Source organism: Eubalaena glacialis, chromosome 7 (genome assembly GCF_028564815.1).
Source record: "Eubalaena glacialis isolate mEubGla1 chromosome 7, mEubGla1.1.hap2.+ XY, whole genome shotgun sequence".
In the NCBI taxonomy this organism is placed as follows: domain Eukaryota; kingdom Metazoa; phylum Chordata; class Mammalia; order Artiodactyla; family Balaenidae; genus Eubalaena; species Eubalaena glacialis.
In genome coordinates, this window is record NC_083722.1 from 60,551,838 (window position 1) to 60,695,454 (window position 143,617).

Consider the following 143,617-nt stretch of genomic DNA (forward strand, 5'->3'; position numbering starts at 1 on the left):
AAAAAGTACACAGCACCACCTAGGAAAAGATTCTCAGGGAAAAGTTTTTTTGAATCATAATATAATCAAGCCTTTAAAACTGATCTCCAGTCCACAGGAAATATTGAGCATAAAGGACATAGTCCACAAGGAAGCAATATACCAGATCTCAAAGGAGGGATCTTATATTGGACTCTAATTTCATCAACCAGTCAATGAAAGAAAAAATAAAAGGGTAGGGGACTGTTCTAGATTAAGAGAAACATAGGACTTACAAGACTTATAAGAAACACAAGAGACATAACCAAATAAAAGAGATCTTGTTTGATCCTGATTCTAAACAGAAATTACAGAAAGAGTATTTTTATACAATAGAGGAAATTTGAGTATGGCTTAGTAATTGAATGATATTAAGGAATTATTTTGAATTGTGTTAGATGTGATAATGGCATTGTGGTTATGCAAGAAAGTATTTGGATATTCCTTTTGGGGTGCATACTGAAGTGTATAGAAGTGAATGGTATGATGTCTGGGACTTGCTTTAAAATATTCCAGCAACAAAAACATAAGAAGAGGACAGGGGAGATGAAATAAGTCTATGATGAAACGAAGCTAGAAGATAGACACATAGGATTTGTTATACTTTCAAATAAATTACACCTTATAGTATGTATCCTAGAGCAGCTCCCGTAACAGGTCGCATGTCCAAGGGTGGTTCTGCAGCTGTGTTTGTAAAATGAAAATTGGAAATGACTTGAGTCTGTCAATAAGAGACAAACAGTGATTAAGTGATAAGGGACTGTCCTTTCAGCAGTCCGTTCCTGCTCCTCCTGGTTAATAAAATCCTGATTTTATTTATCCCCCACATAAATGTTTTATGGATGTATTGTGATGAATCCAAGGCATAAGTTGGAATCTCTTTTGCCAGTAATTGATCCAGTGGTGGGCAGGCAACCAACTTCACCGAGGAGAACTAAGGGGAGATTTTGGTGAGAGACTTCTGGGAAAGATTCACTGTACTTCATTGATTCTAATACACACACTCTTTCTTTTGTTTCTGAAATTATCAGGCTTCTCACAATCTCTGTCAGATGGCTGCTATGGTGTGTTTGTCGTTCCCCATGTGTGTGCAAACTTGATCTGAAAACCTACCATTCGTGACTTCTGGTAAGATCCAGAAAGTGCCAGAATTAAAACCTGCAGAATGGGCCTTCTTGAGACAACAGTGGTGATTCTGTGAGGAGATTGCTGTCCTGCCAGTGTTCCTGAGGGCACAGAGGGTGATGAACACAGGCAGGGAAGGCACTGAATTGAAAAGTAATTTAGAGTGGAACTCTGGTGGGAAGACGTTCTGAAAATACCTTAAACAATTTATTTCATTTCTATTTTCTTGTTTTGTATACTCAGGAGTAATGTATAATTTAAAAAATTTTATGTCTAGGTCTCAAAGAGCTATTTATTTAAACATAAATTCTAAGGGATAAGAAAGCATTAAGTCAGTTTAATTGTCAGCACTCTTTATTTTTAGTAGTAAATTGATAGGATCTTGGGTTTGATGAAATGTGGTACCTATTTGTTAGAGAATAAGGCTGGAAAAGGAAAATTCTTTTCCCACTTCCTCCACTTCCTTTGGATACCACGACAGGCAAGGGAATGATGCTCAGAGCTATGGCCATTATCTTGGGACCACAAGAGGAAGATAGAATCCCAGGGATGCCAAATTGCATCTTGACATTGCTGAGTCACTGACTTAGCAGTGGAACAGTCTACCTGCAGATTTCTCATCAGTGAGATAATTAATGCCTTTATTATTTATGAGACTTTTCTTTTTTGGCTGCACTGCGAGGCATGTGGGATCTTAGTTCCCCAACCAGGGACTGAACCCAAGCCCCGTGTGTTGGAAGTGCGGAGTCTTAACCACTGAACTGCCAGGGAAGTCCCTATGAGACTTTTATGCAGGGATCATGCTACAAAAGTATACTTAAGTGATCATCATTTACTGGAATACTATAAACTATATATGTTGTTTAATATATATATAATACATTTATAATATGTTTATATAAATATATATTTAAAATAAATATTATATATTATGAATATATATTTCAATCTCAAAGATGTAGCATTGAGTTGAAAAAGCAAGTTTCAGGGAATTTCCGGGCAGTCCAGGGGTTAGGACTCGGCGCTTTCACTGCCGTGGCCCGGGTTCAATCCCTGGTTGGGGAACTAAGATCCCGCAAGCCTCACGGTGTGGCAAAAAAAATTTTTTTTTTAATTTTAAAATTTTTTAAAAACATTTTATTTCTATTTTTAAAATATTTATTTATTTACTTACTTATTTGGCTGTGCCGGGTCTTAGCTGCAGCACGCGGGATCTTTGTTGCCATGTGCAGGATCTTTTAGTTGCAGCATGCAGGCTCTTAGTTGTGGCATGCGGGATCTAGTTCCCTGACCAGGGATGAAACCCTGGCCCCCTGCATTGGGAGTGCAGAGTCTTAACCACTGCACCACCAGGGAAGTCCCTTTTTAATTTTTTTAAATAAAAAAAATTAAAAAGCAAGTTTCAGAATGATACTGTCAGTGTGATATTTAAAGTTGAATGAATAATAATAAATGTTGTTTATGGGTATATCATGTTTTAAACATGAACTACAAGAACACATACTATCTTCAGAGAAGTGGCTACCTCTGGGAAGAGAGTAAGGGAAATGCAATCAGGAAGGGAATATAAATTGGACTCATCTGTACCAGTAACGGTTTTCAAAAGAAGGATCTGAAGCAAATGTGGTAAACGTTGACATTTGTCAAATCTGAGTGGTAAATAAACTTGTCATAATATATTCTGTACTTTTCTGTGTTCTGAAATATCTCACGATGATGATAAAATTTTAACTACTCAATTTTCCCATTATTTATAGTTGAATAATCTTTCTGAATTCAGGTTTTAGAGAGTAATAAAAATATGTTTAACATACATATTTTTTTCTTCACTTGTAAATTGGAAATGTCCTCAAGGAGAAGGCACCAATGAGTCATTAAAAAACAAAAAACAAAAAACACAGGACCGATGGTCCAGTGGTTAAGACTCCATGCTTCCACTGCAGGGGGCACCGGTTTGATCCCTGGTGGGGAAAGATCCTGCATGCCACAAGGTATGGCCAAAAAAAAAAACCCCAAAAAAAACCCCACTCTACCTTGCTGGTTTGACACAATTAGATATTGGTAATGTCTGCACAACTTTGTGAATACACTAAAAACCATGGAATTATATACTTTAAAATGGTGAATTGCATGGTATGTGCTTATATCTCAATTTTTTAAATTAGTCATTGTCCAATAACAATAACATTATTTTTCACCATTCTGGGGGTTGACTGAGCAGTTTTTCTTTTCTTTTTTTTTTTGGCTGCGTTGGGTCTTCATTGCTGCACACGGGCTTTCTCTAGTTGTGGCCAGCGGGGGCTACTTCTCATTATGATGGCTTCTCTTGTGGAGCACAGGCTCTAGGTACGCAGGCTTCAGTAGCTGCAGCACGTGGGCTCAGTAGTTGTGGTGCACAGGCTTAGTTGCTCCGCAGCATGTGGGATCTTCCCGGACCACGGATCGAACCTGTGTCCCCTGCACTGGCAGGTGGACTCCCAACCACTGCACCACCAGGGAAGTCCCTGAGCAGTTTTTCTGCTTCATATGATGTTAGCTAGGATCACTCATGTGACTGCATTGAGCTGGCAGCTGGGTTGGGCTAGAAGGTTCAAGAAGGCTTCATTCTTATGTCTGGAACCTTGGTGCTGGTTGTCAGTTGGGACATCTTGGCTCCCCTTCTCATGGTCTCGCTCCAGCAGGACAGTCTTACAGCCTTACAGCATGGTAGCTGAGTACAAGGGAGGAAAAGTGGACACTGCCATGCCTTTCAAGGGCTAGAACCAAAACTGGCTCAGCATCACTTCTGCATTCTGCTGGTTGGAGCAAGTCACAACTCATATTCAAAGGGAAGGGAAGAGCAGCAATGTTCATATTGGGATGGAAGGAACTGGTGACAACCATTCTTGGAGACAGTCTTCCACAAGTGGCAAGGACCACATTGGGTTTGAGGCACTGTAGGTACACAGTGGTACCATCACTAGCTGGATGTGAACTGACTCGCCATGGTTGGTGACCATGCAGAGTCCCACTGAGATTTTCCACCTCCCACTTCTTTTTATTTTTTAATAAATTTTTATTTATTTATGTATTTATTTTTGGCTGCGTTGGGTCTTCGTTGCTGCGTGCGGGCTTCCTCTAGTTGCGGCGAGAGGGGACTACTCTTTGTTGCGGTGCACGGGCTTCTCATTGCGGTGGCTTCTCCTGTTGCAGAGCAAGGGCTCTAGGCCCGCAGGCTTCAGTAGTTGTGGCGCACGGGCTTAGTTGCTCTGCGGCATGCAGGATCTTCCCGGACCAGGGCTCGAACCCGTGTCCCCTGCATTGGCAGGCGGATTCTTAATCAATGCGCCACCGGGGAAGTCCCACACCTCCCACGTCTGAATTAACTCTTCTCCCTCCCTGTAAACGAGGGAGAGCTGCCGATATGGAAAGGTGAGAGAAGAGACCCAAGATGTTTTCCACATAGGCGAATTCTAGAACCTTTAAAGCTGAATGTAACAGTTAAGATAATAGTTGCTTACTAGTCTTGTTACTTGGGAAAGTGGGTTAACACCTCATTTTCCATATCCGTGAAATGGATAAGGTCCAACAGGTGGGACCACATGTGAGAAAGTGAAAAATGGCTCTGCTGACAAGCCTGGAGACTAAGAGAAAAACAATTCTGCTAGCAGAACATTCCCAGCGGGACATACACTACACTCACAGAATACGAACATGTTCAGAGAAGGTTACACCATAATTGTGTTTGGGACAAGACAGAAATGAAGCCCTCCATAAGCACAAAAATGAGGGAACACCTCCTTCTTCTAACATGAGTGATGCAGCTCCTTGACCAATGACAACTCTCTAGCCTTGCTTTAATCCTCCTGCCTCCTAGATAAAAACTAAGACACTCAATCACTGAATTGTCTGTTTCCCAACTGCCTCCAATCCAAAATTGCCAACCCCTCAACTTCCCTAATCCCTCTTTAAAATCATCCAGCAAAAGCCCAAATTCTCTCAATTTCCTTTTAATTCCTTTTTTATTGAGAGGCTCCTTACAGTGGCAAGATCAATAAACACTGCAGGTGTCTTTTTATGAGGGCTCTAACATACTAATCAAAAGACATACTAGAATATTCATATTGGGCTTATTCAATATAGACAAAATACCCAACTACTCAACAATAAAATGAATACACAAATTACGGTACATTCTCATAATGGAACATTACATAACAATGAGAAACTAATTTCATTCAATGACATGGATGAATCTTGTAAGGTTGAGCAAAAGAAGCTAGACCCTAAAGAAAATATATTGTGATCCACTTTTATTGAGTTTAAAACTCAATCCAATGGTATTAGCCATCGGTTAGGAATTACCCCTGTGCAGGGATGGGAGGAGACATGAAGGGGGCTTCTGCATGCGGGTAATGTGTTGTCCTTTCTCTGGGTGCTAGTTATGTGGATATGTTTAGTTGATGAAAATTCAAAAAACTGTGCTTATGCTTTGTGCATTTTCTGTGTATATGTTAATATGAATTTTTTAGAAGGTTTTTTTAAAACATGAGCAACCATGTCAAAGGGACATAGGAGCAAACCTGAAAAGGTTCCCAACTAGCAAAGCTGAAACAATTTGAGCAACAAAATAATGTAGTATTGGATTATAACCACAATATAAAATAAATGTTCATGTAAAGAAGATGTGGTGTATATATGCGATGGAATAATACTCAGCCATAAAAAGAATGAAATAATGCCATTTGCAGCAACATGGATGGACCTAGAGATTGTCATACTAAGTGAAGTGAGTCAGAGAGAGAAAGACAAATATCATATGATATCACTTATATGTGGAATCTAAAATATGACATAAATGAAGTTATTTACAAAACAGAAACATACTCACAGACATAGAAAACAAAGTTATGGTTACCAAAGGGGATAGCAGAGGAGGGATAAATTAGGAGTTAGGGATTAGCAGATACAAACTACTATGTATAAAATAGATAAACAGCAAGGCCCTACTGTATAGCACAGGGAACTATATTCAACATCATGTAATAAACCATAATGGAAAAGAATATGAAAAAGAATAAATATATGGATAACTGAATCACTTTTCTGTACACCAGAAACAAACACAACATTGTAAATCAACTATACTTCAATTTAAATAAATAAATAAAATAAAATAAACATCCATGAGTCCATACGGACATAAATATATAATTGAATAAGTAACTAAATGGAGGAGAAGAGACGAATCTCCCTTAGAGAAGATAATTTATGCACAGACTCCCCATGGCAGGAGGCAGAGCTTAACACCCCCCACCATTCGACTGTGAGCTACACTTGATGATTCTAAAGAGTAGTGTGTGGAGGTGACTTAAGAGTGGAGAAGCCTGGCAAACACTACCTGAGCCAGGTGATCAAGGTCAACATCATCAGTAAGTCATTCTGTTAGCTCGTACTCTTGATTTGATGTGATGAGAATGGCAAGTCACCTCTGTGGTCGTTCTCCTAAAAACCTGTAACCCTAGTCTAACCATGAAAAACACTAGGGCTTCCCTGGTGGCGCAGTGGTTGAGAATCTGCCTGCCAATGCAGGGGACACGGGTTCGAGCCCTGGTCTGGGAAGATCCCACATGCCGCGGAGCAACTGGCCCGTGAGCCACAATTACTGAGCCTGCGCGTCTGGAGCCTGTTCTCCGCAACAAGAGAGGCCGCGATAGTGAGAGGCTCGCGCACCGCGATGAAGAGTGGCCCCCGCTTGCCACAACTAGAGAAAGCCCTCGCACAGAAACGAAGATCCAACACAGCCATAAATAAATAAATTAATTAATTAATTAAAAAAAAAAAAAAAGAAAAACACTGGATACACCCAAATCCAGGTCCATTCTTCAAAAATCTTGACCAGTGTTCTTCAAAGCTGTTAAAGTCATCAGGAACAAGGAAAATCTGAGAAGTGATTACAGACGAGAATAGCCTAAGGAGGGAATTCCCTAGCGGTCCAGTGGTTAGGACTTGGATGCTGGCCCAGGTTCGATCCCTGGTCGGAGAACTAAGATTCTGCGATTCTGCAAGCGGCGCAGCAGAGTGGAAAAAAAAAAAAGCCTAAGGAGACATGAATAATTTAATGTGGTATCTTGGACAAGACCCTGGAACAGAAAAGCGACATTGACTGAAAAAAGTTTTTTTCATTTTTTAAATGTTGAATTTAGTTAATAGTAATGTACCAACCGAAGTTGTTTCTTAGATGTGACGGATGTACCACAGTAATGTAATAATTATTCAAGATGATCACAACAGGGGGAACTAGGTGAGGAGTATACAAGAGCTCCATGTATAATTTTGCAATTTTTCTGTAAATCTAAAACCTCTAAAATAAAATGTTTCGTTTTGTTTTCAAACGGGGAATCGCAACTGTGCCTTCTCACAGAGCTGTGAGAAATCATTAAAAGTGTACAAGCCAAGTGCAAGGCTCAATACTTACCACATAGATGTCAGGTGTAGTTACTGTGGTTTTATGTAAAATGAGGGACAAGAGCTCGGATACTTGAGAATTCTCACTAGGATAAGCACACGGCAGCGGCGCGCAACTCCCTCCCACCCCACCCAACACACGCGCAGACGCGCGGGTGAGCGCACGTCCGGCCGGGTGCGCGGGCTCACGCCGCAGGGGGCGGGCCGCTGGGGACGCCAGCGTGGGGCGGGGCCAGCCGCAGTTCCCACGCCGGCCGCGGCCCCCGGAAGTAGTGTGTCAGGGGACGCGGCGGGGCGGAAGCCGTGCATGGCTGGAGGTAGTGGCGCCGCCCGGGGCGGAGACGCTGGTGCTGTTGCTAGACGACGCAAACTAGTCTTCGTCACTTCCTCAGCCCGCCGTCTGCCCACTCCCCAGGCCGGAACCCAGGGGCTCGGAGCCGGGGTGGGCGCAGGGTCGTCCTCCGAGGTCCAGGATAGCGGTCAGCCGGGCAGCTGGAGTGGAGGCCACGCCACCTGCGGGGAAGGACCCGAGCCGAGGCGGGAAGATGGCCGCAGACAAGCCTGCAGGTGAGGCGCCGGCGCCTCGCGCGCTGGGGCGGCGGGACCCGCGGGGGCGGACAGACCCTATGCTGCGGTGACGGGGCCCCGGGTGGGGACGAGGGGTGGGGACTCCAGGGCGACTCTAATTGGGGCGTGCATTTCTCTCCCCCATCCCCTCCCTCGGCCGTCGCTACTGTGAGTCTTTGGGCCCAAGGTCCGATAGTTTCTTACCAAGTGCAATATGAAGCCGCTTCTGGCCGCCTTTGCCCGGCTCTCCGGAATATCTCTGGTTTAAAAAGCTTAAATTTAGGTGGCCGCTTCACAGACTTTTCGACTTCCCACTGAGGAAGGCAGAGCAAGGAAAGTTCACCCCGGAGACGCAGCTACCTTGATGCCCCCGGCTCGGGCTAGGACTCATCTGGGTGGTTTCGGCCACATCAGCCTGCCTATGGTCAGCGACGTCTTGTGTAATTAGCTTTGTAAAAACAACTTATTGAAATAAGCATAACATTATCGTGTCTCACTTCGAGCTGTGCTCTCTATAATATCTTGCGTTTAGAACCTGTTTTCCCCTCAAGGTTAATCTCGACGATTTTCTTTATGGATTACTGCTCCATTCCTAGAATCTTCTCCATTGAGGAATATAAAATTCTTTCCTGCCTACTCTGGGACGGTCTGGCGTATATTTCCTGTAAGAAAATAATGTTCTCTGTGGCATCCATCCAGGTCTTATTGGAAGGAACTTAAATGACAGGACTTAGAAGTGGTCAACACTTAGACTTTTTACAGTAAAATTAATTTTTTTAAGAAAGGAAAAGAAAATCTCAATGTGCTGTAAGTTTTTTATTAGGTCCTGATCTCAATAACTGATGAACTTGATTTGAAATTAAAGTGAGCCAAGCCTAATACAGGTACAGATGAATGAAATTGTCAGAGCATCTCTTCAGTTATTTACTAAGAAGAAAAACAAGAGAAAAGGTTTAGAAAGTGAGGCTAAACCTTTAGAGGGCGCTAGAGAATTTTAGGTAGGCTGGTCAGGGAAAGACTCTGGTGAGGTGATATTTGAGCAGACACCCCCAGTGAAATGAAGGGGTGAGCCATACGGAATAGGGAGGGGTGGGTGGGAGAAAGTTCCAGGCAGGGAATAAGCATGGCCTATCCAAGGCTGGACCGAGAGGACCAACATATTCCATCTTAGTTTAGGACATTGTCTCTCCCCCAGGTTTACCATTACTATTCACCCATACCATTGCACTTGCCTGGAATGACCTTTTTAGGCCTAAAACCTATGTCGTTTTAAAGTCCTACCTCAGTCATAAAGCATTCTTCTACTTATTCATTCATTCGTTCACAAAAATTGAGTGCCAGGCACTGCCTTCGATATTAAAGAAATGGATATGACACACTCCCTGCTTTTGAAGACCTGCTATTCAGTCCGTTAGAGTCAGCCCTATTATAGTGGCCGTCCCATTTGGGAAGAGCTATGTAATATATGTAGTAGAAGAATAAGGTCCAGAGTGATTTGGGGCCTATTTCTTTGATTGGTTTAAGCTTATAGGCCACAATGTAGGAAACTTCCCACCTAGATAATAAGGTTGAATTTGTATTAAGTAGATGAGTGTTTAGTGTGGCCCCCATGAATCTCTCCGCTCCTCCTCTGCATCCCCATTTCAAGTGCTGTTGTTCTGGCCTTTATCTCTCTTTTTTTTTTTTTTTTAAATTGCAGTACAGTTGCTTTACAACGTTGTGTTAGTTTCTGCTGTACAGCACAGTGAATCAGCTATACGTATACATCTGGCCTTTGTCTCTTGATGTGGTCTATTTCACATCGAGCATCCTTCTGAAGGGTTTTGTCTCTTCCTATCCAGTCCATTCTCACTGCTGCGTTTTCACTTTATTTCTAAAACACTACTTAGATCATACCATTCCTTGCCTATCAACTTTCTAAGACTGTGCCATTTTTTGTGCATCAGATCCTCACTCCTTAATGTCATTTGTGAGGCTCTTCACAATCTTTTTTCCATCTGATACTTCTGTATCATCACATCTAGCTCTTCACACCAGAAATGATTCTTAGAAAGTATCCTGTTCTTTTGAGCTTCTGAGCAGTGATTCCCTTCTTTCTCTTCTCTATCTGGTGAACATGCCCCTCATTCAAAATCTAGTTTATATGCTGCTTCAACTCTGAGCTCCTGAGCCCAAGACCCTTTTCATGGAGCTTGTTCTTCATTAGGTAAGAAAGAGGCCCATGAAAGGATTTAAGAAGGTAAGTGACCTGATCACACTGACTGTGGTAGAGAATGGATTTTGTTTTGTTTTGTTTTTGGCCTCACCTCTCGGCCTTTAGATCTTAGTTCCCCAGTCAGGGATCAAACCTGTGCCCACTGCAGTGGAAGCGTGGAGTCTTAACCACTGGACTGCCAGGGAAGTCCAAGGATGGATTTAAATGAAACAAGACTGGAAGCTCAGAAACTAGCTGAGACCAGCTAATGTTGTGATATTAATTTATTCATTAAATATTCACCAGCAGCCTGCTCTGCCAGACACTGCGAAGTCTCTGTCCATGAGGAGCTTGTAATGTAGTATGAAAGGCAGATAAACATGTAAACAAAGTAAGAAATAATTCGGATTTCAAGCTGTGATAAATATTGTGAAGAAAAGAAAAAACGAGTAAAAGGATAGAGGATACTGAGAGCAGGGACCCTACTTTGAATGGATTGGTTAGAGAAAGAAGGGCTCTCTTAGAGGTGACATTTGAACAAAGACCTGAAAGAGCCAGCCATATGGGGGAAGAATGATGCAGGTGGGAGCAGCATCAACTGTACAGACCCCTTGGACAGCAAGAAGACCCCTGGAGCATAAGCCCCTTGAGGACAGGCACGTTTGTCTGTGTTAGTCGTGTGCTGTCTCCAGCGCCTAGACCAACGGCTGGCATATCGGAGCCAGCATATTTATACTCAGCATATTTATAGCATAGTGAGCAGAGGAAGCACGGCAGGAGGCGAAGTCAGAGTTGTGGCAGGGTACAGCTTCTGTCAGGCCTTGTGTAGGCCATGGAAGAAGGTGGAATTTCTTTCTAACTAATGGGAAGCCATTGGGAGATTTCAGCAGGGGCATCTCGTGATTTAGTTCATGTTTTAACTGAACCAGGTGAGAAGTGATGAAGAGTTAGGAGCATGGAGTTTGAAATCAGACAGCCTAGGTTCATCCTAGTTGTACCACTTGGTATTTGTGTATTTTTTGGTATTTTTTAAGAAACCATTTTGTTAAGCCTTAGCTTTCCCATGTGGAGAATGAAAATGATAATTACATCAATCTCACAGTGTTGGAAAAGGGTTAAATGAGCTCAAGTTACGCCCTGGTTTTAAAAAATTGCTGGCTATTATTACTTTAGGGTAGAGGTTGATGGAGAGGAGAGGCAGGTGTGAGAATCGCTGAGGGAGTAAAATTGGCAGAATTTGTGACTGATCGGGGGTGGTAGGTGAACACAAAGCCTTGCTCCTTGGGAAAGGTTCTGAGTTGAGCCTCAGTTTCTTCCTTTGTAAAATGGGGGTCCTAATAATCTTCTAATTTATTCCTAATAGCTTTCTAGTTTATTTACCTCCCCAGGTTACAGCTTGTGAGGATCAGCTGAGGTGAGGTGTATGTTTTAGCCCACATCCTCTGGGAAGCAGAACCCGATTAAGGTGTTCACTTTTTGGAAGGTGCAAGCCCAGGATAGTGAAGGTGAGGGAGAGAAGGAAGGAAGGCAAAGGAAGATGAACTACATTACAGCCCTAGCTACTGTTCCACCGTGACCTGTGAAGAGACGTAGTAGGCCATTTGCATATGGGACTTTTCTGTAAGGTTTTCGAGGAGAAATTACACTTTAGAATAGTCCATATGAGAGAGAAAGAAGGGATGATTTATTTGTCCAGCTTTCTCCCATTTCCTGTTTCCAGTTGGTCAGGACTCACCTCCTGGAGAACTAATTTACCTGTGCTTCTAGGTTGCATGGCTTCTTAGTGACTGATCAGCCAGCAGTTCTCACACCCTGATTTGTATTTCAACCAAATCATAAAGGGAGGGGGTTCCCATCCACCCTGATGCCATCCTCCCTTTATGATTCAAAGATAAACATTGAAGGGGCAGTTGAAAGTTCCAAGGTTCATGTCCCTATGTAACATAAAAGTGGTGTGAAACACCAGCAATATTTTAGGGTGATTTATTTGACTTTACTTTTGATAGTTATTTGAAAGGAGAAGGTGGCTGGAGTTAGGATGCAAAATCCTAGATTTGAATTTATCTGAGAATTTGGACTATGAGGATGGCAGTAGTAGGCTTAATAGGAAAAGGTTGATGACATTATGAATAAGGGAAAGACAAGACCAGATGAGTAATATGAAATCGGGAGAAGAGTTCTTGAAGATGGCTTTGAAATTTTGAGCCAGGATGACTGTAAAAATGGTAGGAAGAACAAACAAAATGGGAAAACTTTAAGTTAAGGCTATTTTTATTTTATTTAAAACACCCCAACCCTTTTATTGTTATTAACTGTACGAGGTAAAAACCATGAAGTCCTCTATCACTTCTACCCACCCAGTCTCACTGTCCAGGTAACTAACACTGAGTTTGTGTGTTCTTCCAGACTTTTTCTATGCCTACCCAAGCTTACGTCGACTAAAAAATATATATGTGTGTGTGTGTGTGTATATATATATATATATATATATATATATATATATATATACACACACACACACACGTGCAAGTGAGGAAATAAACTGTGCAATACTGTCTTGCCATTTGCTTTTTTCAAGGTCCAGGAAAGAATCTGTGCATTTTTTTTTTTTTTTTAATTGAAGACCTTTTTTTTTTTTTTTTTTAATTAATTTATTTATTTATTCTTGGATGTGTTGGGTCCTAGTTTCTGTGCGAGGGCTTTCTCCAGTTGCGGCGAGCGGGGGCCATTCTTCATCGCGATGCGCGGGCCTCTCACTGTCGCGGCCTCTCCCGTTGCGGAGCACAGGCTCCAGACGCGCAGGCTCAGTACTTGTGGCTCACGGGCCCAGCCGCTCCGCGGCATGTGGGATCCTCCCGGACCGGGGCACGAACCCGTGTCCCCTGCATTGGCAGGCGGACTTCCAACCACTGCGCCACCAGGGAAGCCCTGTGCATTTTTTAAATTGAAGTATAGTTAATGGAGTCTGTACATAAAGCATCTTCTCTAAGTGAACTACATTGGGTATTTTATTTTATTTTTTAATAAATTTATTTATTTATTTATTTATTTTTGGCTGCGTTGGGTCTTCGTTGCTGCACGCCGGCTTTCTCTAGTTGCGGAGAGCAGGGGCTACTCTGCAGTGTGCAGGCTTCTCATTGCAGTGGCTTCTTTTGTCGCGGAGCACGGGCTCTAGGCACGTGGGCTCAGTAGTTGTGGCATGCGGGCTCAGTAGTTGTGGCTCGCGGGCGCTAGGGTGCAGCCTCAGTAGTTGTGGTGCACGGGCCCAGTTGCTCCGCAGCATGTGGGAGCTTCCTGGACCAGGGCTCAAACCTATGTTCCCTGCGTTGGCAGGCAGATTCTTAACCACTGCGCCACCAGAGAAGTCTCTGCATTGGGTATTTTAGGTGTTTTTAATGTTTAAGAATTTAGAGTCTTATGATTCCAATTTAAAATGAATAATTGATTTATATTTGTGACTATAAGTTGAGGCCTTACTATGTTATTGCATGGACATTAAAGAGTCACTGTTTGCAGTAAGCTTAATTTTTTAGATTTATAAGTTATTTGAGTTCTCAGAAATTTTGTCTTTTTAAGTCAAAGGTTGTACTTAAAATGTTTTAAGGTTGTAGTTAAAATGGAATATATTAAATTATTTAAAGTAGTTATAATTTTGTTTGAAGGTGTAAGTGAAATCAAACATTCATCACAGCCCTTTAAAATGAAAAATCCAAATAGAGTAAGATGTCGACGTTGAATGTAAAAATTTGAGGAAAATCTAGTCATTCTGAACTTGTAAATTAATAAGTGTTAATATTTGAAAACTAGAGTAAATCTCTTCTCCATGCATAAAAACTACTCTCAGATATGAAAATAAAAACAGTCATCAGCACTGGTAGCATTCTGCTTTGCCTGTCTTTCCCAAAGTGTGCTGATATTCCTGAAGCTTGGTATTCTGTTCTTTGTTTCTGCACTGCTGGACAGGGTGCTCAAGTCTATAGCATTGCTGGTCACATGTTAGTCCTCTGAGCTGTGGAGAAATCAGCCATCGTATGTAGGGCTTTGCTAAGGCAGGTGAACTTGGTCATGTGATAGAAAACCACACGTGAGGTATGTGAACCTTAGCTGGATGGTGGCTTTGGTAAACCGGAATTCTTTTTCTTTGAAATGGCATCCTTGTTATTTAAACTTTTCCTTCACAAACGCATCAACACTATTTTGCGAGAGTAGCAGTAGATTTCCTTAGGCCTGCATTTCTTTTACTTTGGGAAAATTTTTCTTTTCTTGAACATCATTGGAGCTGTATTTTGAAAAGTGTAGCTTGTGTGGAAGATCCTCCAATCAGAATTTTTTTTTTAATAAATTTATTTGTTTTGTTTATTTATTTTTGGCTGTGTTGGGTCTTCCTTGCTGCACGCAGGCTTTCTCTAGTTGCGGCGAGAGGGGGCTGCCCTTCATTGTGGTGTGCAGGCTTCTCATTGCAGTGGCTTCTCTTGTGTGGAGCACGGGCTCTAGGCGCGTGGGCTTCAGTAGTTGTGGCTCACAGGCTCAGTAGTCGTGGCTCACGGGCTCAGTAGTCGTGGCTCACGGGCTCTAGAGTGCAGGCTCAGTAGTTGTGACGCACGGGCCTAGTTGCTCCCCGGCATGTGAGATCTTCCCGGACCAAGGCTCGAAACCATATCCCCCGCATTGGCAGGCGGATTCTTAACCACTGCGCCACCAGGGAAGCCCCTCCAATCAGATTTGAATTCTTAACATTCTGTGTTGGAATGTGTCTGGGCTTTCCGTTAACTGACTTTTTCCAGTTTTGGAAAAGCAGTGTGTTTCTTTTCTACTTAGTCTAAACCTAATTGTTTGGTTAGAAATGAAGCCTGTTGGCTTAAAAAGCGTCAAGGTCTGTGTGCCAAAGAGCTCTGTTCGCCTAGATGGTCAGCCCTGTTCATTAGGCCAGAGTAGAAGGAAGGTCAGGTTTATGGATGAACGGTCATATACTCTTTCAATTGGCAAGAGAGACTATTTTTGGACAAATAAAGACACGCTGTGGAATTATGTGCAGCCTCTTTCTGGTAAGAAGTCAGTAGTTACCAAGAAAATGAATGTTTTAAAGACTGATTGTGAAAATAATACCTGTTCCTTGCAGAAAACTTGAAAAGTGCAGAAAGATAAGGAAAATAGGAATAGTAATCCTATTGGAGTGGGGTTTTTTTCCCCTGGTTTTATCTTGAAGTAAAAGAATGTAGGTAAAATAATAGCTGGTTAACATGTAAAAGGCTGTTTACTGAGCTCAGTTCTCTAAAGTGTCTATTTCAGAGACTCTTGTCATCCTTAGAGTCTAGCTTATTAAAGTTGGCTTCTTTCCTTATTTGGAAGATTTTAGGAGACTCTTACAGTTCCTAGAGGATAATGATAGCAGTGGCCACATAAGCCAATCTGCTTCTGGTGGAAAGTAGAAGCTTAAACTCTTCAGTGCCTTGGTGAATTGTTGGGTGTTTCCCTCTGCCTTGTATTTATAATCATAATTTATAAATGACAATTGGGCCAAGAAGTCCCATTAAAGAATGTCATCTAATTTAGAGAGGCTATATTTTAGAAGAAGCTATGGAGATAACTTGATGGCAAACTAAGAATTTTGGGCATTTGGTTTAAATTTAGTGTACTTCTTTATGAGCGGAGATAAAGTTTTTAAACACTTTAGGTTTCCTAAAAAATTTCAAAGTATTTACGTTCATTGTTAAAATTTTACGATGAATATACCTAGAGTTGAGGTTCTGTCTCAATCTAAACTCATACCTGCCTTTCTGGGATCCTGAAATCCTGTGTCCCCATTTTTACACATTTTAAAGAAAATGGTTCTTACTGTTATTGTGCACCTGAAAGTTTTGCAAAGCAGGTGTATTGTATAAACAGTTGAGTTAACAGTAACTCAGTTACTGGCTTTCTAAAGAAAAAGCTGTTTGACAGGGTCCCCTTAAACCGGTGAGCTCTCTCCATTAAACTATTAGTTTTTTGTCCTCCCTGTTACGAATCAATTCTTATTTATTTGTATGCAAAAGTGGAAATGAAATACTAATTTATCTAACTTTAATTATCAGAGGTAACACTTCTAATAAACCCCAATGCCAGGGACTTCCCTGGTGGTCCAGTGGTAAAGAATCCGTCCTGCAATGAAAGGGACGTGGGTTTGATCCCTGGTCAGGGAACTAAGATCCCACATGCTGCGGGGCAACTAAGCCCATGCGCCACAACTACTGAGCCTGCGCACCTCAACTAGAGATCCCGCGTGCCTCAAACTACAGAGCACTCGCGCTCTGGAGCCCGCGCACCACAACTACAGAGCCCATGCACCCTAAAGACCGTGCACCACAACTAGAGAAGAGAAAGCCCGCACACCACAACTAGAGAGGAGCTCACGTGCTGCAGCGAAAAGATCCCACATGCCACAATAAAGATCTCGCATGCTGCAACTGAGACCCAATGCAGGCAAAAATAAAAATAAATAAATAAATAAAATATTTTTAAAAAACAACACTGTGAATACAATTTACCTCTAAAAAAACAAAAACAAAAAAACCCCAAATACCAAAATACCTTTTTTTGTAGGGCAGATCTAAGTCTTAGATAAGTTCACTTAAGCACAAGTTATATTTTGTTTTTAAGTGTAAGTGGTGATTCTCAAGAGTACTGTAATAATAGGGGTTTTGCAGTGATCTGTGGAGCTGTTCACACTAAATGTAATTTTATTGTTTATTTGTATGTTTAAAGTGAAGAAATAAGTATTTTGTAAAAAAAAAACAAACAAACAGGGCTTCCCTGGTGGCGCAGTGGTTGAGAGTCTGCCTGCCAATGCAGGGGACACGGGTTCGAGCCCTGGTCTGGGAAGATCCCACATGCCGCGGAGCAACTAGACCCGTGGGCCACAGCTGCTGAGCCTGCGCGTCTGGAGCTTGTGCTCCGCGACAGAGAGGCCGCGACACTGAGAGGCCCGCGCACCGCGATGAAGAGTGGCCCCCGCACGCCGCAAGTCGAAAAAGCCCTCGCACAGAAACGAAGACCCAATGCAGCCAAAAATAAAATAATTAATTAATTAATTAATTAAAAGAAAAAAAATTTAAAAACAAACAAACAAACAAAAAAACACAATGGAATCCTTAGTTGTTCTGTCAAAAGGAAAGGGGGAAGGAAGCTAATATTTAGTTAAGAGAGTTAGATGGTCAAGGGGAGACCAGACTGAAGATGTGACTGATTCCAAGACGTATGTTTTCATTATACCATGATGTCATCTTGACAGAGGGAAATTGGGGGTCTTTGCTTACTGCTGATATGTGCCAGGCCAGGGCTTCTCAAAGTCAGCTCTACTGAGGACTCATTCGTTGAAATGATTCTGGAAAACAGGTTTCTAGGCGGTTATCAAAAAATGCTCACATCATAAGTGTACATACAGTTTAATGAATTCTCACACACAGAAGCACCACCCACTCTCCACCCCATGCATCTTGCAGCCGCTAGACTCCTGAAGGTAACCCCTTATCTGAATTCTAAAACCTTGTATTAGTTTTAGGCAGGCATTTAAAAACTTAAAAGGTAACCCATGTAAATTATAAAAATTTAAACAAGTGTTGTCAAATGCAAGTTCATATGCCTGAAGCACAGTGAGGCCAAACATACCGAAATGTCAGAGTTTGGAGCAGAGAAACGTTTACTGCAGGGCCAAGCAAGGACATTGGGTGGCTTGTATTCAAAAAACCCAAACTCCCTGATGGTTTTTGGAAAAAAGTTTTTAATAGGCAAAATTTGGGGTGAGGGCTGCAGGGTGTGTGGCTTTCTTCTGATTGGTTGGTAGTGAGGTAATAGGGTGGTATCCAAGAATCTTGTGCTCAGCCTGAAGTTACCATCCTCCACCTGTGTGGGGGCCTTAGTTTCTGCAGAAGAACTCAAGAGATGTGTTATATATATTCCTTGAGGAGGAACCAGGACTCTGCACTATTGTTTCTTGACTGCTCCACCTTTGTTTCTGCATTCCCTCCCTTCTCTAATTATTGTTTGAATCTGCCCTTTGGTACTCAGGAAAGGTCTAGGAGCCTGAAGCTTTTTTCTACAAACAAGAAAACGGGGTGGGAGGGGTGTTTGGAAGGGTTTTTGTAGCCAGGAGGGCCCCACAGACAGGGTCCTGCTCAGTTTCACGATTGAAAGGAATAGGAAGGGAAGTAAAATCTCTCCCTCTTCCATCCCACTCCCTGAAGGTAATCACTGAGTTTGATGTATATCCTTCCAAAGTTTATTCTGTACATATTCAGAAGTACATATCTATGTATATATCTTTACAAAACATGAAGTTCAGTTGTATAATACTGTTTGCAGGACTTCCCTGGTGGCGCAGTGGTTAAGAATCCACCTGCCGGGCTTCCCTGGTGGCACAGTGGTTAAGAGTCCACCTACCAATGCAGGGGACACGGCTTCCAGCCCTGGTTCAGGAAGATCCCACATGCCGTGGAGCAACTAAGCCCGTGTGCCACAACTACTGACCCTGTGCTCTAGAGTCTGTGAGCCCCAACTACTGAAGCCCTCACGCCTAGAGCCCGTGCTCCACAGCCAGAGAAGCCACCGCAGTGAGAAGCCCACATACCTCAACGAAGAGTAGCCCCCGCTTGCCGCAACTAGAGAAAGCCCGTGCGCAGCAACAAAGACCCAACTCAGCCAAAAATAAATAAGGAAGGAAGGAATCCACCTGCCAATGCAGGGGACACGGGTTCGGTCCCTGGTCCGGGAAGATCCCACATGCCGTGGAGCAACTAAGCCCGTGCACCACAGCTACTGAGCCCGCTAGCCACAACTACTGAGCTCATGCTCCTAGAGCCCATGCCCCACAACAAGAGAAGCCACCGCAATGAGAAGCCCGCACACCGCAACGAAGAGTAGCCCCCGCTTCCCGCAACTAGAGAAAGCCTGCGTGCAGCAACGAAGACCCAATGCAGCCAAAAATTAATTAATTAATTAATTAATTTAAAAACTGTTTGCAATCTATTCCTTTAAGATGTTGAAGATATTTTTCCATGTCAACACATGTAGACTCAACTTCTTTAACAGTTGTTTAGTGTGCCATTGTATTCCTATACCATGCTTTAGTTAGCAATTTTTTTAAAATTGGAATATATAGTTAGCAATTTCTTAACTGAGGGATATTTAAGGATATCGCTAGTTGTGTTATTTCTAGACATTCACTTTTATAAATAGTGCTGCAGTGAGCATCTTTGTGTATTTGTAGAGTGAATACCTAGAAGTGGGATTGTTTGGTCAAGGCTATGTACATAGACAGGTATTGGCAATTCCTTACCAGGAGGTCTTAACCAGTTTACGCTCAGACCCAACAGGTGTTGTCCTTGAGTAGTTTAAGACTTGGTTCAGCTGAGATTTTTATGTTTATTTTTTAAATTAAAAAAAATGTAATTTTTAAAAGAGTAAATTGGGCAGAAATTGTGAATATTAGAATGTACATGGACAGTTCTGTTAAGGAAGCTTTTTTAAAAATTGTTTTTTTGGGGGCGCACGTGCGGGCGCGGGTGGGGAAGGATCGCCAGTGAGATCCCGAGGCGAGGCTCGCGCGCCCGCCCCCGCCCTGGCCCCCAGCTCCCACCCGGTCGGCCCGGCTCAGCCATGATCAAGGCGATCCTAATCTTTAACAACCACGGGAAGCCGTGGCTCTCCAAGTTCTACCAGCCCTACAGTGAAGATACACAACAGCAAATCATCAGGGAGACATTCCATTTGGTATCTAAGAGAGATGAAAATGTTTGTAATTTCCTAGAAGGAGGATTATTAATTGGAGGATCTGACAACAAACTGATTTATAGACATTATGCAACATTATATTTTGTCTTCTGTGTGGATTCTTCAGAAAGTGAACTTGGCATTTTAGATCTAATTCAAGTATTTGTGGAAACATTAGACAAGTGTTTTGAAAACGTCTGTGAACTGGATTTAATTTTCCATGTAGACAAGGTTCCCAGTATTCTTGCAGAAATGGTGATGGGGGGAATGGTATTGGAGACCAACATGAATGAGATTGTTACACAAATTGATGCACAAAATAAACTGGAGAAATCTGAGGCTGGCTTAGCGGGAGCTCCAGCCCGTGCTGTATCAGCTGTAACGAATATGAATCTTCCTGAGATCCCAAGAAATATTAACATTGGTGACATCAGTATAAAAGTGCCAAACCTGCCCTCTTTTAAATAAAAATTTAAAAGGCCACTCCCAGGTAAAATCCGGGGGAAAAGTCATCTAAGATTACCATGCAGTTGTTAACCAAAAATAGAGGAGGGGAGTCTTACCTTTTGCTCTTGGATTTAAGTCAAGGTACTGTATAGAAGTTATGTAAAATCAGTATGGAAGTTCATTGTTGCTTTTCTTGCTCAGTGATTTTGAAGAAATTGAGTAGTCACAGTGTGATTTTTTTCTTTATTTTCTAAACTGCATTCCTATGGCCACCTAAGGCAAGCCTCTATGTATTGGCTACTACAGTATTTTGAAAAGTGTTTGGGACATTTCTTTAAATTATGTATAACCCAAAATGTTGGTGTTTTGTATGGATCACAAATACAGCATTCCTTAATTCTTTAAAAAAAAAAAAAATTGTTTTTTTGGTTGTGTCGGGTCTTAGTTGCAGCACACAGGATCTTTTCATTGTGGTGCACAGGCTCTTCGTTGGGTGCATGGGCTTCTCTCTAGTTGTGGGAGGCGCATGGGCTTCTCTCTAGTTGTGGCGTGCAGGCTTCTCTAGTTGTGGCACGCGGGCTCCAGAGCACGTGGGCTCAGTAGTTGTGGGGTGCGGGCTTAGTTGCCCTGCGGCATGTGAGATCTTAGTTCCCCAACCAGGAATTGAACCCACGTCCCCTGCATTGGAAGGCGGTTTCTTAACCACTGGACCACCAGGGAGGTCCCAAGGAAGCTTTTTAAATGTATTAATCTTGGCTTTTGGATTTCTTTGCCTGGAAATTACCTATGAGTTCTTATCAATGTAGTTTTCTCATTGTTAAATGTTGCTGTGTTCCAACTGGATTATAAACTTTTTGAAGGCATTGTATATGTATTTATAATCTCTTTGTGTCTGCAGGGCCTGGCATATTTTCTTGAATATGTGGGATTTTTGGTATATGGCTGGGGGACAGATCTAATATTTTTAAGAGAACACAATATTCTCAGCCTGAATGACCTGACGGACAGAGCTGTAATCCTTACATAAGGATTTCCACAGCAAAAGGAAACATTTCTTAAGTTTTCGAAGGAATGGCTTCTTCCTCACTTATGACACTAATAGCCATTGTGGTTGAGAGAGGTCTAACTTTGGCAACTTCATTAGGAAGAAGACAATGAAGAAGAAAACTAGGGACACATTCACTGCATTACTGTTATTTCTAAAGAACTATAAAACTTGTGTGTTTGCAGATCAGGGAGCAGAGAAACATGAAGGGACAGGTCAGTCCTCTGGGATCACTGATCAAGAGAAGGAGTTGTCCACCAGTGCTTTCCAGGCTTTCACAGTAAGAAATGGTTTCTCTTAATCTGTTCCATTTTTAGTAACTGTCAAGCATGAATATTTTCACAGTGAATTTTTTAATTTATAATTTTTGTTCTGTACTAATTCAAGAGTTTTAAGTTTAGAGAGTAGGTTTAGGTTTAAAATTTTTTTTTTTAATTTTAGAGTTTAAATATGGTGAAAGGAATGGGAGTAATTTGAGCCATTCCCAAATTTTTGTGTTTCCATAAACATATTTTAACTGTCAAAATGTTGTTTTTAAGTCTCTTAAATTTAGATTTGTAAATATGTGGGTCAGTCTTTTCATTTTACTACTCTCTTCAATTCTCTTCCTTGACTGTGCTTTAAAATGGAACCCCCAAAAGTTTATTGTCAAAACTTTAACTTTTCTGACATTAAACGATATGAAAGAAAACATTATTTTATTATCAAGTTACATACATGTAAGTGGAAGAACTTGATATTTGGGTATTCCAAGTATACTAGAAATTAAAATTTGGAGTAATTAATCATATTACCTTTCTTGGCTAGCCTTGGCTATTATACCTTGCTAGCAATATGTACTAATATATATTATATCTCATTATAATATATATTATATATATAGGTATATTACATACCCATATGTGTGTGTGTATCTTGTAGATATAAGGCACATGTATCACTGTTAGAGTTTCATTCTTAGGAAATAAATATCCACAGTTTTTTTTCAGTTTTATTGAGATATAATTGACATATCACAGTTTCTTAATTGGCATGACTCTTACTTCATCTAGTGACTTTAATTAGTATATTTAGGGGAATTATATCTGTCTTTGTAAGAATTTTTAAATAAAGATCAATGAAATATATTTGGAAATGAATGTATAGTTCTTAAAGTTGGTATGTAATTTTGTTTGTGTGTTTTTGTTTTAGGCTGGAAATTATGATCTCTGTCTGCAACATCTTGCCTGCCTACAAGATATAAACAAAGACGATTATAAAATAATTTTGAATACAGCAGTAGCTGAGTTTTTCAAAAGTAACCAGACAACAACAGATAGTTTAAGACAGACACTTAACCAGCTGAAGAATCAGGTGATACATAAATGAATTTCATTATAAAAATATTGTGGTGCTCTCTAGATTGTGCAATGAAGTTAGTTAAGTAAAATTAATTTGACTTCTTATCTGATATTAATAGCATAATTTCTAATATAAAACATTTGTTGCTATTAATTTTATTTGTATAAAATTCTTATTCCATGAAATGAAAGGTATGTTGTGTGATTTTATTTTCTATTGGTTTTCTTTTTTTTGGCTGCATTGGATCTTCGTTGCTGTGCACAGGCTTTCTCTAGTTGCAGCGAGCGGGGGCTACTCTTTGTTGCATTGCGCAGGCTTCTCATTGTCGTGGCTTCTCTTGTTGCGGAGCACGGGCTCTAGGCGCTCAGGCTTCAGTAGTTGTGGCACATGGGCTCAGTAGTTGTGGCTTGCAGGCTCTAGAACGCAGGCTCAGTAGTCGTGGCGCACGGGCTTAGTTGCTCCGCGGCATGTGCGATCTTCCCAGACCAGGGCTCAAACCCGTGTCCCTTGCATTGGCAGGCAGATTCTTAACCGCTGTGCCACCAGGGAAGTCCTTTTATTGGGTTTTGAACTTGAACAGAATAAGCTAATACACAAAATTTGAATGAGCTTTGGAGTTTTGAGAAAGAATTAAAATAGAAATAGAAGAGTAGCTGCCGAGATTTCTTATTTATAACTGCAAAGATCTGATTATTAATAATAATGTCAAACTGTTTTAGCATTTTGGATTAGGAGATGATTAACTGATCAAATAGAAGATATTCTGATTTATATATGGTTTGGGACTTGCCTTGGTCATTGGGCATAATGGCATCACAAGGGTAGACCTTTGATATTCAAGAGGGCTAATAGCAGACCTTTAGTGCTTACTGTGTAACAAGACCTTACCTAAGAACCTCGTATAGGACATCTCGCTTATTCTTCCCAGTAGCCCTGTGAAGTAGCTACTATATTTTTTCTCATTTTACAGATGGGAAAGCTGAGGTACAGATGGCTTGGATAAACTGTCAAAAGACACAAAGCTTTTAAGTAATAAGAGCTACATGAACCCAGTTCTGTTTGTGTTTTTAATTACTGCTTGATGCTATACAAGGTCTTGAGATCTTTTTGAGCCCCTGTCCTGGATTCATGAGTACCACCATACTGTGGAAGCATCACCTAAAATGTGACATGGTTAGAAATAAGAGACCCCTTCAGGTTCTTCATGACTCTTTATAGGAGTAAAGTAATTTTTCAACCCTATTAAAATTCGTCAATGAAAAGGAGAATAATAGCCAACATTTATTAAATGGCTATTACTTGATTCCATATTTCATATTAAGTGCTTTTTATGTCATATCTCATATAATCCTCACATTCAACCCTTGTGGTAGGTATTTGTTATCTCAATTTTTTATTTTTTTAATATTTTATTTATTTATTTGGCTGCATTGGGTCTTAGTTGTGGCATGCAGGATCTTCGTTGCAGCATGCGGGATCCTTCCTTGCGGCGCACAGGCTTTCTGCTTGCAGCACATGGGCTCTCTAGTTGTGGTGCACAGGCTCCAGAGCGCGCGGCCTCCGTAGTTGCAGCGTGAGGTCTTAGTTGCCCCTTGGCATGTGGGATCTTAGTTCCCCGACCAGGGATCGAACCCATTTCCCTTGCACTAGAAGGCTGATTCTTAACCACTGGACCACCAGGGAAGTCCCCTATCTCAATTTTATTTTATTTTTTTATTTTTTTATTTTTTTTTTTAAACATCTTTATTGAAGTATAATTGCTTTACAATGGTGTGCTAGCTTCTGCTTTACAACAAAGTGAATCAGTTACACATATACATATGTTGCCATATCTCTTCCCTCTTGCATCTCCCTCCCTCCCACCCTCCCTATCCCACCCCTCTAGGTGGTCACAAAGCACCGAGCTGATCTCCCTGTGCTATGCGGCTGCTTCCCACTAGTTATCTATTTTACATTTGGTAGTGTATATATGTCCATGACACTCTCTCACCCTGTCACATCTCACCCCTCCCCCTCCCCATATCCTCAAGTCCTCAATTTTAAATTGAAGTTTAGAGAGCCTACTAATTTTAATATTTACAGCTAGGAAGGGGAGAAGCAGGATTTGAACCAGACCTTCTGACTCTTGAGCCTCTTCTCATAACTGCCTCAGTCTTTGTAAATGTATATGTCATCACATTACATCATTGCTCTAGTCTTATTAACCATGATTTATCTGGAGCTTCAGAATCAAAGGAAAGATGATGTTTGCTGATGTCTAGTACTTGTGCCCTACAACCCCATAGACAGTTTCTTGCAGGGAACATTAATTTGGGCTTTGAGTACAAGTTCATCCTGAAAACCTTTTTTAGAATAAGAGGCTCCTGGGGACTTCCCTGGTGGCACAGTGGTTAAGAATCCGCCTGCCAATGTAGGGGACACGGGTTCGATCCCTGGTCCAGGAAGATCCCACATCCCACGGAGCAACTAAGCCCGTGTGCCACAACTACTGAGCCTGCTCTCTAGAGCCCTAGAGCCACAACTACTGAGCCTGCGTGCCACAACTACTGAAGCCCACGCGCCTAGAGCCCATGCTCGACTATAAGAGAAGCCACCACAATGCGAAGCCCATGCACCGTAACGAAGAGTAGCCCCCGCTCGCCACAACTAGAGAAACCCCGCGTGCAGCAATGGAGACCCAGTGCGTCCAAAAATAAATAGAATAATTAATTAATTTTAAAAAAATAAAGAATAAGAGGTTCCTGCAAACTTCCTGTTAAGCCAAGACAGCTGTTTTTTGAAATCCTTTCATCAGCCTTTATTCTTTTTTTTTTTAATTTAATTTTTGGCTGTGTTGGGTCTTCGTTGCTGCTTGTGGGCTTTCTCTAGTTGCACCAGGCAGGGGCTACTCTTCGTTGTGGTGTGCGGGCTTCTCATTGCGGTGGCTTCTCTTGTTGCGGAGTACGGGCTCTAGGCGTGTGGGCTCAGTAGTTGCGGCACATGGGCTTAGTTGCTCCACGGCATGTTCAGTCACATGTTCTGGGCATAGTGATACACCTTGTCAATCCATGCCACTTTCAGTGACTTTTTATCTCATTTAGTGAGTAGTTTTTGTTCTGGCTGGAGCAATTACTAGATTATTTTGGTGAATCATAGAAAATGTGGCAAAGTTATTCATATCATAAGTTCAACCTTTGCTGAAACCAAACCTCCTTAATTTGTCCAAAACCCCTTTTTCTGGCTGAGAACTGTCCCTTTCTTAGCTTATTCTCTCTTCATTGCATAGCTACCTAGAAGTGTTACCTTTCTTTGGAAATTGAGTTTTCTCTATTTAAAGAGACTATTTTTAATCACTTGAAGATAGAGACTTGATAAGTGAAAATTATAAAGACCCCAAACTCATTGAGATGCACATGCTGTTAGCTAGCTAGGACCAATTGTTAACAATTGAACCCTCCTGTCAGGCTCACCACATGGGTGATTGAAATCTGCAGAAGTCTGATTACAAATCACTATGTATCATGAACTTTCTGTTTCTTATCATTAGCTAGACCAAGGTTGTTAAGTCCCTGTACAGTCGAACCTGGAGGTCCACAGGGGTTTGATTCCGGGGATCCCCTACTCCGCGGTAGCAAAATCCACAGTTCAAGTCCCTTATATAAAATGGCATAATATTTTGATATAACCTACACGCATCTTCCTATCTTCCTGTATACTTTAAATCATCTCTAGATTATTTATAATACCTAATACAATGTAAATGCTATGTAAATAGTTGCCAGCGCACAGCAAATTCAAATTTTGCTTTTAGGAACTTTATGGAATTTTTTCCCCCAAGTGTTTTCAATCTGTGGTTGGTTGACTCCACAGATGTGGAACCTGTGGATACAGAGGGCCAACTGTATGTCAAAATTCCACTGCTTAATTTAGGAAAATGTCAGTCTTAGAATTAATTACTTAACATTCCTCAGTAATTTATTGCAGTCTTTGTGGTGGCAAAGAAAGATAAATTTTAATACAGGTAGAATTCCATTTTAATGTGTTCCATGGAATTACAGAATGGTTGTAAAACTTGATAAAAATTTAAAAGCCTATTACAGAAAGTGCGTATACAGATAGTCATTAGCTTTAAAATGCTAAGTGTTGTGACTTTCCTTCTTTTGGTATCAGATGTGGGTGTTAGGGTTCTAGTAAAGCCATTAAAAGCCAATTTTCACCACCATGTGTGACAAAGTGTATTTTTGTTGTTCATTACTTTGAAAAATCTTTTTTTTTAATTGTGAGAATAAAACCTGAACATAATAGGAAAATCAGAAAATATACTTTCTAGCCATATGACCTCAGGCAAGATAATTAAGGTTTTTTTCGCTTGCTTCCTTATTTATAAAATGGAAATGATAATATCTATGTCCTTGAAGTATGAGAAGGATTAAAGGAGGTATTCTCTGTAAAGGGTTTAATGTAGCAGGCCTGGCACATAGTTAAATAGTATTATTTGTTAATGTTTAAATTTACTTTGGTTTTTACAAAATGGAATCAAGCTTATGTATATATACCTCATAAAATTCTCATAGGAAAGGTCGTTTTGAGTTTTGCCCACTCCCTATGTAGCCTCTTGCTGCGTGAGGCTGGAAAGTGGGAATCCAACTCAGAAGCCACACTGGCTTTTAGAAAGCATTGAGGATACCTTCACAGTGGCAAGGAAGAGACTCACCTTGCCTTGGGTGAGGTACTTAATAAAGTCCCATCAGAATGTTTTACTTAGCAGAATTTTATATGAATGAAATAATTTTTAGTATGTGAGAGTAATTAAAATCTAGAGGTCCTATTAAAAATGTGGAAAATTTTAGAGTAAGAAATGTTGGCCTGTGTTCCTGTTTATTCATTTAGATTCTTTCACTTTTGCTCTTTATTACTGTTAGAACATAATCCCTGTTGATTGTTTAATAGGTGCACTCGGCTGTTGAAGAAATGGATGGATTAGATGATGTTGAAAACAGTATGTTGTATTACAATCAAGCGGTCATCCTGTATCATCTCCGGCAGTATACAGAAGCCATATCCGTTGGTGAAAAACTTTATCAGTTCATAGAACCTTTTGGTATGTTATCTGTCAAATCAGAAATTTTCCTATCTTCTCATACCTGTGAAGGTCTCTGATACTTTTATCTAGATAATAACCTGAATCAGAATTACATGTGAGTGTTTAAAGAAAGAAAAAAAGCTGTGTCGAGTTTTCTTAATGGTTAGAAAAAATAAAAATTATATCACTTTTAGATGAATCCAGGTTTTCTTTTAATATCCCACTGTTACCCCTACCCCAATTTTTGATGATAACTGTTAGAAATGCTATTTCTAATTGAAAAGATTTACTGATTTTTTTTTTTCTTTGACGTTTAAACACCACCTCCGTGTACCTGATCCTTTCTTTCTTGAGTAGTGTATTAAGGAAGGAGTGTTTTGCAATGTTAGGGGACAGTGTAGTATTTTATTTTGTATATTGCCTAATTGAAATTTTTGTGGGTAATCATAGAGTAGATAGTATAGAACACAATTAGCTTTTTTGTTAACTAGCTTACAATTACTAGCCTCAAGTAAGAGTAGTAAGACAAGTAAGGGCAAAGAAAGAAGAGGGAGCAAATAAAGCAGCAAAGCTGGACCCAGGAAATGTTTGAGAGGGCCGCTGGTTTCCAGCCTGCAAGCAATCAGATTTCAATTGTCTTTTTCTCCATGGCTCCTTTCTTTTAAATTCAAAACACTGGGGTGAATTCCTGATTTATAAACCCCTTATTGCTGTTATGGTCACCACAGGACAGGTGGTGGTCTGTACCTGCTCTGGTGCTTTGGGAAGGTTCCAGGGTCCCTTGTGCTGACAGCTGGCTGGAGAGCTCTCACTGTGGCTCCAGGGAGGCCTTTTCCGGGTGCTCTCCTGCCCCTCAGCCCTGAGGATGCAGTGGCTGACAGACTAGGCAGGAGACCTCAGTGGTGAAAGATTGTGTGACTAGGGACCAGTTCCTTTCCCCTGTAAAGCTGGAAATCAGTTATACTTCTAGGATGACACAGATGTGCTTTTGCTAGAAAGCTGGTTTTTAGAATTTCCAGAACAGTTAATGAAATGATGTTCATCTTTACTATGGCTGAGCAGAATATAGCAACCAACTAGACAGTTTTTAGATCCACTTTTCCTCCTTCTTTGAAAACCTTTTTTTTTTTTTTTTAACTTTATTACTTGGCTCTTCATACAACATAAATTTATTGAGCATACCCTATGGAGCAGACACTGTTCTAGGGTCTGAAGATAATACAGTGAATGAAATAGAGGAAATCTTTACCCTCATTAAGCTTATGTTCTAATGGCAGAGAGAGGCAATACGATAAATACATATGGCGAGGTAGTTAAATGCTGCAAAGAAAGGCTAAAATTGGGTAAGAGGATTGACTGGGGATGTTATTTTTAGATAAGGTAATTGAGAAGGCCTGGGATAAGACAGTATTTGAGAGAGGCTTGAATGAAGAGAAGAGGTGAGCCACGCAGCTGGGGGAAAGCATCACAGCCAGAGGTAATAGTGTGTGCAGAGGCCCTGAGGTGAGCGTGGTCCTGGCAAGTGAGGGGAACAGCAGGAGTGCCATGGTGACGAGCGAGGTGGGGAGCACGGGGTTAGCATTTTAGCCTAGGGAAGGACTCACTGTTTTTCAGGTGTGGTGCGCAGCCCTTGGAGATGTGTGACCTTTGCACATCAACTGCACTGACTTTAGTTCTAAATGGATTCTACTCTGGCTGCTGTGTAAGAGCAAGAATGGAATCAGGAAGACTTGTTAGGAGGCTCTTAAGGGCTTTTGAAATGTTCAGTTCTTGATTATAGCAGCCTTCTTTTAGACCCTTTCCATTTATCTTCTCTTTTGAAAGGAAAGGAAAATAGTGTTATGTCATATACCAGATTAACCCTCCTCTCTTCGCTGGGCTCTTCTTCCTTTGAAGTTTTTGTCTTTATATTTTCCTCTTGGCTGTTTGAATTTTCTGGTATACTCCAGTCCACACGTTTTTTCTTTTGTGTCTGTAATCACCCTGTTTCTTTTCCCCATCTCTGTGCCTAGAAAGGAAGTCTTTTTCCTAGAGTCATAGACCTTTTTAGAGTTAGAAGGAACCTCAGGGGATCGCCTGGTCCACCCCCTGCCTTCAGGCATGTGAAGTATTCTCCCCGTTTTACAGGTCAGCCAGCTGAGGTCTAAGTAGTTCAGTGATGTGCAGAGGCTGCACATCTATTAAGTAGCCAAGCAGGCACTGGAACTAGGGTTTCCTTCCATCTAAAGTAATACTCCTCATTTCATGTGCTGGTATTTGGTAGATATTTTGCCAAAGGAATTTCAGACAGTAGAATCCCTGATATGAGAGGCCTTGAGATGCCTAATAGAATGACATTGTCGCTTCCATCCACAGTTCTAGGTAATAAACATTCCTTTAAGTCAAGACTCAGGCTTTGTTTTTTAGAGTTTTTTCTGTGGGGAATGGTCTGAGATACTTGCTTCACTTTGGATTGTGACTTTTCTTTTCATGTTTTTTCCCCCCAGAAGAAAAATTTGCCCAAGCAGTGTGTTTTTTGCTCGTAGACCTGTATATATTAACCTACCAAGCTGAGAAAGCTTTACATCTTCTTGCTGTTCTAGAAAAAATGATTTCACAGGGCAACAATAACAAAAATGGAAAGAATGAGGTGAGTGTTCTGAGGTGATCAGACTAAAATGTAAAGTATGATTAATATTTATGGTTATTAAATATTATTTTAACAGCTTTATTAAAATATAATTTACATACACAAAATTTACCATTTCAAAGTGTACCATTCAGTGGTTTTTAGTATACTCACAGAATTGTGCAACCATTACCACTATATAATTTCATCACTCCGGAAAGAAACCTGTATCTGTTAGCAGTGATTCCCTTTCCCTCCTTCCCTCAGCCTCTGGCAACCACTAGTTTACTTTTCTATCTCTGTGGATTTGCCTCTTGTGGACGTTTCATATAAATGCAGTCATACACTATGTGACCTTTCGTGATTGGCCTCTAGTATATTATTTTCAGTTTACCATGTGTAGCCTGTAGCATTCCTTTTTCATGTACTTCATTCCTTTTTATGGCCAAATAATATTCCGTTATGTAGATATGCCACATTTTTTAATCCATTCATCAGCTGATGAACGTTGGGTTGTTTTCCTCTTTTGGCTGTTATAAGTAATGCTGCTATGAACACTGATGTACAAATTTTTGTGGGGGCATATGTTTTCAATTCTCTTGGGTGTGTATTTAAGAGTGGAATTGCCGGATCATTTGGTAACTCTATGTTTAATTTTCGGAGGAACTACCAGACTGTTTTCCAAAGTAGCTGCACTATTTTATATTCCTACCAGCAACTTTTGAGGGTTCCAGTTTCTCCACATTCTCACCATCCCTTACCTGTCTTTTAAAAATTGTAACCATCCTAATGTGTATGAAGTAGTACCTCATAATAGTTTTGATTTCCCTAATGACCAAGGATATATGTTCACATCTTTTCATGTGTGAGATATTAGTTTTACAGAATGTGAAGATTAGAATGAAGACAACAAAATTCCATAATCTGGGAAAATTTCATCATTAAAGTTCTTCAAAAAGAGGACATATTTATGACAATTAAGCTTTACCACGTTCTGGAGACACTTGGTGTAAATTAAGAATGCATCTTCATTCTTGTGTTTTTCATTTTGCTTGTGCTTCTGGCTGCCAAGGGATGATCCTTCTTTCTTCCTCTTCCTGCTTCTTTGTTGAAAAAGGAGTGTTTGCAGAAAACAGATTATCAATACATTTCTTTCTGCCTGTATAAGTTCTTGAGGTTTAAAAATAAACATTTAGCATTACTTTTTACAAGTGTGTATATCTGAGAGTTCAGTTAAATAATCTTAGCATTATTCCCAAACACTGTTGTGTAGTAATATATTTCGTTTTTATATTCAGTACTTGTAATAGTTGATGAAATATAACTCATTTCAGCAGATGCTGTGTGCTCTATGAGGTGGTACTAAGGTGACAAAAGTGAAAACGCTGCAGCTGTTGCTTTTCAAGGAACTCACGTCTGTGGGAAGAGAAAGATGGAGCAAAATCTGTTCGTGACAAGGAGGAAGGAGGTTAGGGAATGTTTCAGAGCAGTTTGGATGTTTGATTTGAGCCTTGAAAGATGTAACAGTTCAACAAGTCAGAAGAGGAATGATGGAGCAGGATGACCATCCTGGCAGAGTAGAGAGTACAGAAGGAGTGAGAGTGGTGTGTGGGAGGGATTTCTGGTAATCTGACCTGGGGAATACCTGAGGGATGTGATGGAGATCATTGGGGTGAGATTGGCAGCTCAAATATGGGTCAGATCGTGAAGGACTTTGAATACTTTGCTAGGTATTTAGGGTATGATGTTGGCAGTGTTGATATCAAAGAATGTTTTGTTTTGTTTTGTTTTTTAATTTATTTACTTACTCGGCTGCGCCAGGTCTTAGTTGCAGCACGCGTTATCTTCGTTGCTGCATGCGAATTCTTAGTTGTAGCATGTGGGATCTGGTTCCCTGACCAGGGATCGAACCCAGGCCCCCTGCATTGGGAGCGTGGAGTCTTAGCCACTGGACCAGCAGGGAAGTCCCCAAAGTTTTTAAAGAGGGAATGACATGATCTATTATGGGTTGTAGAAAGACAGTCTGAGTCCTGACCAAGTAATATCCAGGCTTTTTTTTTTTTTAAGTAAATTTATTTATTTATTTTTGGCTACATTGGGTCTTCGTTGCTGTGCTTGGGCTTTCTCCAGTTGCGGCGAGCAGGGGCTACTCTTCACTGCAGTGCTCGGGCTTCTCATTGAGGTGACTTCTCTTGTTGCGGAGCACAGGCTCTAGAGCGCGTGGGCTTCAGTAGTTGTGGCACGCAGGCTCTAAAGCGCAGGCTCAGTAGTTGTGGCGCACGGGCTTAGTTGCTCCACCGCATGTGGGATCTTCCCAGACCAGGGATCGAACCCGTGTCCCCTGCATTGGCAGGCGGATTCTTAACCACTGTGCCACCAGGGAAGTCCAATATCCAGGCTTTTTAAACCTAGCCCATCACTATACTAAACTATGAGCTTCTTATAAGTAGAGTTTCTTGTCACCCACTCCAAACTTTTTTTTTTTTAATTTTTATTGGAGTATAGTTGCTTTACAGTGTTGTGTTAGTTTCTGCTGTACCGTAAAGTGAATCAGTTATACGTGTACATATATCCGCTCTTTTTTAGATTTCCTTCCCATTTAGGTCACCACAGAGCATTGAGTAGCGTTCCCTGTGCTAAACAGTAGGTTCTCATTAGTTATCTATTTTATATATAATGGTGTATATATGTCAATCCCAGTCTCCCAATTTGTCCCACCCCCCGTTCCCTGCTTGGTAACCATAAGTTTGTTCTCTATATCTGTGACCCACTCCAAACAATTAAACCTGAATCTGTGGGACCTGGGATTCAGAATTTTGAAAATGTTCTCTAGGTGATTCAGATTAGCTCACTTGGAAATCAGTGATTTCAATTATGGTCAAAAATATTTAATTTTGGTTAACTTTGTTTCACCACCCTACAGACTGGTAATAACAGCAACAAAGATGGGTCTAATCATAAAGCTGAAAGTGGAGCTCTAATAGAAGCTGCGAAGTCAAAGATACATCAGGTAGCATAAATTTTAAGAGAAGTTATATGTGACATGTATTTACTAGTAACGAATGATAAAGAATGTGATAGATCATTGAGAGCTGTAAATAATTCAAGGCATGTATGTTTATTTGGCTTTGAAGTATTACAGTTTAGAAGCACATTTATCCTTCTAAATATATTTTGCTCAAGATGATAATGCAATGTCATTTCTTTTACTTCTCTATAGAAAATTGAGAGAAATGGCCTGGGAATGTATTGGATGATAAAAATTAGTTTGTAGAATTTTAAAATTCATTGTTAGTTAGCCATATGCAGTTAAGAATTAATAGGAATTTTGCTTGGAACTTAGTTATAAATTTCATCCTGCCATGTTTTAGTTTTTAAAAGTATATTCTAAGAGTACAATAAAAATAGATTATTTAAAATAATTTTAAACTCGCTTTTGCAAGTAACTGGTATAACTGTTGTGAACAGATTGGGTTTATTTTTCTTAACTAGAAAGTAAAATTGCTTCAGCATCTGTAAATCCACTACAGTTCCTACATACTAGCGCTTTTCCTTTGACAGTATAAAGTGAGAGCGTATATCCAAATGAAGTCCCTGAAGGCATGCAAAAGGGAAATCAAGTCTGTCATGAACACAGCTGGGAATGTAAGTTTTTTCTTGAGTTTTCTCTTTTTTTTTTCAATTAGCAGCTTTTATGTCCTAAATTTTCTTATTTGGACAATAGGTATTATCAGTTTTAAATAATTTATCACAGTCTATTATAGTGTATATATACTGCCAGCTGTAAACCTTTATATTGAGTTGTGAAGTAGTGATCATACTGTGTCTATAATTTAACATCGTACTTTTCTCACTTAAAATTATAACAAGCATTTCCCTTTGGTATATAGCCTTCAAAACCACTGTTTTGAATAGCTGTCCAGAATTCTTTGAGTGGTTTATGACAATTCACTTAAACATTTACTGTTATTAGACACTTCAGGATTTTTTTAGATTATACTTAAAACATTTATTAAAGATAAACAGTTTGGTTGTAGCCCAAACCTGCCGCTTCCAAATGATCTTTGGCTTGACAATACCTTCAGTTTGATAAGTGCCAGAGTACTTGAGTTATAATTATTCCTTCATTTCCCTCCACCCCGTCCCTCCACTAATAAGTAATTTTTTTAAAGACAGAGGGAAGAGACAGATACGTTTAGGAAAACTGTTAATTAAAAGTGTGAAATCATAAAGAGATACAGTTTATAGAAGGAATAGTTCAGGAAAATTGACTCTAGAAATCTCAGGCAGGATCCAGATTGGCCACTGGGTCAGTTTTACTCAAGTGATTTTTGAGAACAGTTGTAGCCTAGACCTGAAGGGTAGACTTGAAGCTAAGAGGGAAAGGCTTGAGTATACGTAGCCAGCCAGCCGTTATCAAACCTTTTTTGGGAGAAAAGACGTGATTCCCTTCCTTAAAGGATGCCATAGTCAGAGAGGAGAGACAGACAGGAAAATAAATAATTGTTAGTCATACCCAAATCAGGGAAAACTTCAGGAGGAAGTTTTAGGAGAAGCAAAAGGTGGTCTGTGATCTAAAGCATGATTTTTGTAACAGCAAGATTGGCCCTTGAAAATAAGGAATTCTGTTAGGGAATTTTTCCATTCATAAAATGACACTTTTTTCCCTCACTTGGAAAAGCATTTGATTATTTGTACTTCTTTGGGTTCTAATGGAGGTGTATTTATATCCTAAAAAATAAGGGAGATCACCAGTCTCTGTAATAACCATTAAAATGAAGGACTTAGTTTCTGCTGTTAAATTGGCTTTCAATTAATAGTGTAACAGATGAAGACAGTCAGTGGATATTTTGCAGACTGTATTCTTACTCATATATGTTGTATGTATTTTTTTAGGTAGACCTTTAATAATTCAGTTTGTAAAGTGCTCTCTGCCAGGTTTCATTGTTTTAGATTGTGAGAGCGATGGAAAGCTCAGAGACCATAGTTTTTGTGACCGTGGCTTAAGTGACTCATGTATGCTCTTGACCACGTGCCAGTGCAACAGTCTGATTATGATCTCACATTAGGCATCTGAGTACAAACTGTAAGAAACTTATGTTTTCTTTACAGTCTGCACCCTCCCTGTTTCTTAAAAGCAATTTTGAGTACTTAAGAGGCAATTATCGAAAAGCTGTGAAGCTGTTGAATAGTTCAAACATTGCTGAGCATCCAGGATTCATGAAAACAGGTAAAAGAAAATTGTGAAGTTTTGGTATTTTCTTCCTGACTCTTATGCCTTGTTCCTTAGTTTTTTTCCCTAGACTGCTCTTCAGAGTGATTTTTGCTAATTTTTTAAATGAAAATGTTTTATTATTGCTGCTTCAGAAAATTCCTGGTATTTTATTTTATTACTCATTTCCATTTTAAAAGAAGCCTCCCTTCTTATTTTACTTTTCTTTCACTTCACATGCTCTTTGTATCATTTTGGTTTTAATACCAGCTTAGAAATTATGTCCAGGGCATAAGGTCCTTGGTCTTTTGCTTTGTGAAATGAGTCCTTTTAAGGAAATGAGATCATAATGTTTTTACTTTTCCCTTCTCTACCATAAAAGCAGTGAATAATATGATAGTAAAATGAAAGGTAAAATTTGCAGCTGTCATTTAAGTTCATATCATTGCTGTTTTATGGGGAAGAAGGAAAATCAGTTTATTCAAGAAATGAGGTTAAACTATTTTTTTTTTAAAGATTTTTTTTTTAATGTGGACCATTTTTAAAATCTCTATTGGGACTTCCCTGGTGGCGCAGTGGTTAAGAATCCGCCTGCCAATGCAGGGGACACAAGTTCAAGCCCTAGTCCGGGAAGATCCCACATGCCGCAGAGCAGCTAAGCCCGTGCGCCACAATTATTGAGCCTGCGCTCTAGAGCCTGCGTGCCACAACTACTGAGCCCACGTGCCACAACTACTGAAGTCCGCATGCGCTAGAGCCTGTGCTCTGCAACAAGAGAAGCCACCGCAAAGAGAAGCCCGCGCACCGCAATGAAGAGTAACCCTCGCTCGCCGCAACTAGAGAAAGCCCGCACACAGCAACGAAGACCCAACACAGCCAAAAATAAATTAAAAAAAAAAAAAAAAAGAAATTAATTGAAGTCTTTATTAAATTTGTTACAATATTGCTTCTGTTTTATGTTTTGGTTTTTGGCCACGAGGCATGTGGGATCTTAGCTCCCCAGCCAGGGATCGAACCCGCACCCACTGCATTAGAAGGAGAAGTCTTTGACCACTGGACCACCAGGGAGGTCCCCAAGGTTAAACTATTGAAAATATTTTGTACCAAGTTCAGAATGCAAAGGATGAATATAGTGTTTGTTTTGTTTGAGATTCTATTCAGACCAATGCACAGAACACACATGCAAACATACTCAAACCTTCCCTCATTCACCCCTTCAGTTCAGTGGAGTCATAGAGGATGGAGAAAGGCAGTTTTTTCCATTATAATTCTCTTGGGTACTCCATTTGTTCTGAGTACCCATTTCTGATTCTGTTAAATTTTTATTTTTCATGTTTTTATTGTCATAGTTTCCCCTCAGAGACCCTCTAACACCCAAACTGGAACGGTCTCTCAGACTAAAAAGGTAATATACATTGCAGAAATTTTACTTAGAATTGTCTTGACACAGATTTCAGAATTTCAGATATTGTCAGTCTTTAAAATGGAGCAGAACATGTAGTTGACTAGTCAACAGTTATTATAATCTAATAGGATAGATTTTATATATAGTTATATACTTTAATGTATTGATATTTTTCATAGTATTAATTTAAAAATCTTTAATTTGCTTCCCACACATATCAGTTTGCTGCTGATAAAATAGGCTTATTAGAGAAGATTTGGGAATAGAATTTCTCCTAAATTGTTCATAATGCCACTCGCCAGAAGCAACCTCCTTTAAAACATATTAGTGTATTTCTTACTCTTTTTTCCTCAGCCTAGTTTTTTTCTCTCTTAAATATTCTCATTGTTTAATTTTAAAATATTTCAGAGGCCAACCTTTAGTTTTTAGCATTGAATGAATATTCTGATTATTAATTTTATCAATCTAGTTGGGTGTTTTATATCATTGAGGAAAAGACAGACTATCAGTAAATTGTTTTGGAATGTTTGGGAAACCATTTAGAGAAAGAAACAATTTAGAAAAACCTGGATTGCTTTCATTATACCAAAATAAAATCTAGAGAGATGCAGGATTATAATGTAAAAATAAAATCATAAAAACAGCAAAAGAAAACTTGGATGAATATTTTATTTTTGTGGTGGGGAAGCCTCGATTAAACATTATCCAAAATCCAAGAACCATACAGTTTAGAAAAGATTACTAAATTTGACCACATAAAAATGTAAAACTTTTTATGATTGAAAACATAAGCATACACACACACTCTGAACCAAGTCACAAGACAGATGACAAACTGGAAGTGGAGGGAAATAATTGAAACAGATGTGACAGAAGGTTTCTATAACATACACACTAGCAGGTAACCAATAGGAAAAACATCTGTAACCAAATTTTTTTAATGGGTAAAAGAGCAGGAAGAGGCAAGTGTACAGGATAAGAAATACAAATGCCCAACACACATGGGAAGATAGATGCTCAGCCATAGTCATATTTAAAGGAGTGTGAATGGAAAGAAGAGTGGAGACTTAGAGTTGAACAAACCAAAGCAGGATTTTACATGTTCTGTTTACATATACTTGCTATTCTTCATTTAATATATTTTGACTGTTTCTGTAGCTTGCTGCATTCCTTCCAGTTTGTACATAATATTTTGTTGTGTGGATGCAGTGCATACATATTACGTTACTAATAAATACTTCTTGTCCTTTGCATTTTTGTATCATTTGCCTATGATTATTAAAAATTAAATCAGAAGAACTAAAAAGGCTAACAAAATCAATATGCAGAATTGATTTATCACCTTTAATAAGAGATTTTAAGAGAAAAGGAGTTTACAAAATTTTCAGATGTTTCCTAAATTTCAAATGCCTTATAAACTGTTCTGTAAGGACTGAGTAGAATTGCATATATAATTAACTCTTGCTCGCTAAGCCTGATTCTTGTATGATGTGTATCAACAATAAAATTTGTGGATAAACTTATGTATGTTTTTCTCAGGTGAATGCTTGAGGTGCATGTTCTGGAATAATCTTGGTTGTATCCATTTTGCCATGAGCAAGCACAATTTGGGAATTTTCTACTTTAAAAAGGCTCTGCAGGAGAATGACAACGTCTGTGCACAGCTCAGTGCAGGTAGCACTGATCCAGGTAAGCCCATTAAAGGGGGACAGTTTATATTTTACTACTTGAGGAAAATACGATTTTAAAGAGCAAGCATCTGGTTAAAATGCATGCAATGTGTTCTTACATACACTTAACACTGATCCTGCCCAAAAATTTGACTCTGGGGATTTTTTGTAGATGTTGCTCCTTTGAGTAATAATTAAAGAAGTTTAAGCTACATTCACTTTTTCATGGATTTGAAAGTCAGTAATCCCATATGGTAAATGTGATAAAGCAAAATATTTTGCTGAGATTTCTTTTTTTTTTTTTTTTTTTAAAGGTAAATCAGCCAGAGATCCCTGGTTTCTTTTTTTTTTTTTAATTATTAGCACCTTTAATTATTATTTATTTATTTATTTATTTTTTGGGCTGTGTTGGGTCTTCGTTTCTGTGCGAGGGCTTCCTCTAGCTGCGGCAAGTGGGGGCCACTCTTCATCGCGGTGCGCGGGCCTCTCACTATCGTGGCCTCTCTTGCTGTGGAGCACAGGCTCCAGATGCGCAGGCTCAGCAGTTGTGGCTCACGGGCCTAGTTGCTCCGCAGCATGCGGGATCTTCCCAGAGCAGGGCTCGGACCCGTGTCCCCTGCATTGGCAGGCAGATTCTCAACCACTGCGCCACCAGGGAAGCCCTTGCTGAGATTTCTTGACTGTGCCAAACTCGTTTTATTCTAGCTTCTTTTCAGGGTTTCAAATGTGATACTGTTGACAGCACCTGACAATCTTTAAGCAAATTCCTGGAGTTTATTCCTTTAATATTCATAGGATGTGGATCCTTGATCTGAAATGCTTAAAATCAGGCAATTATTTAGCTTTTTAAAATATTTAAAATTTTTTTAATTTTTTGAAAAATATTTATTATTTTTTAAAATATTTATGTATTTATTTATTTGGCTGTGCCTGGTCTTAGTTGCAGCACACGGGATCTTTGCTGCCTTGTGTGGGCTCTCAGTTGCAGCATGCAGGATCTAGTTCCCTGCCCAGGGATCGAACCCAGGCCCCCTGCATTGGGAGCACGGAGTCTTAACCACTGGACCACCAGTGAAGTCCCACTTTTTAAAATATTTTAAAGACTATTTAATTGATGGAAAATGTATCCCAAAAATCACAGTCTCTTTTTTTCTTTATTTTTTTTGTGGCCATGCCACTCGGCTTGTGGGATCTTAGTTCCCCGACCAGGGATCAAACCTGGGCCCCGACAGTGAAAGTGCCAGGTCCTAACCACTGGACTGCCAGGGAATTCCCTAGTCTCATTTTATTATGGCCTGCAAAAGTTAGAATAAGTGAGTGGGACTTCCCTGGTGGCGCAGTGGTTAAGAATCTGCCTGCCAATGCAGGGGACACGGGTTCGATCCCTGGTCCCGGGAGATCCCACATGCGGCGGAGCAACTAATCCTGTGCACCACAACTACTGAGCCCACGAGCCACAACAACAGAGTCCGCGTACCTAGAGCCTGTGCTCCTCAACAAGAGAAGCCACCTCAGTGAGAAGCCCACGCACCGCAACAAAGAGTAGCCCCTGCTCGCTGCAACTAGGGAAAGCCCATGTGCAGCAACCAAGACCCAACGCAGCCAAAAATAAATAATTAATTTTTTTAAAAAAAGAATAAGTGAGTGAACAATAGTCATTGTAGGTATAGTACATTAATTTTTTATTTCCGTGGTAAAGTTCCCCAACACCCTAAGATTAACTGAATGCTTCTGGTTAAGAAAACACATAATGATAACATGGCTAACTGAACTGAAAGTGAAAAAGAGTGGAATCTTCTTGCAGGCTCTAAAAGTGTGGAAAGGTAGTGTAAGGTTCAGTGGAGTGAGAGTGGGTCTTTGCCTTCCTGGAACATTGTTGCCTGAGGAGCTGGTAATGAGAAGACACATCTCTGGCCCCACAAGCACAGACAACTGAGATGCCTCTGGAGGATGTTTGTGGGGTTGGGGATGGAGATCATCATTGTGGTGAGAGCTGTTTACAACTTCAAATTGGGGATTGGGGTCATTGGTGTCAAAAAGGCAGTAGTGGAGTACTTAGTGGTATAAATGTTTTCAGTGGAGCTGTTATTTTAAATCTGATGATTCTCATCTGCTTTTTATCATCAGGCAGAAAATTTTCAGGAAGACCCATGTGTACATTACTAACCAACAAGAGGTATGAGTTGCTGTATAACTGTGGGATTCAGCTGCTTCACATTGGAAGGCCTCTTGCTGCATTTGAGTGTCTGATTGAAGCTGTTCAGGTTTACCATGCAAACCCCCGCCTCTGGCTGAGGCTGGCTGAGTGCTGCATTGCTGCCAATAAGGGGGTGAGTCTCTGTCTTTTTGAACCCCCACCCCACCCCCACTTGTTGCATGGAGAGCAATAAATACTTGGTCACATAAAGACCTCCTCCCCTTTTTAACTCTCAGGGAATTTGTAAAGATAGTCTTCTGTTCTTTATCAGTTGAACAAAATTTAGTTTCATGAAGTCATGTGTTCACTTTCTGACTCTTGGTGAGCACGGCAACATGTGTCAGCAGTCATGTTGAAAAGTTGAAGCCATTAAGAAGGTCATATCTGTTGAAACAGTGGTCTGTGAGCTGCTGGGGCAGGGGCCACGCCATCAGCTGGCGTGAGAGTGGTGTGTGCGCCCAGTGATTAAAGGAGGGCTGCTGATAACACAGTGAGTGTGGAAAGAACCGCTTTACACTGTGCTTCCTCCAGTGCCGGCAGGGTTTACTTTTGATTCAGTAAATGTTGTCGAGTTAGTGGATTACCAGGCTGTTTCTCTCTGACACGTGTTCATCCACGGTGGCCGTGAGAAATAGGCCAGTTTACACTAGTGTCCATGCCTAGATTATCTCCAAACGGCAGTTGGTGAAAGCCTTTTGAATCTCAAGTGGGGAGGGGTCAGTGGGAGGTAGGGGAAAGACAGGTTGTATCAGAATCACCAGATGTCTGTACCACCCCATTTCCTAGCCACCCCCTACCCCCCCGCCGTTGCCGGGCTCAGGCTCATCAGGTCTGTGGAGGTGGGAGGTATGGCATCCTGAGGTTTTGCCTGGCATGCTTGCCATAGGTGATAACACTTCCTGAAAAGCAACTACAGGAACTAAAGGGATTAAAGAGGTGTGTTTGCCTGGCAGTTTTCACACTTGATACTTAAAGTTGTTTATGATTTGAGTATGCCACTGGGGGAAGAGATGAATGTTGTCTTTGAGGCTTTAATGGTTTATTTCATTGTCCCTTTTAAGGGACAACGTTCTTATTAGATAATTCTTAAATTAGCTGATAAACAACTCTAGGCAGAATTTACACTTTTTTAAAACAAAAGAATCTGTAGAAATTGCTTATTCTCTTTAATGTGATGAATTTAATCAGTGTTGGACGCCTTAGTAAGGTTTAACATTTTCTTTTAAAATTACTTATTTTTAGAAATAGTACTTTTAGGATTGTCTTTCTTCTATGGATTCCATTCTGATGGTTTTTTCCTCCCATTTTTTCTAGAAAGTTCTAAATTTGTAACTTTTAAACGATGGTAAAGATGACTTGGTTGCCATAACTTGGTGGATACCAGAACACTCACAGTCTGTGCTACTAATAGGAAATCTGCTATAAATAATTATCTGTTTATCTTTGTGCTTCTCCTCTTTCTAAAACCTGAGGTGGGGAACTCCCTGCCTGTCCAGTGCTTTCACTACCAAGGGCCCAGTTTCAGTCCCTGGTTGGGAAACTAAGATCCTGCAAGCTGCGCACAGCACGGCCAAAAAAAAAAAAAAGGACTGAGAAAAATAAAGTAAAATAAAACCTGAGGTGACCGAAAACACAGTAAAAACAACCCCAAAATACACTTGAGGAAAATCCCAACAGGAGAAATTATGAACTCCAAATAAAATTTCGTAACATTTATTTACTCAGGACAAAAGGGATGCTGAACAGAGCAGTTTGTACCTTCCAAAATAAATTCATTTTTTAATAAACAGAACCAATTTAATTATTAAATTGGTGATGCCAAAGAGGTCATTTTGTCCTCATTATCTGATGCATGTTGTTTCAGACCTCTTCTGGCAGATGCAGGGTTTATGTTTACCTGGGCAGTGTATGATATATAAGAAAAGATTTGCTAGATAAAAAACATAGACTCAGGGACTTCCCTGATGGCGCAGTGGTTAAGAATCCGCCTACCAATGCAGGGGACCACGGGTTCAATCCCTGGTCCGGGAAGGTCCCACACGCCGCAGAGCAATTAAGCCCGTGCGCCACAACTACTGAGCCTGCGCTCTTGAGCCCGCGAGCCACAGCTACTGAGCCCGCACACCACAACTACTGAAGTCCACGTGCCTAGGGCTCGTGCTCCACAACAAGAGAAGCCACCACAATGAGAAGCTCGCATACCGCAGTGAAGAGTAACCCCCACTCACTGCAACTAGAGAAAGCCTGCACGCAGCAACGAAGACCCAACGCAAGGCAACTTAGGACTTCCCTGGTGGTCCAGTGGTTAAGAATCCACCTTCCAATTCAGGGGACACAGGTTCAGTTCCTGGTCGGGGAACTAAGATCTCACGTGCAGGGCAACTAAGCCCACGTGCCGCAACTACTGAGCCCAAGCGCCGCAACAGAAACCCCACGTGCCACAGCTAAGACCCGATGCAGCCAAATTCATTCATTCATTCATTCATTCATTCAAAATGGTAGAATTTCCTTCTTTCTAAAAAAAAAAAAAAGAGAGAAGGCTACTTAAAAAATCACCATGAACCATTTACTTTTCTGAAACTTGTATTTCTTGAGTGCAGTTCCTACTGCCAAGACACTATAAAATTGCAAATACTTAAATTACATATCATTATTTTACATTAAGACTGTTCTGGGGGCTTCCCTGGTGGCACAGTGGTTAAGAATCTGCCTGCCAATACAACGGACACGGGTTCGAGCCCTGGCCCTGGAAGATCCCACATGCCGTGGAGCAGCTAAGCCTGTGTGCCACAGATACTGAGCCTGAGCTCTAGAGCCCGCAAGCCACAACTACTGAGCCCACGTGCCACAACTACTGAAGCCTGCGCGCCGAGAGCCCATGCTCCGCAACAAGAGAAGCCACGACAATGAGAAGCCCACGCACCACAACGAAGAGTAGCCCCTGCTCACCACAGCTAGAGAAAGCCAGCGCGCAGCAACAAAGACCCAATGCAACAATAAAGAAAGAAAGAGAGAGAGAGAGGGAGGGAGGGAGGGAGGGGGAGAGAGAGAGAGAGAGAGAGAAAGAAAGAAGAAAAGAAAAAAAAGAAAAGAAAGACTGTTCTGGCACACTTTTTTGGCTACTGATCTATTATTGAAGCTATGGTAATTATTGTGGATTTTTAGTTCTATCCAGATCTAGCCATCTGATCAGCTTCTACAGCCTTAAGGATCAGGGAAGAGAGTATGGACAAACCATCACAAATTTATCACCCCACCAGGAAAAAAGGTCAGAAGAGAAGGCCTTCCAATCATGGTTCAGAATATCCACTCTTTCTTATTTTTCACTAATGTTCCTTAGCCGCCTCCTCAAGACAAAATTAATTCCAGTCAGTTTTATTGTATTTTTTGTGTTATGTAATACTTTCTTTCTAAAATGAATCTACAAGTGAATCCTTGTTAAAAGTCCTACATAGGGGCTTCCCTGGTGGCGCAGTGGTTGAGAATCTGCCTGCCAATGCAGGGGACACGGGTTCGAGCCCTGCTCTGGGAAGATCCCACATGCCACGGAGCAACTGGGCCCGTGAGCCACAATTACTGAGCCTGCGCGTCTGGAGCCTGTACTCCGCAACAGGAGACGCCGCAACGGTGAGAGGCCCGCGCACCGCGATGAAGAGTGGCCCCCGCTCGCCGCAACTAGAGACAGCCCTCGCACAGAAACGAAGACCCAACACAGCCATAAATAAATAAATAAATAAATTAAAAAAAAAAAAAAAAAAAAAAAGTCCTACATATATGGAAGTACAACTATAAGAAAGTTCTGTTACGGAGCAAGAAGTAATAGTACAGAAACATTTGTGTTTAGAGATGGACTTTTTGCAGGGCAGTGTTTATCTCTGCAAGTTCCTATGAATTGGCTCCAGTTTTTTCCTGTGTATGAGAATCTGCAGGACTTTACAAAATGCAGGTAAATCGGAGACTTAGAGTGAAGGGGGAAGATAAAGGAAATTGGCACCACCAAGCTCCTGTAGTGAGATGATGTATTGTAGTGAAATATCAAAAAAACAAAAACAAAAACTATGTATATGTGTAAGTAGCTTTTACTATTTTCAGTTTAATGTTTACAGGACTTTAGAATTTTAATTTCCTAGAAGGTAAGAATTGTGCCCACGTAAATTTTGACATATATAGCTTGTTAGTGTGTATATGTTGTTGACACTTTAATTAATACTTTCAATTAAGAAGGAAAAGATCTGTGTTTTAGGAAGTGTAGCTGCTTCCCTTCTCTTGTTCACTGTGTTTTTGTGGCTTTTATTTTCCTTACTCTGACATCGACGTGCCCATCACATGCAGCATGGTGCCTGGGGCACAGAATGGTCCAAATAAATCATTCTAAATAAATGCTTGAGTCATTCTTTTTTTTTTTTTAATACATTCTTTTTTTATATATTTTCTTTTCCATTATGGTTTATCATGGGATATTGAATGCAGTTCTCTGTGCTGTGCTATATAGTAAGACCTTGTGAGTTGAGTCATTCTTTTTTTTTTGGACGCACCTTGTGGCATGTGGGATCTTAGTTCCCTGACCAGGGATCGAACCCGCACCCCCTGCAGTGGAGTCCCACTTGAGTCATTCTTGAATTGCTTTTTTTCCTCATAATTACCTCAGACCTTATACTAATAAAGTGTAGTGTATATCGCAGACTTTCAGACTCATGTACCCTTCTCTTCACTACCAAACATTTCCTGTATCACCCAAAACTCCACATTGATCTTAAGAATCTTAAGGATCTTAAGAATTTTCTTAGAGTAATTGTGAAAGGTACTGGATTATTTTTCATACCCCATCTTACAATTCCATTAAATTAATTGGAAATTATTTGTATTTTGTAGACTTCTGAACAAGAAACTAAAGGTCTTCCAAGTAAAAAAGGAATTGTACAGTCTATTGTTGGTCAAGGCTATCATCGTAAAATAGTTCTGGCATCACAGTCCATACAAAATACTGTATATAAGTAAGTATTTTGCTAAGAGAAAGTGTATAATAATATTTCATAGTAATGTTATATATAAAAAATATGCTTAGGAATTACTTCATAGGAGGAGCCACTTTGTAATTAGATTTTATTGCTACTTCAAGAAATAGACTTCTATACATAGGTATGTGGTGAATGTTATTTGACATATGATTTTGGTTTATTACATCCATGGGTGCTGAAATTGTTGATGCCCTAAGAAACCCTGGTCTATTCAGTGCCATTATTCAGAATGTCCAGAAGAGGGCATCTTGATGTTTCCTTTTTATATAGTTTATCATTGATACTTTTCATTTAGTTATTTTTATTTTCTCATAGTCCCTAAAGCTAATTCTTAGTATCAGGAGAAAAAAGTACTAACACATATATAAACAAAAGTATTATAAAGCTGTCACATGTAGAACAAGTTTTCAATTGAACAGCTTTTAAATATGAACATCTTTATCTTTTACAAAGATTCCAATTTGGAGTTGCTCTTATTTCTAAAGTAGTGGGCTTTGTAAAAAACTTGCTTTTTTTCTTTTCCCAAAAATAAAATTGTTCACTACCATTTAAAAGTTTTCCCAAAGTTTTAAAAAAGTATCTGGCACACAATATTTTGCTCTTCATTTATTTCAACAATAATGCAGATTTCTTTCAAAAGACAAGTTAAAGCATCACTTTCCTACAGTTTCAAAATTGTTACTACTTTTCATTTTTTTCCCCCTAATAAAGCTGACTTAGTTTGATATATAAAACCAATAGGAAGTTATATAAAACCTCAACAAAGTTATACGACAAATAACGCTGCTTTTTCAAAATGTGTAAATAAGGTATTTCCAAAAGCAAACATCAACCAAAACAAGGCTCAAATGTGAAAAATCTACTTTCTTCCCTTCTTTCCAGTTCTGACTGTACCTGTCCTGGCCTTCACTACAATTTTCCTTGTCTATAACTCCTTTGTTAGTTTAACATTGACGTTGCAGATATCCTTCAGGTTGTCTCCTAGCCTCGGTCCCATTCCTATAGACACAATGTGGTGTCTAATGTATATACTTGCAATCTATTATTTATACTTTTTATGTCTTATACACAGATATACCTCCTTTTATTGCACTTTGCTGTATTGAGCTTTGCAGATGTTGCTTTTTTTGTTTTTTACAAACTGAAGGTTTGTGGCAACCCTGCATAGAGCAAGTCTGTTGGTGCCATTTTTCCAACAACAACTGCTCACTTTGTGTCTCTGTGTCACATTCTGATAATTCTTGGAATATTTCAGACATTTTCGTAATTATTTGTTACGGTGATCTGTGATCAGTGGTCATCGATGGTACTATTGCAAAAAGATTATGACTCGCTGAAGGCTCATGATGGTTAGCATTTTTTTTAACAATTAAGTATTTTTTAAGGTATGTACATTGTTTTTTTAGACATAATGCTATTGCAAACTTAATAGACCACAGGGTAGTGTAAGCATAACTTATGTATCCACTGGGAAACCAGAAAATTCATGTGACTTGTTTTATTGCAATTTTTGCTTTATTGTGGTGGTCTGGAACCGAACCTGTGATATCTCCAAGGTATGCCCGTATAATATTTAGGATTTGGGTTCTTTAGCATTCTCTTATAACTGCTTATATTAAAATTTCTACCTCTTAGAGGGCAAAGTTTTTATTTACAGTTATATTGGTTTTATTCCTGATAATAGAAAAGTTTTATTTATTGTTTTTGTTTTCTTAGCTAACTTGGTTTTCTTCTTTTAGTGATGGACAGTCTTCAGCCATTCCTGTAGCCAGTATGGAGTTTGCAGCCATTTGTCTCAGAAATGCCTTGTTGCTGTTACCTGAAGAACAGCAAGATCCAAAGCAGGAAAATGGGTCTAAAAATAGTAATCAATTAGGTGGCAACACAGAGAGCAGCGAAAGCAGTGACACTTGCAGGTATTCTGACCCCTTTGACCTCCCTTGGTGAAATCTTTAGGACTTCATTAGTCAGCCTCTGTCTTGTAGTTGAATTCCTGAAATCTGCAGCCTGAATTTCCAAAGTTCTCTGTTTTGAGTAATAAGAAAGGAAAGTATGAATGTTTAAGTATTTCTGGAAGAGAGAAATAAGGTGAAGCCTAAGTGAGGAAAGAACCTTAAATGAGAAAAGTTGAAAGTCACAGCTTTTCACTGCCAGGAGGAATCATTGCAAGAAATCCGGTTGCTGTCAGAGATGGCTTTTTTTTTTTTTTTTTTTACTTTTATTAAAATAAATACTTAAATCCGTAAAACTTCTCTTTTCTTACTATCTTCTGCCTTTTCTCTTAACATACTGTAAACCACTGACCTCCAGAACATTTCTATACATTTCTAGTTTCCTACTATCAATTAAATATTATGCCAATCTATAGAAATTGGGAGAGTTTATCTAGTAATAAAACAAACACCATTATATGTAGAGAGTTCTTTTTACACATGGCACCTTTAAACTCAAATCTTCCATCTCAGCATTTTTTCTTGATTATAGTAGAAAAACATGTTTATTATAGAAAATTTGAAACAAAATTGTGGAATGTTTTTTCCTCCATCAAGGGGTTATGCTTTACTATACTTAGTAAAAGACAGAAGAATGAGAAATGTGTGAAAATACTGGAGTGGTTTCCTTTGTATAGTAGAGATATTTTTTCTGTTAGAGACTTTTTTAAAGCGGTATCATGTACTGGGAAAAAGAAACTCATATGCAGTGTAGCTTTAACATGTTAGTGATACCAAGTTACTAAGCATTTTTCAGTGTTTTGGTTCTTTTACACTTTTTTCATAAAAAGTTGCATGGGAGTGGGTATAGGGAAACAAAATTTTACATTTAATTGTTTATTTGTGTGCTTCATAATTAACAGTCTATCTTTATTTTAGCAGTAAAAGCCACGATGGAGATAAATGCATTCCAGCTCCACCTTCTTCCCCATTGAGAAAACAGGAATTAGAAAACTTAAAGTGAGTATCTAAACAAAATTAGCATTGTATCTATTACGTAAGCACATTGTTTATCTCCTTTATTTTATTAATGTTATGAATTATGTTGGTTAAATGTCATATTAAACCAACCTTTCAATCTTGTGACTAAACCATACTAGTCAGGATATATTACCTTTTTTATAAATTGTTGGATTGGATCTGTTAATATTTTGTGAGGAATATTTGCTTCCGTGTTCACAAGGAAAGGTGGTCCAGGCTTTTCTTTCTTAAGGTGTCTTGGTTAGGTTTTAGTTTCAGAGTTATACTGAACATATGAGTGAGTTGGGAAGTGCTTCTTCCTCTGTTTTCTGAAAGAGTTTATATAAGATAGGTATTGCTCCTTCCTCAAACGTTTGATAGAATTCACCAGTGAAACCATCTGGCCTAGGGTTTTCTTTGCGGGATAGTTTCGATAATGAATTCAAGTTCTTCAATCGATGAGTGCTATTCAGATTTTCTATTTCATCTGTGTCAGTTTGGTTAAGTTATATTTTTGTCTGTGTAGATTATAAGCCCCATTATTTTTGCTTTGAACAGTCATATATATGTTAAAAGGAACAGAGTAGTCTTTTATGTTTAGACACATGAGTACCATTTCCTGATGAGTCTAGTTTTTATATAAGATAGCAAGCATTTCCCTTCAGTCTGAAGATCTCCCTTCAGCATTTCTAATAGTACAGGTCTTTGTTTTCCTACGGTTTTGTGTTTTTTTGTTTGTTTGTTTTTTCTTTTTTAAATCTAGAATTGTCTTTATTTCATCTTCATTCTTGGAGGATGTTGTCACTGAATACAGTATTTTAGGTTTTGTTTTTGTTTTCTTTTCAGTCAGCTCTTTCAGGATGTCACTGCACTATCTTCTGGCCTCCACTGTCTGATCACAGCCATTGTATTGTAGGTGCCATTTTTCTGTTAACATAGATTGTCTTTGTTTTTCAGCAGTTAGACTATGATGAGTCTAAGTGTGATTTTCTTTGTTTTTAATCTTCCTTGGGGTTATCTGACTTAAGTCTATACATTTATCTTTCAACAAATTTGGGATATTTTGACCATGATTTTTTCATATTTTGGAAGTAGGATTGATTAATGGTTCAGCGTTACTTTTAAGAATGATTTCAATAATAGGACTGCAAATTAAAATGGAAAGAAAACCATCATTGCTTATTTTTTCACCTATTAAGTTGCAAAAAGTGACAAGAGTATAGTTAAGACATTTATATATTGCAGGTAGCATTGTAAATTGATGCGTTACTTTTGGAAAGCATTACGTTTTTTCACGTTTTTTCCAACAAACATTCTTGTGCTAGTTGCAGGGGATTCAGAGGTAAAACAAAAAGCACTGCCCTCAAAAGCAGATGGCAAACACTTAGGAGAAAATTATATTACTTAGTAGATTAGCTACTAGGTGGTGAGATTTGGGGCATCTTTTCTTCTTATGATAATTTGATCATCCTGATAAGTGGAAAATGACCTCACTTTAAAATTTTGCATTTCTTTCAATCCATTCAAGGTGCTTAGTCTGATGCCAAGGTTTATTGATCACCTATATTACTTTTTCTGTGAACCTCCTGTTTGTAGGATTTACCATTTTCGTATTGGGTTTTTCATCCTTTTTGTTTTTATAAGAGTTTTTCTGTATTAAAGAAATTGGTCTTTATCATTTGTCGTGTAACATTGTTTCTGGCATTTAGTTTAGTTTAGTTTCGTTTTGGCTGCACTGGATCTTCATTGCGGTGCATGGGCTCAGTAGTTGCGGTGCACAGGCTTAGTTGCAGTATATAGGATCTTAGTTCCCCGACCAGGGATCAAACCTGGGCCCCCCGCATTGGGAGCACGGAGTCTTAACCACTGGACCACCAGGGAAGTCCCTCTGGTATTTTGTAAAGCGGAGTTTCATTTATTAAGTATCATATTTATCAATCTTCTTTACTTTTTTTTCCATTTTGTGCAATGTTTGGAAAGGCCTTCTTGCCTCCAAGATTTAAAAAATAATTTAGCCATGTTTTCTAGCACTTTTACTGATACACTATCACAACCACGAATCTAAATTTTTGTTTCATCTAGAATTTATTTTATATAAACAAATAAGGTATGGCTCTATCCATAGTTGTGTAATTTTTCATAATATAGTTCATTTGATTAAAGTCATTTAACTTTCCAAATAAATCTTGGAACAGAGCTATAAAATGCTAAGATTTGTGTCTAAACAGTTTAAAATTACATTTTTATAAAATAACGTACACATATGTCTGTTTGCATAAAAAAAGTCTGGAGGGATCTATGTCAGAATCTTCCTAGTAGTGGGATAACTGATGATTTTTATCTTCTTACTGGATATCTGTTTCTTCCAACTTTTAAAAAATGAAGTTACTTCATTAATCTTAGTGAATCCCTTTAGAGGAAAGACTGGCCAGCAGATGTGCACTTTTCTGGTCATGTATTGTCAGGTCAGTGTGTTCATGGCACTGCATTGCTGTCAACGAGCTCAGGGCTCCAGGCACCCTGTTCAACAAAACAGCAGCTTTTTATCTCTTTATTTTATTCTGTCAGATTCCTACTTGCAGTAATAACCTTTCTTTCCTGGGTTTTATGTATGTGTATATTCCCACTGTATCCTATTGTCAGGAGGAAAGCATTAATCTTCTGATTATATGGAGGAAAATCTAAAATCTCAAATTTAGTTAGAAATGAGGAGTTGGTCATATAAGGTTTTGAAAGCAGTGTTTTGATTTTTTAAAACTTGACAAAGGTAATTGTTTTTTTCAATCTTCAGTTATATTAAAATTTCTTGAATTCTTATTTCTTGTATGAGTCCTAAGGTAGCAAGAAAAAAAAATACTATGACAAATTACTGGTGAAACAATGGCAAAAACAAAACATACAAAAGAATATTGTGGGACTTCCCTGGTGACGCAGTGGTTAAGAATCCTCCTGCCAATGCAGGGGACGCAGGTTCAATCCCTGGTCCAGGAAGATCCCACATGCCACAGAGCACCTAAGCCCATGCACCACGACTACTGAGCCTGCGTTCTAGAGCCCGCGAGCCACAACTACTGAGCCCACATGCCACAACTACTGAAGCCCGCATGCCCTAGAGCCTGCGCACCACAACTGCTGAGCCCGCATGCTGCAACTACTGAAGCCTGGGTGCCTAGAGCTGGTGCTCTGCAACAAGAGAAGCCACCACAATGAGAAGCTTGTGCATGGCAACAGAGTAGCCCCCGCTTGCCACAACTAGAGAAAACCCGCGTACAGCAACGAAGACCCAATGCAGCCAAAAATAAATTTAAAAAAATTTTTTTAATTCCATTTTATTTCACTCCACAGCAATATTTTTTTTTCTTTTTTTTTTTTTTTTTTTGGCTGCGTTGGGTCTTCATTGCTGCCCACGGGCTTTCTCTAGTTGTGGCAAGCGGGGGCTACTCTTCGTTGCGGTGCGCAGGCTTCTTGTGGTAGCTTCTCTTGTTGCGGAGCACGGGCTTTAGGCATGCGGGTTTCAGTAGTTGCGGCATGAGGGCTCTAGGGCATGCAGGCTTCAGTAGTTGTGGCGCGTGGGCTCAGTAGCTGTGGCTCGTGGGCTCTAGAGCACAGGCTCAGTAGTTGTGGCGCACGAGCTTAGTTGCTCTGCGGCATGTGGGATCTTCCCAGACCATGGCTTGAACCCGTGTCCCCTGCATTGGCAGGAGGATTCTTAACCACTGCGCTACAGGGGAAGTCCCTAAAATGGAATTTTTTTTTAAAAAAAACAGTCAAATTTGGGGATTCCCTGGCTGTCCAGTGATTAGGAATCTGCCCTTCCACTTCAGGGGGCACAGGTTCGATCCCTGGTCATGGAACTAACATCCCACATAGCGTGGCCAAAAAAAAAAAAAAAATCAAATTCCAACCATATAACTAAAATTAACTCACTATGCTAGATTTTCATCCAAGTGGAAGTGTGTAAAAACAGAGCAAGTTAAGTAAAGCTAAACTGGGTTTGGTATAAAGTGAGCTGATGGGAAGGGGTGGATTGTAAATTTCAGCCAGGACCATATTTGGGAAAATGCTTTAATTTGCCCAAAAAATGTACCATTTCTTCCCCGATATGCCTAATATTTTCTATACATTTCTCTGTTTATGGAGCCACCTGCATTTTATAGCTATCTCAGGGTTCATCTATCCCAAAAGGTTCTGCAGTGTAAAGTGAATATTGGCCAATCCCAGTCCTCTGCTTCCTCTCCCTTGAGGGGCAACTGCTGACCAGTTTCCTATGTGTCCTTCCAGTGAGATTTCTCATTATCATCCCAGTATATGTATATATGGGAATTTTACACTACAGCTGCAGAGTTCCACACTGCTCTATACCTTACTTTTTGCATTTGACAATATGTCTTTAGAGATTGTTCTATATCAGTAAAGAGCTCTGTTTCATTCTTTCTAATGGGTGCATAGAATTGCATTATATGGATATGACAGTTTATTTAACACTGATTTATATTTAGCTATTTATAATGTTTTCAGTCTCTGCTATTACAAATAATGCTGCAGTGAATATCATTGTGCACAGTTTTAAAGGTGAATCCTTAACGATGAAGGTATTTGAAACAATATTTAAGGTTAACTTAATTTTTACAAATATATTTGAATGAATACTAATCTTAAGGTTGCTTTATGTATGCATATGCAGTTTAAGAAGTTTATGATTCCACACTGGTTGAACAGCTGCAGAGTTGTGTAATTTAACTTTACCTTCTGTAAGTGGCATTAAAGAGAAGGGTATGTGCAGGGTGGCATACCTCCTCTCAAAGAGTTTTGTGCCTTTCACAACTGCTTTCTTTCCACACACCCTAGTAGGAGGATTGGTGGTTTTCAGAGAAAATAAAACTACTTCCCTATTTTTGTGGAAAGGGGCAAAGGGTCTCCACAGGGAATTCCATCATCATAAAGTGAGGTAAAGATGGGTTTGCTCATATATATTAACCTTTTTTTCTTATGGAGCAGATGGGAGAAGGGAAATGGAACAAGACAGAAGGAGCCTTAGGGTAGATTTATAAAAAGAACCGCTCTGCAGGACAGTAGTAACGGTAATGTGGAGACAAATGGTGTGGGGGAAGGAGTCGTAAAAGATTTGTGTCGTAATTTTCAAAGCTATAAAAGCTCCCAGCACAGTTGGGTGTGTTAAAGGGCAGTTCTGTGGCAGGAGCCAGCTGTCTTCTACAGAAAGGGGTCTGAGCACAGTGGTTCTCCGTTGAGATCCTGGAATTCTTAGAGATTTCATCCATTTCTGACCTGAATTCTTTTATGTGATTAGAAATGTGTGTGACTAGTGTATAGTTTAGTTTTTATGGACTATTATATTTGACCCCTCTGCTCTATAATACCCAAGACACCAGTGCAAAACCTCATTTCCTATTTCCAGCATAACTAATATGCTGTAAATTATCATGACTGTCCTAATGGCCACTTGTTAGCATATGGTTCAGAGCTTCTTGACTATTTTCTTTTTTTTTCATTTGTATGTAAAAAAGATGGGGCCAAAAAAAATTCATTCTAACCGAGTTACAAGTATGTTTTCAGAAGGCATAGGACACCTGAAGCAATTGTGAGATTCCGTATTAAAATCAAGGTAGCTTTCAGAAAAATATTCTCACAATTAAAACAGAAATTTGTCCTCCAAACAGGAAAATGTCTCAGAAATCAACTAAATAGTTTAATTGTGAGGCTCAGATGAACTTAGAGATACCGATATAGTGATGAAGAAAAGCATATATATAATGACACTGTGAAAATATTGCTTCAGTTCCTGAACCACCTAAAGCTCTGCAAAGCCATTGGTTTCATTCAATTAAGAAAACACACACAGGGACTTCCCTGGTGGCGCAGTGGTTAAGAATCCACCTGCCAATGCAGGGGACACAGGTTTGAGCCCTGGTCCAGGAATATCCCACATGCTGCAGAGCAACTAAGCCTGTGTGCCACAACTACTGAGCTCGCGTGCCACAACTACGGGAGCCCACATGCCTAGAGCCTGTGCTCTGCAATAAGAGAAGCCACTGCAATGAGAAGCCCACGCACTACAACGAAGAGTAGCCCCCGCACGCCATAACTAAAGGCTGTGCACAGCAACGAAGACCCAACACAGCCAAAAATAAAATAAATAAATTATTTATTTCTGTAAAAAAAAGAAACACACACACTCTGTAGCCTTGAGTTAAATAAATGCGATGACTTTAAATTTTTAAAATAGAAGATTCTATTTCTAGGTTTTGTCTAAGAGAAATGAGAACTTGTCCATGGAAAAATTTCATAGCAGCTTTACTTGTGATAGACAAAAAGTAGAAATAGCCCAGTCATGCATCAGTGGGAGAATGGATAACTAAATTACAGGCCAGGAATTCCCTGGCAGTCCAGTGGTCAGGACTTCACGCTTCCACTGCAGGAGGCACGAGTTCGATCCCTGGTTGGGGAACTAAATCCCGCATGCCCCGCAGTGCAACCAAAATTTTTTAAAAAGAGTTAAAAAAAAATAAAGAATAAAAAATATATTGCAGGCAACTCCGTGTATTGGAATGCTACTCAGCTGTAAATAGGAACAAGCTGCTGATGCACAAGTCAACATGATATGAAACTCAAAACATTTCGTGTTTCTTCTTTTACTCAATATAAGGTACATGCTGTATGATTTTATTTATACTATTTATACGACAGGAAAAACTATACAAAACTAACTTATGTTCATAGACATCAGAACAGTGGTTGGGGAACTGACTGGAAGGAATCTTTCTTGGGTGAAAGAAATATTCTGTATCTTAATTGGGCCGGTGGCTACTTGTGTATAGTCAAACTTATCAAACTGTGCAGTTAAAATAATGTATTTTAAGGTATAAAAATTATACCTAACTTAAAATTTTTATGGTATTTTGAAATTTTTCAAAATTAATATAATTTTAAATATATTATTTGGGGAAATGTAATTTAACCACTAATGATTGATAAATGGTCGGTTTCTTTTACATATATATCACTTACGGGGTGATATGACATGGAAAACTTGGTTTCTTGACAACAACAAAAAAACCCTTTCTTTGTATTTTACGTGTATTCCTTAGACCCTAAGGCTGCAGTGTCCGGTACCAGAACCACTCATCACATGTGGCCCCTGAGCACATGAGACGTGGCTGGTGAAAGGTCAGATGTAGGATACACACTGGATTTCAAAACTTTAAAAAATGTAATATATGTCAGTAATTTTTTATATTGACTGTATGTTGAAATGATATATTGGATTAATTTAAATCTATTAAAATTAATTTCACCTGTTTCTGCTTTTTTTAATGTGTCTACTAGAAAATATAAAATTACACTCGTGGCCCCAATTATATTTCTGTTGGACAATGCTGCCTCTAAGGTTTTAGAACTGTTTGAAGTGTTTGTATTTGTTGATACATGGTTTCTACAAATGTGTAATATTGTTCCTATGCCAGTTTTCTCACATGCCACAAAATTTAGCTGAATATCTCTTCTGAAAAATTTGTCTTTAAAAGGCCTAAGGTCCAAATGAATCTTAGAATGTAGAAGCATGTGTGGGATTGATATGTTGGCCATTTGCTTTGATTTAAATATTAATGTTGCCACATGCATTTGGGAGATAATGATTGTCATATAGTGATTGGTTATAAGGATGTACTTTTTTTTTTTTAATAAATTTATTTATTTATTTTTGGCTGCATTGGGTCTTCGTTGCTGCGCCCAGGCTTTCTCTAGTTGTGGCGAGCAGGGGCTACTCTTCGTAGCGGTGCGCAGGCTTCTCATTGCAGTGGCTTCTCTTGTTGTGGAGCACGGGCTCTAGGCACGTGGCCTTCAGTAGTTGTGGCACGTGGGCTCAGTAGTTGCGGCTCACAGGCTCTAGAACACAGGCTCAGTAGTTGTGGCGCACGGGCTTAGTTGCTCCATGGCATGTGGGATCTTCCCGGACCAGGGATCAAACCCGTGTCCCCTGCATTGGCAGATGTATTCTTAACCACTGTGCCACCAGGGAAGTCCCGAGGATTTACTTTTAATATTTTATTTTTTTTAAGTCAAACATTTATTGACTGTCACTCATATCTTATATTTTTAAAACAGCTTTATTGAGATATAATTCACACATACCATACAATTCACCCATTTAAAGTGTACCATCCAGTGTTTTTTAGTATATTCACAGCATTGTGCAGTCATCAGCACAGTCAATTTTAGAACATTTTCATCACCTCAAAATGAAACCCTGCACCCTTTAGCTGTGACCCCTTTATCCCCAGTCTACTCCCCAGCCTTAATCTACTTTCTTTCTCTATAGATTTCACTGTTTGGGACTTTCCTATGAATGGGATCATATAATGCGTGGGCTTTTATGACTGACTTCTTCCACTTAGGATAGTGTTTTCAAGATTTATCCAAGTTGTAGTCTGTATCAGTACTTCATTCCTTTTTATTGCTGAATAATATTCCATTGTATGTATATACTACCTTTTGTCTATCCATTCATTGATAGACATTTGGATTGTTTCCATCTTTAGGCTATTAAGAATAATGCTGCTATAAACATTCATGTACAAGTTTTTGTGTAGACATATGTTTTTCTTTTTCTTGGGTGTATACCTAGAAGTAGAATTGCTGGGTCCTGTGGTAACTGTTTAATCATTTGAGGAATTACCAGGCTGTTTTGTAAAGTGGCTGCACCATTTTACAATCCCACCAGCAGTGTAAGAGGGTTGCAGTTTCTTCACATCCTCACCAACACTTGTTATTCATCTTTTTGAATATACGTTGTAGTGGATATCAAGTGGTATCTCACTGTGGCTTTGATTTGCATTTCCCTGAAGACTAATGATGTCAAGCATCTTTTCCTGTGCTTATTGGACATTTGTGTCTCTTCCTTTAGAGAAATGTGTATTGAGATCCAAGACCCTTATCAGATATATGACTTGCAAATATTTTCTCCCATTCTGTCGGTGTCTTTTCACTTTTTTGGAGGTGTCCTTGAATCGCAAATATTTTTCATTTTGATGAAGTTCAATTTATGTTTTATTCTTTTATTGGTCGTGCTTTTCGTGTCATATCTGAGAATCCTCTGCCAAATTCAAGGTCATGAGGTTTACCCCTATATTTTCATCTAAGAGTTTTATAATTTTAGCACTTAAGTTGAGGTCTTTGATCCATTTTGAGTTAATTTTTGTATACAGTATGAGGTAAGAGCTCAACTTATTCTTTTGCATACTAGTGGTATCTTATGATAAAGAAATAAGTTCATAGGATTAGTCACATATTAACATTTTAGGGAATTCCCTGGTGGTCCAGTGCTTAGGACTCGGCGCTTTCACTGCCGTGGCCTGGGTTCAATCCCCAGTTGGGGAACTATGACCCTGCAAGCCAAGTGGCGCAACCAAAAAAAAAAAAATTTCATTGTCGCATAGTGTTTTAATAACTGTCATGGATATGTATGAAGTCTTATATGTTGCATAATATAGGACGTCTTTGTTATTCATTCTGAGATTGTGATATTAGTGAACTTTTAGTTTCTAAAACTAAATTGGAGGCTTCTCTAGAACCTGGAAAAGAGTATAACAGAACTAGAAAAGGGTAGGAAATAACATTGGGGCCAGACTTAAAGCGTACAAGATAAAAATGAAATTTCAATTTGTCTTTTTTTTAATAAGAGGCTCAAAATGGATAAAAGGAAATGTTCAGACCAAATTTAATTAGGCCCAGTTATTCCACAGGTATAAATTATGGAACCTTAATTAGTTCTTTTAGACTCTGATGTGACACTCAGTGAATTATTTCCCATTCAGTTAAAAGGGACCTCCCATGGGCCAGTGTTTTAAAAGAAGATGAGTCAAACAAATGGTTGATAACATTAATATTACAGGCAGTTTTAGTGTACTTAAGGAATCATATTTCTTTCGGTCTTACACAAGTGGTTCTGTTATAGCTCATGAGACATTCCTAAAACAGGATTATAGCTAATAATCTTTGAATCTTATATTGCTCTTGCTAGAGACTTGACCCCATTTCAGTCTTACAGCTGGGTCTGGTCCTACTGAAACTTTTTTATCTAATAAACTCTGCCAAAGCGGGAACCTGCCTGTGTGACATATCCTTCACCTTATCAGCAGTTTGTGTTCACATCGGCATGATTCACACCTGAGTCCCAGGACCCCATTCAGCTGAACTGATGATCACATTGATCACAAGCCAGGGTTAGAATAATTCTTCAGTGGTCTCCCACTCTGGAGAAACCCCACAGGGCTCCTGCTGACATTGAACAAATCATTTAACCCCTTTGGGCCTTTCATTCCTCTTCTGTCAAATTGGATTGCATGATCTTAAGGTCCTGTCCATGTATAAAATGCAATGTCTGTGACTGTTGCATTTTATTTGCCACCAGGGGTAAGACTGGGTTCCTTGAGATGCTAGATTTGGTTGAGGAGGAAAACTTCTTCAGCTTCTTTGAGCTGGGCTTATATTAGTGTTGGATTTGGGGTGTGTTTGTCAGTAAGATTCTTTTTGCACAGAACTGTTATTAGAAAGCAAAATGTTTAAAAAAAAAAAAGAAGGAAAGAAAGCAAAGTGTTTACAGAAGACATGAAGTGAAAAACCTATCTAATTTAACTTTTAAATTTTCTTGAATTGGAAGTTGACAGGTTTAACATTTTCTAGATTTTTGTAGCTAAATGGGAACAGCTTGTATATTTTTTAAAATTTTAAAATCCAGTACCATGTTCAGTTTATTGGAAGAAATTCTTTATAGGATTTTTTGAGCCAGTTTTTCAAATAACGTTTGCCATTAAGTTACTTTGTGAATTTATTTTCCTTTGACCGATGGTGACTGACTGGATTTACCCCCATTTTAGCCTCTTTTGATATGGGTTGAGCTATTTCAGACACTTGGTTCATTTTACTCACAGAATATATGGCTTGACAAATTTGAATGCCCAGTCTTAACATAGCTTGTTGCTGTAGTTTGGTCCTTTAAGGAAAATTATTTCCCCATTTCTCTCTCTTTCTTCTCCTTCATCTTTTTGTTCCTTTCTTTTCCAAGGGTTGGCATTCTGTGGACCTAAAGCCAGCTCCTCCAGCATGCGGAGGAGAGGGTGGGGTTGTGTCAGATCCGCCGCAGTCGGTGGCGGGGGGGGGGGGGGGGGGGGGGGCGGGAGAAGCTAGCGTGTCCTTTCCCTTGAGGTATAGTTCTTCCAGTCTGATGAACTGTCAGATCCACTGAGCGGCTGGCAAAGCAGATTGGACAGTGACTCAAGGAAGTAAGAAAGTAGTGGGGCAGGCGGGTGGGTGGGGGGTCAGTATTTTAAGTAGCAGCTATCAGAAGTAAAGTGATTTCTCCAGAGGCTCAGTAGAGAGAGCCGTGCGTGTTTCTAGTGTGACTGGCCTGCAGGAACTATGTAGAGTGGAGTGTTGTTTTCTAAGAGGAAAAGGAGGATGAGTGAGAGGGTGGTGAGAGATGAGTTAGGGTGGGTTGGAAGGCACTCTGAGAAGAGGAGCATAAATGCCCCAAAGTTTTGCATTCACATATTCAAGTATTTTTTAATAGGAGGCTGGTATTATTAGTATAAATCTTTCACCCTGTTCTAATTTGATATGGTATCTTATGGGGAAAGAGGTAAAAAGCTAAGGAAAACAAGATATTTACCTTATACATAATTATAGTTTGGGAAACAGAATCCTGCTGCAAATCTTACATGACTGATTTCTGGACCCAAAGTGGGCTTGACAGTGGGCTGGAGCAGTAATAGCCCCCCTACTGTCAGGAGAGGCCGGGGCAGGCTTTTCCCAGCAAGCCTGCCTGAGGTGAGGCCTGTCCTACTCTAGGACCTAGAGCGTGCCGGGTGACTCCCCTGTGTTTGGGAGCCGGGAAGGAGCTGGCCTGGTCAGCAAGGTGGCCTGCCAGCAGGACAGGTGGGGGTCTGGGTGCCTGGAGAAGTAAATCTAAAATGTTGAAAGCTGTGGTCTTCAGTGATTACCTATTAAACACCTACTGCAGATGGTGAGAAATTGCTCTCGTCTTTGTGTAGGAAACAAAAGATGCAGGCTTCTGCTTTTAAGGAGCTATGTTTTACCCTGGCCTTTGGCAAAGTCACAGATGAAAACGGATATTAAATTGTATGAGTGCCATGAGCTGATGGTGGTCTTGGGCCTCTGGAGACTTAGGCCTTTAAACGTCATTCTTTGTCTTCATAATGCATATCTGGCTGATGAATGAATGTTTATTACCATTTAAAAATAAAACTACAAATAAACCAAAAGAGGAAATTAAGTCACCTAATCTCACCACACAGAGCTAAGCACTGAAGTGCTCCTGAAAATGGGAGATAATTAGCCAGTGCCTCCGTCCTGTGGGCCCTGGAGTCTTCCATCAGGGAGAGGACACCCCCGGGGGCCGTGGCTACAGGGTAGCCTTGCTAAGTGAAGACAGCTCTTGGAGACACAAGGATGACAGTCGGCTTGTCAGGAAAATCCCTTTGGAAATAACACTACTTGCCTGCTCTTAAATTACTCTCTTCTATGAACAGGGTTCAGATTTTACATTAGGTGCTCAGTAACAAAATGTAAACTTGTAATGTTTCAATTAAATTCTGTTTTCTTCCTTTTTAAAAAGACAGATTACATATGCGTGCATAGTTATGTATGCATTAGGAAAATCATAATGTAATCTTTTCTTTCTACTTTATTTTTAGGGCAGTCTTATGAATTGACAGAGAAGCAGTGTGATAGGATGGGAAGAACTGTGAATTGAGAGTCCACAGTGTTGCCTGTTAGTTCAGACTTTAATCACATACTCTAAGCTAGTGAATATATTTAATCACTTTGGATCTCAGTTTTCTACACTGATATAAAACAAGGACCCACAGTGGGCAATCTTCTAGCCCTTATCATCATAACCTAAGGCCATAAATACCAGTTTCCTTGTGCCAGTCTACTTTTCTGTGTTAGGAGTTGAGGGGCTGCTTTTCGTTTAGTAGATAATTTTCTAAGGTTCCAGCAACCAGGAGTGAGCCAGTAAGGAGGAAACAGCAGGCTGCTTCTGAATTTGCCTGGCTGTGCTTTTACCAGAGGGCCATTTCTGGTCAGAGGATTTCAGAGTGTTAGAAAACTCTGTGTTGCCAGGATGGTTACATTCTTCCTTAGACTGAAATTACAACCCAAGTGCACTTCATGATATACATATGTATTGTAATTTGTAAACATAACTCAAAACCCTGTATCTGAGTCAGGTCATTTGTGGTCGGCCATTCAGACCTCATTTCTATTTGACAAGGGTTTATTTTAAGATTGCTTTGTGGAGCGGTTGTTTAACATTCAAATGATCTATTAGTGTCAAGTCTTTGGCTAGACTTGTTTTAAATGAGCTGACCCTTAAGTAGAAAACAAAACAGAAATTTAGGTTTCCAACCCAACCTAGCAAAATCGGTGTAACTTAAATTTTTTATCTTCACATGTATTTATTCAGCCTGGTTTTTTTTCTTGAATATTCATTTAGGATAATAGTACCTATGTGAATGAAATTCTTTTAGTTACTCTTGATACTGTTGCTTAGCAAGACCTATAGACTTCTTAATAGTTTCAGAGGAGAACACTTTACAGTAAGCTGAGCTAAATGCATTTTTTAGTAAGTTAATTGTGTTTCTTAGCAGAGTCGCAAATGTGCTTCCGTAGCGTTGTTTCTAGGATGTTAAAAGAAATGTTCTATGGAAGTAAGTTCTCACTAGGCCATTAACTATAATATTTTTTTACAGGCTAAATATATATTGTAACTCCATTTGGTTATTTTGTTGGAGATGGGATGGAAGCTAAAGATGATTTAGGTAAATAGCTAAACTGAGCCTCAGACGGTAGTTTACACATCATTCTAATTCTTACCATGAGTACCGTGGCTTCCTCTCTCCTTTCCTGGTGTCCAGATTGCCACAGCTATAATTAGGGCGTTCTTTCCTGTTTAACAAATATCATCATTGTCACTTTGTAACTCAGGTCTTCAGCCCTTGCCTTTTGTGTTCCAGATGCTCCATACTCGCCTGTAGTGCTTACGTGGCTCTGGCTTTGGGTGATAACCTTATGGCTTTGAATCATGCAGATAAACTTCTTCAGCAGCCCAAGCTGTCAGGATCCCTGAAGTAAGTGTGACTTGCCCTGGGTGTCCCTGGTTTGTTTCCTTTGGAGGGTTTCAGTTAGTTTGTGGTGCATATTGCTTCTTTTACTCCCCCAGTGGAAAATTATCTTAGGGAAAGCAAAAAGTTTCTTTCTTAATTTGGTAACTGTGTGTTTGGTAGTGAAATTTTTTTCACTTGTTGTACCTCAAGGGTTATTGGAAATGGCATTTGCCGTTCTGAGCATTAGGAAGCAGAATCTTTGGGCTCTCTAGTGTCCACTGCTGGGTCTGACTGGAGCATGTTATCACATATTAGCTCCCAAACAAGCTGAGTCCTCAGGGAGAAGACCCACACAAAAAGGAGTTTGGTCAACAGGATAAATCTGCTTCGAAGAATGCAATTAAAGTAGACAAATAAGAATTTTAAAATATTTTTCCAGACTACTGTACCATTTCCTGAGTACATGAGTTTTATTTAAACTCTTCAGATGCCTCTTCAATATTAGTGTCATTGTCATTCTAAAATTTTTCTAAAGCATATCATCTTTTCTTTTATGGAAATTGAGGAAGATGCAGCATTCTTTGAATCTTTGTATGATGCTGATGCTAGAAATTTTATCCAAGACCACAAGTACTCTGCATAGCATTAGGACAGTTGTTTTTTTCATTCATCCTGTGGGTATATAGTTATAATTTCCAAAATATGTTCTTTTGCCTTCTAGCGCCCTTTGTTTGTAACATGCAACATTTAGAACTGTGAGATCATACTCTGAGGAACAATTCTATAAATGTTTAATTATTTTTGTTTTTTAAAAAAGTATTACTTTATATAAGCATCTAAAATTAACATTGATTAAAGTTGTTTCAGGTCAGTGTTCCCCAAACATGCCTTGTGTTTTATTATTTTTTGTTTGTTTTTTTGTTTTTTTTCATGCTTTGTGTTAAAAAAAAACAAAATTAAAAGAGCATCCAGGCACAGAAGAGACTTTGTCACAATTCAAGTGTGAGCGCTCCTGCTTGCCTGTGAGAAAACCTTGTCTAATATCCAGGCCTGGAGGGTCCTGAGCTCGAGGTCAGGGCGGTCGCGTTACCTCTAAGGCGCCTTCCCTCCTTCCCGTGGCCCAGCCCCGTGAAATACCAGTCAGGAACCTCGGCCTGCGCCCCACTGGACACGCGCTGCTCAGATGTGGTGTGCGTGGCCGTCAGTAGAGCAGAGTTGTGTGTGTTTTTTTTCTTTTTAACAAAAATGAAACACGAATCCTCTCTGCTTTTTTTAATCCTCTGGCTGACATTGTGATCACTATTCTCAAATAATCCCAATTAGATTCTTTACTTGGCATTTATTGGAGGGTTTTTAACCTCATTTATCAACTTCTTCCCTCTGAACGTCAAAACAATAAAATTCTTAGATTTTATGATTTCTTAGCCAACCTTGAGGGGTTGGCCAAGCCATGTCTGATAACTTCATCTTTAATTCTCTTAACTATTCTATCCTAAGCACTGGTTTCTAATTACTGGCCAGGCCACTATCTTTCCAGTGAGGATGAGCATTTTCTGCCCGTGGCAGCCCAGATACCACAGCAGCTTTACCCAGCTGCTTGTTGCCTTCCGTACACCTCATCTGGAGTTCTGGGCTCTGAGTGTCATGAATGCATTTAATTTGGTTTAAAAAAATTTTTAAGTAAATTCACAGAAAACAATTTGAAGTAGTTCTTTGAGTTTGTGTTTTATAATGATTATTGGCTTATAGATACTGCTTTAATGACGTTTTTAAAAATATCTTATTTCAAAATACATTTGAGGTTACTGACTTTTTTAAAAGTTGTCATTTCTTTTAGGGTATTTGGTGGGGAAGCAAAATAGAAGGGCATTACAGCTCCTGCTAGTTAGAAGAAAGAAATTGCTTAATAAAGAAATAGCTCTTGAGTGATTAATGTGCATAAATCCCAGAAAATGGTCAAATTGAAAAGAGCCTAAGATTTGAGGACCCAAGATCCATGTGGACAGACTCAGTTGGGACAGGCCGACTAAAGGAGGTGAGAACTGAGCTGGCCTTTAAAAGGAGTTGGATTTTGGCCTGGCTTTGCACCCCAGGAGGCAAGGCCGCAGGGAGCACAGTGGGGTGTCCCGCCCAGGACACCGTGTCTGGTGGGAACAGAAGAATCTTTGGGGGAGTGAGAATGTTGACTGAATACAGGAAAGTGGGACCAAATTGTGGAGAGCTTTAAATCTATAAGTTTAGCTTTGTTTGTCTTATTTTGTTCTCAAGTAGAAAAAGTCGTTAAGATTTTGAGCAAGGGTGTAATATGGCTGAGGCTGTTTTAATTTTGAAAAATCAATCAGATGATCATGGGGAAAATGGCTCAAAGTAAGACACTGGAAGAAGCAGGCTGTTGTAAACCTGGGGAAAGCACATCTGCCCAACATCAGTGGACATAAAATAGACGATGTGAAAAGGAGGACACCTTTGGAATAGAAGTAAAGTTGATCCAACCCAGATCTGGTCTGGCGTCCTGGTGCCTTTTGACTGTTCCAGCAGCAGAGGCTGGAGGACCCTAATTCTTTTTTTCTCTTTCTCTCTTTTTTTTTTTTGCTGTGCTGCACAGCTTTCGGGATCTCAGTTCGCCGACCAGGGATTGAACCCTGGTATAGCAGTGAAAGCCCAGAATCCTAACCACTAGGCCACCAGGGAACTCCCTGGAGGACCCTAATTCTGATCCTCCGCTCCTAGGGAATCCGTCCTCGGATCTGCCTCTTATTTTAGAACTTCATTACCTTCTTATGTTATTTTCTGTATAAACAGAACAGCGTAAATTTGCCAACTTTATTTTATTTTAAATTTTTATTGAAATATAGTTGATTTACTGCCAACTTTAAACTGCTTTTTTTTTTTTTTAATTTATTTATTTTGGCTGTGTTGGGTCTTTGTTGCTGTGTGCGGGCTTTCTCTAGTTGCGGCGAGTGGGGGCTACTCTTCATTGCGGTGCGCGGGCTTCTCATTATCGTGGCTTCTCTTGTTGCAGAGCACAGGCTCTAGGCGCGCAGGCTTCAGTAGTTGTGGCACGTGGGCTCAGTAGTTGTGGCTTGCGGGCTCTAGAGCTCAGGCTCAGTAGTTGTGGCGCACGGGCTTAGTTGCTCCACTGCATGTGGGATCTTCCCAGGCCAGGGCTCGAACCTGTGTCCCTTGCATTGGCAGGCAGATTCTTAACTGCTGTGCCACTAGGGAAGCCCCTAAACTGCTCTCTTAATTGATATGTCATTTGTTCCTACTTAGCGAACATAAAAATTATTGTATATTTAAGATATTTTTAAAGAGATAAAATTTAAATGACCCTTAATCAATCCATTTATAAACTTAGATTTCAATTCAAAGACTTGAAATATGTGAAACACACATACACCAAATTCTATTATACTTGGGTATTTTTGTGATGACCTACTTTTCAGTTTGGAATCTGGTTGGTTTTTTTTTTTTCATTTTAGGTTTCTGGGCCATTTATATGCTGCAGAAGCCCTCATCTCTCTGGACAGAATCTCTGATGCTATTACTCATTTGAACCCGGAGAATGTCACTGATGTCTCCTTAGGGATCTCTTCAAATGAGCAGGACCAAGGTTAATGAGGACACATTTGATCAGAACTCTTCACCATTTCCACTGCCTTTGCGTTGTAACTCAGGATGTGTGGAAATTTAAGGGCACGGTTGTAAAGGGAAGGGAGTTTTAGGTCGGCACTGTACGGTTTTGGCTGTACTTACTTTATACTAATTGTTTGCTGAGGAGACCTAGGAGTTGATTATCACATGCTCTAAATTCTAACTTTTGAAAGGCTGATAGTGTTAGAACAGTTTGTTTTGATTCTTATATTTTTCTTTTCAGAGGGATTCCACAATCCAGGGGAGAGTAAAAGTATGGCATTCAAAAGTCAGTTTTAAATCATGGCTAAGTTTTTGAGGGAGTGAGACTAGTTTTCACTTTATTCAGGGTTATTTCTCAGGCCATGGTGGTGGTGGTGGTAGGTAGCACTCTCATATCTTTTATTAGAACCTCTACTACCTGAAAAGGAAATACTGTGGTAGATTGCTTTAATATTAGATTTCCATTTCATAAAGAAAATTAGGTTTTTAGAAAATATACTCTGTTGTCCGACCCCCTCAGATTTATTTTCATGTCTTTGTAGGATCAGACAAAGGTGAAAATGAAGCAATGGAATCCTGTAAGTAAGACGTTTTGTAAAGACTTAAGTAGCCTGGCCTGCTTCCCAAAGACTCACCCTCGAGCCGCTGTGTCCTTCCTTTGTCCGCCTGAGGAGTAGAGCTAGGCTTTATTCTGGGCAGCTGTTCGGGCAGTAGAGGGGGTTGCTCCCTGGCCCTTGGCCTGGCCTCTTCACATGTGTCTGGTCTTCTCCCCAGCTGGGAAGCGGGCCCCTCAATGCTACCCCAGTTCCGTCAACTCGGCCCGGACCGTGATGCTGTTCAACCTGGGCAGCGCCTACTGCCTGAGGAGCGAGTATGACAAGGCCCGGAAGTGTCTCCACCAGGTGAGGCTGGGCCAGTGCCAGACCATCTTGTGAGGCAGCCAGCAGAGGGTTTGGAGTTTCTAGGCTCTTTTATTTTGTTTGAGGCTTCTGATCAGTTTGTTAAACATTGGAATATTACTCCTCCAGACATATTCTTGGAAGGTACACAACTGATTGTTGTTGCAAATGAACCTAGGCACCTAATGGAGAGTTTTCCTGAAGATTTTAATCATTGAAATTTCAAAAGATTGGAAACCATCTAAATAAGGGCTCACTTAAATCAATAATGGTGTGTCCATATAGTTGAACACAATGCAGCTGTAAACCCTATATACTAAAATGGTAACATATCCAAGACATATTAAGTGAAAAGAACAAGATGCAAAACAGTTTTTATATAATCCTGTATATGCAGAAAAGATCTCCAAATGAACACACCACAAACTGTTAACATTGGCTGCAGGGCTGGCAAGATAAGTACCGTGTAGATGGAGCACTGAAATGGGAGACTTTTCACTGGATACTCATATCCTTTTTAGCTTTGAATTGTATGAATCTCTGTCCACTCAAAAAGTTAAATTACAAGTACATCTTTTAAGAAGAAGGGTTCACAAAGTCAGTACCAAAGAAACTCCATCTACAATAAAGAAAGCTCCTGGCAATGTGTAACTAAAATAGACCTCTGACTTCTGCCACTGAGAGGGGCCTCATCAGCAGGTCTCAAGAAAGGTTCTGATTGGGCCTCTTTAGGTCACCTGCCCATCCCTGGACTGATCATGGGCAGGGACCCATACCTGTAGTAGGAGAACAGGTACTGCCATTGGCAGCCCCAGAGGAGTTTCCCAGAATTGGAAAGGGGTAATTCCTCAGAAGGATATTAATTCAGGACTTCCCTGGCAGTCCAGTGGTTAAGACTCCACGCTTCCAATGCAAGGGGCGAGGGCTCGATCCCTGGTCGGGGAACTAAGATCCCACATGCCGTGCAGCACGGCCAAAAGAGTTAAAAAAAAAAAAAAAATTAGGGGGAAGAAAAGGATATTAATTCAGCGCACGTACTTTTGGGCTAAGCCAAGGGAATAACACAGTAGTAAATAAGTGGACGTGATAGAACCCTGCCCCCATGGACCTTACAGTTAGGAGATGTCTTCCTAAAAAGGGAATTGCAAGATCAGAGGTTATGCAGAATTTTCAGACTTCTAATATAGAAAGTTTGTGCCAGGGACTTCCCTGGTGGCGCAGTGATTAAGAATCCGCCTGCCAATGCAGGGGACACAGGTTCGAGCCCTGGTCTGGGAAGATCCCACATGCCGCGGAGCAACTAAGTTCATGTGCCACAACTGCTGAGCCTGCGCTCTAGAGCTCGTGAGCCACAACTACTGAAGCCCGCGTGCCTAGAGCCTGTGCTCCGCCACAAGAGAAGCCACCGCAGTGAGAAGCCTGCGCACCACAACGAAGAGTAGCCCCCACTCGCCATAACTAGAGAAAGCCCACGTGCAGCAACGAAGATCCAACGCAGCCATAAATAAATAAATAAATAAATTTATAAAAAAAGAAAGTTTGTGCCAGATGGTGTATTCACCAGCAGCACATAAGAGAACCCACATCCCCATATGTTTGCCAGAGTAACTGAAACTGAAATTAAACCTATTCTCAGGAGGTAAGGCGGCTTCCTATGAAGGTGACCTTGTTGTGTCTAGAAGTGAAGATTTACCACGTGGAAAATAACCATGAGTGATATTTAGTCAACTTAGTGGCATCTGGTCAGCATTTCTGATCCAAAATCAGCAAAGCGAAGTGATGGACTGTCCAGGGAACACGTTTGATCTTATCTAGGAGTTGAGTGCAGGAGTTAAACGGGAAGAGTGAAAATGTTGCACTGTTCTCCGTGGCAAGGCTGGGCTGTTGAACAGCCCTTTGGAAAGTGCCTGTGGACCTCAAGGCCTGCAGCACACAGGCTTTGGATGTGAAGTTGCAGTGTGTACACTCTAGCTCAGGTTCTTGTGCAGCAGGTGGCCATGGTGGCAGCCACACTGGGAGAGACAGATGGGGTCAGGCCTGGTTTGGGGTCTGAAGGGAGTTTTGTTTTGGTCCCTTGGTTTTTAGGTTAATCCAGTGGCTGGACCTTGTTAATGGGGAGGCCCACCGTGCCTGGGAGGGAGAACAATGATGCGTGAAGAGTTGGAAAGGGCTCAAGTAGAGGTTTCGGAGGTTGCCTGCCCACCACTAACCATTATGAACAGCCAGTAAGCAAAATACCATTCTCTTATAAAGTTGTTGCCATGAGTTCTTGTATTTTAGAAAAGGCTGCAGTCAGTGCAAAGAACAATAGATGGCCTGTGTTAACTAGCCAGTTGGAAGGAAAATGGAGATTTTAATATCCACAAAATGATGTAAAGGTGGTCTTGCCTATTTAAAGCTAGGCCAAAAGTATAAAATCTCATTTTCTGAACTGAGCTGTGGTACATCAGTGATGTGGTAGGAGGAATAAAAAGCCTCCCTGCTTCATTCGCGAGGAACCTGGGAGCGTGTGCTCTGGATGAGAACCCCCACTAGTCTGAGATTTCTTCTAATGCTGCCCGGACCTGACCTTGTGCCCATTTCTGGTCCCCCAGATGTCTCCCACACACCCCGTGGCCTGCACTGCCGTGCCTCCTCGCTTTCTGCCTCTCAGGTATCCACCCTTGGAAGACAGAGACGGGCTTCCCTTGCCCAAAAGCTCTGCATTCGAAGAAACTCTTCTCTCTCTTCGTATTCATACTATGTTCACTTTCCTCTCTCCCTAACAGTAAATTTGTTTGGATTACTGTTAGTTATTTGCATGCTGTTTATTATCAGGGTAGGTCCCTGTCTTACACCCACCTCTGGTCAATAAATATTTGTAAAGGACACTTTCTGATTAGATTAAGGGAAGACGCACAGCAGTCTGGAAGCATGAGCACCTGAATCTGGATGGGGAGATACCAGTTGATGGTAAGACGAGGAAGAGGCTGCGGCCCAGAGGGGCCCAGACTGAGGGAATAAACCTACAATCTCAGCACCTTCAACCAGAACAGGACTAAATCAGAAAACTGCAGGCTGGTGTTATGGCTCTCAGATCTAGGAAAGGACAGCATGTTGCCTAAACAAATAATTTTATTTGACTAAATTGTACTGTTTCAGTCCTTAAGAATGGAGACATTGAACATGCTTTTTTGTGTGTTTTTTTTTTTTTTTTTTTTTGGCTGTCATGGGTCTTCGTTGCTGCACGCAGGCTTTCTGTAGTTGTGGAGAGCGGGGGCTACTCTTCATTGCGCTGCACGGGCTTCTCATTGTGGTGGCTTCTCTTGTGGCAGAGCACGGGCTCTAGGCATGCGGGCTTCAGTAGTTGCAGCACACAGGCTTCAGTAGTTGCGGCACATGGGCTCAGTGGTTGCAGCATGCGGGCCCTAGGGCACGCGGGCTTCAGTAGTTGTGGTGCGCGGGCTCAGCTTCTCTGCGGCATGTGGGATCTTTCCGGACCAGGGATCGAACCCGCGTCCCCTGCATTGGCAGGCGGATTCTTAACCACTGTGCCACCAGGGAAGTCCTGAACATGCTTAGTGGTATATTTTTTTTATATTTCCAGCCTTTTAAGTTTGAATTCTTATTCCTGACATTGGGAATTTGCAGCTTACAATACTAAGTTGTTACTTAGGGAAAAAAAATAGACATGCAGATTTGGATAGAGGTGCAACTGTGTCTGGTGAAGAACTACCAGCAGACCTGGATGGGTGACTGGAGTGTAGAGTCAGGAGTGCCTGATTACCCATCTCAAAACCAAATACAGCCAAGAGATAGAAGAAAACCAAGAGGGAAGGAAAGCTTTCTCCTATTAAGAACTCATTATGGATTAGGCAAGGGAAGATAAATATTTAACTAAAAATAACATGTCTAGTTTAATCGGGAGGGATCAAGACAAAGACAGCTGGACTTCCCTGGTTGGTCTAGTGGTTAAGAATCCACCTGCCAGTGCAGGGGATACGGGTTCGATCCCTGGTCTGGGAAGATCCCTCACACCGCAGAGCAACTACTGAGCCTGCGCTCTAAGGCCCGCGTTCCGCAACTACTGAAGCCCGTGTGCCTAGAGCCCATGCTCTGCCACAAGAGAAGCCACCGCAATAAGAAGCCCATGCACTGCAACGAAGAGTAGCCCCCACTCGCCACAACCAGAGAAAGACCGCTTGCAGCAATGAAGACCCAGCGCAGCCGAAAACATAAATATTTAAATTAGATTAAATAAAAAATAAAAGAGTTATAATGAAGTAGCTTTAAAAAAAAAAAAAAGACGAAGACAGCTGAGGACCATCCGAGCTGAACTGTAGTGTACCAGTGAGGTTGAGTAAGTTTGCTAATTTGTCATTGGTAGGTTGACATTCCTTTTTTTTTTTTTTTTTTTTTTTGACATTACTTGGAGTTTGTATCTTAAGCTATCAGTTTTTCATGGGTCTCTTTTTTGTTTTGAGCAAAGGCGGCCTCAATGATCCATCCTAAAGAGGTGCCCCCTGAAGCCATCCTGCTGGCCGTCTACCTTGAGCTGCAGAATGGTGAGTGATTCTTCTCGAGTTAGGACTGGAGCCCTGCAAAGAGCCCGAGATTTTTGGTGTCTGCTTTTTCTCTTCGAAATTTAGAGGTATTACCCATCAAGTTCTTCTAAACAAAAATGTAGCGAGGGAGTTTTTGGTATCTTGCAAATTCCTACTTCTTGCAGGTTAAGCATATTTTCTTTTATCTGTGAAAATGCAGAATAGTGTAACTTCTGACAATTATAATTAATCTCTACTAATTAACCTTTCTCTTAGGCATCCAAATGACTCTAATTGAGAACCTGAGTCAGAATCCAGTGGGTTTGAGTTGTATACCTTAGTGTTTTAAACATAGGTGTCGTTAATGAGTTTTACAGTAAGCCAGTTCCTGCTGAGAATTTTTTATTCAGACCTAAATCCAGGTCATGCCTCTGGGGCATATACAACCTCCAGAATGTAGCTTACTGGAAGAAAGGCTGTGGGCCCTACATAAGAGAAGGCGTGAAGTAGAAAAGGAGAGCTGAGTGGGGGAAATGAGAGGGTACAGAAGTTTTAAGAGTTCTTAGTCATACCCCCTTGCTGAAATCCTTCCAAGGCTCCCCTCTTTTTATAGCTGAAGAAGCAGCATTAAGTGCCTGGCACCCAGCAGGCCTTGTCCTCCTAAAAGGTGTGGTAGGGTTAGTGCATGGTCTTAGAGCCCTTCTTTTGTGCAGTCCACCTGTAGACAAGTTCTCAAACCGGGCTCCACCTTAGAATCAGTGCAAAGCTTTTAAAAATCCCGTCACCCAGGTCACACACGAAATTTCTTAAATCAGAATTTCTGGGGATGGTGCAGCGGGCATTACATGATTCCAGTGTATAGCACAGGTTGCAGACCACTGCTCTTCTCCATCACCTTTTACCCCCTTGCGGGATTCTGATGGCTTGCTTTGTATGTGGTGGTATTGTTATATGCTTTTTTTGTGATGGGAAGTGTTTTTATAGGTAATACCCAGCTGGCCTTACAGATCATCAAAAGGAATCAGCTGCTCCCTGCAGTGAAAACACTCTCTGAAATGAGAAAGAAGCCGGTGTTCCAGCCCATCCAGATGCCGGCGTTCACTGTACAGAGAAAGTGATATTATGCTCTTGGAAAACTGTTACCTGAGACCCAGGGGAGTATTTACAGGCCTTTTTAGTTGTATCACAGCAAAATGAATAAAGGACAGATGGTAAAGGATACTAGTTTTGAAGACACAATTTTGAAATGATTCTAATCCCTGATTTTGTTTGCCGGAAGCTTACGTCAAATTAAGGATTCACAGCTCATTTTCATTGATTTTCCTTTAATCTTTGCTATACTATTATTTTTGAGCCATTATGTGATATATCTGTGTCATAGGCAATTAAAACACAGTCTTACCAGAACAGTCTTGTATAATACATTTTGTCTTTCTTGCAACGGTTAGAGTATTTTGGCATCTGAGATTTAGTGTTAAAGTTTTAAAAATGGAGAGAATGGCATGAGCAGGAGATGAGTAGCCAGTCCAGAAGTGGAGGGGAGGGGAGGGGAGGGGAGGGGAGATGAGTAGCCAGTCCAGAATCGGAGGGGAGGGGAAGGGAGGGGAGGGGAGGGGAGGGGAGGTTGGTGTGTTGTATGCCTAGTTAGGACTAAAAGGGCCAGAAAATGCGTAATAAAACCCATAGGGCTAGTCAAATTGGGTTAAGAAGAGATGACTGATCTGATAGGAATCAATCGTTTGCTTAAAAATTACAGATGAAGACAAACAGAGTTCAGGGCACTGGTCTTGTTCACCCTCCTGTACCCATAGGCAGAAGCACCGGTTCTGGACCCTGTTAGCAGGGAGTTCAAGGTTCATTGCTAACCCCTTTGGAAATGCAAACAGGAACTTAAAAGCTTCTTTCCAAGACAGGTATGTGTTGCAGGATTGACATGGCCAAAATTTGTCCATAGGGTCGATACACTAACTGTAAGTAGGAAAAACAAAACACACTACAGGCTTGCTTTAGAAAAACTGGGTGACCCCTAGTCAAGAGCACATTTGGTAGGTTCATCAGAGCTTGCCGTTTAGGATCATCCCTTGCTGTCGACATCTCTTCAGTTCCCAACTTTGGAGACCAAGTTCAGATAGGGAAACACACTAGCTGAATCTACATGGTTACTCGGTTTCACAACTGGAGAGGGGAGTGTTTGGATAAGCACATGAATTTATCCGAAACTTTATCTGAATTATTCTGTTGCTGATATCAAACAGTTTAGTTAGGGATCTACACAAGAACTGAGTATTTGTGATGTGACTAGACATTGCCCACAGATGACTCAGAGAAGGGGAGCAATTCTTCTTTCACTTGAACACGGGATGGATGTGCACAAGGGCTCAACTGCTCTTTTGCCACGTTGCAGTTGTTTTATATACAGAGTAGATTCTTTCCAGGAGGATACAGGAAACAGAGGTGGCCTAGCTCCCTTGGGCCTCTCGAAGAAGGCTTTTCCAAATGGGATGGGAGTAGGACCCGTAAGCTGCACTGGTGCTGGTCCAAGTCTGCAGGTGCTGCTTTCCCAAGCCCCGGACAAGCAGCAGCACCATGGGACCCCCTTGTGTGCTGCAGGGGGGTGGCAGCATTGCTCAGCCAGGGCATTTCCTGGACAGAGTCCACATGCTTCATAAACTGCTGGGAACCCACAGGGTCTTGGGTAGTGTATGGGGGTAGAAGGCCTGTAACTGTACTCGAGGGCAGTACATCTTCGGAGAAATCTCAAAAAAATTAGAACTTTCCTTGCTTGCGGGTTGGTCTGGGGGGAAAGCAGGAATAGCTATGAGGCAGATTAGGCCCCACGTCGCTGTGTTAAATAATGCTCTTGGCTGCAAGTAGCACAAAATGGATCCGTGATTTAAACAAAGGTAGTTTTTCTCTCACTTGAGAAGGTGGTACGTAGGCAGCTGGTGGCCTTGGCTCTAGTGCTCAGTGATGCCATCAGGGACTCAGCTCTGTTTTTCTCACACCACTGTCTTTAGCATTTGGGCTTTTGTCCCCGTGGTCACAGGATGTTCCAGCATTACATCTGCACTGAAGGCAAGAAGAAGAGGGCAAAGGCAGCCTATCGTGACAGGAGACCATCAGGAACAAAGTTTTCCCAGAAACCCCCAGCAGACCTCGGCTTCCCTCTCCTTTGTAAGGCAAGTCATGTAGCTATCCTTAGCTGCTGGTGCTGGGACAGCCCTTCACATCTTACGGGAAAGCCAGTGAAGTGTTTTCCCAACTGGAGAACTCTATATATGATGTGTTGTCAAATTATGATCCCAGCAGCCCAGCTTTGCCTTCCACAGTGGCCCTTGGCAGATCCGGGCACAGTACATGTAAGCTCTTCACTTCTGTGATTTTTTTGTCATATGGAGTCCATCAGCCAGGTGGCTTCTCCCACCTGTTTTTCCTGCCCCAATCCGTTAGCACCACGTCTGCTAACGGAGATAATCCTAACTGTGCTGAGAAGTTTTAGGTGCCACGTCCCTGAAGTGTTTCCTAGCTGTCCCAGTTTCTCCCCCGCCTTTGTGTCCCTTGATCATACCCTTTCTTCTATGGTATATGGTATTCTGTAGTTTAACAGGTGCAGGTGCTCAAAGGGTGGTGTCATATCTGATGGGGTTGTGAATTCTGAGACGAGCCTCATTAGCTTCTGTTCAGGCTCCATCACCAGCAAAATGGGGCAAAATTCACTGCATGGGTCCCTTCACAGACCCAGAGAGAACGTGATTGTGAGTGTCCCCAGAACTGCAAGGCATGAACCCTCAGAAGAGCTGGAGTAGTCTTTCATTTTGCCCAGGCCCTTACCCCCCACAAGATGACACCCCTGCGGAGCCAGCGCCTTCAGGGGCCTCTCCTGCCCCGCCTGCACCCCAACCCCACTCTCAGAACAACACACCTGCTGTTCCCACCACGCAGAACCCCTTATCGACTAAAGCTGGGAGCTCTGCCCCTTACCCAACCCAAATGATTTGATCGCTCTCGAGGCTTTTGATGGGTTTGCACAACGAGGCTAACTTTCCTCAGGGCCTCGTGTGAAGATTAAGACGAGATGATGAATGCAAAGGGCACCGGGTGGGCATTCACTACAGGTGAGTTCACTTACCCTCCTGTTGCCCAAAGGACCTGCTCAGCCCAGTCACCCTCGACACTGCCTTCCTTTCAGCCTTGCCTCTCTCAGGCTCCCATCCAGCCCCCTTCTTGGAAGCCACCTGGAGAAAGGTGACCGACGACATTGTGGACCCTGGAGCCAGATTCTTGGACTGGCTTCAAATCTCAGCTCTCTCACTGGGACAAGCTTGATCTGGAACAAGTTATTTTGCTTCTTTGTGCCTCAGTTTCTTCATCTGTAAAAGGAGGACACTGACAGTACCTACCTCACAGGCTTGGAATGAGGTTTAAGGTCCTGGACATTGCTGTTGCTGGATATGAACTCCAAATGTACAAAGGGGAACTCTATAATTTTTTACTGTGTAATATAAGGGATAGCCAAAGCAGAAACTGTTTTCTGAGCCACTGACACTGTGGAGTTGGGTGGTAGAGAGCAGGGGGACTCCTCCAGGTAAATGGCTGTCTCCTTCACTCTGGATACGTCCAGTGTCTGGGCTGTAGGAGTTGTTCAGTAGATACTGGCATCCTGTGTTCTCATCCCATTCTTACCTGCCTCACCCAGACCCCCATCCTTGGATGACAAGAGGTCTCTTCCCCACCCTTTCCTCCTCACCTCGGCCTGTGGCCTGTGACTGCCTGCAGCACAGCCCTGACTCCCGCTGGGGGCCTCTTCATGGTAACTGCTCCCCTCTTCCTACTGAGCTTCTGTTGATCCCTCCCTTACACCCGATGTGTTATCCAAACTGGAATCTGCTGTCTCCCAAAAGTGGTCACCATTTCCCATCCCTAGGACTTTGCTTCAGTCTCTTCCACTCCCTAGAACTTCGTTTCAGTTTCAGTGTGTACACATCCTGGCTGTCTCACACTAACTCCCAAGGAGATACCTGTTACATCCCAAGTCTTCATTCATTCCACATGTGCTTACTGGAGGCGTGTTCCGGGTTGGTGAGCTTTTCACGGAGCCCCGTGGTAACCTGGCAGATCTTCAGGCTCAGTCTATGTTCTGTTCTTTGTCATGTTTCCTTCCCCTTCCTGGATTGTGAGTACTTTGAAGACAGGGCTGTGCATTATACAGTGTGTGGACTGTTCTAGATAAACAAAGTCTGCAGAACAGAACTTTGGGTGCTTTCTTTCTAGGTCTGGCAGTGTCACAGGAACTACTTCTTTCAAGGTGGGGATGGCTTATTAACATAATCCCAGGGTTCACGGGGCCTCAGCATCCTTGACCCTCTGTGAGGGTCACCTCTGTGATGGGTCACACCCATCAAGTGAGTTAAATACTGACCCAGGATGGGTGGGTTACTGGTCAGACTCAGCTGGCCCGGCCTAAAGTAACCAAACCTATACCTACACACAGCAAGCAGTTTACACACTCGGCTTCCCTTCCTCCCTGGGAAGAACCGGGCCGACATGCAGACCCTGGGGTGGGAGTGGGAATGCCCCGGAGCGGAGGAGACAGCGAAGTTCATTAGTCCCCTCATTTGGGGCAAAGGGGATCCGTGTGGTGACAAACAATCGTCCTGGAGGATTTAGGCGGATTTGGCCAAGTGTCCCTGTGGGCCCCAAGCCTCCTCCTAATCCCATCCACATTTCTGGCTACTTAGGATCGCATTAAATGTCAAAGCCGGCGTTTAGGGAAATATCTACATTTCGTATGCATCGCCCTAGTCAAAAGAAAAGCTGGAGCGAACCTTCCAGCAATTGGCGCGAGAGCCGCTCTGTGTGGTCCGGAGGGTGAATGGGGAGAGGGGGGCGGCGCCCTCGCGGCCTCCCCGCCCAGGAATGCGGGCTTTTCACATGTAGAAAATGCTAACGCTTTGTTCCAGCCTCGGCCTCCCGGAGGTACGGAGGCGCCCGACCGGATTGTCACTGCTGCATTTGCATGTGGGCGCCCCGGTCCCCGTCCCCACCCCCAACGCTCCCCTCCCCTCCCCGCAGCACGGCTTTCCTGGGGGCTTCTGAGACTGAGGGTGAGGGAAGGCCGCCTGCAAATGTCCTCTGCCATCACTGAGTCCCCGCTAAAGCCACAGGTAGCTATTCTGGAATTTTCTGAATGAATATCCTTTCCCCTGAGGCACCAGGCAGGTGAATTTTTTTACTCCAATTTCAAGATGTTATTTTACACTTTATTTTATATGACACAATTTATTCCATCGAGGAAGATCAAGGCGTTGCATGAACCATCCTGCAGTCCCGTTTCACACTAATGTTCTTGTGGCAAGAACCCTGCGTTTGATGTGACACTGCATGGGCTCCAAAATAACCATTACGCGGCTCATCCTCCGAGGGAGCAGCCGAGAGCCCTCAGGTGGCGGGGGGAGGGAAGAGTCCAATGGGTTAAGTGGGGCCGGTGGTCCCGCGGGCGGGCCTCGGGGCCCAGAGCGCCACCTGCCGGTAGCAGTGTCGGCGCGGTGAACCAGCCCCCGAACAGCTGAGACAGTGCCGACCCGGGGGACCCCTCGTCCCCGGCGAGACTCCACGTTTACCAGCTCGGAAAGCCACCCCACCCGAGGGCGCCGCGCGTTAGCTCTGGCCGACACCCGGGGCCCCAGAGATGTAGGGGGAAAAACGAGATCCTGCCCAACATACTGTTTCCTCCAATCGCTACGGTGTTTCTTTAATTACATTCCTTTTTATTTTACTAATTTTCTTATATTTATTGTTAGCTTTATTTTTATTTTAGTTATTTCCTTTTATTTCGTTTTTATTTCACTTATTCCACTTCATTATTTTACTTGATTTATTATTTCATTTCATATTCATTTGGGTTTACTACTTTTATTCTATTACTTAATTTCGTTTATTTTGCTTTGTTTTTATATTCTCTATTATTTTATTTTATTCATTTTATCTCATTGATTCATTTCATTTGTTTTTACTTTCTTATTTTACTTTATTTGTGGTTGAAGGGAAAACTTTTTCATCCTATTCCAAGTATGTATTTTCCTGCCTCTGAGTTTTGAGAAATAGTGAAAATAAATACAATCTCAGCTAATTATTCAAGGTGTTTGTCTAATCTCCACAACTAAATTGGAAGCACCTTAAAGTCAGGGACAAGGTTTGATGTCATAATTGGACCAGGGAAATGTGTTCACCAAAAGCCATTAATAAATATTTCTCCAGTTGACACAATGTGAAATGCTCGTTGCATGTCCAGTCAATCAAATATTTAAACTCCATCAAGGTACCTTCTCTGGATAGCTGCCTCTAGAGCTCCAAGCCAACATGAGAATGGGAGACAAGGACCCAAGAATTCGAACAAACTTCATGGAGGAAGTGTCACTTCAGGTGGGCAGGTAGAGGGGGCAGGAGACAACTACAGGTGACTGGACCATAGGGGGCATGTTGCAGATAAAACTAGGAAAGCAGTTTCTGTGGTGTGTGTGTTTTTTTTTTTTCCTGTCACACTGCGGTGGGTCTCAGTTGCTAGAGGGAGAGTGGTCTGTAATTTGAGGTAGGCAAGGGGTCATTTGTCAGGGAAGTCTCAGCTCTCAGACACTATGGTTCTCTGGGTTCCATGGAGGCCATAGCGCTTGTGACCCACCCACCCCCAAAGACCCTGTGCATATGGTGTATGTAATTTCAAAGAAGGGGAGAATGAGTCACTATTTATTTGCTATTAATTGTCTGGAAAGCACTACGAATTGCATTTCTGAATTTTCACCGTATCATCCCTCAACCTTTTATTCTGAAAAAGATTAAATTTATGGAAAAGATGAAAAAGTAGTTTAGTGAACACCTTTATACCCTAGATTCACCAGTTAGCACTTTGCTAACATTTGCTTTAGCTTTCTTCCTCTCTCTTTCTCTCTCTCTCTCCCCTACACACACTACACACACATACACCTCTCCCCTCTCTCTCTCTCTCTCTCCTCTCTCTCTGTGTCTCCCTCTCTCTCTATTTTTCAAATGAACTTTTGAGAGTAAACTGCAGACATGATGATACTTCACCACTGAATACTTAAGCCTGTATCTCTAAGAAGAGGGCCATTCTCTGCAAAACCATAATAATTTTATTATAATAATTGTCTTTAATAAGACACAGTACATATTTCAATTTTCTCAGTTGTCCTCAAAATGCCCTTTGTTGCTGTTTTTCCACGTCAGGATCCTGCATTTCATTTGGTTGTCCTACGTCCTCTTTAATTCAGAACATTCCCCCAACCTTTATGGTCACTCATGACATTGATGGCTTTGAGGGTTCCAGGCCATGGTCTTCGAGAAGTTTCCTCCATCTGGATTTATCTGATTATTTTTTGATGACTACATGCATCTTTATGAGGAGGGGGCCCATTGCTTTCGTTCCTGACGCCTCCTCCCCCCAGCTGAAGGACCTCTCCTCAGAAGCCTAGACCCTGGTTTCTTAAATGTTCTGCTCTTGCTACCCTGTCTGTTGAGATTCCAACACCCCTATCCTTACACCACGCCCAAAACAACCCAAAAAGGAAAGCACCAAGACATCCAAATTTCCCTTTCTAAAAATGGCACTCTTCCTGGATTGAGAAACTCAACTTTGTATTGCTGTTTAATGATTGTGGCTTTCATTAGCACTGAGCACTGGAAAGGGAAGGATCTGGGAGGTATGGGAAGTGGTTGCAGACCCAGGGCCGTGGCCAAGACGCTGGTGGGAGGAAACCTACTGGAATCAGAAGAAGCACCACGGTGGTAAGAAGGGGCTGGCCCGGCTTCCCGCAGTGGTTAAGAATCCGCCTGCCAATGCAGGGGACACAGGTTCGAGCCCTGGTCCGGGAAGATCCCACATGCTGCGGAGCAACTAAGCCCCTGTGCCACAACTACTGAAGCCCGCATGCCTAGAGACTGTGCTCCGCAACGAGAAGCCACTGTAATGAGAAGCCTGCGCACCACAAGGAAGAGTAGCCCCTGCTCACCGCAACTAGAGAAAGCCCGCGTACAGCAACAAAGACCCAACGTGGCCAAAAATAATAAATAAACAAACAAATAAATAAATGAGTTGAAAAGAGAAAAAAAAAAAAAAAAGAAGGGGTTGGCCATGGCTGTTCATGCCTGACCCGCATATGGTGAAACACAGGGTGGACAACAGTCCTGAGTTGGGGGTTAATCCATCTGCAGGTGGGGACAGGTCTTTGGGGACCTCCAGCTCACATAGGGCTTTTAGAACTGGCATGGGTGGGAGGGGTAGAAAGAAAGAAGCCTCCTTTCAGTCCTTGGACCTCGTGGCTCCCGTTGCCACAGTCAGTAGTAGGGCCAAGGGGCCTGCGTGGACAAGAAAAAACAAACAAACAAACACAAATTCCAGTCTTGTACCAGCTTACTATTAGTAATGAAGTTTATTTACCTAATTAAATCCAATCTAATTTTAATCGCTCCTGACAACTTACAAAATTCTTTTCTCAAAGTTCCCTTTTTTCACAAATGTTTTATCACTTTTTGTATCCATATGATTTATCCCTTATTTTTCCCCCATCCAGAAACAAACAGCTCTAGGACAAAATTATTATCATCATTTTCCTCAACAAAAATATCTCCATTCTTTATACCTTCCCTCACCGACGACACATATCCTACTTGCTTTACACACTGAAATGCTTCCCTTATTTTTAGTAGCTTTAATTACATATTACAATTTTTAACCCTTAAAAGCCTTAACAAAACCAAGAAACAAGTAATTGAACTATGATATCAGCATTTACTGACTGGCAAACTTATGAATATATTCTATAACCTCTAAAAACTTACATTTTTCTCATATCATAATTTCTCTTTAATGTGCTACAAGATACTATTTAATAAACCCAAACAACTTTTGAGATTCTACTAATCACCCAAGGCTTAAGTCTCAGTCAGGCAAAGTGGGCTTTGTTTGTATTCTAAGGACATGATGAGAGTTAACTTCAAGCTTTCTCCTAGGCATATTTTTGTTCTCTCAGGGTCAGAATTCTGAAAACAGTATTTTATCAAGCTAGCTTTCTCTAAGTGCACTTCCCAACACAAACGGTCCTCAACGTCAGACACACATCAGAACCAATTGGCAAAATGCCCAAATAGCACTCCGTGCTCAAAAGAGAAGTTTGCCGGGTGCACACCACTGGACTTACTTGGTCTTGGAGCTCGTCAGCTCGTTCGGAGGCATCTTTCCGTTCCACCAAGGAAAAGCGTACATTGGCAGCCAGTGCCAAGCAGGGGAGAAACAGGGAGGAGCCCCGAAACAAATGGTTTGGGCAGCTGCTAGGAATGTCCCCGCCAAACCGCTCTCAGGGCAGGTCCAGTGAGCCACGACCAGGAAGCTCCTTGCAGCCATCCCAACGCGTCTTCATGGCAACGGCCCTACTCAGGAAAACCCGGGAGCCAGATATCGCGAGAGCCCAGCCTCACGCAGGGAACCAAAATCTGTTAGCAAAAGTGGGTCCAGCTGCCTGCTGCTCAAAAGCCAATAAAGAGGCAAGGCTGGTGGAAAGGAAAGCTTGCTTTATTTTGGAGGCCGGAAACCTAGGGGGATAGGCGGACTCCTGTCCAAAGGCCACTCCCCCCACTGACAATCAGTGGGCAAGAGCTTTTTTAGAGCGAGGGAGGGGGCTACATGCAGAAACAGCACAGTCAGCTCTGACCGTCATCTTGAAATTGGTCATCGGTGGTCTGACCACCATCATCTTTTCTTTTTTTTTTTGAATTTTTGAATTTTATTTTATTTATTTTTAATAAGCAGGTTCTTATTAATTATCTATTTTATATATATTAGTGTATATATGTCAATCCCCATCTCCCAATTCATCCCACCACCACCACCACCACCACCACACCCCCACCACTCTCCCCCCTTGGTGTCCATACATTTGTTCTCTACACCCGTGTCTCTATTTCTGCCCTGCAAACCGGTTCATCTGTACCATTTTTCTAGGTTCCACATATATGCGTTAATATACGATATTTGTTTTTCTCTTTCTGACTTACTTCACTCTGTCTGACAGTCTCTAGATCCATCCACGTCTCTACAAATGACCCAGTTTCGTTCCTTTTTATGGCTGAGTAATATTCCATTGTATATGTGTACCACATCTTCTTTATCCATTTGTCTGTTGATGGGCATTTAGGTTGCTTCCACGACCTGGCTATTGTAAGTAGTGCTGCAATGAACATTGGGGTGCATGTGTCTTTTTGAATTATGGTTTTCTCAGGGTATATGCCCAATAGTGGGATTGCTGGGTCATATGGAATTCTATTTTTAGTTTTTTAAGGAACCTCCATACTGTTCTCCATAGTGGCTGTATCAATTTACATTCCCACCAACAGTGCAAGAGGGTTTCCTTTTCTCCACACCCTCTCCAGCATTTGTTGTTTGTAGATTTTCTGATGATGCCCATTCTAACCAGTGTGAGGTGATACCTTATTGTAGTTTTGATTTGCATTTCTCTAATAATTAGTGATGTTGAGCAGCTTTTCATGTGCTTCTTGGCCATCTGTATGTCTTCTTTGGAGAAATGTCTATTTAGGTCTTCTGCCCATTTTTGGATTGGGTTGTTTGTTTTTTTCATATTGAGCTGCATGAGCTGTTTATATATTTTGGAGATTAATCCTTTGTCCGTTGATTCGTTTGCAAATATTTTCTCCCATGCTGAAGGTTGTCTTTTCGTCTTGATTATAGTTTCCTTTGCTGTGCAAAAGCTTTTAAGTTTCATTAGGTCCCATTTGTTTATTTTTGTTTTTATTTCCATTACTCTAGGAGATGGGTCAAAAAAGATCTTGCTGTGATTTGTCAAAGAGTGTCCTTCCTATGTTTCCCTCTAAGAGTTTTATAGTGTCTGGTCTTACATTTAGGTCTCTAATCCATTTTGAGTTTATTTTTATGTATGGTGTTAGGGAGTGTTCTAATTTCATTCTGTTACATGTAGCTGTCCAGTTTTCCCAGCACCACTTATTGAAGAGACTGTCTTTTCTCCATTGTATATCCTTGCCTCCTTTGTCATAGATTAGTTGACCATAGGTGTGCTGACCACCATCATCTTGATTGTTTTAAGTACAGTTAATTTTCAGCTCCAGGGTCGGTTTGTTACCATTTCCTTGAGGTCAGTTCTTGGAATTGTGGCAGCTTATGTCATGGCTACAGTCTGGTCATCATGTAGTTAGCTTCTTCCACCTGGTGGGGGTTTCAGTATCTATAAGACGGCTATAGATAATATTCTGAGCCGTTTCTTATAGATATGGCTCAGAATATTATCTATAGCCCCTTGAGAAGGAACTAAAGGTCCTTGACTCTGCTTAATGACTAATCTATTATTATTTAGTCTTGCTGGACTATTTTCCTTTGTTTCTGCATTTTCTCACTTCTCAGATTAAACTTATTCTTTGGCTAAAGTTTTTCCATAGACAAAAGGCAGGCTGGGGAATTCCCTGGCGGTCCAGTGGTTAGGACTCCGTGCTTCCAATGCAGGGGGCGCAGGTTCAGTCACTGGTCGGGGAACCAAGATCCCACACGCTGCGCAGTGCAGCCAAAAAAAAAAAAAAAAAAAGGCAGGCTGAGGACATGGGGGGCAAGGATCATAGGGTCCTGCTCTGGTTTAGGACCTTCCTTTCAGGGAAAGGGCCTCACCTGGCTGCCCCTTGCTTGGAGCCTCTGACTTTTCCAGGCCTTCTCTCTCAGAGAAGGAAATAGGTGTTTTCTTCCTTTCTGGTCTTTCCCAAGAACAGTGTGAAAACCCCTGAAAAACCCAACAGTGGCTAGGAATTCCCTGGTGGTCCAGTGGTTAGGACTCAGCGCTTTCACTGCTGTTCCCCAGGTTGGACCCCTGGTCAGGGACCTAAGATCCCACAAGCTGCGTGGCATGGCAAAAAACAAAAACAAAAAGAATAGAGTGGCTTTGTGGATCAGGAATCTGAGGTCACTAGCAGCCTCAGTCAGCCCCTCAGAGGCCATAGAAGCGGAGTGGCTGTTGGCTAGCCTGGTACTTCTGTGATAATTGTCCTCTCCACTTGATGTCACAATGTTTTATAGAACTCTGAGTATGGGTCTGTCTGTCTATTCATCTATCTATGTTATCTATCTATCTTTAACTCAAGTCCAGACCAGGCTGATGAGGAAAATAGTGGGCAGGATTCTTCTGGGAGGAAATAACAAGCTTTGGTCCCTCATCCATGGATTCATGCAGTAAAATTCATACAGCAAACGGGTTCGAGTCCTCTGGAAACCGGCTTGAGCTAGAAACAGCTATGGACGGTTGGGATTGAGGCCAGAATTCGGGAGAGAAAGTCTAGACTTTTCTTGTTATAGTCTTCTGTATTTTGGAAATTTCAACTATGTTTAGTTCTTCAAAAAAATTTTTAAAGGAAGCAAGGGGACTAATAAGAGGAACCCCCCCTGCCCATTGAAGGCGGGAGCCTTAAATATGAGAGGCAAGCAGATGGAGCCCAGAAAGCCCTGGTGGCTGGCTTCCCTTCGTAGGCCATCCAGGTTTTCCTTAGCTGAGAAGGAAAAGGGAATTTCATTTTCTTTTTCTTTCCTTTTTATTTTTCTTGGCCGCACTGCACAGCATACAGGATCTTGTTTCCCCAACCAGGGATCCAACCCATGCCCCCGAGCCGTGGAAGCATGGAGTCCTAACCACTGGACCGCCGGGGAATTCTTAAGGGATTTCTCCATTATGATCCAAAATAGAGATGAGTTTAGGGTGCTGCATGGCTGGACTTTCTAACCTTCAGAATCCCACTCCGCTCAAGAAAGGCCTTAATTAGGTCGAGCGGCCCTAACTTGACCTGCAGAGCCAGTGTCGCTCTTTTTAGAGGGTGATCCTACTGAATTAAAATTCAATTAATCCAACTTTAAGGGCAAGAAAGACAATTTGTGAAAAATCATTAAACAGCACATAAAACCCTTTGAGTAAGGGGGAATACAAGTACAGCCTGGCTTTTGTTAAGATACTTTGGGGCCAATCAGTTAACTTTTTTGAGGAATTTTAACAAGATAGCGGTCAAAGTGGAATTTGTTGTGTCGTTTATTTAAGGTTTTACAAGGCCCTGCAAAGAGTCCTCCCCTGAGTCTGGACAAGAAGAGGGTTTGGTAACAATGTGGTGAGAGGTGAAATCTTAGGGGGCATTTTGAAACCTGTGAGGAAACCAAACAACTGGCCTGAATGCTTCAAAAACGTCAGGTCCAGGGAATACCTGGCAGTCCATTGGTTAGGACTCCGGGTTTCCATTGCAGGGGGTATGGGTTCGATCCCTGGTCGGGGAACTAAGATCCCCCATGCTGCATGGCGTGGCCAAAAAAAAGAAAAAGAAAAAAAGTCAGGTCCCGAAAAACAAAGGAGGGCTAGGGATCTGCCCTGATTAAAGAGGATTGGAGAGACAGGACCATGGACGGCGGCCTGAGATCCCAGACTGGGTCCTGGGAAGGGAAAAACAAATGTGCCTGGAAAGGACATAATTGAGACAACTGGTGAAATGTGAATACAGTCTGTGGATTAGATAGTAGCCTTGTAGCAATGCTAAACTTCCTGATTTAGATACTGTACTTTGGTTACATAAGATAATGTTTGTATTCTTAGGAAAGGCACAGGAAATGATTAGGAATAGAGAAGGGCATTGTACCCCCTCCCAAATGGTTCAGAAAAACAATTTTTAATCTATATACGTATTTTATTTTATAGATATCTGTATTTTATACATAGCTACACATATAACATATATACATATATAATACCTATATATTATGTACTATATACATATTATATGTATATAATAATACGTATATATGGGGAGGAAGAGAGGGAGTGATAATGAAAATGGGGAAAAGGTTAACCTTTAGGTATTCTGGGTGAAGAATAGATGGGAGTTCTTTGTATTATTGTAATTTTTCTCTACATTTAAAATTATTTCAAAATACAAAGTTAGCAAAAATAAAAATCAGTAAAACTAAATAAATTAAGAAGAGATAAAAGCTAAGAAAGAAAGGAAAGAAGGAAGGAAGGGAGAGAGGAAAAGAAGGAAGGAAGGAAGAAAAGGTGTGGTACTAAAGGAAATAGACAAAATGTTCATGTCTGATGGCAACATTTATTGGTTTCCTCCTGCCTGAAAAAAGCCCTAAAATAGGTACCAACAGGCTGCACAAGAAATAGGAACCTCCGAAGAGAAGCTTGTAACCAGACTGGGAAGACTGAAGGCATTTGCCTACAATCACTGAAAATCCATGGTCAACCATGCATCCAGAGCCAGCATTCAACCAAGAGTCCCTGAGGGCCACCGGTGCCCAGACCAGAGCTGATGACTTAGCTCTGCCTCCAAGGAGCTAGCAGTTGTATATGGGAGACAGACATGTAAAATGACTGCAGTGTGGTTTGCCAGGAACCGGGACAGCAGCAGGAATGTGGGAGCTTGCTTCTCGGTCTGGGGAGGAAACCAGCCAGAAATTACTTACTCCCCAGGTGGGACACTTGAAGTAGGTTTTGAAGACTGAGTAGGAATTTTTCAGTAAAGGGAAGTTGGGAGCAATGGTAGAGGGGCCAGTCTGCTGAGCACAGAGGTGGGAGACAGGATGCAATACTGAGCGATTTGTCAGCAAGTGATTTTTCATTGAGCCAAGGCCACAGGCTGGAGGCTGGACAGGTGAGTCATTGGTGACAGGCTTAGAGGAGGCCACGGGTTCTGAGCTGGGGTTGGAGCAGGGATTGCCTCGCATATGCAGAAACCACATTTTGCACACAGATGGAGGGAATGTCTGGTACAAAAGTGCAGAGGTCAGGAATGAGCAAATCCCAAGGTGAAGGTCTGGTAAACACCTTGGAGCCTGGGAGTCTGCCCCAGGTGGGGCTGGGCAAGGTGTTTGCCGCTCACTGGAGCCTGCACACTTGCACTTGAGTCCTCAGCCTAGAGTGCCACGGTCAGGGGCAACCCAGCAAAACAGAAATGACTTTACATATTTATAACAGAGGGAATTGAATGGAGAGGTTTGATAGGACAGGTGATAGAACCCAGAGGTCAGCTAGAGCAGGAAGCTGCTACCACACCTCTGCTGGGTGGAGGCTCAAAGGAGGGGATGGAGTTATCAGAACCTGCTAGAAGCTGAAATCACAGCAGGCCTGGAGATGGAGCCAGGAAGAGATGCAATCATGGCTGGAGACTGGAGTTGCCACCCAAGGCAGAGAGGGTGATGGAGAGAAAGCCCTGGCCTTTCCCTTCTTCCGGTTCTCTAATCAGCTGCCAGCCTCCTATTGGCCAAACCCAGCCAGAAGCCAGCTGACTCAGGAACCTGGGGAGTAGGGCTGCAAGGATCAGGCCCTCTGCGACACAGAATGGAGCTGGGAAGGGCAGGGAACAGATCTGAGGGCACACAGGTCCCAAAGCAGCCCGGTCAGGACTTCTCCAGGAATTGTTTTCTGTCCTACACGTAAGTTGCACATTTTTAGTGCCATGATCAGCATAAACTCATTCAATCCCCCAGCATTCTGTAGCTCAAGAAATGGTATCACCATGTATGCAACTGCCCAGGCCAAGAACTTTGGAATCATCCCCACTCCCACCTCTTGATTTTTATCATTCTCTCATCCAAGCCATCAGCACATCTTACTGGCTCTACTTTCAAAATGCAGTGTATTTCATTAATTTGAATAGGCACATTTTTTCATATGGTAATAATGGTATATGCTCCAGTTATCCACTGCTGCTTTACAAATGATTCCAAAATGTAGTTGTGTAAACAACGACCATTTTACTATGCTCACAGATTACGTGGGTCTGGAATTCAGACAAGGCACAGCAGAGGTTGTTTGTGTCAGCTTCACAATGCCTAAAATCTCAGCTGGGAAGACCTGAATGGCTGGGGTGACTCTAAGGGTTTGAGGGTAGAATCATCTAGAGATGACTTCACACACGTGTCTCGTTCCTTGGCTGGGATGACATGAATAGTTGGAGCTCTCTGGATATCTATCTATCTATCCATCCATCCAGCTATCTATCTATTCATCATCTACCATCTATCTGTCTGTCTATCTATCCATCCATCTATCTATCTATCATCTACGATCTGTCCACCTATCTGTCTCTCCATCCATCATTACAAATGTTCAGGACCTCTCCACATGGCACCTCTATTACAGCAGCTCAGGGTTTCAGGGGTGAGTGTCCCACTGAGCAAGGTCTTGTCACAATGTTGTGTTAGTTTCAGGTGTACAGCAAAGTGATTCAGCTATATATATATATATTATATATATATATATATATATATATATTATTTTTATATATTCTTTTTCAGATTCATTTCCATTATAGATTATTACAAGATATTGAATATAGTTCCCTGTGCTATACCGTAGGACCTTGTTGTTTATTGTATATAAAGTTGTGTGTATCTGTTAATCCCAAATTCCCAATTTATTAGCATCTATTTTTATCCCAATTTTATAGAAAAGGAAAACAAGGCCTAGAGAAAGACTTTTTAGATACAATAACAAAAGCACAATCCTTAGAAGAATAAACTGACATGGCTCTAGCTTCTTCAGCATTCTACTGCTAAATTCAAGCACTGGTCCTTGGGTGTCTGACCTCAATGTTCTAGTTTACACAGTGTCTTTAGAGAATTCTGTGCGCTGGCCACTGTGATGGAACAATTGGGCCAGGAATGCTCTGAGTTTATTAGTAGTGATTCTGCCAAAGTTGATGCTGTAACATGAGTAAGTAAATGTCAAAAAATTAGCAAAAGTCTTAGTCTACATATCGCAGACAGTTTTGTCAGCATATTTTGTAGCCTTGAAGTCCTCAGTGACAAGTTTCTTCTGATGTGTTCTAATTCCAGTGTTTTAACCCTTTGCATCTTTAATGTTAAGACTTGTCTGCTAGAGGGCTTTATTCTTTAAAACTCCTTTGGTTTTCTGCAGAACTATCTGTGGTTAACAAAACAGATTCTTCTTCCGCTTTAATATTTGATAGCTTACATCTAAAGGGAATTCTCAGGCTTCCCTGGTGGCGCAGTGGTTAAGAATCTGCCTGCCAAATGCAAGGGACATGGGTTCCAGCCCTGGCCCGGGAAGATCCCACATGCCGCAGAGCAACAAAGCCCGTGCGCCACAACTACTGAGCCCACGTGCCACAACTACTGAAGCCTGTGCACCTAGAGCCCATGCTCTGCAACAAGAGAAGCCATGACAATGAGAAGCCCGCGCACCGTAACGAAGAGTAGCCCCCGCTCGCCGCAACTACAAGAAAGCCCGTGCGCAGCAACGAAGACCCAACACAGCCAAAAATAAATAAATAAATAAATTTATTTTTAAAAATTAAAAATAAAAAATAAAATAAGCTGTGTCTTAATGTATGTGATGAACACATAAAACTTTAATCCATGAGGTCCCCTTTTTTGCTCTGTATGTCAAATGTGCTAGTTTTTTGGTGCATGTGTAAGATTTAATGGTTCCATTGTGTTACTTGACCGTGATGTTTTGGAGAAAAATTCCCAGCTATAATGTTGTGGATGGTAGTTCTCACCGGATGCTAGACTTTTCAAAACCACTCTTCTTTTAATAAATTTTGCTGTGAAAACTGTTAAAAAAACAATAAATTGATAAACTGAACTTCATCAAAATATAAAATTCATTCAAAAGGAAATGAAAACACAGGCTACAGACTGAGAGAAAAATCTTTGCAAAGCATGTATCTGAAAAAGGACTCATATCCAAAATATATAAAGAACTCTCAAATAGTAAGACAGCAAACAACCCAATTTAAAAAAGACAAAATCTATGAACAGACACTGCACCAGGGACTTCCCTGGTGGTCCAGTGGTTAAAAATCCTCCTTCCAATGCAGGGGATACAGGTTCGATCCCTGGTCAGGGAACTAAGATCCCACACGCCGCAGGGCAACTAAGCCCGGGCACTCTGGAGCCCACGTGTCACAACTAGAGAGAAGCCCGTGCGCTGCAAGAAAGATCCCGCCTGCCGCAACTAAGACCCAATGCAGCCAAATAAATAAATAAATATTTTTTAAGAAGACACTACATCAAAGAAGATCTATGATTTGTAAATAAACACATGAAAAGAAGGTTAGCCATCAGAGAAATGAAAATTAAAACCACAGTGAGATACCACTATACACCTATAAGAATGGCTAAAATTAAATTAAAAAAATAACTGACTCTACAAAGTTTGGTGAGGATGTAGACAAAACTGAACTCTCATACACTGCTAGTAGGAATGTAAAATGGTACAACCACTATTTAAAACCACACCTGCCATGTGATCCAGCCATTTCATGAATAGGTATTTTTCCAAGAGAAAAGATATATGTGTCCAAAGAAAGATTTGTACATGAATGTTCAGAGCAACTTATTTTTTTAAATCTTTATTGAATTTGTTACAATATTGCTTCTGTTTTATGTTTTGGTTTTTCGGCTGCAAGGCATGTGGAATCTTAGCTCCCGACCAGGGATCAAACCCGCACCCGCTGCATTGGAAGGCGAAGTCTTAACCACTGGACCACCAGGGAAGTCCCAGAGCAACCTTATTTGTAAGAGCCAAAACTTGAAAACAAACCCAAATGACCCATCAACCCAAATGATCCCTCAAAAAGGTAAATCAGCAAATTGCAGTACATCCATACCATGGAATACTACTCAGCAATATGAAGAAAGGAATTACTGCTCCACGCAACATCATGTATTAATCACAAAGTAATTATGCTGCGTGAAAGAAGCCAGAGCCCCACCACCCGAAAAAAAGTACAAATTGTACAAAAGAATACGTATTATATAGTTCCATTTATGCAAAACTCTAGAAAATGCAAACTGATCTATAGTGACAGAAAGCAATGAGCGGTTGCCTGGGGAGAGGTTACATGGAGGGTTTATCAAGGCGTCCAAGAAAACTTTTTGGGGTGAGATGTATTCATTCTCTTGGTGTGGTGATAGCCATATATCCAAACTTATCAAACTGTATACTTTATTATTTATTTATTTATTTATTTATTTATTTTTGGCTGTGTTGGGTCTTCGTTGCTGCATGTGGGCTTTCTCTAGTTGCGGCAAGTGGGGGCTACTCTTCATTGTGGTGCGCGGGCTTCTCATTGCGGTGGCTTCTCTTGTTGCAGAGCACAGGCTCTAGGCGCGTGGGCTTCAGTAGTTGCGGCATGCGGGCTCAGTAGTTGTGGCTCGCGGGCGCTAGAGCACAGGCTCAGTAGTTGTGGTGCGCAGGCTTAGTTGCTCCATGGCATGTGGAATCTTCCTGGACCAGGGCTCGAACCCGTGTCTCCTGCATTGGCAGGTGGATTCTTAACCACTGCACCACCAGGGAAGTCCTCAAGCTGTATACTTTAAATGCGTGTAGTTTATTTATTGTATGTCAATTGTACCTCAATAAAACTGTTTTATTTATTTATTTTGGCTGCGTTGCGTCTTCGTTGCTGCGTGCAGGCTTTCTCTAGTTGCAGTGAGCGGGGGCTACTCTTCGTTGCGGTGTGCGGGTTTCTCATTGCGGTGGCTCCTCTTGCTGCGGAGCACGGGCTCTCGGTGCGCGGGCTTCAGTTGTTGCAGCACGCAGGTTTCAGTAGCTGTGGTGCGTGGGCTCAGTACTTGTGGCGCACGGGCCTAGTTGCTCCATGCCATGTGGGATCTTCCCAGACCAGGGATCGAACCGTGTCTCCTGCATTGGCAGGCGGATTCTTAACCACTGCGCCACCAGGGAAGTCCAAAGCTGCTTTATTTATTTTATTTTTTATTTTTTGGCCAAGGGGCTTGTGGGATCTTAGTTCCCTGACAGGGATCGAAGCCAGGCCCTTGGCAGTGAAAGTGCAGAGTGCTAACCACTGGATTGCCAGGGAATTCCCTAAAGCTGTTTTGAAAGAAAGGAAGGAGAGAAGGAAGTGTGGGAGGGAGGGAAGGGGAGAAAGAGAGAGAGAGAGAGAAAGAAAAAAGAAACTTAGGGATGTTAATCTGGCAGAAAATATGGGGCAGGTGGGGGTGGAGTGTCCCAATTATCTATTGCTGTGTAACAAATGACCCCAAAATTTAGTGGCTTAAAACAACAACCATTTTATTGTATTTCACAATTTTGTGGGTCAGGAATTTAGTCTGGCTGAGTTGAGTGAAGCCTTGTGGAACCAACTGGGTTATATTCAGGCTGGGATTGTCTAGGGGATCCAAGGTGGCTTCACCCACATGCCTGGTACCTTGGTGGGGATGGCTGGGAGGCTGGGCTAAAATGGGCCCCTTTCCCTTTCCATGTAGACTCAGGACCCTCCACGGGGTCTCTCCAGAAGGAATGAGAAGCTGGTCGGGCTTAACAGTATGTACTGATTTATGTAGCTTTTGATTTTCTGCTATATTTATTTAAAAAATGACTTTTATAGTTTTTTGCCCTTTATTATGAAAGATACACATTTCATTTTAGAAAATGTAGGCTGAGGGACTTCCCTGGTGGTACACAGGTTAAGACTCTGCACTTCCAATGCAGGGGGCACAGGTTCAATCCCTGGTCGGGGAACTAAGATCCCACATGCCACACTGTGAGGTCAAAAAAAAAGAAAATGTAGGCTGAGAGCTTAGCTTAAACGTGGTGGGCCACAGGCAGCCACTGCGAGGCCTTGAGCTGTGAGTGACAGGAGATGAGACCACAACTCTCTATTATGGAGGGGAAAGAGGACATGATTGGTTGCCTGAAATGCTGAGGTCCAGGGGAGGGTAGTGATTAGGCAATGACAAATTTAAGGGGTAGGCAGGCAGTAAACCACTCTGCTGAATAACCATAATGAAAACAGAAAGCTAATATTTAACTGTGTGCTTGAGCAGTTACATGTGATCTGTACTATATTAAGCCCTGTACATTTAGTAGCTCATTTAACCCTGATGGGCTAGGTACTTGCACCAGTCCCCTGCTATACGCATGAGAAATCGGAGGCACAGAGAGGTTAAGTAATTTGCCCAAGGTCACACAGTTAAAGAGTGTTGAGCTGGGATATAAGCCTGGCTGAGCTCTGAACTAATTTAACTAACCAAGCTGGATGTTGACTTTTACCTCTCCTATGTGCAATTCAAGCTTCTTTACTATAGTCTATTAAGTTCTACGTGACTAGAGTTTACATGATATCCTCTTACTTGTTGCTATTCTGAACTCTGGGTTGTTGAAAGCAGCTGACACACTTCTCATAATGACCCCAAGGCCGGAGTCAGGGCAGAGTTAAGAGTTGGCCTGGTGTGTCGAACGCCATTCCCCTTCAGCTGGCAGAACGCAGACAATGATTCACGGGTAGTCTATTCGGCTGGTACCCCCTGGCCCTAACCCCCACTGGTTTAAAAGAGTTATTGTGATATAATGTGTGTTTAATGTTTAAAAAGAATACTCTGGTGATTTATGTATTTAAAAATTACGTGAAAGCACCCTTAGGATGATGGTGAAAGGTGCAACTTTGACATCAAAACAAGCGGGTGCATCAAATATTTAATTAAAGGATCAGATGCAAAAAGCAGATGCAGATTCACTTCGATGGAAATGTGGTGGAACCCCAACCCCAGGCCTGAGGGAGCAGCAGGGGCCAGTGTCATCTTTGAAAACAAAATATGGTTATGGATGAATTCGAGAAAGACTGCAAATTTACTGCCTACATCATTTTAGGGCTGGTTTCTTTTAATAAGTAGTTACTGATTAAAATACAAATGATTTATTTTCAGGATTAGGAAAGATATATACATACTCTCTTTCTAATGTTAGGGAAAACTGGACGGCTGCTTGCTCCTCCCTTGCTAAGAAACGGTGTTTATTAGCTAGGATGGCAGTGAAAAATCTAATACTAGTTTACAGCAGGGGACTGTCTTTGGCCTTTCATCTGGATATACGGCTCCTGTTCCTCTCATGGATAAGCTATGGTCTTATTAAAATCTCATCCTAATTTGTTCTTTATCACTATACCATATTTTAAAAAATCATAACTGTAATTCTATACAATTGGGATTAAATTAGTTGCTTTAAAAATTTCCCTCTTTCCCACCTATGGTAAATTAAGTCTTAATGGAAATTAGAAAAGTGCTAATTTAACAATTTACACTGCAGCCCTGTTTCCTGGCAATGTCCTGTCAATTCAAGAAAGGAAGGGGAAGCTACTTCATGAATAGAAATCAAGACCTTTTTTTCTCCTCCTCTTTCTTTTTTTCTTTTCTTTTTGGCTTATTCTGAGCAATTGTCCCCAGGAAACTAACCCACCAACTGCTGTCGAGTTTGATTCCTCTTTCTGGAGTTACAGCCTTCCTGCTCCTCCACAATGTCTCAGCTGACTTTCCATCTCTGCCATTCACTTGCAAGATATTTAGAGTCATGGGACCAGGAGGACTGCTAATTCTCCCCTCCCCCTCTCTGGTCATCTTTTTTAAACCTTTTTAGATGCTGGTGGGTGGGGCCAACCAAGAGGGAGACAGCAGGTCTGGCCCATCCCTTTTCTGACCCTCTGGGGCCATCTTCCTTCTGGCAATTCTCTTCCCCCATCTGTTTTCCTCTTGTTTTTGTTTAAAAAAAAAAGAAAGAAAGAAAGAAAGAAAAGGAAAGAAATTAAAAACAATCAAAGAAAGGAAAAGAAACAAAACCAAAGAATACACACAACACCTCTGCTGAAGCAAGGCCAGCATGATACAAAATTCTGTAGGAAAATTCATGTGTGAGCATGTACGCGTTTACACGCTCTTCTCAAACTGTGGAAGAAACACAAACCTATATTGGTAATAGTTGCGTGAAAAGCTCCTAATATTTATTTATTTAAATTTTTATTTTATATTGGAGTACAGTTGATGTACAATGTTGTGTTAGTTCTAACATTTAAAGTATAAAGTGTTTACTTCTCTTTCATTGGTCAAAGAAGGAAATCTGTTCTTTTTCCCCCCAGTTTTATTGAGATACAATTGACATGTTCTGCGTTTATTCGATAATAATTTTTGCACTCCTCACACATTTCGGTGAATGTTCACTGAGCTTAGATTTGCTCCAGGTGCTGAGGAGAGCCCTCCTGACAGCAGCTGAGGACTTTGGCTGCTAGCTTGTCCTAGAATTCTTCCCATCTCAGGACAGCACCGGGCCCCACAATGGCTTTCTCCCTTTAGTGTGGTGTTTCTGCAGCCTGGGGCCTTCAGCATGTTTGTCCAGCAGGTTGATCTAAGGGTTCTTTCCAGGTTGATATTTCCTCAGAAACCTCCCTGAATTCTGGTGAGCAAATTCAGAGGAGGAGCTGGAATTGTGTATAAAGTGTTTTTTCTTTTTTCTTTCACTTTTATGATACAGGCATGGTTATTAGGTTGGACACCAAGTTATTTTTTTTTCAATTTAAGAATAATTTACATACAGTGAAATTTTGCACAGATCTTAAATGGCAGATCTGTAAGTTTTGACAAATGTACACACAAATATATTTCTACTTCACAACCCTTGAAGGTTCTCTCCTATTCCCCTTCCCAGTCAATACTCCCTCACCCCCAAGGGTTCTTTTCCTATCCTCAAAGCTTAGTTTTGCCTGTTCTAGAATTTCCTGTATATGGAATCACACACTACGAACTTGTGTTTGGCTCCTTTCTTCTAACATGATGTTTTTGAGATTCATCCAGGTTGTTGCTTGTAGAAGTGGGACCCAAGATGTCAGTCACAGCTTGATGGTGTTAAGACGGGGACAATTGTTCCACCCGCTGGCCTCCACACCAAATACTCTCTAAATCCTGGTATGTGGCCCTCTCCACTCTTCCAAGTTAGTCTCTCTCCAGGGCCCAGCGAGTTCCTTTCCCAGAACCGCCCAGGCAGCCTCGGGCACCACCCAGATGGCCGCGGGGCCTTCACCGGGAACCTCCCCAGAACAGCTGCCCTCTGCCCCCCACTTCCCCCCAGTAAAACTCAAAAAAGAAACCGGCCCCTCCGCAGATCAAAATTCAGATTCGTTTAATTCCAACTGCGTAATGTTTTGGTGTTGATCACAGATATGCATGCAGTCTTTAAGAAAACGTAAAAAGGAAAAAAAAAAAAAAAAGGTCTTGGTCGGGGGGGGACCCCAGATCTCACGGGCAGTGGATATCAGCCTCTGCAGAACCGGGATTCAGAATGAAATCTTTTCTTTTTTAAATAAACGGAAGAGTCGCTCTCCACTCCTCGCTCGGAAGGTTTCAAAGGTCGTCACACTGAAGCCCGGGGGCGTTCATCTCCCCCGCGGCCCGGAGAAGGGAGGAGGTTGGAGGGAGGAGGGAGGGAGCACACAAAAGCGAGCCGTGCCGAGAGGGCTAATGTTTCCTGTTTGCCTGGAACCCCCTCCCCTGTGTCCCCTCCCCCAGCCCCCTCCCAGCACTCGGGCGGAAGTGAGTTTGCTCCTTTGGAGATTAAAAGGATTCCGAATTCCGATCAGTCCCAATATCCAGCGTACTGAGAGGAGGAGGAGGAAGAGGCGGCAAAGCAGAGAAAGAGGGGGCACGCGCGCGCGTGCACGCAGGCAGCCCGAATTGGGGAGTTGTTCAAAGCCCCAGGAGGCCAGGGCGCAAGGCGCGAGCAAAGCCCGGTAGGCGCAGCAGCGCTGCCGGGGCCACCCGAGTCTTGCTCGGCGACTCGTTTCAGAAAGAAGATGACGCGGGAGCGGGCCGGCGGCGTTGACCACGCGGCTCCCGAGCTCACCGCGCTGGGCCATTGCCGGTTCCACTGATTCCGGCGCGCCCCGGTGGAGCCTCCGTCCCCGCGGCTCGGGATCGGAGGGGGGGACCAACGCGAGGGCGAAATGGCCCGATGACAAAGGAAATGTGATCCCCCTTCGCTGCCAAGGTTTCAGAGAGAACGGACGCGAGGAGGAGGAGGGGCGCGGGGCGCGCGCGGAGCTCGGATAGCATTGCACGACGGCTCGCGCGGAGCGAGCAGCGGGTACATCTAATATCTTCCTGCCGATGAATAATTCACGACGGCCCGCAGGGACCTGTAGTCCCGCGTTACGGCGCGGCTAAACCGGAGAAGGAGCTCGCTGGAGGCGCCCAGGCCCGGCGAGGCGGGGGCAAGAGGGCCCAGGGCCGCGTGGGGCGCGCGTGCGTGTTAAGCGCCGGCAGCGCGGCCGGGCTCGGCGGGCGCGCGGGAGACTCGAGGCGCGTGGGGCGCGCGTGCGTACTACACGCGTGCGGCCGCAGCGGGCTCCCACTAGCTGCAGCTGCGGCGGGGCCGACCGCCCTGCAGGGAGGCCGCGCCGGGCCGTGCGCAAGCCCGGAGCGCCGCACGCCGGGCCACCCAGGAGCCCCTGGCCGCCGCGTCATGCGGCGGGGCGGTCGGCGTCGCGCGGGGGGACAGGGGCTCGGCGTCGCGCCGCTCCCGCCTTTACTAGTTTGGGGAGCCTTCTTGTCCCAAGAAGAGACTAAATCCGTTTAAAGAAAAGCCACGCACCAAATACTCGTCGAACCAAATTCTGCTTCTCCCGCCGGGACTGGGATTGCACAGCGGACTCGACTTGGGGGTACTCCCCTCGGCTGGCGAGAAGCTAAGCTACAGCTGCTCCAGGGAGTCCTCTGACCTCCCTGCCCCCGCTCGCCCCTCGCGTGTCGGGACTTGTTCCGGCGCTCCCGCTTCGGGAAAGAACGCGGCCCCCGCGTCCTTTTCCGGGAGGAATCTGTGTCGCCTCCGGAGAGTGGCATTTAATGCCCGCAGCGTCGGGGGTGGCAGCGCGCGGGCCGGACGCGGCGAGGCCGAGCGGGCCGCGCCGCTCTGGTGCCGGCTCCTGGATCGCAGGCCTAATTGATGCCTTTTTCTGAGTGAGTCGGCGGCTCCCCCACCCACCTCGTCCGCGCTCTCCTCTCCTCCTCCTCTTCCTCTCTGGTCTCCTCCCTCCTCCGGGCTTGGTTGCAAATGGCTTCGTTCTCCGAGACCGACTTCCAGATCTGCCTGCTGTGCAAGGAGATGTGCGGCTCGCCGGCGCCGCTCTCCTCCAACTCGTCGGCGTCGTCGTCGTCCTCGCAGACGTCCACGTCGTCGGGGGGCGGCGGCGGGGGCCCCGGGGCTGCGGCGCGCCGCCTGCACGTCCTGCCCTGCCTGCACGCCTTCTGCCGCCCGTGCCTCGAGGCGCACCGGCTGCCGGCGGCGGGCGGCGGCGCGCCGGGAGAGCCGCTCAAGCTGCGCTGCCCTGTGTGCGACCAGAAGGTCGTGCTGGCCGAGGCGGCGGGCATGGACGCGCTGCCCTCGTCCGCCTTCCTGCTTAGTAACCTGCTCGACGCCGTGGTGGCCACGGCCGACGAGCCGCCGCCCAAGAACGGGCGGGCCGGCGCCGCGGCCGGCGCGGGCGGCCACAGCAACCACCGGCACCACGCGCACCACGCGCACCCGCGCGCTTCTGCTTCGGCGCCGCCGCCGCTCCCGCCAGCGCCGCCGCCGCCCGCGCCGACCCGCTCAGCGCCCGGCGGCCCTGCGGCCTCCCCGTCGGCGCTGCTGCTGCGCCGGCCTCACGGCTGCAGCTCCTGCGACGAGGGCAACGCGGCCTCGTCGCGCTGCCTCGACTGCCAGGAGCACCTGTGCGACAACTGCGTCCGCGCGCACCAGCGCGTGCGCCTCACCAAGGACCACTACATCGAGCGCGGCCCGCCCGGCCCCACAGCCGCCGCCGCCGCCGCGGCGCAGCAGCTCGGGCTCGGGCCGCCCTTCCCCGGCGCGCCCTTCTCCATCCTTTCGGTCTTTCCCGAGCGCCTCGGTTTCTGCCAGCACCACGACGACGAGGTGAGTTCGGGGGCCGCTCCCGCGGGGGCTGCGGCCGGGCGGCGTGGGGCGCTGGTCTGGCACCCGGGGAGCCGCGTGGGTGCTCGCGCGGGCATCCGGGCAGGTCCCCGAGCAAGGGGAGGGGGTTCTCTCCCTTCCGGATTTCTCGTTTTTCTTTTGGCTACGCGGCAGTTGCTGCCCCAAGCAGATCCTGACCTGGGAAGTGTGTGTGGAGAAGACCTGGCCTCTGTGTGCGGGCTGCGAGGGGTCCCAAAACGCAGAGTCCCCCGCTTCCATATCTACTTTTCTGTGCGGCAAAACGTGGCAGCCGCTGTCTCCAGTTAGGCATGAGCTGGGAAGAGGTAGTTGTGTGCGACTGTGTAGACCTGGCCTCCGTGTGCGAGGGTCCCTCCTCTGTCCTCCGACGGTTCCCGAGGTTGGAGACACCCCCTCTTCTTTAGGGGCTTTGGTTTCCTCATTCCTGTTTGACAAAGCGTGCAAGCTATTGTTTTAAGTAAGACACGAGATGGAAACGTGTGTGTGTGTGTGTGTGTGTGTGTAGACGTGGTCTCCTTGTGCGGGCACACCAGAGGCCTCCCAGCATGCTGAGGGCTCTCCTTTAGCTTTTTTTCCCAACCTTATTTTTGTTTGTAAAACTCGTCGATTGTTGCTTTTAAGTAGGGCATGAGCCAGGAGGAGATGGTCGTGTGGGTGAGTGTGGGGTGCGCTTGCGCGTGTAAACCTGGTTTCCACGTGCGCGCTTGTGAGGGGAGGACTGTGCTTTTTGTTGGGACACCGTAGCAGTCGTTGCCTCCTTGTGTGGAGTAAGAACAGCCTTCCGCGGTTCTGTTCCCGCACGGTGGAAAAAGCGTGTTCTGGCTCTTGAACCTCCCTTGTATGGAATCGCCCTTCGGCCTCGTGGGCCCACCGCTGCACCGGGAGCAGCGGAATCGGGGGGCCTTGCCCATTGCCCTCACCCAGCTGGAAGTCCTTGGGCCGCCCCCGCCTGCCCGGCTTCGATCTCTACGGGAACCGGTTTCCCTGGTTGGGAGGTGTCCCCACCCCGTTCAACCTGGGGCTCGACTTCTCATGGAAAACAAGCCGACCCAAGCTGCACGCGGCTCGAACCGGGTGCGCAGAGTCCGAGGGCTGCACTGCAGCTTTTGAGCTTGTTTGGCTCTTTTGGCTGTTTGTTGAATAAAACTTTCTTTCTTATTTTTCACATCTTGTGCCACCTTCCACTCACCCGAACCCATTGGAGGAAGGGGCCCGAAGTTTTGAGGCGCAGCCTCTGCTGAGAGGGTCGGTGACTTAATGCGATCTACCTGTAGCCCCTTGGTGAGACTTGGTGCTAGTCTTGCCTTGGACGCGGGCAGGAGACGGCTCCTGGTGCGAGTTGGCTGCGTGTTAGGTGGAGTGGGCGTGCTGGTTCCGAACGCGGCTGAGGCTTGCCGAGCGCAGCCTTTTCCACGCCTAACCTGTTATTTGGGGAGGAGGGCGGAGCTATTGCCTGCTGGCCTTAAGCCGGCTTCTCCTATTGGAAAAAAGTTGAAATTCTAATCTACTTGTTGTGGACGCCTCATTTTAAAAGTTTCTTTCTCGGTATGAAGCCTAAGGGGCAGCTATTCTTTTCCTTCCTTTTTTAAGCTTTGAATGGACTCATCTTTAAAGTTTTCCCACATTCATGGCTGAATGTTTCTAGTAGGTTCTTTCAAAAATGGATTGAGTTAAATACCGATCCGAATCCCGGGAATGGAAAGAGGGAACCAATTCGCCGGGAAGATTAGCGTCGAGGGGGAGGGGAAGGGGAAGGGGGGGAGGGAGAGGGCGCCTTGAATCCGCCACAGTTTCCCTCCTGGCAGGGGCGTTGATTGAACCCTCCCTCCCAGCAGTTGAGTTTAAATGTCAGGTTTTATTTATATTCCCAGTTAAAGATCCACATACGTTTTATTTGGGTTAAAACAGTAGATGCTCAGTGTTGCCAGACTTGTAAAAGGTTTATACACTTTTTAAATTATTAAACCATTCAAAAGGTATGGGAGCGTGTGAAGTGTCGCTCCCCTCACCCTGGGAGGTACCTGGATGCCCTGAACATTTAGATTTTTTTTTAACGTGTGCAATACTAGGTTGAAGTTGTTTGGCAAAGGCACTAAGATATTACACTGTTAGACCAACTATCCTTTTAAAACATGACATTTGCTCAGTTTTGAGCAAAATTCTACTTCCCCTTCTTGGTTTTTCATTAAAAGAAGAAAACTTGGAAAACAGTTGTTAGATCTCTTTAATCGTTCCTGGATTTGGAATGTTAGGGAATTTAAGTTTAAAGGGACAAACCAATGCTGTGAATGGAGAAGTCAAGTGTTGGGAGGGAAAGCACCAGGTTCACAGAGGGGATCCCACCCACGGCCTAAATTCTTCGTTTCCTTCCAAGGGAGTGATCCTTCACAGTTTAGTAATATTGTTCCTTTAAAAAACCATTCTTCGGATTGGGAAAAGGAGACTGAAGGCACTGTGGAGGACGATCGTCCTGTCCTCTATTTGATTGTGACGGACTGGATGCCTACATTCATGTGTTTTACAGTAGGTACAGTGTACTTCAGTTTTTGAAACGTGCTCCTTTACTGAGTTGCCTCCCGGGTCAACAGGCTCCATTAAATAATTCAGGGCGCCCTTGCCTGATGGTGACTAATGCCACCTGACCTTGGGAAGAGGGCCCCGACGCCTGGCTCTTCCCCTTTAATTTTAAGGAGGGTGCCTCCGACAGTTGGCCACCTAGGGGTGCGGGAAGCAGCCGGTAGGGTCTCTTCCCAGACTGCTTTCCTTAAGCATTCCCCGCACCCCCCCGGAAACGGCCCCTCAGGACTGACAAGGTGGTGTTCTGAGCACTGGTTTAAAACTTAATTTTAAAATCTAAAAGGAGGGAGCTGGGTTTCCCAACGGAATGATGAGGGTTGTTTGCTCCCACTCTGTATTTGGTCCATTTAAAAAACAGAGTTTGGGGTTTTCGCCTTGGTGGTCAGTCCGAAAGGCCTGCAGGCGCCGAGGCCGGCGGTTAGCCAGGCCGGGAATTGGGGGCCCGCGCTCCTGACCGCTGGCCGCGCGCCTCCCGCGGGGCCTGGGAGAGGCGGGCGGAGGCGCCGCGGCGGTGGGCCAGCCCCAGCCCGGCCGGCCCGGAGCCCGCCTCGGCGAGCGGGAGGCGGCGGGGCCGAGACGGCGTCTGCACGTATCTGGGGGGGAGTGTTAGGCAGTTGAGTGGGACTGGAGCGCGCTGCTCCCACCTTCACGAGGTGCCTTTTAATGTGTTAATTGCACGTGGGATGTGAGCCCTTGGCTGCCTTGGAGGCGACACTGGAAGCTGAAAGGGTGTGTGAGCGTGTTCAGAGCTCGGGCGGTAGGATTCTGTAAATGGCGAGAAGCCGAGTGGGGTCTGAGCCTGTTCCGGTCCCCGGGAAAGGCCCTGTCACTGGGGGGGGGGGCGGTGGGGGCAGTGGTGACCCAGTTGCCATCTTGAGCCGAGGGATATATTGTAGCTCGAGGATGGCAGTATTGTTCCCTGTTATGAAGGCGGGGGTGGGGGTGGATTTTCCTGAGTCTCCTGGATGGAAAATGGGGTGTAGGTGCTGATGCAATTTATTTTCACTCCCTGGAAATATAGGTTCTAGAATGCCAATCCAGTGTGACCCTAAGTATTGAGCTGTCCTAGGCTTGTGGGGGGACTATCTTTCCCCAGGAAACCACTCTCAAAAAATCAGCCTCAAACCACTTTGAGGAAGACGATTTGCTGCCTAAAATAATTGGTTGTGGAATGAATTCTTGTATCTTATTTTGAATAAGCTCCTGTAAATGGGGATTGTACCAGTATTGGCACCAATGTATTTTATTTTGCATTCCCAGAGTCTAAGCTTTTTCAGGCATGCATACTCAGTGTATGTTTTAAAATAATATGCGTATGTTTTGTACATTGTAAAATTTATAGCAAGAGGCTTTTTTTTTTAAGGACAAAAGAGAAAAAGTGAGTAGAAATGTGCATTCTAGTTGTTTCTGTGCCCCATCTTCAACCCGTTCTATAGGACTAGGTAGATGTGTGTCTGCATAGCACACACATCTCACCTATTCACCAGAAAACCAAACTTTCCATACCTTGGAAATAATTGGAGGTTCCTGCTTTGAATCTAGTTCAGCAGGTGGATATTTGTGGATTGAAATCTGTTGAATTAAGAAAATGCTTGATGAATGGGGAATTCCCTGGCAGTCCAGTGGTTAGGACTCCATGCTCTCACTGTTGAGGGCCCAGGTTCAATCCCTGGTTGGGGAACTAAGATCCCACAAGCTGCGAGGCATAGCCAATTAAAAAAAAAAAAGAAGAAAATGCACACACATGTAATTTTAAAACATTTCAGGTCACTAAAACCAACATTAAAATGTGTAGTTTTCTAATTTCTCCTAACATGTAAAATTTTGAGCACAACTGTTTGGCTTTTTATGTTTTCATTTAAAAAATTCTGTGTATATATAGAAAGGGAGTTAGTTTTGGAGGAAGCCTTAAATGAGGAGGTGAAATGGTTCAAATGCTTTTGTTGTTGAGGTAGTTTGTCAGAAGAAAGGGTTTTATAAGTTTTTCTGATTATGAGGAATTTTAATTTACTTGATAATTCTATATAGCTCTGAAATTTAATCCCCTCCAAATTTTATTTCCTTTGGTGCTAACTGAAGTCACATGGGTTGCTTACTCGCCAGCTCCTCACACAGGGCAAGGTTTATTTCAGATGTATTCATTCTTAGCTAATAAAGGACCATTTCGATGTCATTCTTCATGACACTTAAGCGAAAGGTTGAGAAGAATTCTACCATGCAGGCGGTTTCAAAGTAGTGGTTCCTCCCCCTTTTCCCCATAACACTGACAAAGAGTTGAAGGCTTGACTCACTAAGGCTGTTGTGCCATCTCTCTTATTTTGGAAGAGAGGGGAAAAATACTGATAAAGAATTACAGTTGCCTGAAGGGAGCAAAAGATGCCACCACTGCAGCCCACTCTGTTCCTCGTTCTTTGACCTTTCAAGCTTTGTGACTTGCAGGAGGAGGCTTGAGCCATCTTTCCTCTTCAGTTGATGTGACCTCCTGCTTCTTCAATACTAAATTATTCCTCTCCCTTTGAGGTTTTGTCTGTACCCACAAACCTAGTTGACTGAAACCAGATTGACTGTTTTGATTGACAAGACTCTGGCTTGTTAACAGAAAAATTGGGAGGGGTGGGGGGGGATGAGCGTGGGCAATTTACATCTGAAACTTTGGCTTAAACCCTATTCCAGCGTTTCTTTGCCTCTTCAGATTGCATCTCCAGTTTCCTTCGTGTTTTAGATAGTTGGCTTACAGTTGGCTTTGAAGGTATGGTGGAATCAAACAGGTGAAGACCCCTAATGCCTGGGTTTAATCTCCCACTAACACCCAACTGAAATTTTGAGAGATTCATATTTAATCCGAAGACATCAGGCCAATTTAAAAAAATTAATTAATTTATTTATTTTTGGCTGCGTTGGGTCTTCCTTGCTGCGAGTGGGCTTTTTTTAGTTGTGGTGAGCGGGGGCTACTCTGTTGCGGTGCGTGGGCTTCTCATTGCAGTGGCTTCTCTTGTTGCAAGCATGGGCTCTAGGTGCGTGGGCTTCAGTAGTTGTGTCATGAGGGCTCAGTAGTTGTGGCGCGCAGGCTCAGTAGTTGTGGCGCACGGGCTTAGTTGCTCCGTGGCATGTGGGATCTTCCCGGACCAGGGCTCGAACCCGTGTCCCCTGCATTGGCAAGCGGATTCTTAACCACTGTGCCACCAGGGAAGTCCCAAGGGTGCAATTCTTGATTGTGATTATTTATCTGACAGGCTTTTCTTGATTGTGATTGTTTATCCGACAGGCTTGTGCAAAATTGCACATTCTGTCATCGTTAATGGGATTTTTTTTTTTTTTTAATATTAATGGGATTTGAATGAAACCGAGCAGTGTGCACAGGACAGTGAAGTGTGGGTCAGGTCAGTTGTGTAGACTGAGGGCTCCCCTCATGGCTCCCACATCTTGTGAATTTTGAGGGTCCCTGAGTGGGCTTTGGAAACCCCCCTGCCCAGCCTCTGTCAAACATCTGTCAGCAACTGTATCCTTAGTTGTTATTGTTGCTTCTGGAAAGTTCGGGCAGCCATTTCCTTCTATCTAGCCTTGTTGAAATGCCAGTGGAGTTTGCAGACTTCTTTAATGTCTTCGACTAATTGGGACAGTTATAAAGATGTTCTTCTACTAAAAAATCTGCACATGGAGATTTTGCTGCTAAATATGGATCTGATAGAACATCTTCACAGGTGTTTAAAAAATGAGAATTGTGAATAGGTGGCGTCAGCAGCCATGATTATGGTGTGTTTAGATAGACCACATCCGCAGATTTTGTTCTGTGCCCTCTGCCTCTCTTTGAGATCAATGTCAGAGGGAGATCTTTCTCTTAGGATCATCTGTAGGCTTGTACTGGGTAAGTGTTGAGCAGAAAAGAGGATATGGTAAAGGAAGTTTTAGTAGGAATTGGGATAATGTTTTTGTGATATTTCTTATTAAAGCTGTCTGTTTATTTAGCTTTATTTTTTTTTTTTATCATTTATTGAGCACTTATTTAATTTTTTTTTCATTAGACTTTTTTTTTTTTAAAACATCTTTATTGAAGTATAATTGCTTTACAATGGTGTGTTAGCTTCTGCTTTATAACAAAGTGAATCAGTTATACATATACATATGTTCCCATATCTCATCCCTCTTGCATCTCCCTCCCTCCCACCCTCCCTATCCCACCCCTCTAGGTGGTCACAAAGCACCGAGCTGATCTCCCTGTGCTATGCGGCTGCTTCCCACTAGCTATCTATTTCACATTTGGTAGTGTATATATGTCCATGACACTCTCTCACCCTGTCACATCTCACCCCTCCCCCTCCCCATATCCTCAAGTCCATTCTCTAGTAGGTCTGTGTCTTTATTCCCATCTTGCCACTAGGTTCTTCATGACCTTTTTTTTTTAATTTTTTTTTTCCTTAGATTCCATATATATGTGTTAGCATACTGTATTTCTTTTTCTCTTTCTGACTTACTTCACTCTGTATGACAGACTCTAACTCCATCCACCTCATTACAAATACCTCCATTTCATTTCTTTTTATGGCTGAGTAATATTCCATTGTATATATGTGCCACATCTTCTTTATCCATTCATCCGATGATGGACACCTAGGTTGCTTCCATGTCCTGGCTATTGTAAACAGAGCTGCAATGAATATTTTGGTACATGACTCTTTCTGAATTAGCTTTATTTTTACTTAAGCATTTAGGCAATGTGGTTTTAGGTTGAGATTTCTTGCTCTGCGTTAGTTTTCTCATCTGTAACACTTTGCAGTGTTAAGGATTCCAGTTAACATATTTAAAGAGTCTGTAGCACAGTAGAAACCAATTGTAAACACTTGTAATAGCTGTTTTGTTTTATTATGAATTTATTTTATTTATTTATCTTTGGCTGTGTTGGGCTCTCTCTCGTTGCGTTGAGCAGGGGCTACTCTTTGTTGCGGTGCGCAGTTTTCTCATTGCAGTGGCTTGTCTTGTAGCGGAGCACAGGCTTCAGTAGTTGTGGCGCACGGGCTTAGTTGCTCCGTGGCATGTGACATCTTCCGGGACCAGGGCTTGAACCCGTGTCCCCTACATTGGCAGGCGGATTCTTAACCACTGCGCCACCACGGAAGTCCCAGGTTTTTTTTTTTAATTAAGAATTTTTTTTATTGAAGTATAGTTGATTTACAACGTTGTGTTGATTTTTGCTGTACAGCCAAGTGATTCAGTTATATATACATATATATATATGTATATATATTCTTTTTTTAATGTGTTTTCCATTATGGTTTATCATAGGATACTGAATGTGGTTCTCGGTGCTATACAGTAGGACCTAGTTTTTTGTAATAGCTTTTATTAATAAACTGTTGAGTATTGCAGCAGACTCCCCACCCCACCCCTCTTTCCCCTAGAGGGGATGCTGTAGAAGAAAACTAATGTCAGTGTTGGAAATTGTGGCTTCTGTCAGTTTTCTATGATCTAAACGGAAGGATGTAGTGATTCTTTCAGGTGATGCAAAGTGAGCTGGAGAAACATGCATAAAACTTGTTTCACCTTAGAAAAACTGGACCTCAACTTTAACTTCTGGTCTAGACCATCTTAGGGTTATAGGGCTCCCCGAGCCTATGGGAAAAAATGGGTACAGCTGTGTTTAGAGGCTACATCAATGCCCTCAGCTATTTTTTTTTTAGAGATGGAAGGCCACTGTTACTGTTCACATTTTATATGATGTATTTGACAACCATTAATCTTTAAAGACTTGATCTTTTTTGGCACCATGACATTTCAAGGAAATGGATCAACTTGCTCAAGGGAACAGTCTGATTTCAGGGACTGGAATATTTTATAAGCTTTAATTTCACGGTGTTGTCAGGTGTGTGTTTAGGTGTTCCTGAAGAGGAAACTTCAGTTATCACAAGAAAGGCCTTAAATCATCATAGAAAAACTGCTACTTTACAAATGGGGAGACAGGCTGGGGGGTGATGAAATGACTTAAGCAGGAACTTGTCTAGTCTAGCACTCTTTTCACACTGCTAGTTTTTTTTTTGTTTGTTTTTAATTTTTAATTAAAAATTAAAACAAAAATTTTTTTTTGGCTGTGCTGTGCAGCTTGTGGAATCTCAGTTGCCCGACCAGGGATTGAACCCAGGCCATGGCAGTGAAAGCCTGGAATCCTAATCACTACACCACCAGGGAACTCCCCACACTACTATTTATATACAATATTTGGCAAATTTATTGTTTTTTTGAAACTAGTCCATAAAAGTCTGATTTTTAAAAAAATTAATTAATTTATTTTTATTTATTTATTTTTGGCTGTGTTGGGTCTTCCTTGCTGCACGCAGGCTTTCTCTAGTTGCGGCGAGCGGGAGCTACTCTTCATTGCGGAGCATGGGCTCTAGTCACGTGGGCTTCAGTAGTTGTGGCGCACGGGCTTTGTTGCTCTGCGGCATGTGGGAACTTCCTGGACCAGGGCTTGAACCCATGTCCCCTGCATTGGCAGGCAGATTCTTAACCACTGCGCCACCAGGGAAGCCCAAGTCTGATTTTTAATATTAAATTTCTTGCTTGAATCTTTAGCTTCTTGTGTTTTATCTTGTTTTTGGTCTTTTTAAGTTATTAAGGAGAAAATTAAATAGCACACAGGTAATTACAAATGGGCCACAGTATGGTCTCTTGGCAAAAGTGAGTGTGACCGTCATTACCGTGACTACTTCTCCTTCCAGAATGAACTTAATGCGAAGTATTAGCAGAACAATGATTTAGCAAGGAAGAGGCCTTGAGTTTTTTGGGTTTTTTTTTTTTTTTAATATATATATTTATTTATTTATTTGGCTGCGTTGGGTCTTTGTTGCTGCGCGCAGGCTTTCTCTGGTTGTGGTGAGCAGGGGCTACTCTTTGTTGCGGTGCACGGGCTTCTCATTGTGGTGGCTTCTCTTGTTGCAGAACATGGGCTCTCAGGGGTGCCGGCTTCAGTAGTTGTGGCTCGCGGGCTCTAGAGCGCAGGCTCAGTAGTTGCGGCTCATGGGCTTAGTTGCTCCGTGGCATGTAGGATCTTCCCAGACCAGGGCTCGAACCTGTGTCCCCTGCATCGGCAGGCGGATTCTTCACCACTGCGCCACCAGGGAAGTCCGAGGCCTTGAGTTTTAATTAGTCTCAAATGTCTGTCTCATAGCAGATCTCTACAGTATCAAAGTGAGAAGGGTGCTTCCTCTGTCAACCAACCTCTAACATAGGCCTGTTCTTCCGTGATCTCAGGCAGTGGAGACCCCCACCCGCCCTTGCCCCAGCTACTCTCGCCCTGTGGCCCCAGCACTTCAGAGCAACTACTCTGGCACTGGTGGGGCTCTTACACCAGATCTGGCCTTGGTTGATGTTAGTGGACTTAAGGACCAATTCGTGAAAGATGTTGCCAGGTTGCTGGTTCTCAGTGGTGATGCAAGTTGGGTTTAATCAGAATATGCTCGTAATGCTGCCATGATCCCTTTGCCAGAAACAAAGGAGACCTCTTCCTTTTCAAGCCACAGAATGCCCTGAAAATGTTCTCTCTCACATTATGTAGTTGGGGGATTAAAAGGGGAACAGTAAATGGGAAAATGCTTGTAGCTTCTTGGTGCAAAGACAAGAGCATGAGCTTTAGAGTAAGAAGACCTGGGTTCACAGCCTGGTGTTACGCGGAAGTAGCTGTGTGACCTTGGACAAGTCACTTCACCTTTCAGGTGGAAATGGTAGGAGTAGTTTTAGAGACCTATTTGTGGAGGGGAGTTATGATTTATACGAAGGTGCTTTGAAGAAAGAGTTAGAAAAATTTGTTTCAATATACATGTACCTAACTGTGTGAGTCTCCTGAAAAAAAAATTTGGCTTCAATTTTTCCCGCGAGTTGCAGCCAAATGGGTAAAATTCCTTCTTCGTGAAATTAAATATGTTGCTTACCCTTCTTAAAAAAATACTTCCTGGTTGATGGCCAAGCGATATTTGATACCATGAAATAATTTGGGCGGTTTCTCATTGCTGACAGGACTCGATGTGTTAAGATTTGTCATCAAAATATTTGAATGTCTGTTTTCTGCTAGGAATTATGCTCCTTGCTGAGGATGCTGGAGCCTTGCAGTTAGTCTACTGGGAAGACAGAACTGGAAGAAAGTAGTTGATGGGGAAGGGGGATTCTTACCTTCCTGGGTGGCTACTTTATATGTGGTCTCATTTACATTACCAGAGGAAATAATAAGTGTTAAAAGCTCGTGGCATCTAAACAGAGGTTCTGACTGGGAGATGAGTTTGGGTTGAAAGAGAGGAGTTTAAGATGAATCTTGGAGAATGGTGGGATTTAGGCAGAAGATGGAAGAAAGGCAGGAGTGGTTTCGAGGAGGCTGCATTGGATTGACTCTAGAGGAGGGTGTGTAGTCTTGATCTTTTATCTAATTTTTCCTTTCAGCATCCCTAAGAAAGGTGTTAGGGTCCCCTCACCCCCTTTTAAATTGAAGGATAGTTGATTTACAATATTATATTAGTTTCAGGTGTATAGTGTAGTGATTCAGTATTTTAGGTTATATTCCAGTAAAAGTTATTGCAAAATAAAGGCTATAATTCTCTCTGCTGTACAGTATATCCTTGTTGCTTATCCATTTTATACATAGTAGTTTGTACCTCTTAATCCCATGCTCCTATCTTCCCCCTACCCACTTCCCTCTCCCTACAGGTAACCACTAGTTTGTGTTTTTTGTTGTTTTTTTTTTGCCTCACTGCTGTGGGAGGGATCTTAGTTGCCCCACCAGGGATCGAACTTGTGCCTCCTGCAGTGGAAGCATGGAGCCTCTAACCACTGGACCGGCCAGGGAAGTCCCTAGTTTGTGTTCTATGTCTGTAAGTCTGTTTCTGTTTTGCTATTCATTTGTTTTATATTTTAGATTCCACGAATAACGGATGTCTTTGTCTGACTTATTTCACTAAGCATAGTATTCTCTAGGTCCATCTACATTGCTGCAAGTGGCAAAATTTCATTATTTTTTGTGGCTGAGTAGTATTCCATTGTATATTTATTCCACATCTTTATCCATTCATCTGTTGACAGACACTTAGGTTGCTTCCGTATCTTGGGTATTGTAAATAGTGCTGTTGTGAACATAAGGGTGGACATATCTTTCCGAATTAGCGTTTTCATTTTTTCCAAATATCTACCCAGGAGTGGAATTGCTGGGTCATTTGGTAGTTCTGTGTTTTAGGGATCCCCTCCTTTTTTATCCTTCTTAGCGGGGGTGGTTACTGATACGTAGAAGAAATAAATATCAGTCTGGAGCCAGAGCCACTTTAGTTACTTTAACAGGTCATTTAATGTAAAGAATTGTTAGTGTTATTTGAGTTAACTGAGAAGCTGCAGTGCAAGGAGAGAGCACTCGGGTACCTGGGAAGTAGCAGCTGTGGGAAGCAGCTCCCACCCAAGGGCTGGGAGATCGGAAGAGAAAAGGTTGGAGTTGTTAAGACATAGGAGGGTACCTATGGGTCTGGCCAGGGGCCCATGACGCTGGAGTAAGAAGTCTGTTGAGGGTACCACCCAGGAAGCGGGACAGCAGAGAGCGAAGCCTTTCTCCCCCTCACATCCCCTATTGTCTGAGTCACAGGGATTCAGCGGGCAAAGCAGAGATGTGGTCTACTCAGGAGGGTGGGTTCGAGCTGAGAGACCATAAGAATTCAGTAAGCAGCACAGCTGGGAAGATGGAATCACACTTGGGCCACTCCTTCCGGCAGCACTGCTTGGTGCTTGATTCCATTTGAAAATTTCATGAAAATGCGGGGGGAGACCTCAGGCTAAGGAGGACCAGAACGTGTCCAAAGTTAGCAGTGCCGTTCCTGTCAGTGTGTTTCCAGTCTCGACTAACCCAGCTTGCTGTTGACTTGCCAGCAGGCTGCACCAGCCACGGACAGCCCACGCCCTGCTTCCAGCTCTCTGAGTCATGTATGTGCTTACCAAGAGAGGCTGCTGCTTTTGTTCCCAGACCTATGTATGTTCTTCGTACTTGTTTGTGTAATTACACAGTTTAAGTAAAAATGAAACAAGTGCAGATAATTTCTAGGTAAGCAGACCTGAATTTCTATGAAATCGGATTTGGTGTAAGGCAGGAGGCCCTGGGGAAAGAGCAGTGAGCAAAATAGCCCCGAATCCCTTTCTTTGTGGAGCTTACACAACCAGTTTGGGATTGGGGGATTCTCCTTGCCTTCCCCAAAGGCTGGTGCACCGGGGCATCTGTGGGTACCTCCCTGGTGTGAGCTAGACCCGTGCAGCCCATTATGGTTATAATCTTGAGTGAGGGGAGGAGCCTCGGCCCTGCAGGAAGGAGCTCCGTTCCCTGCTTCCCCTTCCTCTCCTCGGCCTTTGGGACGACCTGCCCCCACCCCACCCCCCGGCTTTGTCCTGCAGTTCAGGGGGCAGTTCGTGCTGCAGAACCTTAGGCTGAGAGGGAAGGCCTCATTCTTACTAAGTCTGGTGATTTCCTATTTTGGTTTTTTGGTATTTGTTTTTGTGTATTGAGGTAGATAACGCACATTTTAAAATTCACCTTTTTTTCGTGTACAATTCTGCACCTTTTGACAAGAGCATAGAGTGCAGTCACCACCATGCTCAGTACAGAGCATCCCATCACCCCAAATGCTCCAACCCCCAGCCTCAGGCAGCCCTCTACCTGTTCTCCAGTCCTATGGTTTTGTCTTCTCCAGAAGATCATGAATCTGACAGTGTTTGACTCTTTGAGTCGGGCTTTTTCCACTTGCCAAGCTGCATTTGCTGGAATCAGTGGTGCCTCCCTATTTGTTGCTGAGTAGTTTTCCGTTGTATGAATGTACCACAGTTTATACGTTCGCCAGTTGGAGGGCACTCGTGTTTCCTGTTTTTGGCGATGGCGACTGTTTATGTTAATGCCTGGAATATGAGCAGTGCTGTGTTGAGTGTTGGTCACTGTCTTCTGCTGGAGCCTCCATTTTGATCAGGAACATTTGTCAGCAAAAGTGTGGCTTTGTGCCTCCTGTTTCCTCATCACTCTATAGGATGGTAACATTTGCATTCGTCTGCCTAGGGCTGTCTTTTTTTGTTTGAGAATCAAATGAGGTATCTTCTGATGAAAAATTGCAGTGTGTGCTATGTATAAATATAAGTGAACAACAAGGACCTACTATATAGCACAGGGAACTATACTCAATATTTTGTAATAACCTGTAAGGGAAAAGAATCTGAAAAGGAGTATATATACATATATAACTGAATCCTTGTGCTGTATACCTGAAACTAACACGATACTGTAAATCAACCCTACTTCAATAAAAGAATTTCTAAAGTAATAAATATAAGTGAAGACAGAAATTCAAAGTGAAGGAATTGCTTTGGGGACAGTGCTGCAGGGGGCAGTGGAAGCACCTGCCAGCCAGCCACCAGTCCTGCCCTTTATTTTTAATAACTTCTCAGAAAAATTCCCTTTGGTTTTTTTTTTTTCTTTTATAAGTTTATTTTATTTACATTTATTTTTGGCTGCGTTGGGTCTTCGTTGCTGCGCGTGGGCCTTCTCTAGTTGCGGTGAGTGGGGGCTAGTCTTCCTTGCGGTGCGCGGGCTTCTCATTGCGGCGGCCTCTCCTGTTGTCGAGCACGGGCTCTAGGCGCACGGGCTTCAGTAGTTGTGGCTCGCGGGCTCCAGAGCGCAGGCTCCACAGTTGTGGTGCACGGGCTTAGTTGCTCCGCAGCATGTGGGATCCTCCCAGACCAGGGCTCGAACCCGTGTCCCCTGCACTGGCAGGTGGATTCTTAACCAAACCACTGTGCCACCAGGGAAGCCCCCCTTTGTTTTTGATTTCCCTTATTGTTGTTGTTGTTAGCTTTATCAGAGCTTTCAGAGATTTAGAGGAATATGCGAAGAGGAAAATTTATTTTACCAATTTAACCAGATTTTTAAAAAGCCACATGGGTGCAAATAAATAAAAAAAGCATAGCTCTCATCAGCGATGGACCAACCCAAATATCTGGAGCTTTGAGGGAATCTTGGAAAGAATCGCCTCCAGGGAGTGTAAATGAAGTTAGGTTTGTGTCTCCACTTTAAACTGAAGGTTAGTAGGGGAAAAGGGGTTTCGTGTTTGAGTTTGTATTTATGGTGATGAGTGGAAACCAAGTTATGAAGACGTAGCAAAATCCTCTCTTAGCAAGAGATAGCGGTTAATTGTGGACAACATTTGGGGTTCACAACAGCTATTAATTTTGTAATCTTATTCATCCTTAAGTATATTGTGCAGTAAAAAGACAGACGTACCTTGAGATCCAAAAACTGAGGTATAGTTGTTAATTATATTGAAATGTTAGTAACATACAGAAACATGCAAAGAAAGGCACTTATTATATCTGGGCATCTCAGACTGTGAAAATGCTTCTAGTGCAGCTAGTTTTGAAGTTGGAAAGCAAACATTTCCCTTGCTCATAAAAGGACGGATGGTGTTCACATTTGCTGTTTTCGGCATTCATATTAGTGGTCCTTTTTTTTTTCCTATATTGGTTGTATCGTGTTTACTGCAGAACCAAGCACAGAATTTGTCTGAACTTAATGTTCATCAGTGCCTATTTGTTCTAGCCCCACAGAATTTATTTTCAAGGTTTTTTCCATTTCTTTGCTTGTTGGGATGCAAAACCAATTCTCTTCTCCACCAAAAACAAAACAAAACAACAACAAAAAAAAACGCATGAAAAGCAGTAGATAAATAAATGGGAATAAAATCTAAGAAGCATATAAGATCAAATGATGAAGATGAGGAGGGGATATTTGGCCTTGGTTTGGGAGAAAGGATTGAGTTTCAGGCTCTGTTGAGTCCTCGATGTTGGCTTGTAAAGCATGATGGAGGGGGTGTTGCATGGGGGGAGCCAGAGTATCCAGAGCATAACATTCTGTGGTTTCAGCAGATTAAGAAAAAAAAAATCTAAAAAACTACCTGGGGGAGGTATCCCTGTCCTGTCTGCCAGGCCCTTCTTATTTCGGCTCCTCGACTTTCAGTTGGCACTTGTAAATGTTGTCACTCACTGTGGGAGGGTCTCACCCCTTCTTGGTGCTAAATGCAGATAGGTTTGCCACAGTGAACACAAAAGAGGAACACGGATGAATGAGTGCTTAATACAAACCATAGAACATTTGCAAACACTTGACAGGGGCTATAAAGGGGGAAGAGGTAGCAATTTTGTTTTAAATTTGTGTTCTTTTAACAACATTGAGAAGTTTTTTTTTCCTTAACTGACTTTTGTTTAGACTTCACAGCAGTTGTCATTTTGGGTGGTAATTTTTCTGAATATGTATGTCTCTGTGACTATTTATTTGACCTTTCCTTCCTTCCTTCACCATCCTCAGCTTGTAGTTGCTGGATGAATGGAAAATTGAGATTTTTCTCAGGGCTACCTGTATTCCCTCCCAGGAGGTAACTGGGACCACTTAAGTCTAATCCTTATTTAATTATGCAAGTAATAAATATCTTTGTTCAGATTATCTGTAAAAAAAATTTTTAAAGTGTACCCCCAGTCCTACTTCTTCCCAAAGTGTGTGATCTGGGTGTGTTTTCTTCCAAACCTTAACAGCCATTCACACACACACGCGAGTATAGACATACAGTTTTTAAAAACATGTAGACATTTTCCTGTACTTACTTTGCTAGTCATTACTGCTCCAAACTTAGTATTCATGGTGTGAAATTTACTTAGCTGTTCTCTTATGTGGGATTTTCTCTACATTGGCCATTGCCATCAATTTGTGTCCTTGTTGCTTCCGGAGGGAAGCTCCCCCTTCTCCCACAGCCGGGGACTTGCTAAGATGCTGGAGAGGCTCATTTGAAATGTTAATTTGCCTCCTAGCCAGCCACATTTCCTCCCACCCCACCCGGCCTTGTTGCCATCAATCTAATGGGAGAAAAATGGCTCGTCCTGTTGGCTTACTTTGCATTTCTGTGATGACTGTGGGGTGGGCGTCTTTTTGTTTATTGACCATTTGGGTTTCCTCCTCAGATTGCCTTGGTTCTCGGGCCTCTCCCTTCTGGGTTTTTAAAAAATCAATTTGTAGGCATTTTATCCAAAATATTGAGTACTGGCTCTTTCTTGCAGTGGATTTCTCAGAGTCCTTGGCTTGCCTCAGTTTAGTTTAACTTGGTATACATTTTAAATTTTACTGTGACTGATGATCGTCTTCTACTGTCTCTACATATTGTGTCTTTAATCCTACCTTAGAATACATTCTTAGTGTATCATAGGAGGTGGGGTCTAATTTTATCTAGAACAAATGATGAGCCTGGTGTCCTGACTGTTAGTGAATGGTCTCATTTCCCCTTTTTCTCTGAACCCGTACAATTCTGGGAAACAGTTATGAATATAGCTGTCAGCTGGGGGTGAAGAGAAGGGTGTGTTAAGGCCTGTACTCAGTGAATGCCGACTGGGTTGCAGTTTAATGTATGTATATTGAGTGTTCATGCTTTGTGGTCATATACCGGTGATCTCTGAAAAATCTCTTTGATGTTTGGTGGCTATTAAGGAAATAGATAACAGATAAGTGGCAATGCTTGATTTGGTGTAGGCCTGTTACACATCAGTCAGTGTTTAAGCATGTGTTGCTCTGTTGCCTACTGTGTACCAGTTATTGGGCAGGGCCCTACAGACCTGCCGCTTCTCCCCTTGGTTTTTATCTTCATTGGGCTTTTTAACTGGAAGAGAAGTAAGTAGTCATTTTAACACAGGCAAGTGCTAAGTAGCTAAAAATACACAACTTGCTGATTCCACTCCCCAGATGTAACTACTGGTAAGAGGTTGGAGTGTATCATTGGTCTCATTTCCTATGCTTCTGCAACATTATCTTTATGACTGTATTTATCATTTAATAATCTTTTTTTTTTTTCGTTTAAAAAATATTTATTTATTTATTTGGCTGCACTGGGTCTTAGTTGTGGCACGTGGGGTCTTCATTGCTGAGTAAGGGATCTTCGTTGTGGCATGCGGGATCTAGTTCCCTGACCAGGGATTGAACCCAGGTCCCCTGCATTGGGAGCGCGGAGTCTTAGCCACTGGACCACCAGGGAAGTCCCTATTATTTAATCTTTAATTGTGCACACACTGATGTTAATGAAGTTGTTGGGAAATATTTGTATACTGCATCTATAGTTCTACATCTTGCTTTGTTTTTTTAAATCTAATAATCTAGCACATCCTTGCATGACAATATACAGTTTGTTCATTCATTATCATCTTTATTGAGGTGTAGTGTAGGCACAATCAAATGTACTCATTTTTAAGCATGCATTTTGATGGTGAGTTCTGACAAAGTTATACATCTATACTACCACCATCATAATCAAGACACCCTAGAAAGTTCCCTTGCTTTAGTACCTTTCAGTGCTAATCTCTGGAGAATTTGGTCTGCTGCTCTGGTCATGGGTGTTGGGGAGGATTTATGGAAACTAGAGTGAGACATGGGCTTTTGGATGTGAATGAGTCTCTGATGACGGAAAGTTGCCATGTCTGATGTCCTGGTTTATTGCTGAGGTGGAGGTAGCTGTAAAACGCCCTAAAATCTTTACCTTTGAGGCATTTTGGCCTCTGCAAAGGCCCAGATTTCACCCCTCCCCCCCCTTTCTTTTCCTGTTTTAAACATTTGCTGTTTCAGGGCCACAATGCAAATGGTCAGGGAACATTGTTTTCCAGCAAGCACTTGCCTGCTGGGAGGCAAATTCCTCAAGGATTGCTCGGAAAATGTGGAAGTGAATTCCGTTCAATCAACACACTTCTCATTGAACACCGGCCATGTGCCTGCTCTCTCCGGGTGTTTGAGGACACAAAGGACCAGAACAGAGGTTGCCTTCTGTGGACCCTTACATCACTATACAGGGAAATAGAGTGCCCGGGGATTTGGGGGTATTCTGGTGAATGATGTACATGTAAAGTACTAAATTGTTTTTGATTAGGTATTACATGCTTATGTGTTAAAAAAAATTCCAGGGCTCAGGAAAGGGTAACTCGGTAGAGGAGTGAAGTCCTGCCAGCAGAGTGCCAGCGTCCTGGGTGTCCTTCAGAGGGTTCTTATCCTTGAGTCTAGGCCTGTGGTCCTGAGCATTTCTGAGAAACTTCATAGCTTCCCAGGCCTGCCAACTCAACTGGAGGTGACAGGTTGGTGGCTTCCATTCCCAAAGACCCTTCCTTTTCAGAAAATTTTGGTTTTGAGCTTCTTAGAAACTTTGAGTTGTTACCAGAGGATCCTTCACTTAGGGGTTAAGGGTGGGGGCAGTTCCTTGCCCTGAACCAGCTGTTGTAAGTGTCATTCAGAACCACCTTCCCCTGGTTTTAGGCTGTTTCCCGTGTGCAGAACTGCTGAGTCCTTTGATCATTGAGTGCTGCTGTGGGGTGAGGGGTCCTTGACCGCCCGACTCCGTCAGGATCCAGAGTTGGGTTCTGCCTTCTTCCTCCTCTTTCCTGGTGTTTGGCGTCTGCCCCCAGTGAGAACTGGGCTGCTGAAGGAAGTAGTAGATTGCTGACCTGGAGCTGGGACGGAGTGAGGATTGGATACTGTGAGAACCGGCTACAAGGCGTGAAAATGATTTTTTTTTTTTTTTTTTGCAGCGAGAGTGAGGTGAGGGTGGGGAGGGGACTCAGGTGGAGGGCGAGGACCAGTCGTGGTCTCCAGGAAGAAAGGCCTGGGAGCCTTTGAGGGCATCTGAAAAACTGGGAAGCACTTTGCTGAGGACCCCTTGGTGATTAGAACTTTATCTGCAAAGCAAATGTTCAACCAGTGTTAACTCAGACAGGCTCCAGGGAGCTGTTGGGCCCCCTTTAAAACCTGTGGTTGGGGATGGTGAAAGGGGACTTCCACGGGAGCGATGTCACCCTTGGAAACACCTCTGCCCTCAAAGCAAAAGAGAACCTCGCAGTCGTCGGTCTGTCCCCAGCCTTCTTTACCGAGGCCCTGGAGTGCCCAAGTCTCTCATCTCCCCTCAAGCTGTTTGAAGATCCTGTCCACTGTGGTCCCCAGAGGTGGGTGCCCCCCGCACGTGGGCCAGAGACGAGGCCGATTCCCCCAGTTCTCACCCGCACCTGCTCCCCTCCTTCCGAAGTTCCTTTGTGCTGGGGCTCTGCGATTAGAATCTGCCTGGGAGATCATCTGTGGTGACGAAGGAGCTGTAGTTTAAAAAACAAGCCTGCGAATCCCACCCTCTTTGAAGGACAGTGAAATGTTCGCATTGGTTACTTTAAGTAAAAGCCAGCCGGTAGCAAGAATACAAAGAAGACCCTCAAGGTAAAGTTAATGATTAAATTCGGAGCTTTTGGCCTGTTTCCTTTAGAGGTTTTTCTTTCTTGAACTTTACTCCATCGCGGATAGAGACTTAGCCCCCAGATTGCATTCCGTGTTTGTAAGGCTGAATTTTAATATCCGTGCTGGAGTCTTTCCTTGGGCCTTCTCATTCCTCTTGGAGGGAATGGGCTTCTTCCTAGCGCCTCTTGCTGGGGGCACTTTTTTCTGCCCAGTTTTGTTTGGATACTACCCCACCCCCATGCTTGGGGCAGCAGGAATTCCTCCCCAGGCCCTTTGTTCCTCCTGAAGGGCGGGAATGCTGCCTCCTGGAATGTTGATGCTTTGGCTGAGTGGCCAGCACCATTGAAGCCTCTGTCTCTGCTCTTGGGCAGGGGGGTGGGGTGAGGTTTGCATCTCCCAGCTTAGTCACCCCTGGGCTGGATTAAGTGCCCCAGCTTTAGTCCTAACCACAGTCAAACTAAAGACCCCTCCCCTCATTAAAAAATAAAATAAAATAAAAACAAACAAAAAAACCTTGTTACAAAGCCAATGAGGAGTAATCTCAAAGTTCTGGCAAGAGATTTGCCTCACTCCACTGGGACCCGCGCCCCCCCCCCCCAACTCAGCAGGAAGCCTCCTGACCAGGATTGCCAGCTCTAACTCCCTCCTAGGCACCCCGCCCAGGATGCCTAGTTAATAAACAGTAAGCAATTTTTTAGTACAAGTATGTCTCATACAATATTTGGGACACACTTATACAAAAAAGTGTCTGTTAGAATTTAAAATTTAACTGGGCTGTAGTGCTGTAGTTTATATGGCAGTTCTCCTGACACTCCTTAAAGCTATTGGAAGGGCTGAAATCCCCAACCTGAAAGGCTCCCCCTACCCCCTGCAGGATCCACCCCTCCCCCACTCTGCATTTGGGTCCTACAGACCCTTTTGTTGCAGAGTTCCTCATAGGTGACTGGTTTTTCACAGGACAGAATACCTAGAACAGGACCCCTCTGACCTCCTCACCCCCACCCCAGTCACTGCAGGTTCTGGCAAAGGAAGGGGGTCATGGCTAAAATGGGGTGGGGAGATGGAAACTTAGCTTGGAAACCAAGTGCCAGCGCAGAGGTGGGAGAAAGCTTGGCTCTTTCCCCCACTCCTGGTCCATTGTTGCCAAACACTCTGGGGTCTTAGTGACCCCCCCCCCCCCCCGCGCGCAGACCGTCGTGGGGCTGGGGTAGATTGCACTCCTGTTTGAAGGGTTTGGGCAGTAGTTTGGGAAGAGTAGTTTTTGAGATTTCTAGAAAAGGATTTTTGGGGAAGCTCTCCTGTACCCGCTTTTCTCTAGCAAGAAAAAGAAAGACTGTCCCTGGAGGATTTCAGCAGGGATTTCTGTTAACTTGGGGGAAGGGAAGCCCAGAGAGCAGGTTACACGAGTGTGTTTCCAGCTGTGTATTTGTTACACGTACAGACCTTAAAGTGTTTCCCAGAGAAGGGGGATTTACAGGCTCGCTGCTGTGTCTGAATCTGCTGCCAGGAGAACTATTGGCCCTCTCAAGTGGATGGTTTGACAATGACATAGTTGTGGCATATTGCCCATTTTGCTCTGACTGCCAGGAAGCTCAGAGCCAAACTCCTGGTTTCAGTGCAGGACGGCTCATTGACATGCTTCTCCTTTGCTGACTCAAGCTTGGTTCTGCATGTTGTTGGCTTTCTTTGTAAGCTGCTCTTCTTAGATTTGGGTAAGAGTTGCTGAAATAAGTTTCAATAAAAATTGAGTTAAAGATGAGGGGGTTGTAAACTGCCCAGGATAGGGACAGTTTTCAACCCAATAAATCTGGCTGATGTGTATGTAAAAGAATTAAGCCATTGTACCAGCATAGTACTTGTCAAATAAACACGTAATCCTCGTGTACGCCCTGTCCCTCCCTGGACAGAGTCCAGACCCGTGCCGAGGGGCGGTGAGGAGACTTGCTAGAATGTGCCCCACGGAACTGCGGGGGCAACAGGACCTCAGAAGCCCTCATCTGTAAAAATCAAAGCAACTTGAGAGACCCCAGGGTTAGTCGTGTCCCCTGGTAGAGGCCATGGCCCGGGTATGGGATCTTCTTACCCACGTCCCCCGTTTCTCCCACCCTGGGAACCCTTCTATTCTGCAATTTGGTAGAGCTTGAAACCCCTTCTTGAGGGGTGGGAGGAAGTGGTTAATCCCCACTTCCTCCCCTGGGAGTTTTATGGGCCTCTGGGAGCCTGCCTTACTCTGGTCTTAATGGTCATAAATGACCCTCTCCCAGAGCAGGGGCCAGGCTCCTGTGAATCTTTGCCCGGGCTTTAGGCAGTTAGGTGCTTAATAAATGCTTTTTGATGGTGATGCCCTTGGTTTTCTGTAATTGGGAGGTGGAGTGGGAAACCTTTTAGGATTATTGGGGTGGTGGCTTGAGCCCTTCCCATCGGGGCCCGGGCTGGAAAGTTTGTGACCGAGCAAGGGCCCCCTGGGTGCTGGAGCTAGGTGTGACTGGCCGGGACAGCAGGGGAATCCTGGCGGGCGGGACGGGGTGGGGCGGGGAGAGATGGGAAGGGCTGAGTGATTATTGCACTTCACAGGATCCCTCCCCACCTTTTTTTAACTCTTCAGCATTTTAAGATAAAGCAGTTAACTCCTCAGTAAGCTTCTTTTTTGATGAAGAAAGCATTTGAGGTTGCCCAGCTCTTGGGACAGGCTTTACAGAGTGGACTTTAAGTAAAGGATGCTGGGTCTTGTCAAATGGAGTGATGGCTGGTGGGGTGCACACTGGATCTTGATTAGGGAGAGAGCTCTGGGTAGGCAGGCGTCACCTCTCCTGCTAGCAGGTACCCCCTTTCCCCCTACGAACTAATCCCCTGCCTCCCATTCTGCAGGGTTTTAATGAACTGTGTTTAGTCTTCCTCGGGAAGCAGGCTGCCCTGCCGCCTGCATGCTTATCCTGTTACCTGCTGGATTTTCTGTTCCAGCCTAGCCAAGGACAAGTAACATTCGGGGAAGGAGTCCTTTTGCCCAAGGGCGGTTAGAACCTCCCTGAAAACTGTCTTGCTCCCTCTTGGGAAGGTGCAGAGCCAAACCAGAAAGCAACCAGGGTGTGGACTCTGCCCACAGTAACACAGAACACCAGCCCTCCTTTGTGGAGGAGCTCCTGGATTTAATGTTATGCAAATAACATCAGATAATGTACTTTTTCTGTTAAGGTGCCTGGAGGTGAAATAAATAAAAAAGTGTCCTCAACTATTGGAGCAGAAGAATTAAAGTATTTTATGCAAAGAGCATTTTTAGTGACTGCCTGCTATGAGCTCGCTTACATTTCTCATTTCATTCTTCTTGTTTAAATCGGCCTTTTCCAGTTTAACAACGACTGGAGTTGATTAACCCCAGGGCTCCCTACCCCACAGAGATTCTGATTCTTTAAAACTGGGGTGGGGTTCCAATTTGCATTTTTAGCTAGCACCTTGGGGTTCTAATGCAGGTGGCCCCTTTGAGAGAGAGGTTTTAAGTGGTGCCCTAGGAGAGGAGATTTAAGGGCACAGCAGAGCCCCAGGCACACTTTTGTTTTTTGCATTAGCATTTTAACCCCAATTGTCAATACACCTGTTTATCAAAGGATGCCCTGATTTCAGCAGCCCTTGATAAAAATGATGCTCTAACATACTATTTGGTGTTTCACTTCAAGCTATGACATTACTGTCTCCTCCTCTGAGCCACTTTTGAAAAGAGGGTCATGGGGTCCATTACTTCATATCCGCAAAGTTCTCCAGTCTTACTGACATCGGGATGAAAATCCAATTTCGGCAGGTTAACGAAGTGCTTTGGCCTGTGTTGGAGTGAAATGCCCCACAGTTGCTGCCCGCGGAACTGCGGAACTGCTACGGACAAAAGCAGCTGGAACTAGGTTAGCCCCTCTGGGACGGAGCGCCAGGGCCAGAGTCTCGGTGTCCGCGCAGCCGTCCAGGGCGAGGCTGCGTCTGTTGCCAGGTCTTCAGCTGCTACTCCTGCTGCCAGTTGGCACCTCCTCTGTCTAAATAGGGCCGCATGGGAGCCACCTGGAGGCCTTCCAGGTACCTGTCTGACAGGCACGGGGCCCGCGGGGGCCTGGCAGGCACTTAGGCTGCGAGGAGGCCGCAGGAGCATCTCAGGGCGGCTTGTCGGGGAGAGTAAGGGCCATCACCCCGTGCCCAGTTGGGGAGACCATGTAGCAGCCCCGAGAAAGCCCGGGCCTTCCCCCCAACCGCCCCCTTCGGGGGGGTGCTGCACATTCAGCTTTCATTTTGAGTTAAGAAATAATCGTTCTTTTAGAGCTGCACTGCTCTTCCTTGGGAAATTGATCTGTTAATATTATACTATATCCCAGTTTTTTTAAAATTCCATGTTTCGTCGAAAGACTAAGTCAGTAAGTAAAGCTCTTCTCTTTTTTCCCTTTTCTGTCTAGTTGTTTCATTCAGACTCTTTACAGTGGCAGAGGCCACCTTGAATTCATCCACTGCCGCCCACCCCCAGGAGAGGAGTCTTTGACAAATACAGAGAGGAATGTGCTGAACAGGACACATCTTCCCCAAGTGTCCCTTTCATTTGAAGATTGTATTAAAGCAGCCACCGCTATGCCATGGAGGGAGTACAGTGATTTTTAAGACAAGGCTGAAACAGTGAGCTTGTGGATGTGTCCCCCAGACCCGCCCCCAGGGCTGCCATTTACTGCCCACGGTGAATTACACTGCTTGGGTGGAGACTGGGAGATAGTGGCCCATACCCTGCTCCTGATACAGAACTAGACCTACAAAGATCTTGCGAAAAATCTAGGATTCCCTAGGGGCACAGAGGATGGAAGAATGCAGCTGCTGGCTGCTCTGCTCACAGCTAGTTTTCAGTCCCCATGTCCTTCATCTGTCTGAGCAGCTCCTGCTACTACTCCAGGGGTGGCTTCCTTCCTCCCTCCCTCCCTCCCTCCTTCCTTCATTTCATCATTCCTTTCTTTTTAAGTCTTGCCTACAAAGCAGTTAGCTCTTTTATAAACCGATATTTGTGCCTTTGGCACACTCTAGCAGGGTTGTAGGCAGTTGTTTAGGGTTATACATACAGACGTTAAAGCAGTGGGCACTAGGTAACTTGAGCTTTACATGCCATCACAAACCAGTTGTGCATATTGTGGATTAATAATATTAACATGCCCAGCCCCGTGAGGGAATAAAAATAAAGCCCCTTGGTGTCTTTCATGCAGTTTCTGGGCCACATTGCATACCAGCCATGTGACCTGGGCCAAACGTCAGTTTCCGCCATCTGTAAAATGGAGATGGGGTCATGGCTCATGAGTTGTGCTTTTTAAACCTGTTGAGGCAGGGCAGCATCCAGCCCAGCGCCTGACTTACTATGTCCATCGAGTTGGCAAGTATCCACCGAGTATCTGTGCTCCGTTAAATGCAGCCCCTTCCTCATGTGGCAGAGGAATGTGCTAATAACCAGACAGATCTGCCTTAGGGTCTGCCCCTTCTCCACAGCCTCTGAGTCTCAACTCAGGTGGCTCTCCATATGGGGCTCTGCTCTTTTCTTTTTAGTTGTGATAGGACACATGGTGGAAGGAATGTATTTGGGTGTCCTTTATGCGAAAGTGGCAAAGTGCCACCTACAACTGTGTGACCTTGTGCAGGGTCGTTCCTCTCTCCCTTTGCCCCGGTTTCCTTATTTGTTGAGTAGGGATCAGGGTAGGTGCATTCCTGTATGCACAATCTGAAATGTTTGAGTTTTGACAGTTGTGCACCTCGGGGTAGGGTGCGTTTCTCTCTGCCCTCTTGGTCGTACGGGGCGAGGAATCCTGCCAAGGGAGTTCCACAGGTCTGGCCCATCTGCTGTTACGTTTCTGCAGAAGTCAGCTGGTTTCCTCACTGCTATCCTGGTACTACCCCTCTGCCCCCGGTGGGGGGGGCATGGGGCCCTGAGTCATCGGGGCATCGGATTGTTGGAAATGTCTCTCTGAAGATACGCGGAGATGGTTTTTGCTGATGCTTTGCCCCCTCTTCATCATTTCATGTTCCTAAGGATTGCTTCTTTTCATGCTCCTTTTGGGAAATGAGGCTCAGAAATACAGTATACTGCATCCGTGAACAGGAGTATGAGGTTACTTTCCCTTTGCCGGGCATTTAAACAGTGCTGTGTGTTCTTCATTTTTACCCTTTGGCCACCAGTCCTGGCAGCTGGCTGAAGCCTGGGCCAGTAGCCAGGCTGCGGTGGAGCCAGTGGAGGAGCAGCTGGGACTCAAGGTGGCAGGAAAACTCAGGAAGCCAAGCAAAGCATCCTGTGGCTGCAGCTCGCAGTGGTGGATGGGTTGCTGTTCCTTCCCTGACCCTGGCCGAGCTCCTCCGGCGGAGCCACGGCCCTGTCACCCGGGACCCACACCCCCCAACGCCCCTCACCTCCACCTCAGCCAGCGGGCTCCCTGTAGCCTCGGTGTCTGGGGTTGGGGGAGGGTTAAGACACTATTTTAAAAATTTCAAGGATTCTCTTGTTTTAGGAAATGGGATCCTGGGGAATCCTGGCCCTGGGAGGTCGGGGGGGGCCTTAAACAGAGAGCTGGGGGGATGATGGGCACAGTGACTGCAATTTAAAGTTAAAAGCTGTGCTTTGGGAAATGGGCCTCGGTTTGGACGGATAAGGTCAGAAGGTAGCAAGCAGATCTTTTCTTGTGGGGCTGAGGGAAGGTAGAGCTGAGTCCTCTGGTTGGCTTTGGACTATAAACCTGGCATTGGGATCCCCTACTAGGACGGATTTGTAAACATCCTGGCTAGAGAAAGGAGCCTGGATCGGGGGGCCCTGGAGGACCGAGTTCTGATCCTTATTCCTATATTAACCACGCTTGTTTACCTGGACAAACAAGCCTCCTTCCACTCCGCTTTTTTGTCTCATGGAAGGGGCAGAGTTGAGTGCATTAACTGGATTCTTTACCTTTTTCTATAAATTTATTTATTTATTTATATTTTTGGCTGCGTTGGGTCTTTGTTGCTGCGCGTGGGCTTTCTCTAGTTGCGGCGAGCGGGGGCTACTGTTCATTGTGGTACGCGGGCTTCTCACTGCGGTGGCTTCTCTCGTTGCGGAGCACGGGCTCTAGGTGCACAGGCTTCAGTAGTTGTGGCTCGCAGGCTCAGTAGTTGTGGTGCACGGGCTTAGTTGCTCCGCGGCATATAGGCTCTTCCCAGATCAGGGCTCGAGTCCACGCCCCCTGTGTTGGCAGGCCGATTCTTAACCACTGCGCCACCAGGGAAGTCCTACCTTTTTCTTTTTAATAATCAGGGACTTCTGAGAATCTGACACCCGTGCACCCTCACAATTGTGGACGCAAATTGAGGGCTGCTCCCCTGTAATTTGTAAGATTTTGTGGCTCAGGGACTTCCCTGGTGGTCCAGTGGTTAAGACTCTGTGCTGCCAATGCAGGGGGTGAGGGTTCGATCCCTAGTCGGGGAACTAAGATCCCACATGCCACGCGGCCAGAAGCAAAACAAAACAAAACAAAAAAAAAGATTTTGTGGCTCAAAGCATTCTTGGGGGATGTCTTCAGTGCCGTTCAATCGAGATAGTCATCTGTTACCATGAAATTTTAAAAGTGGAACGGAGCCCCACCCAGCCTGGACAGTGTCAGGATTGAGCCCCTGAGGCCCTTGGTGAGGAAGCCTTCCAGTCTCTGGGTTCTTTGGGGGATGAGGTAGGTAAAGGGAGCAGAAGGGTGTTGAGGCCAGACTGAGCTTGTTTACAGTGCCAGCCCTGTGGCCAATCTGGGGTTTGTTTGAACAGGAGAATGTGGTGATTAGAGGGGGGAAATGTGCATCATTAATTAGAAATATGAATTTTTGCATGTGATGCTCTAAAAGCAAGCAAGCATTAGGGAGGGTGAAAAAAGCTAAGAGGAAAATTGTCTCCCAGAGGATTTTTGTAAGGCATTTCCCTCCCCACTCCTTGTGTTTGACCTATTTATATACTTTCAGAGTGTTGATGTCATAGCATTTCAAAGGGATATTGTGTGTCTGGACTGCTAACTTCTTTTAAGTAGGCCTGAAATATCCCCGTCTCCATTAATGACAGCATGGTTCCCTCCAGTAATGGAAATTGTCATAGAGTGTCTAGTCATCCAGATGACTGGGGTTATTCTCCCCCGATTCTGGACCCCCTTTGGCAACAGCTGGAATGTAATCAGCCAATAAAAATAACCCGAAGGAAAACTGGCTTGTGTCGACTAATGTTCTTTGGATTCTAGAAACTATTTTAGGATGAACTGCTGAGTCTGGGTTGGGGAGGAAACCTTGCTCACCAGAGGTTTTTTTTTTTTTTTTTTTTTAATCTTTTGACCTATTTATTAGTGAGGCTTTTGTAGGGGAGCCATTCCCTGCCCCATCCGCCTGTTTCTCTTGTGGGATTAATCATTTCCTTTTGACCTTGTGCTCTGCCCCTAACATGTTGCATTGATCAAATCCCGAAATCTCAAGTCATTTCTCCACCCCCACCAGCAACCCCATTCACATTAGAAAACCTGAGGGGGAGAGAGGGGGAGGGGTTTGAATAGAAAAAGTTACTTGTCAAAGTACACAAGATGAGAAAAACATTATTAGTTTTTAAAAACAACCTTCTCCACCTTCCTGTTGTGTTAGGGCTTTCATGAACAGGCCATTAAAAAAGCTCCCTTTCCCGAAATGTGACTGGAAACGTCCCTAGTTCAACTCCTGCATTTTAAAACCTGTTTGACAGTGTTTCTTTGGGGGAATTGGGAAAAGTGTGTTCTTTTTTGATAGGCGTTGGTTTTAATTCCATCCCCACCCCCGCTCCTACTTAAAAAAATATTCCCAAATCCTGAAATTTAAATTTCAGCCTACAGTGAGCAAAGAAAGTGAATTCAGTTGATAGATCAACGCAGTCGGTACTAGTTGAACGCAAACAATTAGCAGAAGAGCTGAGTCCATAAATAAGAAGCGTGTGCAGAGTTGACTTTGATTGTAGGCCTTCCTCCTCCTCCACTGAATTCACTGGGCTAGCAGAGAGTTGTTTGAAGTCTCTTAGTCGCTGTTACCTACACCTTTTCTTCTGAGGTAATGATGTTAGAGCTGGCAGCTTTGAGAGGGATGGGGCGATTCGGGTTTAAAGTAATTACCTCCTGTGTGACAATCCTAGAAATTTCCTTTTTGGAGCTTAACGATTTCAGGGTGGCAAGTATTGAAGTTGCAAAAGAGAAAGAAAGGAAACCTCGTTTCACCATCCAGGCATAAACAACTGTCTCTTGGGGGGGAGGTGGGGAAGGAATTTTCTGTCAACTTCCCTCTTGCAGGGCGGGAGGGAGATTGTGACGCCGAGGGAGTCGCTAGGAACAAAGGCTCCGTATTGGACCAGCCGCCATCTTGGACCCAGTTATTTTATGATTGGCCGTAAGACTTGGACCAAATTGATCACAGATTCCCTTGGGGGGCGGGTAGCCTTTTGGATTGTGGGGCCTGAGTGAAATTAGGGGCAGTGTTGTGGCCTGAACTGGAGCCCTGGGGCACATCCTGGAGAAGGACGTTGAGAGCCGTGCTCCTTCCCTCGGACCACAGGGCTGTGAGGGCTGGGAGATTGATGAATAGGTTCTTCCAGCTCTGCTGCCTGTTCACTAGGTTATGCCTGGGAGGAGGGGTGTGTGTGTAGAAATTTGATGAGTGGTTGGGATAAACCCTCTGTAGAGGGTAAGGGGCTCCATAAGAGCTAGGCGGAGGGTGGGGCCCTCAGAGGCGAGCGGTTAGGAGCAGAGGCCAAAGCAAGACAAAAACCTCTGCCCAGAGAGGTTTCGTCATCCTGAGTTCATTTTAGGGTGCCTGGGGAATATGCTGTTAAAGTAAGACGTGTTCAACTTGAGTTTACTCTTGACCCATAGGCAGTGGGGAGCCATCAAGGGTTTTGTTGAGTTGGGGATTCATGAAAAAAAAAAAAATTGAGTCAGAGGATTGATGTTAGCAGTGGTTGTTGGCACACATGTTGCCTGTGCCACAGTATTACTAAACCCTAGATGGGTGGTGGGAGATTACAGAGGTGAGTTTTCCAAGGCTGTGGGGGAGGGAGTGTTGTCACCGTTAATAGAGGCGGCAAACCCCTGTGGTTTCTACATTGACTCTGGAGCCAGGCTCTGCCACTTTCTACTTGTGTCCTTGGGCAAGTCACTATTTATGCCTCAGTTTCTTCATCTGTAAAATGGATACTAATAATACTCGCTAACCCATAAGGCTGTGATGAGGATTAAACAAGTTTATGTGTGTACAGCATCTGGTCTAGGGACCGACCCCAGTAAACACTTCGAGACGTGTTTGCCGTTATTAAATTCCTTCTGGCTCTGACGGTGCTTGGGTAAATGAACCTCAGGGGAGAGCCCTGTGCTTCATTCGAGCTCCCTAATAGATGCCCTATGTGGAAACAAAAAAATATAGAAAACTAAGTGGCTGGTCATCCTAACCCATAGTTAGCAGTTTGGTTTATATCATTCTTTTTCTGCCGTGCCGTGCGGCTTGTGGGATCTTAGTTCCCTGACCAGGGATTGAACCCGGGCCCGTGGCGGTGACAGTACCGAGTCTTCACCACTGGACCACTAGGGAACTCCCTGGTTTATATCATTCTTGATTTTATGGCTTAAAAGAAAGTGGGCACCCTCCATTCCCCTATGAAGATCATACTGTGCATACTATTTGTATTCTGTTTTTCACTTCACATTATATCATGTTAATATCTGATATTAGTTATTTATTTAGTGTAAACAGTAATTAAACATGTAGCTTATCTCAGCAAATATTTTAGGAATGTGAGGGAATAGCAAAAAGTATTTACAATTTCATTAGGTTCTAAATAACTACATTGGGACTTCCCTGGTGACACAGTGGTTAAGCGTCCCCCTGCCAATGCAGGGGACACAGGTTCGAGCCCTGGTCCGGGAAGATCCCACATGCCACCGAGCAACTAAGCCTGTGTGCCACAACTAGTGACCCTGCATGCCACAGGCTACGGAAGCCTGTGCGTGCCTAAAGCCCGCGCTCTGCAACAGGAGAAGCCACCACAATGAGAAGCCTGTGCACCGCATCGAAGAGTAGCCCCCGCTCGCCGCAACTAGAGAAAGCCCACGCGCAACAACGAAGACAATGCAGCCAAAAATAAATTAATTAAAAATAAATAAATAACTACATCAACACATTGCAGTTGGGCGTGGGGTGAAAAATACTACACGGTAGTATCCTATGGCATCTAAGCACATTCAGGTACTCCTGAATTCTTGAACCTGTTTTCTTCCTTTGCTTGAATAGTAGCACACTACTCCTTCCTTATTTTCTCCTCAGTAGTGTATTTTGGAGTTCATTCCATGGATCATATTCTTTTTCATGGTTGCCCAGTAATCAATCTATTTAACAGTTGTTTAACTAGTCTCCTATTGGTGGACATTTAGTTTGCTTCCAATCTCAAGCAGGGTGCTATAAATCATCTTTTTTTCAAGGAAGTACTGAATTCTTAGCTGGATGGCTTGAATATAAAGCTTGTAAAGGTTCTTGTTGCTGGAGGAGTGATAAGTATGCTCTCTCTTTTTCCTGAGAAGAAATGGAGATTAAGGCTTTTCCTGAGAACCACAGTGGGCCGGAGTTGAGAAATAGGATTATAGCTCTAGACCCACCGGAGTGTCAGATCTGGAGTTTGGTTTTATCAGAAGTGTGTGGGAGACAGTGGCTTAGGGATGACCCCTGGAAAAACATAATTTTGGAAGCTTACTGGGGATTTACACTCTCCTTTCCCCCACTTTAATGGTTTTCTACCACGTTCTGGGTAGTTATTTCTGGAGAATCACCTGTTCATAGACCTGGTCTCAGACATGGAAAGATGCTTCTGGGTGGGCTTAGTAGGCTGTTGTGGCTCTGAGAGGTTGTGACCAGCTCTTGGGGTTTTAAGAATCTGCATTTTCCTCAGGCTCTCCCTCTGTGGCTGCTGCCTGATCAGGGTCTGGAATGGAACCCACGAATTGAATTTTGATGGAATTAGCTGTGGGCAGAGCTGGGAAGGAACCTTGACTATCTTATTCTATCCCTAGGCCTTACTCGAGAAGGGAAGAAGGCGTTATTTTCAGTGAAAAACTGTTCTATCTTTTCTCATGGATAAGATTGAAATGGTGTTTTGATTATTGATTGTTTCTCATGACTCCGCAGTGTGCCTTTTGTCCTTGTTATTGAAGGTGGAAAGTCAGCTGGTCTGAAAGGTCCGAGGGGGCTGGCTCCCCTGACTGGTGGTCCACTAGGGCCGGAACCCCGGGGTGCCTTGGTTCTCCCTGTGGCCTGGGTTTCTCAGGGCACGGCTGCTGGGCTCTGAGAGTGAGTGCTCCAACCAAGCACATCAAGGCTTATAGCGTGACCACCACGCGCCTTTGACTGGGCAAGGGAAGTTGCAAGACCAGCCCCAATTCAAGCAGAGGGGAAGTAGATTTTATATTTTGATGAGAGGTATAGCAAAACATGTGCAACCATCTGCAGTTGCACACGAGTGGCTTTTCCTGGAAAAGTTCATAAATTCACCCAGATACTACCTACTACTAGTGATGGGAGCTGGATTTCCCTATCATAACCTAGATTTCTGTTCACATTTTAGACCTGCACACCTTGGAACAAATCTCCCACCGTCTCCTTCCCCTTCCACTTTCCTTGTTTTTTGTTTTGTTTTTGTTTTGAAGTGGGGTGTTTTTCATCAGCAGTTAGTGAGATGGCTAAACAAGGTCAAACAGGTGGCCAGAACACCTCAGTTCATCTGGGGACCTGCTGCAGAAGTGCTGGCCGTCACCCCTTTTCTGTGTGTTCTGGTGGATATAGCGCCAACCCCTCACCTAAGTAGATTTACTCAATTGTTTACTGAGCATCCATGTGCCAGACATGTAGGGGCTGGGAAGGAAGCGTTGAACAAGACAGAATTCGCAGCGTTTGCAGTGCCTAAATTCCAGTGAGGAGACAGACCATGAACCAGTGCATAGATACTTTCAGGTAGTGAAAAGTGCTACAAAGAAAATTCAGCAGGGGAAGCCAGTGGTCAGGGGAAGTGTCTTCCTGAGGAAGTGATACTGAGACTTGAATGAACTGGGGAAGGGAGCCTTATATGGATGGGCGGCGGGGTGGTGGTGGTGGGCACAGTTCTCAGGCAAAGGGAACAGCAGGTGGAGTCCAGGACAGGTGGCATCCGGGGTGACCCATCCAAACAGTGGCACGATGGGAGCCGCTGGAGGACTTCAAGGAGGGGGTGCTGTCTCTGACTTTAAAAGGTGTTCTCCCCGTGGAGAAGAGACTGTAGGGCAGCGACGGTGGAATCTCAGGCGGAGTGAGAAAGGTGTCTTGCGTTTCCCTGCCAGAGTCTTCCTTGTCTGGACCTTTTATCCCACCCATTCCTGTTTGCACTTTTAGACTAAACTAGGGCTTCCCTTCCTCCAGGAAATGTGCTGAGATTTACATCGAAGCCCCAGTGTTAGCTTTCTTCCCCCAGCCCTGAACTTGTTGGCCTTACTCATCATCCCTCCTGGTGGACTGTCACCTCTTTGAGGGGAAGGGCCTGGTGCCAGGAGCGGGTGCAGTAAGGAAATGTGCCTGCCTTGGGGATTCATGTTGAACATATGACATCTGTTGGTAGGGCCTGAAAGAGGCTGATCTGACTGATGAGAGTGGAGGGGCAGGCAGGGTGGCTGCATAGGAAGTTGGAGACATGTACAAGTCAGAGGTGGTCTTCCAGTATGCCTTTTCCAAGCGTATTTATGGAATCTCTCAACATTCCATTCAGTGGGCAAAGAAAGTCACAGCTCTGGTGAACACCAGCCCCAAAGGCCATTGGAGTGGCTTTATAGCCCTTATCAGTCCTGCCTTGCAAACATATCCAGCCCTGCAAACAGGTTCCTAGAGTTGATTTAACTTGCCTGGCCACTTACCAAGCTGGAGCCCTCACAGGCAGGCCGCCACCCTGCTCTTTGCTGCTGGAACTGCCGGTCAGCATTTGCATTTCACGCACTTCTCTTATGAATTCTTCACCACCGCCCATGAGATGAAGTGTGTTCTCCCCATTTTATGGGTGGAAAAAGCTCAGTGAGCCCACTTAACCAAAAGAGGTGGAGAAGGAAGGACCACATCAATATCTGAACCCAGGTTTTTTGACTTAACAAAAAAGGTGACCCCAGGCTGTGCCCTGGTCTCCTTCCATGTCATCCCCTAGAGGCCACCTACCCCCAACTCCCTCGTCCCCCCCTCCCTTGAGCTCCCAGCTAACTTTCCCCTCCAGTCTACTCCAGATTCTTCCCTGCACTTGGACCAAGAACAGTGTGCTTCTCTGCTGAAGGTGTTCCTTTTGTTTGGACTTGTAAATCTTCCATCCCATCCTTTTTAAAAAAAAAAAAAAATCCCGTTATCCCATTCTTTCTAAGAAGCCATTTCTGACTTTCTGCCCCACCCCCAGGCCATGCAACCACAGTAAGTCCTATGAAGGGATTTGGTACTTCTCTGGGTGGCAGTTTTTCCTATCTGCCCTCATGTATTTTGGTTAGTTCCCCATTTGTCTTACTGATTCTGTCCAGTGGGTTTCCAAACTGGGTCATTTTTGAGAGTGAAGGAGGGTGTTGTTAATAATTATGCTTAGACAACACGAACAGACTGGACTTCCCCAAACTGACCGCCCAAGACTTGTAGGAGATTGGAAACTTCTTGAGTTGTTTTTTAAACCTCCCAAGGCTCTTAGCTGAAAGCCTTGAGTCCGGTGTAAATGGTTTAAAAAAATCAGCAAATGTTGCAATGTATCTTTACTAGGACAGCTTTCCCTCTATGTTGGTTTTTTCGTTGTTGTTGTTGAAGTGTGGTTGATTTACAGTGTTACGCTGATTTCTGCTGTCCAGCAAAGTGACTCAGTTATACACATATATACATTCTTTTTTTATATTCTTTTTCATTATGGTTTATTCTCTATGTTTTATAAATAGATCTACAAGTGCCTAAGTTTAGGTGTATTGAAGGAAAACAAGTTTCTGAAAATAAAGAAAAATGTTGTTCAAAAAATCTGCAAACACCGCATACTTGTTAAGGACATCATGGCCTCAGAGACTACAACCTGTATTAAAATAGATGAAGTTAACATCCAGGAGGCAAAGGTTGGGAGAGCCAGGAGGCTCCCTGCGGCTGACCCAGAAGTGGACAGGCCAACCCGAGACTCCCAGTGGGCCTCTTGCTTGGGGAAGGCCCTTAGAGTTCGAGGTGCAGTGGGTTCATGTGTAGAAGGACTGTGGAAGAGCCATCTGGGACCAGAACTTCAAAATACAGCAATTTGAGGATCCATCACAGACAAACGTCTGCATCTCCCTGGCCTTGCATCTCACCGTTCCTGGTTAGGTGCCAGCCAAAGTAAGGGCGACTCCCCGCTCCCTCTCCCACAGAGAGCCAAATGAAGCAGGTCAGAAGTTAAAACACCCAAGGAGAGACCAATTTAAGGGCTGTTCCTTTATCATCTGCCTTGAACTTTAGCTTACATAACACTCCACCTGATTGTTTCCCAGCTCAGAGCTTGTACATTTTCTTTCCCCACCCTGTCAGGTCTAGCCTTTGAACTGGAGTTTATCCTTGAGTATCGGCTTGGGGGGTGCTGGGGAGGTTCTGCCCCTCCCCTCCTGCGTCTCCTGGTTGCATTACCTGCTGGGTCAGGGTCAGCAGGCTGTCAAGTTCTATTGAACAGCACGCAGGTGCAGTGCAAAGAGGTGAAGCTCAGGCTTCCTTTGTTGGAATGAAGTGGGATTTCTGACGAAGCTCCATCCATATCTGAGACCTGAATTTTTTCTCATTACCATTATTTTCTCATTACACCTTCATTCATGCATGATGAGTGGTCCTGGGAATTTTCAGGCTTCTAAACAGGAGTTTGACTCCAGTGGTTTTACCCGTAGTGTCCCCAGACGTTGATCTTTTTTCAGATTGTATCTTATTCCTGGTTAGTTGGCGTTTCCCTGCCTGAAATCGCGCTGCTGGCCCGGTGTTGGGGTTCCCTGACTCCTTGCCAAATCCTGCTGTAATTAGTGCTTTAGAACCGCAGCTGTCAGGATCTGTGCACACTGGTGGGCAGAGGGGTAGGTGAGCTCCAAGGGTTCAGGGCTTCATTGCTAGCCTGAGGTCTCCACTGCTCGCTGCAGTTTGGATTTTTTTCCCCTTGGGACGGGGGGAGGGAGTAAGACCCACCCTGTAGACTGCCTGGACCACAGAACCGGCCCCGGGACTCCTATTCCTCCCCGTGTTGCCCAGCCCAGCATGGGTGACAGGTGACTCTTTAAATAAAGCTGGTCTCCCGGCCTGGCCTGGCTCTGTTTCATTTGTAGGGGTGTCCGTGGGATTAAGTTTCCTGTTGTTGGAGTTGAAGGAGGGTGTGATTTAAATTAATTGCCTAACAAAGTGCTAACTTGAAAAGGGTTTTAAAAAGAAATCCATTTCTTGATAAGACTGAGGCTTTTCCTTTCGCCCTCAGCTGCTGCACTGGAGCTGTGGTTTGAGGCCCCTCTGCTCTTGGTCACAAAGGAAACTGTTGAGAAAGCCTCTGGTGATTCCTGAGGTGTCACGGGGGATAGAGGACTGTGTGTGTCTGCTCTCTGTTTGATGCTCTCCTTGATGGCAGCAGTTTTGAGGAGTGCCGCCAGAGAGCCTAGGCTTGGGGCTCCACAGACACACGGGGAGCCCTCGCCCCAGCCCCACACCGAGGGGCGGCCCTTAGTGGCATTGAGAGAATTCACAGAGTCCATCTACTGCTTCCTTGATGGGCCCCCTCCCCAATTTAAATCATTCCTGCCTGTGAATAAGATTCCTACAGCATTAAATCTTCGGTTCACCTCCTGATTTGGAGGCAGTGCTTGGTAAGGTTAGCTGGCTCTTAAAATTGTCACCGGGTGTGACAGTGTCACACGGGGCCATCGGGGAAGGCCAGTGTTGGACCTGTGTTGCCCAAGGCAGCGGACAGCTGAGTAACGGAGGTGCCCAGCTACTCGGGATTATAGAACTTGCCGAATTGGGGAGAGAGAGAAAGGAACAATTATATTGGGTTGTGCTGGAGGGGTAATATAGGGCTAGTAATATTTCAAAACCTTTTTTGTTATGAATTTTCTTTTCTTACCTGAGTCTTTATTTCTGCTTCCCTTCTCCAGGTGAGTGCTTTCCCTTGCTTTACATCCACCTGTCCACATGATCTCAGCCATGCAGGCCACTGAGACCCTCTTTGCTACTTCAGGGGGGGTGGCGAAAGGTTTCGGGTGCACGGCGTTGCCCACTGTTTAAGAGGTGAGGACTGAGTTACGTGGCCACCTACAGTCTGGCCATTTTTTACAGTCAGCCTCTCAGCACCACCGATTCTGGTCTAGAACACAACAGATTAAAACTGGACCTTGCTTTTGCGACAGGAAAACTGTGTATCTGTGTCAAAATCCATCTTTTCGTGCCTGATTTGAAAGTCTGTAATTTATGTGGGCGGTGATCTCCGTGTTGGAACAAATCTCTTTTATTTGCTGCTGGAAGCTGCCTGGACCACTCATTAGTACATCAGAGGTCAGGTGCAAGCCTGGGCGGCAGCTGGGACACTAATGATTTCGTAGGGCTTTGTGTGACTGCTGGCCGCCTGTGGGGCTGTAAATCGGACTCGGGGTTCTAATTTTTATCAAAACCTCCAGGGAGTTAGTCCGACTTGCCTCTTGTGAGATTAAACTTAAGATAATATTTATAGTGGAGGGCAAAGGAAAAATAATACCTAATGGGAACATTGTGGGAAGAATGGTAGTGACCTATTAGAAGTAAATTATGTGGGGCCATTGGAGTAACTCATTTATGGGCTCAAAGAGTATTTATTAGGTCTTTAGCTGTGAGGAACCTGTGCTGAGGCTGGGCTCCAAGCCTCACCCCACCACCGCTAGGTGGTCGCTGGGAGGGTTTCCCCCTCACATATTATTTTTTAGGTATAATTTACATAAATAAAAAGTATACATTTTGACAATTCTTTTTAAATTCTTTGGTCATGCTGCACATCTTGCGGGATCTTAGTTCCCCCACCAGGGATCGAACCTGAGATCCCCACTGCCGCCATGGAAGCGCTGAGTCTTAACCACTGGACCGCCAGGGAGTTCCCCATTTTGACAATTCTATACACCTGTGTACCTACTCCTTCCACCAAGACAACATAACGACACATCCATGGCTCCAGAACATCTCCCTTGAGTTCCTTCCAGTCACCCCTGTTTCCACCTGCAACTTCTTTGATTTTTTTTCACCTTAGTTTTGCCTTCATAGAAATAGAATTATGCAGTATATGCTTTTTTGATTCTTATTTTTCCATCAAGCATCTGCGTGATAGCACAAAATCAATAATTCGTTCTCATTGCTAAAAGTATTCTATTGTGTGGACATATACCTGTCTGTTTCTCTGTTGATAGGGAAGTTTGGTTTTTATTTTTGAACTGGAAGAATTTTTAAGCACCCACATTTTATTTAAGTCAACAAGTTTGTGAAAAACCGTTTGGTAGGCAGTAACCCCAAACACAGTTCTGGTATGTTCCAGAGTGTCACTGAATGTCATGTAACTTGGGTCTCTTGGAGGAAACCCCCCAGCACAGGGGTGTTACCTGCTCTTTTGTGTGGGCCATTGTTAAAGCCTTCCAGGAAGGAGAGAGACTGCAGGCTGTGGGCAGTCAACCCTGGTGGCCTTGGTGGTGGTGGCCAGCCATGACTGTGCCTCAAAGCTGTGTGGTTGGGCAAAGATACCAAGACTCCAGCCTGAAAACCAGAATCCGACCAGCAGGCAAATGAATAGTCCAAAGAGCGAAGGAGCTCTTGCGGGTTGGGTGCCCCCAGAGGTTTGGATGGAGAACTTGTTTATCAGCATCTGGGGAGGGAGCAGGATGGATACAGGCCCATGAGGAGGCTCTCAGTGATGCCAGCGCGGCTGCCGGGGGCCTGAGTATAGCCAGCTGGCATAGGGAGGGCACTCCGGGTACTCGAAGTGAAGGGACAGAGGCATAGCTCATCTCTGGAGTTCCCATGTGTATTGTCCCACACTGAGTATTTTGTGACATCCTGATTATACCTTTATAAAACATGCTTCTTTGGGGGACTTTACAAAGGCTCTGAGAAGTGCTGACTCTAGCTCCACGTGGGAAGCGCTGTCTTCTGCCTGCGCTTTTCCCTACCCTCCTCGTCACCTCGACCTCTGCCCTTAGAGCTCCCTTGGAGGATTCTCCTGCCCTGAAAACCCAGCTGCACAGTCCCTGAGTATCGTCAGGATCCCAGAAAAACACACACACCTCGGTTATATGTCCTTCCTTGCCTCCTAAAGGCCGTATTTGAGTCAGATTTACTGCTGCAGCCTCAGTTTTAGGAGGGGAGCTATGGTAAGAAATATTTGTAAGGCTCTTTTGTCTATGACTCTGGCAACACTGGAGGAAGGCGGTGTGTGTCATTGTTCTCTGGGGCTTCAGTGCTACAGGGGAAGTGGTTTCCTTTCTAGGATGAACTCATTTTCATGCTTTTTAATAATTCTGACAGTTTTCTGGGCCAAAAATTGAGGGTTTTTTTTTTTCCTCTCTTTTTTACCAAATCTGCAAGTGAGCTCAGCCAAATTCAGTCATTTAACTGTAGAAACAGAACTTACTCCTTTAATTACCTGTGGCTTTTTATAAAAAGGCAATGGTTCTGCTTTTTGCATGTGTTAATATTAGAAGCTGTGTGCCCAGGGAGGGTTCTTCCTGGAGGAGGGCCCTGAGACAGGGAATATAAAGTATAAGATATAAATACTGCTGGAATATAAAGTGGGGATCCCGTGTGCCTGGCTCTGGGGTGTTGGGACCTGTTCCCCACAAGCAGGGGAGCAGGTGATAGGGAGGAACAGGAGCCTGGAGGAAGCCTCGTGGGTTGAGGCACTGGAGGAGCTGGGTCTTGCTGGGTGGTACGTGGTGGTTGGTCGGTGTTGGGAAGCAGTGGTCATTGGGAGTGTGAAAATTTTCTTCTGAAAAATAGGAAAGGGATCATGATGTGGCCTTCGGAGTGGCACAAAAACCTCCGGGGAACAGCATGGGACGTTCAGTCATCACTGAACTATGCTTTCCCTTGGTACCAGCAACCACATTGAGTCTAAAGTTGTTAAGAGCTGGGAGTTCCCTGGCGGTCCAGTGGTTAGGACTCGGCGCTGTCACTGCTGTGGCCCGGGTTCGATCCCTGGTTGGGGAACTAAAATCCTGCAAGCCGCGCGGCGCAGCGCAGCCAAAAACAAAAAACGTTGTTCGAGCTGATAGCATTCCTGTTTCCAACCCTTCCTTTTCAAATTTGCCTTGTCCACAGGAGCCAAAAAATTTGGCCTAGAAGTGCTCTGACCCCACTTGTACACCCCCATGTACACCCCCATCCCACTCTACCGCCCGGTAGTCTTAACTCCTTCTCTTGCCTGTTGAGCCCAGGAATGACTCTTGTTCAGCTAGCTGGCCTGGCAGGTCTTTAACCCTAGCCCTTGGGATTAGATGTGCCTTGACATTCAACGTTTATGATTTTGGAAAGTTTATACTGTGAAACAGCACCACAAAATAATGAATGTTAGCAGTTCTTCAGTGAAATATATGAAAACTCACACTAAATGGTATAGATAAAAATTTGAGATCATTTTCACACCAGTTCAGGTTTTGCTGCCAAACAGCTTGTGTAAACACTTTTGGTCTCCAGATCTGTTGAATTTGGGGATTGCAGGACAGGGTTCTGGGCTTGTATGGGGCTGCCCATGTTTGTTTCACCGGGTGTTTGAATGATACCCTCTGGGACTCCCCTCTTCCTTTACACTGCCTGAGACCACTCTCACTGTCCAACTCTGGAATCATCCCAACAAGCGGGCCCACTCGCCTCTACCCTTGTGTTTTGGAAAATCTAGCAGCCAATCCTGAGCACACAAAACACAAGCCTTGCTTTCTTGCTGCTCCTCTGGGGCTTCTTTTCAGTCTCGGCCTCCACCTTCCACCTTCCAGCCAAGCAGAGTGGACCTGGACTCCCAGTCCCACATTGCCCGGCTCCCTGGCGTCCCCATGCCGGCCTTTCGTGTAGGTCTGATCTTGTTTGGGAACAGAAATTGGCACTTGACAACCTTTGTTCTTCACGTGAATGGAGGTTGACCTGACATCAAGTTATTAAATTTGAGAAGCCTTACTGTCCACACATGCAAGTAGATTTTTTTCTTCTGATTCATCAAATGATGTAGCAGTTGAATATATTATCAAATTGACAATTGTGGGCTTTGTAAAGAACAATATAAAAGGATATTCACTGCGGCATTGCTTGTGAGTTTTCAAAAATTAGGGAACAACATTAAAATCCTATCATCTTCAGGCGACATACCATGCAGCCACTCATAAAACAGGCAGCCCAACTCAAAACATTCTCCCAGTTAATATAATTAAGTGAAAAGGTCTAGTATAATGCTCTCCTATTTGTGTCTTTAAAAAGTTCACCTATGAAAGAAAAAAAAAAAAAAAAAAAGTTCACCTATGTATAGAATATAGCATATTTTTGGATGATTACGTAAAAAAGTAGAAACAACTGAAAAATTGGGGCAGATTTTTTTTTAATTAATTTATTTATTTACTTATGTCTGCGTTGGGTCTTCATTGCTGCATGTGAGCTTTGTCTAGTTGCAGCGAGTGGGGGCTACTCTTCCACGGGCTTCTCATTGCCGTGGCTTCTCTTGTTGCAAAGCATGGGCTCTAGACACAGGGGCTTCAGTAGTTGCAGCACTTGGGCTCCGTAGTTGTGGCGCACGGGCTTAGTTGCTCTGAGGCATGTGGGATCTTCCTGGACCAGGGATAGAACCTGTGTCCCCTGCATTGGCAGGTGGATTCTTAACCACTGTGCCACCAGGGAAGTCCCTGGGGCAGATTTTTTAAAAAACGACTTGCACCTGTGTATCTTCTTGCATTAAAAATGCATGTGTGTTCCCTAACTTGTCTTAAAAAGTTTCTGACTCCTTTTCCCCAGAAAGAAGTAACTTGTCCACAGCTGGACTCTGCTGTCTTGAGCTGGTGGTGATTGTGTAAGAAGGAGGGTCCAGATTCCTTTCTTTCACCTCTTCCCAGGCCCCCCGAGACCACAGCTCTGTGGCACCACATGGCCAGAGATGTAGGAGGGCTTCTGCGAGTTTGAGAACACTGGCATTCAATGTATTTTCCCTAAATCAAGTAAAGCTTGGTTTTGGTGTTGTTGGATAGACTTAGTTGCATGGCTGGACTTTACTCCTTGAATTTGGTTTACCATAATTTTAATAGGAGAGCCTGCCGAGTGTTACATACAGATAAGGCTTCTGGTTGTCACCAGCCCACCTCCCCTTCGTGTCTGTAGTGGTGGGTGGAGACCTCCTTCTGTCTAGGCCTGAGTTTGTGGGAGGCCACATGTCCCCAGTCATTTTAAGGGATGTCAAAGAAATCTCAAAAAATAAGTTTATAGCAGTTAATATTTATTATTTCAGTTGGGGGATCTTGACAATGAGAGGCCCCCTCCATACTTTTGTGTTTACACTTCTCACTGATGTGGATAGTTGTATTTTAACCTGGTGCTCCAACGTGAGTGTGTGTGTGTGTGTGTTTGTGTTCCTTGTTGGATCACACGTATCAATAATATAAAACGTAGAACATTCTTGTTCATTAACAGAGCACTTTATTTAAGCCCTGGCTAAGGTAAACCTGCCTGCTTGGTATTTTTATTTATTTATTTTTTTCCTCCCCCCCCCCCCATTCCTCTCCTGCTGGGCTCGCATTCCTAGGTCTTTGTCTCCGCCTGGTATTTTAGAAATTTTGGGAGAGGAAGGCAGTGGGTGGGGCGTGTTCTGGAAGCTGGGGGCAGGGGAGAGGGTGGTCACTTGCAAGGTCAGAGGTCAGGCCTGCCCCATTCAGCTGGGCAGCCAGATTGTCGCCATGTGGGGGGGAGGGGGCGTGTCCGCACATCTGCCCGGGAAGCCCCAAACGGGCAGCTCAGGCCTTGGAATTCCTGCCGCCAGAGGACTGCTCCTTCCCAGAGCCACAGTTCATGGCCTCTGCCACATTTCTTTCTGGCGGTGGGCCCTCTGAACAGTCATCCAGTTTATTCGTTTAAAATAACCTTAAGTAAGCTGGTTCAGAGAGAGTTGCACCCATGCACACCCGTGTGCACCTTTGCCTATTCACCGAGTTTCATAAGCTCTCAAATTGTAAGTTTTTGACCTTAGAAATTGCCAGGTGAGTGAGATGTGGAGCTTCTAAATGGTGTGTGACATCTTCCCAAAGTTTTACTCTGATATTTCACTAGAAAGTTTCCAAAATGTGGGACTTCCCTGGTGGTCCAGTGGTTAAAACTCCATGCTTCCACTGCAAGGGGCCCAGGTTTGATCCCTGGTCGGGGAAACTAAGGTCCCACGTGCCGAATGGTGCGGCCAAAAAAAAAATTTACAAAATGTGATCTCATTTTCAGGTTTTAGACAGTGTGTTCTTTTTAAAAAAATCAACAGTTAATTAAAAGCACCACTGAGGCTCTGCTTTTACCCACTTATACTGTCACCCCCAGCCCCACCCCCACCCCCGTGGTCCTATAGTCAGCCTGGAACGGCAGAAGCACTGGCACTTCCAAGATCACAGGGGGTTCCAGGCGCTTAGAGCTGCGTCAGTCCCATGTGAAACACTGTCAGGTGGG

General features: G+C 43.5%; 3 protein-coding genes and 1 pseudogene across 5 annotated transcripts in view; 3 read left to right on the forward strand and 1 right to left on the reverse strand.

Annotated features, from left to right (window-relative positions):
- The first annotated feature begins 7,877 nt into the window (after positions 1-7,877).
- On the forward strand, positions 7,878-73,642 carry CNOT10 (CCR4-NOT transcription complex subunit 10). Of its 3 annotated transcripts, none has more exons than XM_061195233.1 (19): positions 7,878-8,157; positions 21,773-21,867; positions 22,779-22,940; positions 27,858-28,008; positions 30,477-30,619; positions 33,522-33,608; positions 34,160-34,243; positions 35,711-35,828; positions 38,755-38,904; positions 41,013-41,215; positions 45,955-46,076; positions 47,840-48,016; positions 48,971-49,051; positions 63,103-63,216; positions 66,675-66,805; positions 67,371-67,406; positions 67,603-67,730; positions 72,196-72,271; positions 73,235-73,642. In XM_061195233.1, exons 1-19 carry the CDS (start codon positions 8,136-8,138, stop codon positions 73,366-73,368), a joined length of 2,214 nt encoding a protein of 737 aa, XP_061051216.1. In that variant the 5' UTR covers positions 7,878-8,135; the 3' UTR covers positions 73,369-73,642. The 3 variants fall into 3 exon arrangements, with proteins under 3 accessions (XP_061051216.1, XP_061051217.1, XP_061051219.1); XM_061195234.1 differs by having other exon boundaries at positions 48,974-49,051; XM_061195236.1 differs by having other exon boundaries at positions 7,878-8,069.
- LOC133095302 (AP-3 complex subunit sigma-1-like) lies at positions 19,849-20,712 on the forward strand. Its single transcript, XM_061196463.1, has one exon. It carries the CDS (start codon positions 19,982-19,984, stop codon positions 20,561-20,563), a length of 582 nt encoding a protein of 193 aa, XP_061052446.1. The 5' UTR covers positions 19,849-19,981; the 3' UTR covers positions 20,564-20,712.
- A 23,977-nt stretch (positions 73,643-97,619) lies between the features above and the next one.
- Positions 97,620-98,582, reverse strand: LOC133095736 (uncharacterized; annotated as a pseudogene).
- Positions 98,583-99,079: 497 nt separating this feature from the next.
- The window catches only part of TRIM71 (tripartite motif containing 71), a 57,742-nt gene continuing 13,204 nt past the window's right edge, over positions 99,080-143,617 (forward strand). Inside the window, exon 1 of the mRNA XM_061195237.1 lies at positions 99,080-100,029. Within this exon, the coding sequence (XP_061051220.1) occupies positions 99,169-100,029 (861 nt within the window). The 5' untranslated portion in view covers positions 99,080-99,168. The remainder of the gene's footprint in view (positions 100,030-143,617) is intronic.

Excerpts from the sequence above, each read along its gene's own strand:
- CNOT10 (XM_061195236.1), top strand. The coding sequence starts at position 7,898 with ATGGCTGGAGGTAGTGGCGCCGCCCGGGGCGGAGACGCTGGTGCTGTT. Across the intron at positions 38,905-41,012 it reads TGCAGGTAGCACTGATCCAG|GCAGAAAATTTTCAGGAAGA; the intron begins GTAAGCCCATTA and ends TTTTATCATCAG. Across the intron at positions 41,216-45,954 it reads GCATTGCTGCCAATAAGGGG|ACTTCTGAACAAGAAACTAA; the intron begins GTGAGTCTCTGT and ends TGTATTTTGTAG.
- LOC133095302 (XM_061196463.1), top strand. The coding sequence starts at position 19,982 with ATGATCAAGGCGATCCTAATCTTTAACAACCACGGGAAGCCGTGGCTC.